General features: G+C 46.2%; 3 protein-coding genes and 1 non-coding gene across 4 annotated transcripts; 1 reads left to right on the forward strand and 3 right to left on the reverse strand.

Annotated features, from left to right (window-relative positions):
• Window positions 1–879: 879 nt before the first annotated feature.
• LOC120916208 (protein-arginine deiminase type-1-like) lies at window positions 880–36,519 on the reverse strand. The gene is made up of 16 exons (XM_040327063.1): window positions 36,132–36,519; window positions 22,006–22,186; window positions 20,282–20,354; window positions 19,934–19,995; window positions 17,913–18,033; window positions 16,960–17,085; window positions 16,620–16,783; window positions 13,995–14,086; window positions 11,033–11,138; window positions 9,412–9,519; window positions 8,421–8,572; window positions 5,277–5,418; window positions 4,244–4,337; window positions 4,060–4,136; window positions 3,324–3,455; window positions 880–1,676 (listed from the first exon to the last, which is right to left on the reverse strand). Exons 1-16 carry the CDS (start codon window positions 36,248–36,250, stop codon window positions 1,443–1,445), a joined length of 1,983 nt encoding a protein of 660 aa, XP_040182997.1. The 5' UTR covers window positions 36,251–36,519; the 3' UTR covers window positions 880–1,442.
• An 8,555-nt stretch (window positions 36,520–45,074) lies between these two features.
• On the reverse strand, window positions 45,075–45,267 carry LOC120916670. The gene has a single exon (XR_005744080.1). It is a non-coding gene; the product is annotated as a small nucleolar RNA SNORA23 (small nucleolar RNA).
• Window positions 45,268–70,735: 25,468 nt separating this feature from the next.
• LOC120915954 (beta-1,3-galactosyltransferase 2-like) lies at window positions 70,736–82,092 on the forward strand. Its single transcript, XM_040326797.1, has 2 exons — window positions 70,736–70,965; window positions 80,755–82,092. The coding sequence occupies exon 2, from the start codon at window positions 80,860–80,862 to the stop codon at window positions 81,979–81,981; it is 1,122 nt and encodes a 373-aa protein (XP_040182731.1). The 5' UTR covers window positions 70,736–70,965; window positions 80,755–80,859; the 3' UTR covers window positions 81,982–82,092.
• A 21,115-nt stretch (window positions 82,093–103,207) lies between these two features.
• LOC120915955 (flocculation protein FLO11-like) lies at window positions 103,208–107,030 on the reverse strand. Its single transcript, XM_040326798.1, has 3 exons — window positions 105,186–107,030; window positions 104,734–104,793; window positions 103,208–103,557 (listed from the first exon to the last, which is right to left on the reverse strand). The coding sequence occupies exon 1, from the start codon at window positions 106,803–106,805 to the stop codon at window positions 105,303–105,305; it is 1,503 nt and encodes a 500-aa protein (XP_040182732.1). The 5' UTR covers window positions 106,806–107,030; the 3' UTR covers window positions 103,208–103,557; window positions 104,734–104,793; window positions 105,186–105,302.
• Between the last annotated feature and the right edge of the window lie 7,386 nt (window positions 107,031–114,416).

Raw genomic sequence — 114,416 nt, forward strand, 5'->3', positions numbered from 1 at the left:
CCCGCCCCCCTATTCCTTTTGCCTTTTTCCTTCCCCCGCCCCCCTATTCCTTTTGCCTTTTTCCTTCCCCTCCCCCCTATTCCTTTTGCCTTTTTCCTTCCCCCTCCCCCCTATTCCTTTTGCCTTCCCCCTCCCCCCTATTCCTTTTTCCTTCCCCCTCCCCCCTATTCCTTTTGCCTTCCCCCTCCCCCCTATTCCTTTTGCCTTCCCCCTCCCCCCTATTCCTTTTGCCTTCCCCCTCCCCCCTATTCCTTTTGCCTTCCCCCTCCCCCCCTATTCCTTTTGCCTTTTGCCTTCCCCCTCCCCCCTATTCCTTTTGCCTTTTTCCTTCCCCCTCCCCCCTATTCCTTTTGCCTTCCCCCTCCCCCCTATTCCTTTTGCCTTCCCCCTCCCCCCTATTCCTTTTGCCTTTTTCCTTCCCCCTATTCCTTTTGCCTTCCCCCTCCCCCCTATTCCTTTTGCCTTCCCCCTCCCCCCTATTCCTTTTGCCTTTTTCCTTCCCCCTCCCCCCTATTCCTTTTGCCTTCCCCCTCCCCCCTATTCCTTTTGCCTTCCCCCTCCCCCCTATTCCTTTTGCCTTCCCCCTCCCCCCTATTCCTTTTGCCTTCCCCCTCCCCCCTATTCCTTTTGCCTTCCCCCTCCCCCCTATTCCTTTTGCCTTCCCCCTCCCCCCTATTCCTTTTGCCTTCCCCCTCCTTCCTATTCCTTTTGCCTTCCCCCTCCCCCCTATTCCTTTTGCCTTCCCCCTCCCCCCCTATTCCTTTTGCCTTCCCCCTCCCCCCTATTCCTTTTGCCTTCCCCCTCCTTTTTTTTTTTTTTTTTTCACCCTGTTGTCAAGATGGTGTAGACCAAATTAAGAAACAAGGTAAAAACATCAAGTAAGGTTTTGATTAGATTTACTAAAGATACAAATGCAAAAATCTACATTTTGGTGGGACAAGAAACTCCCACCAATCTTATAAATAACACAGGTAATCATTCAAGTTGGTTAAGCTCCGTAGAGGCAGCAAATTATGGATACTTCGCAGCTCTGCTAAAAAAAAAATGACGCCATTGTGTGATCGGTGATTTGAAACTTTTTGTATATCCTTTTGTTGTTTGTCTCAACTTGCCAAAGTAACTGTGATGTTGGAGGCCTAGCCTTGATTCACGTCTTTCTCTGTAATAACACGTCGTTGGGCTTCATGTGACCCTTCGAACTTCCTGTTTCCAGCACAAAGTAGGCACCAAGCATCAAGTCACTGTGTAAAAGTGTGTATACATTGCAGATCCGGTTCTTGATCTACAGACCACATGACCTTGTAGAGGTCGCCAAATTGAAGATAAAAGGTTCTTTTACGGTTTTGTTGGGTTGCATTGAGTTTCCGTGCGTCTTCCACATTGCAATTCTGTCGACTTGTTGGCGGACGCTGCGTCAAGTTGCATCTCAGGCTGAAGGGGGTTTATGGCTCGCAGTGCCACCACTTTAAGTTGAACGGTTTCCTGACCACGTTGGTGCCGCAGTGGATCTCTCCCAAGTACGTGTGGTAAGAGGCAAAGTCGTCCAGGAAGTGGCAGGTCAGTCCCAGTGGTTCCAGCAGAGACTGGACTTTCTCCTCTAAGCAGCATTTCCCATTAATCTTCGGGCCGAATGGCTTAGGAATTCCAAGCTGGTTTCCAAGGACCAGCATGTTGACCTTAAAGGAAAAAGAAAAACTGTTTAGGTTAAAGATCAAAATTTTTGATGGCCAAGTGGCTGACTTGGGTGAATAGATGTGTAATATGGAAAGCGATGAATGACAACCCACTCCCTCCTCCTCGATGCCCACTAACCCAGATTAACACATTACATGAAGATTGATGGGGGCTTCATCTTATTCCAAGACACGGGCTAGAGGGACGTGATGTTGGTAGAAAACGTGGGGGAGGCAAGAAATGAGAACACCGGATGTGCTGAACACAAGGGGTAGAAGGAAGAGGCCTTTGTTACACCAGAATACCTGGGTAGAAGGAACGAGAGATCTTCAAGAGATCAAACTTAACCTGAAATTGATGCTAAATCTCTACCACGAGTCAGCCCGATTTCTGCAATCATTCTAATAGCCCGATGACCTGGTTGCCTACAGCGATTGTGAAGTTGCTATAACCCCAAGCTAAGTGACTTTTTTTAAGTGTATGAAGGTAGTATATTGATGGCTGTCAATGCTTGTTTGCTATGAAGTTTAGGTAGTGTGTGCAGTATGGTATCTGTAATATCCCCACAACCCTGTAAGAATTCTGAAAATTGCTCCCCCCCCTTCCCTCAATCCATATCAAGCCTTTCAGGTCTGATATAGGTTTTAAGGGGAACCCCACGCCAAAATAAAATGGCATGAGGTCCCCACCAAAATCCATACCAGACCCTTATGTGAGCATGAAGCCAGGAAAGGGGGGGGAAGCGAATGTCCACTCCCTCTCTTAAACCATATCAGACAACATGCCCTCAACATTGGGTGGAGGTGCTTTGGGGTGGGCCTCTGCCCTAAAGCACCTTGTCCCCCATGTTGATGGGGGACAAGGGCCTCGACCCTTATCTTGGCATGAAGCCTGGCAGGCCAGAAAAGTGGGGGGGGGGGGAGCGAGCGTCCCCTTCTCCTAGACCAGGGATATGCAATTAGCGGACCTTCAGCTGTTGCAAAACTACAAGTCCCATCATGCTTCTGACTCTGGTGTCATGCTTGTGGCTGTCAGAGTCTTGCTATGCCTCATGGGAATTGTAGTTCTGCAACAGCTGGAGGTCCGCTAATTGCATATCCCCGTCCTAGACCCTACCAGGCCACATGTCCTCAGCATGGAGTGGAGGTGCTTTGGGGGCGTGGCCACAAAGCATCTTGTTTCCATGTAGATGGGGACACGAGCCTCTTCCCCACAACCCTGGGCGGTGCTAGTGGGGGGTTATTAGAATCCAGAATCCACCTTTTAACCCAGATACCAGCCTCCCCTCTTATGAGTATGGGGTACATCGTACCTCTACCCATTCACCAAAAAAGTGAGTGAAGACACAACACAAGTTTTGGGCATGTCCCCTGATGTAGATCCATCCTCACTCACGATGCATGCCACCACTCCTGGACCCAAAAAAGAGAAACTCTTCGGTCTCGTCCAAGGCTCCCACCGTCTGACATTTCTTAAATAACTAAGGGGTGGTGTCACCCGATGACATAATCAGATGACACCGCCTCCTTGTGACATCATCGACTCGGCATGCCCCCTGGTCAATGATGTCACAAGGAGGCCAAAAATGTTTCTGAAGTTATATTTGGACCAGAGCAACTACTACTACTGCATGGAGTTCCGGCACTCACCATATCGGGGAATAGCGACTCGGCATCCTTCTTGGGAACGTCGCATTTGTAGAGTATTGGGATATCAATGATGTCGGCTTCGATTAGCCCCAGTTTCTCCTTCATTATCTTCCTGTTTATATCAATGCACTCCTAAAGCAGGAAAAGGGAACATTGTTGGTGGAGACCTCACACACGGCCCATCTTACGGAAGGATGTGATGAAAAGCCCAACTCCAGACAAAGCCATCCATGTCCCAGGTAAGTCATTTGTATGGAATTTGGTAATCACAAGAAAATCAGTAAAATAGATCCCCCTGCAGCCAACAGCCACCCCCCCCCCCCCAATAAATCCAGCCAGCAGCAATAGACCCAAGAGCAACAAAAGATCTCCCGGCAGACAGCATCAATAGGAGCCAGATACAATAGACTGCTCCCTCAAAAGTAGATCCCTCCCAGTAACATAAGACCCACCCTAGAAACAACAGACCCCCCCCCCTGCAAAACTAGATCCCTTCCAAAGACAACAGATCCCCCAGCAGCAAATAAACCGTCATGCAGAAATAGATCCTCCAGCAGCCAGCATCAATAGATAATGTTGTACAGCCCAGCACTCCTTGCCATTACATACATTCAGTGCTGTAGGTGCCGAATCTGCTTTCCCTGTTGATATGTCAGGAATTTTATACTTGCAGATTTGTAGGTTGCCGACTCGTTTCACTATAAGCGCGTGGAGTGGAGGAGCGGACGATATTTACCTGGCAAAACTGAGAAGATTCCTTCAGCGACTCGTCCTCCAGGATTTCGTCTATCGTTAGTTTGTCTTTGTCCACTCCTGAAACAACAATCATACTGCCAATCAAGATGTAATAAAGAGAATATGTGGGGGGGACAGTACAGGGTGGTGATAGGGTAGTACCACCGCACCACAAATGAGCCCACCTTCAAACATGATGGCGCCTCCAAAGCCTTCTTTCTGCTTCTCTCTGAACAGGTCCAGACACACTCTGGGACTCGCCAGGACGAGACGGAAACCCTACAGGAGAGAGAGAGGAGCTCAGACACCGGACAGAACAATCGAGTCCATGGAGCTGATCCAAGGGCAAGAGGCAACATGTCTAAAGCCTTTCTCTAGTGGAGTGTAAGCTCCTCTGGTACAGGGACTGTTGTGACTGGCTCAGTGTTCTCTATACCTGGTGAGCCTGCTCTCTGATTGTGAATTGCTACATATGTCCAATAGCTGAGATATCAGTTAAAGTGGAAGTAAACCCTCCTATTGTTTTCAGCCAAGGAAGCTGCCATCTTGGCCTCTGTTTAATCTGCAACTGCCACGATGCTGCACATGTGATCAGTTATGAAACCAGCCATTGGATGGTTTGACAGTTTGGTTGAGAGCACAAGCAAATGTGACATCTAGCATTTCCGGCATGCCGGGAATGGAACTGTTTTTTTAAACTATCAAATAGATGGGTTTACTTCCGCTTTAATGACTGCACCTACCAGAGGTGTCTTGACACAGTATATGTCAGAGCTATATAAATGTATAATAATAATAATAAGAGTGTGTGACTGTGAGGGAGGGGATATTTAGAGTGTAAGCTCCTCTGGTACAGAGACTGATGTGAGTGGCTCAGTGTTCCCTGTACAGCACTGTGGTATATGTCAGAGCTATATAAATGTATAATATTAAGAGTGTGTGACTGTGGGGGAGGGTGCATTAGAGTGTGAGCTCCTCTGGTACAGAGACTGTTGTGACTGGCTCAGTGTTCTCTATACCTGGTAAGCCTGCTCTCTGATTGTGAATTGCTACATATGTCCAATAGCTGAGATATCAGACATAAGGACTTCACTTACCAGAGGGGTCTTGACACGGTATATGTCAGAGCTATATAAATGTATAATAATAGTGTGTGACTGTGGGGGAGGAGACATTAGAGTGTAAGCTCCTCTGGTGCAGAGACTTTTGCGCTCTTACCCTCTTATCTGCAGCTGGCACAAAACTCATGAATTCGTCGATGTGGCTCACAAACAGCCAGGTGGAGTACAGATGGACCGGCGATTGCACCTGCTGACCCTTCAAGAAATCTGTAATGGTTTTGTTCATCTGCAACTTTGGACTGCAAAGACAACAAGGTGGCGATAAACGAAGAACATGGAAACACAGTTACAAAATATGAGGATAATGGAGAATTAAAGTTACTCCACACTACCAAAAAAAAAAAGAAGGGTCAGAGTTGCTGCAGTTTAAATAATAAATGTCACCATCATGTGTGTGTTTGGGGGGGGGGGGGGACGTTGAGCAGACCAAAATTTCTGGGATCAGCATAATACGAGTCGTAGTTCCAGATGACTCCAGCGTATGATTTTAGGGCCGCGACCACAAGCACTATGTTAAGCCGTACGGACTGATAACACTGCCAAAAAATGTGTTCGTTTAATTCATTTTTTTATACCGTTTTTTGGGTCTTTTGTTATGATCGCAATTCGTACATTCATAAATTCATACATTCATAATTTTGAAAATTCGAAAATTTTAATTTCCAAATTTCCAAAAAAATCAGAAAACCCAAAAATCAGAAAAAATAACTAACTATTAAATTATAGGTATTGTAATTTCCTTTCAAATTTGGCTGTTAGTGAACGTAACAAATACAAATTTATCCGAAGTTACGAATTACCTGACATGCCGCATCTAAACAAATGGAACGAAAAAAAAAAAAAAAAAAATAATATATATATATTTTAATTAATATTATTATTATTGTCATTTATTATTATTAATTCATTATGTTCCATTCGTTTAGATACGGCATTCGTTATTTTCGGAAAATAATTTGTAGCTTCGGATAAATTTGTATTCGTTATGTTCACTAACAGCCACATTTGAAAGGGAATTATAATACCTGCAATTTAATAGTTTAATAATAGTTAAGTTATCAGTTAATTATTATTTCAGATTTCCGAATTTACTCTTTAATAATTTACGTATGTACGAATTTAGGCATTTACGAATGTGCGAATTCTACGAATTTACAAATTTAAGCATTTACGAATGTGCGAATTCCACAAATTTACAAATGTACGAATTCTACGACATTTACGAATGTATGAATTTAAGCATTTACGAATGTACAAATTTACGAATGTACAAATTTACGAATGTACGAATTTAAGCATTTACGAATGTACGAATTTAAGCATTTACGAATGTACGAATTTAAGCATTTACGAATTCCACAAATTTACAAATGTGTGAATGTACGAATTCTACGACATTTACGAATGTATGAATTTAAGCATTTACGAATTTAAGCATTTACAAATTTTCAAATGTGCGAATGTACGAATTCTACGTCATTTACGAATTTAAACATTTACGAATGTACGAATTCCACAAATTTACAAATGTGCGATTGTATGAATTCTAAGACATTTACAAATCTATGAATTTAAGCATTTACGAGTTTATGAATGTGCGAATTTACAAATTTAAGCATTCCACAAATTTACAAATGTGCGAATGTACGAATTCTACAACATTTACGAATGTATGAATTTAAGCATTTACAAATTTACGAATGTACGAATTTAAACTTACGAATGTACGAATTCCACAAATTTACAAATGTGCGATTGTATGAATTCTACGTCATTTACGAATGTGCGAATTTAAGCATTTACGAATGTGTGGATATACGAATTTACGAATTCCACAAATTTACAAATGTGCAAATTTTACGAATGTATGAATTTTCGAATATTCGGAAAAAATCGTTAAACGGGTTTTCGTTAATTCGGGTATTTCCCAATGAACTAATTTGTCGAAATTTGTTAAAAAAAAAAATTTGAAACGAATTGCACATGTCTACTGATAACTGCACGCCTACGGGTTATTACGGCACGGAAGAGTTAAAGCCGGTCCCACCCGTACATTATGCTTGTGCTATTTTTATGGTAATGTTTTACAAGCAATAACCTGACCAACAAATGAGCAGTGGGAAGACCCATAAACTTTTACTGTTGCAAAATGTATATTATTACACAGTAACAGGGCCGATCCTAGGGTCACAGGCGCCTGGGTGCAGAAATATTGCTGGCGCCCCCACATGGGCATGGTCATCTTACTAACTCCTCCCCTTTACAAATGTTTCTATGGCTATAGCTCAAACACAGAGATGCTCCCCTAAGAAGTCTTCATTAGTGTCCCCCATCAAAGTCCCCCCTAGCAGGTGTCCCCCATCAGAGTCCCTCCCAGCAGGTGGCCCCCATCAGAGCCCCACAGAAGGTGTCCCCCATCAGAGCCCCACAGAAGGTGTCCCCCATCAGAGCCCCCCTAGAAGGGGTCCCCCATCAGAGCCCCCCCAGAAGGTGTCCCCCATCAGAGCCCCCCCAGAAGGTGTCCCCCATCAGAGCCCCCCCCCCAGAAGGTGTCCCCCATCAGAGCCCCCCCCCAGAAGGTGTCCCCCATCAGAGCCCCCCCAGAAGGTGTCCCCATAGATCAGTACCTGTATAATAGATCCCTGTAGCTCGGGCGCATTGGGAGCAGAAGCACATTACAGGGGGGCGGAGCATACATGGCATCTTTGGTTACCAAGAGGGTGGCACTCGGAGAGCATTTCTGGGAGTGCACGGGATGATTGGCAGCAGCTCCGGCCAACCCAGAAGCCTCTCATCACCACCTATGGGAGAAAAGCCGACACACACAGAGGGGGCGGGGCAGACAGGAGACTGCTCCATGCACACCGGACAGAATTAATTTGTGGAGCCTAGTGCCGGAACGTGTTCCGGTACTAGGCTCCGCTGCGGTACCCAACCCGGATTCCGGGGACATCGGGAGGTATGCGCTCTTGTCAGCTGCCAGTGGAGAGAGCAAGCGGGATGGGGAACCGCAGTACCTGCTACATGCGCTCCGCCTCTGGACACAGACGAGGAGGAAGGGGAGCACTTTGAAGCCCCCACCTCTGCGGTGCCTGGGTGTGTGTGTGGGTGTGTGTGTGTATATATATACACACACACACACACACACTGGGCTCTATATATAACGCCAAACTAATATGTGTGCATGAAATCGTCCTTTAATAAACTGTCCTTACACAGAGGAGGTGGTAGAAACACTTACTCATTCAGGCTGCCACCATAGAGGATCCTTCCCAGAGGGTAAGGCTTCCCATTGACTGTAACAGGAGGGCTGACTTCCAAATTTCCAAAAGCGTCCAGGGTGCCGATCTCATCAGGGTTTGCTTTCCGCGTCACATAACCAAAATCCGGTCCCTGAAGGAGGCAGGGGGGGGAAGGATTGTGATTACACAAAGGCAATATGGCCACTTAAAAAGCTGCAGGTTGCCTTCTTGGGCAGTTGACACTTATGCCCAGTCTGGGGAAAGGCCGTCTTAATGTCATCATTGGCCACTGGGGCCTCTGACTATCTGGGGCCCCTACCAGCCTGCCCCAATTTACGCACCTACTTTCAAGAATTTAAGTATAAATTAAATAGTTGATAGAAATAAACATATATCTATTAGTACTTTTAATAAAATAGATTATAAACAATAAAAAAAAAAGATGCCATTAATCAAAGACTTATCAATACAAAGAGTACAGTATGGGGGGGGGGGACAGAAGGGCACAGTATGGGGGGGGGGGTCAGGAGGGAACAGTACTGGAAGCAAAAGGGCCAAGTACATGTTCTGTGATGCTTTCCTGGACAACGCCATCCCAGGACAGCTTAGCAAAAAGCGTGACTGTCCCGGGAAATCCGGGACGGTTGACAAGTACGATTTTATGCAAGATTATCATGGGGCCCCCCCAAGCACCTGGGGGGGGGCCCATGCATTAAGATGGCCCTGGACTGTGGGATACACTCGGATGGGCGCAGGGCTTTCCCTTCCATTCTACACAATGCAGTTGGATTCCCTCTTTGGCATTTTCTTTATGACCCCAGATGTTGGCATAGTTTTGACAATCGACCGATTTATTAATTTCTTCTGGTTACCAAAGTACGTTTCCCAAAACAAAAAATTACAAATACCTATTCCGCATTAGAAGAAATAAATGTCATATAAACCTGCCCAACCACAAATGATGTTAAAAATAAGGGAAAAAAGACAGACCAGAACTTTCTTTTGAGGGAAATCTTTGAGTCCCCGGTCTCTCGGTGAGTCAAGAACGACTGGAAAGCACTTGTGAGGGGCCTCGGTGTAGCCAAACTCCATTTCGTCCTACGAGAAAAAAGCAGAGATGCAAAAAGATTTTGATCAAGATTTTATCCTGAACAGGTTACTCACCCCCCCCCCCCCAAACCACATCTGCAATGGGTTGCCAAAAAGCCATCAGGGGGGTACAGCCTATACAACTGTAAGGGGCCCGAGCCAGAAGAAGGCAGGATGGGTGAAGGGGAGCCGTGTTGTGCACTATAGAAACGGTCTCGCAGCTTCTGCTGCTCTCTGTGTCATTGAGCTCAGACATCGAGCTCCTTACTGCCACCTCTGGCTACTATGTGCATGTGCACCCCTCATGTGAGCTGCCTGTACTATGTTCCTCTGTGTCAGCAACATGTCAGCTTTGTGAAAATTACCGTATTTATCGCGTGGCCGAACCCAGCTGAGTGTACTGCACTCGGTATATGTCGGCGGCGGCGCTCAGAAAGCGGGTACGGCGTATAACGCGCACCCGCGATTTTCCCCTGATTTTAAGGGGAAAAAAGTGAGTGTTATACGCCGATAAATACGATAGTTGGTACTAGGTAGGAAGATTTCCTTTACAAGTAGGGGCTGTGAAGTAAAGGGAGGGGGGCTGTTTGTGGACAGGGAGGGGCCAGAGGCTTGTATGTTTACAGATTTGTGTATGTATATACAGGTGGGGGGGGTGATATATTTATATAGGTGTGGGGGGGGGGGGGCTGACATGTATACAGGTGCGAGGGGGCTGGCAGGGCTGCCATCAGGGGGGTACAGGCATTACATTAGTATGGGACCCGAATGTACCCAGGGGCCTGCAGGAGAGAGGTGAATCTAAACTTTCAGGTTTTCGGCAGCGCCCCCCCTGTTCTCTGCTTGCAGGAGAGAGAAAAGGAAGAGGAGATCTGACATTTTCAGATTTTTGGCAACACCCCCCCTTTTCTCTGCTCTAGGGGGGCCCTGACTAAAGCTGCGTAAGGGGTCTCGAAATTTGTGATGGCTGCCCTGAGGGCTGGCATATATACAGGTGTGGGGGGTCTGACATATATACAGGTGTTGGAGCAGGCGGGCTGACATATACAGGTGGTTGGGGCGTGCTGACATATATACAGGTGTGGGGGGGGGGGCTGACATATATACAGGTGTATTGGGGGCTGACATACATATATATATATATATATATATATATATATATATAAGAGGGGGGCTGACATATATACAGGATTGAGGGGGGCTGACATATATACAGGATTGAGGGGGGGCTGACATATATACAGGATTGAGGGGGGTCTGACATATATACAGGATTGAGGGGGGGCAGACATATATACAGGATTGAGGGGGGGGCAGACATATATACAGGATTGAGGGGGGGGGCTGACATATATACAAGATTGGAGGTGGGGCTGAGTGTGTACAGGTGAGGTGGCCGATGTGGGATGGCCCGTGGGGCAAGCCCTGGGGAATGTTGGCGGTCAGGCTCGTGGGGGGGCCCAGGCCTACAGCATGTGTAAGGGGGCCCAACAATTTCTGATGGCTGCCCTGCCGGTCTCACCTGCATCCAGCGGTCCCCACGGTTCTCAGTGCAGACAATGAGCCTCGACCGGGACTTTCTGACAAATTCTTTCAGCAGTTTGATGAAGTCTTCATTGGTGTCCACGCTGAAGATTAAAACCGAGACTTGTTACAAAATATCCCTTTAAGCAAAGGTTCAACCAGAGTCCTAGGAGACCATGTAATGGGGGCCCTGAGCTAAATCTCAACATAATAATGACGTACTAGGAAGCAACCTAATCGGGTCTTTTATTAGCGATGACTGGCCACACCGCTACTTTTAATTTGTCTGGCTCTGTTGGGGCCCCATGTGAATCTGGGGCCCCTGGGCAAAGCCCGCTCAGTAAGAGGGCCCTGATGACTGCCTTCCAATGGGTCTTCCAAAGGAGCAAAAGAAAAAGGTGCAGTCCAGATAATAGAAACAGGAAGCAAAGCTCACAACCTGTGTGTCACTGGGACAGGAAGTAAGGGCGAATCTCGCCAGTTAGGACGCAGACAGCAATTCTTTTCCACTTTATCCAAAATCAATCAAAAAATTTTTGCAGTTCCACTTCAAGACTACCCTGCCCCCACTCTATCCCAAATAGATTTTTTAAAAATGTTGGGTTTTATCTCTAAAAGAATAAACATGGGGAAATCGGAGTTAGAGATCCCACATTCAGAAATGTAAGAAATAGTTCAGTTTTCAGATATCAATGAAATATCACGTGTGGGTGGATGGATCCTTTAAGAGCTGAAGTCTTGGCACCAGCCTCAAATCTCATCGTCCGTCACGCCTCTATTCCATCATTGAGGGAGAACCAACAGGATGTTTCCGATGCTGGTCCATCATGTCCTAACAGGTCTACTCTCTCTGAATTCCTTACCTCAAGTAATTAGAAAATGTTCACAGAATTCTGCTGGGTGTGTCTGCAGTTCTACTTGCTATAAATCACCTTTTCGTCTCTCTTTTCAGCCTCTAAATGTTGTGCCGTGTACACACGGTTGGAATTTCCACAGAAAAAGTCCGATGGGGCATACACACGGTTGGAATTTCCGACAGAAAAAGTCAGATGGGAGCTTTTCGTCTGATATTTTGACCGTGTGTATGCCCCATCTGACTTTTTCTGTCGGAAATTTCCGATGGACTTAGAGAGCAAGTTCTCTATTTTTCCATCTGAGATTCCGACGGAGGTTTGTCCGTGTGTACGCAGCATAACAGTTGGCAAAATGTATGTTCCAGTATTCTGGATTCTTAGAGGACCCCACCACTGGACGGCCAATGGGAAGTGTCCACATCCCCTATGCAGTAATGTGGACACCCAAAGACTGTCCCTCTTAAACTTCAGGGAAGATAGAAGACTCAAGAGCCAATGTATGACAGGACCACCAGTTTGAGTATTTTGGGCAGTGAGGTAAATTGACCACCTTTACTTCACCAAAAATGTTGGCAAAATTTTAAGTTAACGGGGAGGCCAAAGTTAATGTCAGTATTGGACAATCCTCTTCCTATCTCTTCTTCCCACCCCCTCTCACTCATTGTCAAAATGGAACCTGAAGTTATTTCATACTTCCTCAACTCCGCACTATGTCTCCCTCACCGGTGCTGCTTCCAGGAGTGACAACTGGTGGATCCAGCGCTGTAGTAGACCGCTACTGATATCATCCCACCTTTGCAGTATTCTGGATTACTAGAGCACCCCACCGTCGGACAGCCAATGGGAAGTGTCTACATCTCCTTTGTAGTAATGTGGACACCCAAAGAATGACCTTCTAACTCTTCAGGGAAAATAGAAGACTCAAGACCCAACGTATCACATGTCCACCGATTTAGGTGAGTATTTTGATCAATGAGGTAAATTGACCACATTTACTCACCCATGGCCAAAATACCTACTGAAGTTGTTTTATACTCCCCTAACTCCGCACTCTGTGTCCCTCACAGGTGCTGCTTCAAGGAGTGACAACCTAAGCAGTAATGTGGATGACCCTCCTACTCTTCAGGGAAAATAGAAGACCCAAGACCCAACGTATAACATATCCACCGATTTGGGTGAGTATTTTGATCAATGAGGTAAATTGACCACATTTACTCACCCATGGCCAAAATACCTCCTGAAGTTCTTTTATGCTCTCCTAAATCCGCACTCTGTGTCCCTCACCGGTGCTGCTTCCAGGAGTGACAACCTAAGCAATAATGTGGAGACCTGAAGGATGACCCTCCTACTCTTCAGGGAAGATAGAAGACCCAACGTATCACATGTCCACCGATTTAGGCGAGTATTATGATCAATGAGGTAAATTGACCACATTTACTCACCCATGGCCAAAATACCTCCTGAAGTTGTTTTATACTCTCCTAACTCCGCATTCTGTGTCCCTCACCGGTGCTGCTTCCAGGAGTGACAAGAATGACCCTCCTACTCTTCAGGGAAGATAGAAGACTCAAGACCCAACGTATCACATGTCCACCAATTTAGGTGAGTATTTTGATCAATGAGGTAAATTGACCACATTTACTCACCTATGGCCAAAATACCTCCTGAAGTTCTTTTATGCTCTCCACTCTGTGTCCCTCACCGGTGCTGCTTCCAGGACTCGGAGTGACAACCTAAGCAGTAATGTGGAGACCCGAAGGATGACCCTCCTACTCTTCAGGGAGGATAGAAGATCAAGACCCAATGCATCACATGACCACCAATTTAGGTGAGTATTTTGGGCATTTTGAATTATTGTTTTATTTTTATATACTAACCCGACACTTTGCGTCAGGGGTGGAAATGGCTGGACTTAAGATTAAAGGTAATTTTGATGGTTACAGATGTTCCTTTAAACTATTATTGACCTGTTCTTGTGCCAAAAAAAAACTTGTTGGCTGGGGTCATGACATTAGATATTGGGAACCAACTTTAACCCTAGCTTTAACTCTAGTGCTAACCCCAAACTTAAAAATATCAGAGAAAGGGAAGATTTAGCAGTTTTACTTGGAGACGTAGACTTCCATCGGCTTCTGGGTGTTCGGCGTCATGATCCACGGGGCCACTCTGAATACCACTCTCTCCGAGAAGATTTCAGCCTAACAGATGACACAACACATGAAGAAAGTCAGTGTTATACATTCCAACAATAACAATGTAACAAAACTCCAACTCCATCCAAAAACAATATAATAGATATCATTTTGCCTTCCCTGGTTCCTTACCCCTCAACTTGCTAACCACATTGTGAAAATACATCCTTTCATTTTCAATACATCTGGGTCTTTGTGCTTCTTGGATCATGGCTGGTGGGAGGGGCCGGCAGGGTGCGGTAAAAAGTTTCTTGAAAACATCACAGCACCCGGGCCTCAGTACTCCTCTCAAGAGCCCTCAGCCCTGATGAAAGCAGAGGGCTGGCCCCTGGGTGGAGTTATGGAAATATAAACATTTCTTGATGGGTGGGTGTCAGGCTGGAGGAGTGGGTGTTCCTAGGCGCAGAGCCGCTGATAAGGGGGTACTACTGGTCCTCCTGTAGGGGGCCGGGCACACAGGGGGGACCAGACAGCAGGGAGAATCAGATGTGGGTAGGACAGGAAGGGGGATCATAGCAGTGTGGGGGGCAACTACAGGTATGATAACATCAAAGGTGGGCAGGATAGAGAGGAGGATCTGTCAGGGCTGGGCTTAGCGCTTCCTTCTCTGAGCTGTCGGCTAATTACCAGCTCCTATCTCTCCACAGCGACTCACCTGTTGATGATCCTGCTTGTCAGTCCTGTCTACTTAAGCAGTCCAGCTCAGTTGCTCTCTGCCTTCGCCTTGGTCAACATCACAGTGACTTTCTCCTGCGTTCCTGTTAAAGACTTGCTTGGCTGACGTTCCTCCTGGCTCCTGATCCCATATACGTCAACCCAGCGATTATCGGGGGGGTCCTGGATGTACAGTGTAACCTTGGATTACGAGTATAGATCGTTCCAGGAGAATGCTCGTAATCCAAAGCACTCGAATATCAAAGCGAGTTTCCCCCTTGAAGTCAATGGAAAACGAAAATAATTTGTTCCGCATTGACTTCAATGGCATGCAATACCGCATGTGGCCAGAGGTGAGGGGGAGCGCCGGAAAGCCTCGGAATCTTTCGGAAAGGCCCGAGGACAGGTCGATTGAACTCGGAAAACCCTGGAAAGGCCCGTGAACTGAGTATTTCTGAGATTTTCCGAATGGCGCCGTTAGGCTCTGCTTGACTCCAGCGCCCCCCCCCCACCTCAGGCCAAATACGGTATTTCACACCGCTTTGGCTTGAATACTGCTTGTTTTGCGAGACAACACTCGCAAACCGAGTCAGGATTTTTAAAAATTACCGTGCTCGTATTGCGAAACACTCGTTAACCGCATTACTCGCAATCCAAGGTTCCACTGTATAAGCAACAGATAAAGCCAACTGGTTTTGGGGAAAGCCTTAATCTTGTCAGGGCTTAAAAAAATGCTTTATAATAGAAACTCAACAGAATACACTAGAGACCACGAGTTAAGGGGGTCATGGTCTGGACTCAGGCTCGGGGGCCAGTAGCTATAGTGGTAAAGAAGCACTCACCAAGTACAGAAGCAGGCAGATGAAGTGGGCTCACCTGAGGTGCGGGGTCTAAGCACTAAACGGTATTCCCCAGAACTCCTAGTGGTGGAGATGGGTGTTGCTGCAAGTTAGTACCAGGTTGCGGTCCTTAGGATCGACACACCAGAAGTTGAACAAGCCAGGGTTCAGTAGCAGATATAGCAGAAGCGTAGTCAGTAAACAAGCCAAAGGTTGATAACAAGTGGTTGCAGGTTGGGATTAAGCAGAAGAAAAGTCAGTAAACAAGCCAAAGGTTGGTAACACGTGGTTGCAGGTTGGGATGAAGCAGGAACGTAGTCAGTAAACAAGCCAAAGGTCGGTAACAAGTGGTTGCCGGTTGGGATGATGCAGAAGCGTAGTCAGTAAACAAGCCAGAGGTTGGTAACAAGTGGTTGCAGGTTGGGATAAAGCAGAAGCGAAGTCAGTAAACAAGCCAGAGGTTGGTAACAAGTGGTTGCAGGTTTGGATAAAGCAGAAGCGTAGTCAGTAAACAAGCCAAAGGTTGGTAACAAGTGGTTGCAAGTTGGGATTAAGCACAGGTGTAGTCAGTAATCCAGCCAAAGGTTGGTAACAAGTGGTTGCAGGTTGGGATGAAGCAGAAGCGTAGTTAGTAAACAAGCCAAAGGTTGGTAACAAGTGGTTGCAAGTTGGGATGAAGCAGAAGCGTAGTCAGTAATCCAGCCAAAGGTTGGTAACAAGTGGTTGCAGGTTGGGATTAGGCAGAAACATAGTCGAAAAGGAGCAAAGAGTTCAAGATTCAGCAGAAAAAAGGCACAAGGCAGGATTGTCCAATGGATCAGACGGGGAGCATTCCGACATCTCAGGTGGCTTAGCAAGAAGAAACATCGGCAGACACAGCAGAGGTCTCAGGTTTGGGATGGATTAGGACCAGCGTGTCCCCACAGCACTATGGACCCACCCAGCTGTCCAATCCTCATTCTAGTTGCAAAGGACCTGTTCTCTAGTTTAAAGCCTCAGACCCCCCCCCACCGTGTTGCTTCCATATCTAATTACCGACGACTCACCAAATCCTGAGTCCTCTGCAGTTTGACTTTGACATAAACAAGTCCAGAAAATTCCGTGTCCGGGAACTGGAGCCCCTCCACGTAGAATTTCACCTCATCTCTGTTCTTGCGTTGGACCTCGTAGGCCAGTTTTCCCATCCCCAGGACGTGTTTGAACTGGAATTCTACAAAAAAAATCAAGAACATAGACATCAGTCACACCGGTGATAACTTTCTACAACCCAGGGGAGATGGTTGTGTTGCGAAGGTGGGGGGGGGCACAGGACAGTTGGTTTAGGGGGGCATGGAGTTTAAATCCGGACCGAAGAGTGTCATGACATCATCATTCCGCGGCACTTACTTCCCTGGCGATATACTCGCAGTCTTCTGGAGTCACCTGACTCTATTTCCAGGCTCACTCTGTAGTCATCAAATATCTCATCCGGGCCCTCAGCTGCCAGGAACATCGGGGACATGTCCTTCACGTCTGACCGAGAGAAGGGCCAACACCACACAAGAAAAGAAAGAGAAATTTGTGTTACTAAATTTCTATCTCTCTCTCCCCGTCTCTCTCTCTCTCCCCGTCTCTCTCTCTCTCTCCGTCTCTCTCTCTCCCCCCGTCTCTCTCTCTCCCCATCTCTCTCTCTCTCCCCCCCCCATCTCTCTCCCCGTTTCTCTCTCTCTCCCCACCTCTCTCTCCCCGTTTCTCTCTCTCTCTCCCCGTCTCTCTCTTTAGCAGAGGTCTCCAAATGTTCTAAACAAAGGACTAGTTTACTGTCCTTCAGACCGTGAGGGGGCTGACTATAGCCAGTGCCCCATCAATGGGAGGAATAGTACCGCATAATTGGTCTCAGTGGGAAGAATAGTGCCCCATCATTGGTGTCACTGGAAGAAATAGTGCCCCATCATTGGTATCAGTGGGAGGAATAGTACCCCATCATTGGTCTCAGTGGGGGGAATAGTGCCCCATCATTGGTGTCACTGGAAGAAATAGTGCCCCATCATTGGTGTCAGTGGGAGGAGTAGTGCCCCATCATTGGTGTCAGTGAGAGGAGTAGTGCCTCATCATTGGTGTTAGTGGGAGGAATAGTGCCTCATCATTGGTGTTAGTGGGAGGAATAGTGCTCCATTGTTGGTGTTAGTGGGAGGAATAGTGCCCCATAATTGTTCTTAGTGGGAGGAATAGTGTCCCATTATTGTTCTTAGTGGGAGGAATAGTACCCCAAGGGCCAAATAAAGGCAAGCAAAGAGCCCCATCCGGCCAAAGGACCGCATGTTTGAAGACCCCTGGTCTATAGAAAACAAGGTGGGTACCGGCTGCATTGGGGGTTCCTTCACTGTCTTCATTGTCTGGCAGCCCTGAGCTGTTCCGGTCGCAGTCGCAGTTTACCAGCAGAATGGCTCCTCTCCCATTGGGCCCCCAAGTCCAGGTGTCCTGGAGATGAGCGAAACAAAGTTACATTTTCTATTTGTATCCAAATTCGAGTTTCCAGATTTGTCACTATTGGAAATTGATACGAAAATGATCCGAAATGTATTAAAAAACTATTCAACATTGATTTAAAAACGATTCGAAATTAAAACGAAAACGTATCAAATTCGAAAACGATTCAAAATTGATTTAAAAATGATTCAAAATTGATACAAAAACTTTTCAAATTCGGAAACTATTGGAAATTGATTCGAAAACGATTTGATATTGATACGAAAACTATTGCAAATTGGTTAAAAAACTATTGGAAATGGATTTGAAAACGATTCGAAATTGATACGAAAATTTTTCAAATTCAAAAACTATTCAAAATTGATACGAAAACTTTTCAAACTGGAAAACTATTCGAAATTTATTCGAAAACCATTCAAAATTGATTCAAAATTGATACGAAAACGTTTTAAATTCAAAAACTATTCAAAATTGATAATACGAAACTATTGGAAAATTGTTTTGAAAACTATTGGAAATTGATACGAAAATGATCTGAAATTTATTCAAAAACTATTCATAATTGATTTTAAAACTAATCGAAATTAAAACGGAAACTTATCAAATTCTAAAACGATTCGAAATTGATTTGAAAACGATTTGAAATTGATTTAAAAATGATTCGAAATTGATACAAAAACTTTCAAATTCGAAAACTATTCTAAATTGATTCGAAAACGATTTGATATTGATACGAAAACTATTGGAAATTGATTAAAAAACTATTGGAAATTGATTTGAAAACGATTCGAAATTGATACGAAAATTTTTCAAATTCAAAAACTATTCGAAATTGATGATACGAAACTATTGGAAATTGATTTGAAAACTATTGGAAATTGATACGAAAACTTTTCAAACTGGAAAACTATTCGAAATTGATTAGAAAACTTTTTAAATTCAAAAACTATTCAAAATTGATACAAAAACTTTTCAAATTCAAAAACTATTCAAAATTGATGATACGAAACTATTGGAAATTGATTTGAAAACTATTGGAAATTGATACTAAAACTTTTCAAGTTCAAAAACTATTCAAAATTTATACGAAAACTTTTTAAACTGGAAAACTATTCGAAATTGATTCGAAAACCATTCGAAATTGATTCGAAAACCATTCAAAATTGATTCGAAAACCATTCAAAATTGATTCGAAATTGATACAAAAACGTTTTAAATTCAAAAACTATTCAAAATTGATACAAAAACTTTTCAAATTCAAAAACTATTCGAAATTGATGATACGAAACTATTGGAAATTGTTTTGAAAACTATTGGAAATTGATACGAAAATGATCTGAAATTTATTCAAAAACTATTCAAAATTGATTTTAAAATGAATCGAAATTAAAACGAAAATGTATCAAATTCTAAAACGATTCGAAATTGATTTGAAAACGATTTAAAAATTGATTTAAAAATGATTTGAAATTGATACAAAAACTTTTCAAATTCGAAAACTATTGGAGATTGATTAAAAAACTATTGGAAATTGATTAAAAAACTATTGGAAATTGATTAAAAAAATAATGGAAATTGATTTGAAAACGATTCGAAATTGATACGAAAATTTTTCAAATTCAAAAACTATTCAAAATTGATGATTCGAAATTGATTTGAAAACTATTGGAAATTGATACAAAAACTATTGAAAAATTGAGACGAAAACTTTTCAAAATCGAAAACTATTCGAAATTGATTTGAAAAACGTCTCGAAATCTATTTGAATACGAACAACCAAACGAATCCCGAAAACGAATGAAACAAATTTATGCAAATAACGAATCAAAACAAAACTCATTTTTTGGTTCTGCACATGTCTAACATGGAGCAGAAATCTGAACCTCATTACCTTGTTTTTCATTCCTCGGCTCACAAAGCCAATCCGATTCACATCCACATCCAGGGAAATAGCTGGAAACACAAGAACATTGGGATCAGACGGATGGCACTCTGGTGTGGTGCTTCTGTTTTGGAATTACTCAGAAGAAGAGGATTACAGACATAAGTAACTATACTGTGTAGCTTTCCAGCATTTGGGGGACTACAAGTCTCAGCACACCCTACATTATATTCTACAGGACTTTAAATTCAACGACAGCTGGAGAGTCGCAGGTTGGAAAAGTCTTGGCTTGACGGTGGAGAAAATCCATGGAGGGTTAAGGGAGGACCTCATGGATGTAGAGGAGAGGACACTCACCCACACTTGTCACATACAGAACGATGCTACTCACAGGCTCCGACCCCTGAGAAACGTAATAGGAGACCTTCACCTGGGGGGGGGGGGGGGGGGGAGAACAAAAATGGAACAATTGTTTATAAATGATTGATTGTTAAAAAAATAAAATAAAAATGTTGGTATGCTGTCCAAACATGACTATGATACAAATTCAGTGAAGGTACAGGTACAGGTTAATGTTGGGGTTACAGGGAGGGTTAGTGTTGGGGTTATGAGGGTTAGTGTTGGCGTTATTGGAGGGTTAGTGTTGGGGTTACGTGGAGGGTTAGTGATGGGGTTACAGGGAGGGTTAGTATTGGGGTTATGGAGAGGGTTTATGTTGGGGTTACAGGCAGGGTTAGTGTTGGGGTTATGAGGGTTAGTGTTGGTGTTATTGGAGGGTTAGTGTTGGCGTGATTGGAGGGTTAGTGTTGGCGTCATTGGAGGGTTAGTGTTGGCGTCATTGGAGGGTTAGTGTTGGCGTTATTGGAGGGTTAGTTTTGGCGTGATTGGAGGGTTAGTGTTGGCGTGATTGGAGGGTTAGTGTTGGCGTGATTGGAGGGTTAGTGTTGGCGTCATTGGAGGGTTAGTGTTGGCGTTATTGGAGGGTTAGTGTTGGCGTCATTGGAGGGTTAGTGTTGGCGTCATTGGAGGGTTAGTGTTGGCGTTATTGGAGGGTTAGTGTTGGCGTGATTGGAGGGTTAGTGTTGGCGTGATTGGAGGGTTAGTGTTGGCGTTATTGGAGGGTTACTGTTGGGGTTACTTGGAGGGTTAATTTTGGGGTTACTGGGAGGGTTAGTGTTGGGGTTACGGGGAGGGTTAGCGTTGGGGTTACGGGGAGGGTTTATGTTGGGGTTACAGGGAGGGTTAATGTTGGGGTTACAGGGAGAGTTAGTGTGAGGATTACATGGAGGGTTAGTGTTAGGGTTTTAAGGAGAGGTAGTGGTAACGAGAAGATTAGTGTTGGGGTTACAGGGAGGGTTGGTATTAAGGTAACAGGAAAGGCAAGTATTGGGGTTATAGAAAAAGAATGACTTAGGGGCTAGTCATTCTTTTTCTATAAACTTTGTTTAGGACGTGGCATATGTGAAAATATTATGCATCCACATGCGCACTACATGTGAGGATGCACTTATCCTTTTGAAGTATTGGGGTTACATGGATGGTTAGTGTTATAGAGAAGGTTGGTTTTTGGGTCACGGGGAGGGTTAGTGTTGGGGTGACAAGCTGATGTAATGTTGGAGTTACAGAAGGATTAGTGTTAGGATTGTAGGGAAGGTTAGTTTTGGGGTTACAGTGAGGGCCAGTGCCAAGATTACTGGGAGGATTTGTGTTGGGGTTATTGCGAAGAATGGTGTTTGGGTTGGAGTGGGTTGGGTGTTGGGGTGGCAAATGTTGGCGTTGCAGAAGGATTAGTGTTAGGAATATAAGCAGGTTTAGCACTGGAGTTCTTGGGAAGGTTAGTGTTGGGGTTAATGGGAAGGTTAGTTTTGGGGTTACAGGGAAGGTTAGTGTTGGGGTTACTGGGAAGGGTTAGTGTTGGGGTTACTGGGAAGGGTTAGTGTTGGGGTTACTGGGAAGGGTTAGTGTTGGGGTTACTGGGAGGGTTGATGTCAAGCTTATAGGGAGGATATGTGTTCGGGTTACAGGAAAAGTTTGGCGTGCTAAATTAACAGATTTCACCGATATTCAATCAGCTGGGTCACCTTGCCGTCGTTCAGGTGTCGGCTGGGCTCGTTGGGTGAAATATGAACTCGAACCCCCTTATCGATCGGCCATTTTTCTCCCTTTGCCGGTTTCTGGATGGTTCTGGAGTTGTAGACCATGAAGACATCGATGTTGATGGTTCCGCGGACATCGAAGAATTCCGCCCTTCTGGGAACAGTCCTGGAAAAGGACAAAAAATAAGTGAAACATAAACCGATCAAAGGGACATAGATGGGGCAGTGATGAAGTGGAAGGAAAATGATAAAGGTTTCATATAAATCTGTGAAAAAGTATGTGGGGGGGACATTTGTATGGTGCCTACTTTTCTCTGATACCCCTAACTAAAATCTAGTGGAACCAATTGCCTTCAGAAGTCACCTAATTCGTAAATAGAGTCCACCTGTGTGTAATATAATCTCAGTATAAATACAGCTGTTCTGTGAAGCATTCTGAGGTTTGTTAGAGAACCTTAGTGAACAAACAGCATCATGGAGGCCAAGGAACACACCAGACAGGTCAGGGATAAAGTTGTGGAGAAATATAAAGCAGGGTTAGGTTATAAAAAAATCTCCCAAGCTTTGAAGATCTCACGGAGCTTCTGTTCAATCCATCATCGGAAAATGGAAAGAGTATGGCACAACTGCAAACCTACCAAGACATGGCCGTCCACCTAAACTGACCGGGCCGGGCAAGGAGAGCATTCATCAGAGAAGCAGCCAAAAGGTCCATGGTAACTCTGGAGGAGCTGCAGAGATCCACAGCTCAGGGGGGAGAATCTGTCCACAGGACAACTATTAGTGGTCTCTCCACAAATCTGCCCTTTATGGAAGAGTGACAAGAAGAAAGACATTGGTGAAAGAAAGACATAAGAAGTCCCGTTTACAGTTTGTGAGAAGCCATGTGGGGGAGGGGACACAGCAAACATGTGGAAGAAGGTGCTCTGGTCACATGACACCAAAATTCAACTTTTTGGCCACTATGTGTGGAGGGAAAACTAACACTGCACATCAACCTGAACACACCATCCCCACTGTGAAACATGGTGGTGGCAGCATCATGTGGTGGGGATGCTTTTCTTCAGCAGGGACAGGGAAGCTGGTCAGAGTTGATGGGAAGATGGATGGAGACAAATACAGGACAATCTTAGAAGAAAACCTGTTAGAGCCGCAAAAGACTTGAGACCGGGGGGGGGGGAGGTTCACCTTCCAGCAGGACAACGACCCTAAAGTACAGCCAGAGCTACAATGGAATGGTTTAGATCAAAGCCTATTCATGTGTTAAAATGACCCAGTCACAGTCCAGACCTAAATCCCATTGAGAATCTGTGGCAAGATTTGATAATTGCTGATCACAGACGCTCTCCATCCAATCTGACAGAGCTTGAGATATTTTACAAAGAAGAAGAATGGGCAGAAATGTCCCTCTCTAGATGTGCAAAGCTGGTAGAGACCCCCCCAAAAAGACTTGTAGAGAAAGGGGGTTCTACAAAGTATTGACTTCGGGGGGCGCCATACAAATGCCCCCCCCCACTTTTCACACATTTATTTGTATCATTTATTATTTTCCTTCCACTTCACAATTATGTGACACTTTGTGTCTCTCACATAAAATCCCAATAAAATACATTTACGTTTTTGGGTGTAACATGAGAAGATGTGGAGGAATGTCAAGGGGTATGAATACTTTTTCCAGGCAGCATCTATGTGTGCGGCATCTATTCACACAGCGGCACTCTCTTGCCGTTCTTTATAAACAGTCATAATTGATGTGCCGTCTGTCATCAAATCTGATTTTTATTCCCTCATAAAACTCTATTTTATAGCGGAGTCTGCGGCTCCAAGCGCATTCCCGAGACACAGAAGAGAAAATGCGGTAGAATCTGAAATGGAAACTGGTAGTCGGCAGAGTGACTCCGATTCTGATTTGTAATGATGGGCGGAACACCAGGGCCCGGTCACGAGTGAGACTGCTGCAACCCTGGTAGTTCCACCACTGATACAGAATAAGAACAGTTACCGAGAATTAAACCCGGCATACAGGACACGGGAAGTGGTACTGTGCAGAGTCCATAGATACAGAATAAAGAACAGATACCAAGAATTACACCCAGGACACTGTAGACTCTGATGTAAGGGGGGCCCTGGTGACCTTGGTTCCTCTTACATCATGGTCCACAGCATTCCCCTTTACATCAGAGTCCACAGGGGCCCCCCCCACAGTGGCGGAACACCAGGGCCTGGTCACAAGTGAGACTGCTGCAACCCTGGTAGTTCCGCCACTGATACAGAACAAGAACAGATACAGAGAATTACACCCGGCATACAAGACAGGAGAAGTGGTACTGTGCAGAGTCCATGGATACAGAATAAGAAGAGATACAGAGAATTACACCTGGAACACTGTAGATTCTGATGTAAGCGGGGCCCTGGTGACCTTGGTTCCTCTTACATCATGGTCCACAGCATTCCCCTTTACATCAGAGTCCACAGGGGGCCCCCCCCCACAGTGGCGGAACACCAGGGCCTGGTCACAAGTGAGACTGCTGCAACCCTGGTAGTTCCGCCACTGATACAGAACAAGAACAGATACAGAGAATTACACCCGGCATACAGGACAGGAGAAGTAGTACTGTGCAGAATCTATTTACAGCCTCATACTTCTATGAACAATGTATTCTCATGTAAACTCATAATAATATGTAGAATATAGATGTATAAACATGTATATATGGATGATTGAAGCCGTGTGTCACTCAGTAGATAGTTATTATGGTAATAATGCTGAGCCATCTCCATACAGAACTCACGTGTCACCGCCCATCAATCATTCCTGTGTCCCCGTCACCGACATTATTACCGGCATGTGGATTGTTATTGTAACCTCTGGATGATCTCAGGAATTATGTGAGGCATTTGATGTGTGACACTCCTCATATATTTCTACGGAATCTCATTGTAATAAATATTTAAGACACTTAGGAGTAGGGATGAGCTTCGTATTCGAGTCGAACCCATGTTACATCGTATGTTCGATAGTTCGCCGAATTACGAAAGTTTTGGGCCGTTCGCGCCAAATTCGAGTTATGTTTCACAGCCCATAATTCACGGCGGCATTGCAGTGCATTGTTGGCTGATGATTGGCCAAGTGTGCACCATGACCCCGCATGCTTGGCCAATCACAGCTTGCAAAAAACGGAGAGCCATAATTGGCCAAAGCCAGGGTGGCTTTGGCCAATTATGGCTCAGGGGGGTTTAGTACACGCCCCACACTATAAAAGGCCACCTGCAGGTGGGGGTGTTCGGCTTATCCCTACTCAGGACCGTCCTTCTGGGGGACGGGACCTCAGCACCGTCATGGATTCTTATTTCCCATAATTCCCGGCCAGCATTGTGCAGAGCTGAGAGAGAAGTGAGTCCCGGTTATTAAATAAGTCAAATTGTTTTCTTTCTTTTTTTGTTGCATGTTATAGGGTTGGGGTTAAATCCTCTGTTTTGTCGCCCCCTGTGTCCCATTGAGTAAATTTCCCCTCTCTTCCTGTCCCAGAACCACCACAGGAAGTGTGAGCAAATTTCCCCAAAGTGACAGAGACATCCCCTCCTATATAGTTAGAAGATTTCTCCACTAATTTTGTTCTAATGGCAACATTACAGAGCCCTCCAATCAGACTGTTTTTTCATCACATAGCCCTTCTATCACAAACCCTTTAAATCACACAGTCCCCTATCACAGAGCCCCCCAATCTCCAATCACCCAATTACTCATCACAGAGACCTCCAATCACACACCGTCCCCTCCATTCACAGAGCAGTCTAATCACAGAGCCCCCCATCAGACAGACCTCCAATCACACAGTTCCCTTATCACAGAGCCCCCCAGTCAGACAGTTCCCTCATCACAGAGCCCTCCAATCACACAGTTCCCCCCATCACAAAGCCCCCCAATCACAGTCTCCCATCACAGAGTCCCCCAATCACAGTCTCCCATCACAGAGCCCTCCAATCACACAGTCCCCCATCACAGAGCCCCCAATCACATTCTCCCATCACAGAGCCCTCCAATCACACAGTCCCCCATCACAGAGCCCCCCAATCGCAGTCTCCCATCACAGAGCCCTCCAATCACACAGTTCCCCCATCACAGAGCCCTTCAATCACACAGTCCCCCATCACAGAGCCCCCAATCACACAGTCCCCCATCACAGAGCCTCCCAATCACAGAGCCCTCCAATAACACAGTTCCCCCATCACAGAGCCCCCCAATCACACAGTCCCCCATCACCGAGCCCCCCAATCACAGTCCCCCATCACAGAGCCCCACAGTCTCCCATCACAGAGCCCTTCAATCAGACAGTCCCCATCACAGAGCCCTTCAATCACACAGTTCCCCCATCACAGAGCCCTCCAATCACACAGTCTCCCCATCACAGAGCCCTTCAATCACACAGTTCCCCCATCACAGAGCCCCCCAATCACACAGTCCCCCATCACCGAGCCCCCCAATCACAGTCTCCCATCACAGAGCCCCCCAATCACAGACTCCCATCACAGAGCCCTCCAATCACAGAACCCCCCCATCACAGAGCCCTCCAATTACAGTCTCCTATCACAGAGCCCCCAATCACAAGTCCTGATAGTGGGCAAACTTGAGGAACTCAAATGGCACCCTAGAGTACCACAGCACCCTGGTCAGTGGCAGCCACACCTAATCCATGTGTCCCGGCCCCCCTAATCTACATGCATGGCATCAGATGCATGGATTCCAATTGTTTTTTTTTTTTGAAGCACGTCTGAGGCTCTAATTAGCTTCAAAAAAGGGTGGGCTCGGGGCGCAGAGCACTGTGCCCTGAGCCCACCCAGTTGTGTGGCAATAGCAAATTAATATTAACTATTTTTACATGGGGCGTGGCTTGGACATGCAAGCTCATCTCCGGTGAGCTCCTGTTTCCACCCGAGCTAGCGCACACCCGCTATATCATGCCCGGCCCTCGGAGAGCCTCCTCACAGCCGGCCCAAGCTGTCACATCCCGCTCAGGAGCCCTGGTCCAGGTACAGTGCCACAGACCAGCTCCCTCTCCTGCCTCGGGCCCCATTGTCCCATGCAGACTCCCTACTGGGAGACCGTCTCCCGAGTTCGTTTGCTGCCCCCCCCCCGAAATATTTAGCACCAGCCGCCACTGACCCTGGTGAGGAAGCACTGACCTATAGGCAGCCTAGAACACATGGGGCCAGATTCTTGTAAAAACTGTGGCGGCGTAGCGTAAGCCATTTACACCACGCCGCCGCAACTTACTGGAGCAATTGCCGTATTCTCCAAGCACTTGCTCCGTAATTTGCGTTGGCGTAGTGTAATTGGCCCGGCGTAAGGCCGCGTAATTCAAAGGGGGCGGCTTGTATTTAAATTAAGCTCGCCCTTGCGCCGATCGAACTGCGCATGTGCCGGGCTTAAAATAGCCCAGTGCGCATGCTCCAGTTCTCGACGGAAAACGTCAATGACGCCGACGTGGGCGTCATTGACGTAAAGTCGTATTCGCGGACGACTTAGGAAAATGACGGAACCGACGGAACAAGCCTACGCTGACCCGACGCCATACTTAACATGGCATACGACGGACCTACGTAAACTTGCCCCTCATATTAGCAGGGGCAAGTTTACGCTTACGTAAACGTCGTAAATTCTCTGCGTAATTCGCGCGTACGTTCGGGAATCGTCGTAAATTGCTCATTTACATAAGCGACGGGGAAAACGACGTCGGCGACACCTAGCGGTGGAAAAAAAAATGCATTTAAGATCTGACAGCGTAAGAGCCTTACGCTTGTCAGATCTAAGGGATATCTATGCGTAACTGATTCTAAGAATCAGTCGCATAGAAAGGCTGGGCAAGATGAGGACTTACGACGGCGCAAATGGCTTTGCGCCGTCGTAACGCCTTTGAGAATCTGGCCCATGGTCTCCAGTTACCAGGAGCATTGTGTGTGTTTCACATCATTAGAGACCGCATAGCATCTATCATTCTCATTCAGACAGGTTTTGACAGGTAGAGTTCTACTGAGGTTAGAGGATGGGCAAGGTGCAACCACCGTGTAGATCTACATAAGCAGAACCGGCACGTACATTCTGTACATTCAGTTAATATGGCCTCTCCTATTTGAATCAATAATGACAAATCATACACAGAAATAGATTTTTTTTCTTAACAATCAATTGCTTGTTGACATCATTGTTACTGCTGTACAGCGCACAATAGGACGCCTATTACCACAATACACAGTCCTGTACGTTTAGCGGGTTGGTCCAATGACATTTATTCTGAATGGCGCCCCTTAGTCCAAGTTAGACTTGGAAACAATTAAAGGATAAGTCTCGGCCTTGTCAGTGTACTTTCAGAAGCCCTTGGCACCCCCCCCTTCCCCCACGGCCATTAATATGGAGTTGCTCCTCCTTCCCAATGACAAGTAATATGGGGTTACCTCTCCTTCCCCCATGACCATAATATGGAGTTGTCCCTTCTTCCCCCATGACCATAGTATAGAGTTGCCCCTCCTTCCCCCATGGCCATTATTATGGAGTTGCCCCTCCTTCCCCCATGACCATAGTATAGAGTTGCCCCTCCTTCCCCCATGGTCATTATTATGGAGTTGCCCCTCCTTCCCCCATGACCATAGTATGGAGTTGCCCCTCCTTCCCCCATGGCCATTATTATGGAGTTGCCCCTCCTTCCCCCATGACCATAGTATGGAGTTGCCCCTCCTTCCCCCATGTCTATTAATATAAATTTGCCCCTCCTTCCAACGTGGCCATTAATGTAGAGTGGGCACTCTTTTCCCCATGGCCATAGTATGGAGTTGACCCCCATTCACCCATGGCCAATAATATAGAGTTACAGCTCCTTCTCCCATGGCCATTAACATGGAGTTGCCCCTCCTTCCACCATGGTCAATAATATGGAGCTGGTCCTTCTTCCCCTATGGTCATAGTATAAAGTTGCCCCTCCTTCCCCCATGGCCATTAACATGGAGTTGCCCCTCCTTCCACCATGGTCAATAATATGAAGCTGGTCCTTCTTCCCCTATGGTCATAGTATAAAGTTGCCCCTCCTTCCACCATGGCCATTAAAATGGAGTTGCCCTTCCTTTCCCCATGACCATAGTATGGAGTTGCCCCTCCTTCCCCCCCATGGCCATTAATATAAAGCTGCCCCTCCTTCCCCCATGGACAATAATATAGAGTTGCAGCTCCTTCCCAATGGCCATTAACCATGGTCAATAATATGGAGCTGGCCCTCATTCTCCTATGGTCATAGTATTAAAAGTTGCCCCTCCTTCCCCCATGTCCATTAACATGGAGTTGCCCTTCCTTTCCCCCATGACCATAGTATAGAGTTGCCCCTCCTTCCCCAGTGGCCATTAATATAAAACTGACTCCATGGTCAATAATATGGAGCTGGCCCTCCTTCCCCTATGGTCATAGTATGAAGTTGCCCCTCCCTCCCCCATGGCCATTAACATGGAGTTGCCCTTACTTTCCCCATGGCCATTAACATGAAGTTGCCCTTACTTTCCTCATGACCATAGCATGGAGTTGCCCCTCCTTCCCCCATGGCCATTATTATTGAGTTGCTCCTCCTTCTCCCATGGCCATTAATATAAAGCTGCCCCTTGTTCCCCCGTGGCCATTAATATGGAGTTGCCCTTTTTTCCCCCCATGGCCATTAATATTGAGTGGCCCCTCTTTTCCCCATGGCCATTAATATAGAGTTGCCCTTCCATTCCCCATGACCATAGCATGGTGTTGCCCCCCCCCTTTCCCCCATGATCAATAATATAGAGCTGGCCCTCCTTCCCCTATGGCAGTGTTTCTCAATTCCAGTCCTCAGGCCCCCCCAACAGGTCAGGTTTTCAGGATTTCCATTATTTTGCACAGGTGATTTGATCAGTTTCACTGCCTTAGTAATCACCACAGCCTTTTCATCTGAGGGAAATCCTGAAAACCTGACCTGTTGGGGGGGCCTGAGGACTGGAATTGAGAAACACTGCCCTATGGTCATAGTATCAAGTTGCCCCTCTTTCCCCCATGGCCATTAATATAGAGTTGCCCCCCCCCCCTTCATGGCTATAACGCCCTCCAGTTTGAGAAGAATATCCTCATGATTTTGGAGGTAGTCTGTGGGAATTTGTGCCCACTAGTGAGGTCAAATCCAACCACAAAGAAACATAAAGGTTGCTTTCATATCTTGCAAGGCTACCTAAAGAAAACTGATCATAATAAGTAAATATGGGGATTTATTCAGACCATATGGCCAGACCGCGCTTAGGCCCACCACTGCGTCAAAGTACCCCATTTCCAGGACACTAAGATTACTTTCACTGTCGTGTGTTAAATCAGGTGGAGGAGAGATACCATGACATCACTGCGATCGTTTCCCACCTGTGATCTCCACCTACAAAGCCTCCATCAATACAGAGGACAGGTGCAGGGGGGCGGAGTCAAGCTTCGAACTCTCTGCATTCTGTGCTATATACAGTATCTGATTGACAAGTTGTCAGGCTACGCCCACTACGGGTGGATTGAGTCACCCAGGAATGCGGAGGGTCATACTGCTGGAACCTGAATGATGTAGAATGACATAAATCAGACTGATTTCATAGAAAGAGAACCTGTCACAGGAGGACTTTTCAGGCAAGAAATGAGATTCAATAAAATTAATATAAAGTTTATCCTCCGAGAACTAACATTTTGAGGCAGGGACGGAGCGTGGTCACCCGATAACAAGAAGTTCTTGAACCAAGGACCTCCATGGTGGGATCAGTGAGGACCATTTTTTTAATGAAAGCTGCAGATATAAAAATTCTGACTTTGTAAGGGTTAAATGGGATTTTAGTGATTGGATTTACATCTACTTAAGCGTTCAGGTAGTGCTTATTGGGTCAAGCTCAGGCATGTACTGGCCATCGGGACTACCGCGAGTTTCCCGGTGGGCCGATGGCTCAGTGGGCCGGTTTCAGTGACAGCCAATGGCATCACTAGGGGGTGGCTTTAGGGGGCTATAGCCCCAAATATGGGGCCCCATAGCCCCGTGTCCCAGGGGTCCCCAACCACAGGGCCGCGACCCACTACCGGGCGTTGGCCTCTCTGCAGCGGGCAGCACGGGAGAGCAGGAAGGGCGAGAGAGCAGAGAGATGACATAATCTCTCAACACCTGCCCTGCATTACCACTGTTCCACCGTCACTGTGCAGCCACGGGTAGCAGAGAGCTTACATCATATCTCACTGCCTGCCCTCTCTCTGGTGACCCTGATGTAAGTGGGGGGGCTCTCTATGGACTCTGAGGCAAGGAGGGGCTCTCTGGGGAACCCAATGTAAGTGGGGGGCTCTCTGAGGACCCTGATGTAAGTGGGGGGCTCTCTGGGGACCCTGATGTAAGTGGGGGGCTCTCTGGGGACCCTGATGTAAGTGGGGTGCTCTCTGGGGACCCTGATGTAAGTGGGGGGCTCTATGGGGACCCTGATGTAAGTGGGGGGCTCTATGGGGACCCTGATGTAAGTGGGGGGCTCTATGGGGACCCTGATGCAAGTTGGGGGCTCTCCGGGGACCCTGATGCAAGTGGAGAGCTCTCTGAGGATCCTGATGAAAGTGGGGGGGCGCTCTGGGGACCCTGATGCAAGTGGGGGGGCGCTCTGGGGACCCTGATGCAAGTGGGGGGCTCTCTGGGGACCCTGATGCAAGTGTGGAGCTTTCTGGGGACCCCGATGCAAGTGTGGAGCTTTCTGGGGACCCTGATGCAAGTGGCGGACTCTCTGGGGACCCTGATGCAAGTGGGGAGCTCTCTGGGGATCCTGATGCAAGTGGGGGGCTCTCTGGGGACCCTGATGCAAGTGGGGGGCTCTCTGGGGACCCTGATGCAAGTGGGGGGCTCTCTGGGGACCCTAATGCAAGTGGGGGGCTCTCTGGGGACCCTAATGTAAGTGGGGGGCTCTCTGGGGACCCTGATGTAAGTGGGGGGCTCTCTGGGGACCCTGAAAAAAAATCTGTTTATACTTACAGTGGAATGTTTTTACTTATTTTTTTGTGCAATTGCAAATCAAATCAAAGTGGGCCGGTCTGGGTGAAGTCCAGGGCCAAATTCTTGTCCCAGTCCAGCCCTGGTCAAGCTCTATTACACCGGTACAGATAACATGTGATGGAGCAACTTCAGGAGAATTTTGCACAATCACAACAGACAATGTGTTCCCCGGTATGATGACCCAATTCTCTAGAGGCGGCTGACCACAAGAGCTCGGCCTTGTTTCCTTGTAACTGTCTCACCCAATTCCCACCAAACTCAGGATTACCAACCATAATCTATATGGGAAAATGTTTATAGACAACTGACCATCACACCTAGATACTCTATTAGACATCCAATTTCCAACCGTGCCATCCATCAATATGGAGTTGCCCCTTTCTCCCCCATGGCCATAAATATGGAGTGGTCCCTCAATCCCCCATGGTCATAGTATGGAGTTTCCCCTTCTTCCTCCATGGCCATTCATTTTGAGTTGCCTATCCTTCCCAAATGGTTATATTATAGACTTGCCCCTTTCTCCCCCATGGCCATAAATATGGAGTTGTCCCTCAATCCCCCATGGCCATTTTATAGAGTTGCCCTCCTTCCCTCATGGCCATTATTATAAAGTTGCGCCTCCCCTTGGCCATAATATGGAATTGCCCCTTCTTCCCTCGTGACCATAAACATGGAGTTGCCCTTCCTTCCCAATGACAATCAATATGGAGTTGCCCCTACTTCCCCCATGGCCATTAATATGGAGTTGCCCCTCCTTCCCCCATGGCCATTAATATGGAGTTGCCCCTCCTTCCCCCATGGCCATTAATATGGAGTTGCCCCTCCTTCCCCCACGGCCATTAATATGGAGTTGCCCCTCCTTCCCCCATGGCCATTAATATGGAGTTGCCCCTCCTTCCCCCATGGCCATTAATATGGTGTTGCCCCTCCTTTCCCCATGGCCATTAATATGGAGTTGCCCCTCCTTCCCCCATGGCCATTAATATGGAGTTGCCGTTCCTTCCCCATGGCCATTAATATTCAGTTGCCCCTCCCTCCCCCACGGCCACGAATATGGCATTGCTCCTCCTTCCCAATGACAAGTAATATGGAGTTGCCCTTCCGTCCCCCATGGCCATTAATATGGAGTTGCCCCTCCTTCCCCCATGGCCATTAATCCATTTATATGGTGTTGCTCCTCCTTCCCAATGACAAGTAATATGGAGTTGCCGCTCCTTCCACATGGCCATTAATGATCAGTTGCCCCTCCATCCCCCATGGCCATTAATATGGAGTTGCCCTTCCGGGCACGGCGCACAGATACGACGGCGCACATTTACACTTACGCGGCGCATCGAGATATGTCGGCGTAAGTGCTTTGTGAATCCGGCCCATACTGTATATTTTCTAGAACACAAACAGTATATCATATAAACATTTGCAACATTTGCAACATTTCTGATACTTTATGTAATAATAGTAATTCAATTCTAAAAACCTCGCAACAAAAGAAGTGAAACATTGTATACAAAACAATCACAACACAAAAATGTTTCCACCTCCGTCCTTCACTGTAGGGATAGTGTTCTCAGGGTCATAGCGGTGGCTCCATTAGTGGGCACAGGGGCGCCGCCACCCTATCCCCCTAATCTACACGCGGGGCACCGGACGCATGGATTACAATGTGTTTTTTTTATTTGTGTTTGTTTTAGAAGCACATGACTACAGCCTGAGGCTCTAATAGGTTTAAAAAATGGGTGGGCTCGGGGCGCAGAGCACTGCGCCCCAAACCCAAACCATTTGTGTGACAATAGCGAATATATATTCGTTATTGTCACACTGAATCTCCTCCCAGCCAATCAGTAAGCGGGTCCTGAGACCTGATTGGCCGGGAGGAGAAGTGAACGCCAGGACTCGGGAGGAGATGCAGGGGGGGAAACCTGCCGAAGCCGCGACCTGGATGGGGTAAGTGCGGGGCTCGTGGGCGAGTGAAGCGGTGATCGAGCGGGCAATCGATTGAGTGTGGGGGGGGGGAAGGGTAGGGAGGAAGTGAGGGCCAGTATAAATGAATACCTGTAGATATGGATGGCTATTGATTAGTATAAATGAATACCTATATATACACACGGATGAGTATTGATTAGTATAAATGAATACCTATAGATATCTATGGTTATTGATTAGTATAAATCAATACCTGTAGATATGGATGGCTATTGATTAGTATAAAGAATACTTGAAGGTACTGATAGCTATCGATCAGTATAAATCAATAACTGTAGATATCTATGGGTATTGATTAGTATAGATGAAAACCTATATATACAAATGAGTATTGATTAGTATAAATAAATATCTATGGGTATTGATTAGTATAAATGAATACCTGTAGATACTAATGAGTATTAATTAGTATAAATCAATACCTGTAGATATGGATGGCTATTGATTAGTATAAATGAATACCTATATATACACACGGATGAGTATTGATTAGTATAAAATAAATACCTATAGATATCTATGGTTATTGATTAGTATAAATGAATACCTGCAGATACTGATTGCTATCGATTAGTATAAATGAATACCTGTCGATATCTATGCTTATTGATCAGTATAAATGAATACCTATTTATACACACAAATGAGTATTGATTAGTATAAATGAATACCTGTAGATATCTATGGGTATTAATTAGTATAAATCAATACCTGTAGATATGAATGGCTATTGATTAGTATAACGAATACTTGAAGGTACTGATGGCTATCGGTCAGTATAAATCAATAACTGTAGATATCTATGGGTATTGATTAGTATAGATGAACACCTATAAATATCTATGGTTATTGATTAGTATAAATGAATACCTGTAGATATCTATGGTTATTGATTAGTATAAATGAATACCTGTAGATGTCTATGGTTATTGATTAGTATAAATGAATACCTGTAGATATATATGGTTATTGATTAGTATAAATACTTGTAGGTACTGATGGTTATTGATTAGTATAAATAAATACCTATCGATACTAATGAGTATTGATTAGTATACATGACTACCTGTAGATATCGATAGCTATTGATTAGTATGAATGAATACCTGTATATACTGATAGCTATTGATTAGTATACATGAATGCCTGTAGAGACTGATTACTATTGATTAGTATAAGCCCCCGTTCACACCGGTGCGTCTTGTCATGCAATTTGACAGTTCCAAATCTCATGACAAGTTGCACCCCATTGCTGACAATGGAACTGTTCATATTGCCGCAACTCACGTCACAGCTATAATAAAAAAAAGGTTCCCGCACTACTTTTTTTTACCAAATTTCATTGCGACTCGCGTAGACTTCTGTTACATGAAGTTGCAGTGAAAAAAAAAATTGCACTGATGTGTGGCTTTGAAATCCTGCTGAAGCAGCGCGATTTCAAAGCTGCACCGGTGTGAACGGGGACTAAAGGAATTTCCTTTTAGGTACTGATGGTTATTGATTAGTATAAGTAAATACCTGTAGATACTAATGAGTATTGGGTTGGTATACAGTAAATGAATACCTGTAGATATCTATAATTATTGATTAGTATACATGAATACCTGCAGATACTGATTGCTATTGATCGGTATAAATGAATACCTGTAGATATCTATAGTTATTGATTAGTATAAATGAATACCTGTAGATATCTATAGTTATTGATTAGTCTAAATGAATACCTGTAGATGTCTGTGGTTATTGATTAGTATAAATGAATACCTGTAGATGTCTATGGTTATTGATTAGTCTAAATGAATACCTGTAGATATCTATGGTTATTGATTAGTATAAATGAATACCTGTAGATGTTTATGGTTATTGATTAGTATAAATGAATACCTGTAGATGTCTATGGTTATTGATTAGTATAAATGAATACCTTTAGATATCTATGGTTATTGATTAGTATAAATACTTGTAGGTACTGATGGTTAGTATTGATTAGTATACAGGAATACCTGTAAATATGGATGGCTATTGATTAGTATAAAGAATACTTGTAGGTATTGATGATCATTGATTAGTAGAAATGAATACCTGTAGACATCAATGGCGATCTCCTCTCCCACCACACACACCTCTGACATGGTGCTGGTGTTGGACAGATGGATGGTCCTCCTCTCAGTCATGTTGTCCTCAGCGATGACACTCTGCATTGTGACAAGAATCGCCTTGTGTCAGTTTATAGGGTGAGGTCAACTCGGTAGGTTGGGGACGGAGGAGGGGGAGGTCATTATTGTCATCAGCAGAGCAGGTCACACAGGCTGCATCCTCTCGGCGTGTGTCATGTGTGGATGATGAAGCCTCCTTGCATTTCATCTGCAGAAGTCGAGGATTTTCTTCTCTCCGGGGTGTAGCGAGAATGTGGCGCGAGGCCAAATACAATAATTATCGCGGAGAGGGAGGGGGGAGGAAGACGAGAGCTCTCCAGTCCTGGCACAGAGTTAGTTGGCTGCAAATGGCACACAACATAATCATATACCTTCCAGCCAGACAGAGATGAGCAAACACACTTAAAGAGGACCTGTCACTAAGGTTACAAGTCTGCATGAATAAAATTCCTGGCGTGTCACAATATCATTTTTCAGGAAAGCTCAAACTTTTTATCATTGAAAAAGACCAATCTTTAAAAACTCCAGTCAGTGGGGTAGATTCAGAGAACAATTACGCCGGCGTATCCATAGATACGCCGCGTAATTGCTAAGCTGCGCCGGCGTATCTACTTTCTGTAGGGTGCATTCTCACGCTGGCCGCTAGGTGGCGCTCCCATAGTTTTCAGCGTAGAGTATGCAAATTACCTACTTACGCCGATTCACAAACGTACGTGCGCTCGGCGTTCGTTTTTTACGTCGTTTGCGTTAAGGCTTTTTCGGCGTAACGTTGTTCCTGCTATTAGGAGGCGCAGCCAATGTTAAGTATGGACGTCGTTCCCGCTTCGAAATTTGAATTTTTTTTCGCCGTTTGCGCAAGTCGTTCGCGAATAGGGCTGGAGATAATTTACGTTCACGTCGAAACCAATGCGTCGTTGCGCCGTACCTGGAAGCAATGCACACTGGGATATGTACACGGATGTCAATCACATCAGGTCATCATAAATTTACATAAAACACGCCCCCCTCCACATTTGAATTAGGCGCGCTTACGCTGGCCCCATTTACGCTACGCCGCCGCAACTTACGGAGCAAGTGCTTTGTGAATACAGCACTTGCTCCTGTAAGTTACGGCGGCGTAGCGCAAAGACGATACGCTGCGCTGCCGTAACATTGCGCGCCCCTACCTGAATCTACCCCAGTGACTTTGCCTAGGCTGTGATGATGTCATCAGCCTTCTGCAGGCAGGAAGGAGCATATACTCAGTCTCCTCTCCCCTCAGTGAGGAGTTGGTGGAGCTTTTCTGAAAAAAAAAAACAAAAAAAAAACACGATCCTGTTGCTGCATCTTATGACGTGAGGAATGTAGACGTCTCCTGACCCTTCATTGAGTCCCTCCGGCAATTCTTGAGAACTGAGGTGATGATGCAACACCCAATTCTTGTGTATCCGCTCTGCAATCCGACGGCCTTACTAAACTCTGTGGCTTTAAAGCTGAAGTTTAATCTGCCTTTTTGCTTGCCCGCGTTCATCCCTACCCTCGCCCCCCGCCCACACCACCCCCCCACACCCTCATCAACATGTTATTGACATGTTTTCATTTTAATTCCATACCTTATTTTAGACCGTGTGATGTCAACACTGGGTCTCTGTGCCTCACTATGCAATGTAAGCAGGTCACGGCTGGTGGGAGGGGCTGTAGATGGCTTCCTGAAAACATCAAAGCACCCGGCCTCAGTACTCAGTACTCCTCTCAAGAGCCCTCAGCCCTGACGCAAGCAGTGGGAGGGGTTATGCGAGGAGTACTGAGCCCGGGTGATATATTTGCATAGCTCCTCCCACTGCTTGCATCAGGGCTAAGGGCTCTTGAGCGGAGTGCTGAGGCCGGGTAATATACCCGGCCTAAGCACTCCGCACAAGAGCCCTTAGCCCTGATGCAAGCAGTGGGAGGAGCTATGCAAATAAATCACACGGCCTCAGTACTCCTCTCAAGAGCCCTCAGCCCTGACGCAAGCAGTGGGAGGGGTTATGCAAATATATCACCCGGCCTCAGTACTCCTCTCAAGAGCCCTCAGCCCTGACGCAAGCAGTGGGAGGGGTTATGCAAATATATCACACGGCCTCAGTACTCCTCTCAAGAGCCCTCAGCCCTGACGCAAGCAGTGGGAGGAGTTATGCAAATATATCACCCGGGCTCAGCACTCTTCTTAAGAGCCCTCAGCCCTGATGCAAGCAGTGGGAGGAGTTATGTAAAAATCGAGCACGGATCTGCATGCTTACCCCCCCCCCAAGCATTATTTCCCCTCCTCCCAGTACAAATGAGCCCCCCTACTGAAATTCCCTCCTTCCCAGAACAAATCTCCCCCCTCCCAGCTAAAATCCTCTCCCCCCCCAAAAAAAAAATTAACCAAGACGTCAACCCCTCAAATGCAGTGGTGGCTGGTGCTGTATATTTGGGGGGGGGGCGGTAAACAAGACACCCCTGGACCCCCCCTTGTCCGTCCCCCCACCAGCCCAGCACTTACCACATCTAGCAGCTTTCGGCTCCTTCCTGCCTCTCCCCCTCGGCTGCTTCCCTCCTCCTTCCCTCGGTGGCCAATACGATCTCTTCTCCTCTTGGACAATCGCTCCTCTTGGACCTGCTTCCTGATTGGCCCCGGGAAGAGAATCAAGAAGACAATAGCGAATATTAAATTAATGTCACACAACTGGGTGGGCTTGGGGGGGCGCAGTGCCCTGCGCCCCGAGATCACCCTTTTTTTAAGCCAACTAGAGCCTCAGACTATAATCATGTGCTTCTAAAAATGAAAAAAACCCTATTGAAATCCATGCGTCCGGCGTCCTGCATGCAGATTGGGGGCAATAATCTCCTCATAGTGCCCCCCCCTCTCCACCTCACATGAGACTACAGTGCCCAGGTCAGCCACCCCCTCTTGCCCATCCCTTGTCCCGGCCACAAGAGGTATAATTACTTGCCGGCATATGGACTCCTTTGGCAGCTACTTCTGCAGCTAAAGTGGGAGTGGTTGGGGGGGCGTTGGCATGGAGAGGGTTAAAGCAAGCGGTGAGGAGGCGTTGTGTCGCATATGTTCTCTGAAGAGCGATCCAAACCTGGATCGCTCTTCAGAGACCAAAACAAGTGTGAGCGAGCCCCACAGTAAATGGAATCCCGAGCGGTTACACGTGAAGAGGAGCAGGACATCCCGTCCCCGGGTGACCGGGATTGACTCCCAACGTAATTACTCTTCTGGCTTCATTTTTCGGATGTGCCACATTCCACACCTGGAGCTTATTGGATGATTATAAAAGACGGCAGGTCCGATCCGCCTCTAACAGCCCTCTTCCACCAATCACAAAAAATAATTAATGAAGGTCTCTTTAGCCTGACCTACTTTCACCTACAGAATAGAATGCTCGATCGCCATCAACTGACAATACCGCTTTATGGCCACTAGATGGAGTTTAGGATCAGAGATAGGAGAAAATACTTATCAGTGCCATCTAGTGGTCATAATGTGGTAATAATAAAAAATAGGCGCCTTTCAGAAAACCCAAGATCCCCTTACGAAGAAAGCAACAAAAAAGGAAATAAATATTGCATGCCATAGAAGTCAATGCGGAACAAATGATCTCGGTTTCCATTGACTTTTATGGGGAAACTCGCTTTGATATGCGAGTGCTTTGGATTACAAGCATTCTCCTGGAACGGATTATCCTTGTAATCCGAGGTTCGCACGTACGTTTCTGAATCGGCGTATCTAGTCATTTGCCTATTCTACGCCGAACTCAACGGAAGCGCCACCTAGCGGCCAGCGTAAATATGCACCCTAAGATACGACAGCGTTGGAGACTTACGCTGCTCGTATCTTAGCCTAATTTAAGCGTATCTGGTTTCCAGAATATGATTAAATTTGCGACGGTGTCGATTCAGAGTTACAACGGCGTATCTACTGATACGCCGGCGTAACTCTCTGTGAACCCAGGGTTAGGGTAAGAGTTAGGGTAAGGGTTAGGGTTAGGGTAAGGGTAAGAGTTAGGGTTAGGGTAAGAGTTAGGGTAAGGGTTAGGGTTAGGGTAAGGGTAAGGGTTAGGGTAAGAGTTAGGGTAAGGGTTAGGGTAAGAGTTAGGGTAAGAGTTAGGGTAAGGGTTAGGGTAAGAGTTAGGGTAAGAGTTAGGGTAAGAGTTAGGGTAAGAGTTAGGGTTAGGGTTAGAGCTAGGGTTAGAGCTAGGGTTAGAGCTAGGGTTAGGGTTTGCAACGCTCCGAGCCCACCCAGTTAGGGTTAGGGTAAGAGTTAGGGTTAGGGTAAGAGTTAGGGTAAGAGTTAGGGTTAGGGTAAGAGTTAGGGTTAGGGTAAGAGTTAGGGTTGGGGTTAGAGGGTTAGAGCTAGGGTTATGGGTAGATGGTTAGGATTATGGATAGAGGGTTAGGGTTAGAGGATTTCGGGTTAGAGGGTTTGAGTTAGGGCTAGGGTTGTAGGGTTAGAAGTAGAGGTTAGGGTCTGAGGATTAGAGTTAGGATTAGGGTTTAACAGGTTAGGGTTACGGTTAGAATTAAGGTTTAACAGGTTACAGTTAGAGGCTTAAAGTTAGGGTTAGAGAGGGGTAGAGGGTTGGAGCTAGGGTTAGAGCTAGGGTTAGGGATAGAGGGTTGGAGTTAGGGTTAGAGCTAGGGTTAGAGCTAGGGTTAGGGTTAGAGCTAGGGTTAGAGCTAGGGCTAGGGTTAGGGTTAGAGCTAGGGTTAGAGCTAGGGCTAGGGTTTGCAACGCTCCAAGTCCACCCAGTTAGGGTTAGAGTTAGGGTTAGGGTAAGAGTTAGGGTTAGGGTAAGAGTTAGGGTTAGGGTAAGAGTTAGGGTTAGGGTAAGAGTTAGGGTTAGGGTAAGAGTTAGGGTTAGGGTAAGAGTTAGGGTTAGGGTAAGAGTTAGGGTTAGGGTAAGAGTTAGGGTTAGGGTAAGAGTTAGGGTTAGGGTAAGAGTTAGGGTTAGGGTAAGAGTTAGGGTTAGGGTAAGAGTTAGGGTTAGGGTTAGAGTTAGGGTTAGGGTAAGAGTTAGGGTTAGGGTAAGAGTTAGGGTTAGGGTAAGAGTTAGGGTAAGAGTTAGGGTTAGGGTTAGAGTTAGGGTTAGAGTTAGGATTAGAGTTAGGGTTGGGGTTAGAGGGTTAGAGCTAGGGTTATGGGTAGATGGTTAGAGTTAGGGTTAGGATTACGGATAGAGGGTTAGGGTTAGGGTTAGAGGATTTCGGGTTAGAGGGTTTGAGTTAGAGCTAAGGTTGTAGGGTTAGAAGTAGAGGTTAGGGTCAGAGGATTAGAGTTAGGATTAGGGTTTAACAGGTTAGGGTTACGGTTAGGAGCTTAAAGTTAGGGTTAGGGTTAGAATTAAGGTTTAACAGGTTACAGTTAGAGGCTTAAAGTTAGGGTTAGAGAGTTAGGGTTAGCGTTAGGGGTAGAGGGTTGGAGCAAGGGTTAGAGCTAGGGATAGAGGGTTGGAGCTAGGGTTAGAGCTAGGGTTAGAGCTAGGGTTAGGGTTGGAGCTAGGGTTAGAGCTAGGGTTAGGGTTAGAGCTAGGGTTAGAGCTAGGGTTAGAGCTAGGGTTAGAGCTAGGGTTAGGGTTGGAGCTAGGGTTAGAGCTAGGGTTAGAGCTAGGGTTAGGGTTAGAGCTAGGGTTAGAGCTAGGGTTAGGGTTAGAGCTAGGGTTAGAGCTAGAGCTAGGGTTAGAGCTAGGGTTAGGGTTGGAGCTAGGGTTAGAGCTAGGGTTAAAGCTAGGGTTAGGGTTAGAGCTAGGGTTAGAGCTAGGGTTAGGGTTAGAGCTAGGGTTAGGGTTAGAGCTAGGGTTAGGGTTAGGGTTAGAGCCAGGGTTAGAGCTAGGGTAAGGGTTTGTAACGCTCCGAGCCCACCCAGTTGTGTGATAAGCAAATTATGTTTTTGCTATTATCACACTAAAGTTCCTCCCCGCCAATAAGGAGGCAGGTCGTGAAACCCGTTTCCCGGATTGGCCAAAGTGTTCCTATCCTATCCTAGCGCTTTGGCGGAGGAGGAGTCACTTGGCGGAGGAAGCTGGGGGAGCGGACATCATCTGCCTCCCGCACTCCAGGAGAGGAGAAGACCACACACAGCCCCGCCACACAAGCGGGTAAGTGCCGGGTGCCATCCGCGGGGGGGAGGTGTAATAGGTGATTTGCAGGGGGAAGAAACAACCAGATTTCTGATCTGTGTACAGAGCTCTGTGTTGTTTGTACGTACGGGACTCTGTGCTGTGATTGGACACAACCGATAAGCAGGTCTCAGCTATATATCATTGACTGGGAGGGGGGCGGCGCACAAGCCGACAACGTTCATTTACACTGCTGAGCCGGGAGCTGCCACTTGGACTTAGTAAATAACCGTGACTGAGCCGCAAATAGTTAAACAATTTAAATAAACTACAAACGCTCGACTCATCATCATCATCATCAAAATGTTGTAAATAAATGGATGATGACTAATAATTGCTATTGTAACTATTCGAGTACAACGGCAGCTATGGAATGTAAACTCCTCATACAATATACTACACCAAGCATGCACCATTGTATCCAAATAAAAACATTGTGTGACTACACTACATCACCAAAAGTATTGGGACGCCTGCCTTTACACGCACATGAACTTTAATGACATCCCAGTCTTAGTCTGTAGGGTTCGATAATAAGCTGGCCCCGCCCTTTGCAGCTATAACAGCTTCAAGTCTTCTGGGAAGGCCGTCCACAAGGTTTAGGAGGGTGTCTATGGGGATGTTTGACCATTCTTCCAGATGCGCATTTGTGAGGCCAGGCACTGATGTTGGATGAGAAAGCCTGGCTCCAAAAAGGTCCAGCAAGGTCCATAAAGACATGGATGAGTGAGTTTGGGGTGGAGGAACTTGACTGGCCGGCACAGAGTCCTGACCTCAACCCGATAGAACACCTTTGGGATGAATTAGAGCGGAGACTGTAAGGACTCTTCACTTCTGATGGTGGTGGTGGGGGCCCTTGACTTCTGATGGTGGTGGTGGGGGGCTCTTGACTTCTGATAGTGGTGGTGGGGGGCTCGTGACTTCAGATGATGGTGGGGGTGGGCTCTTGACTTCAGATGATGGTGGTGTTTGGGGGCTCTTGACTTCTGATGATGGTGGTGGTGGGGACTCGACTTCTGACGGTGGTGGTGGTGGGCTCGTGACTTCAGATGGTGGTGGTGGGGGACTCTTGACTTCTAAAGGTGGTGGGATCTTGACTTCTAAAGTTTGTGGTGGTGGGGGGCTCTTGACTTGTGATGGGGGTGGTGGGGAACACTTGACTTCTGATGATGGTGGTGGTGTGGGGGTCTTGACTTCTGATGATGATGGTGGTGGGGAACACTTGACTTCTGATGATGGTGGTGGTGGTGGGGGGCTCTTGACTTCTAATATTGGTGGTGGGGGGGCTCTTGACTTCTGATGTAAGGGGGGTAGGGTGCTCGGACATCTAGACTGATACAATCAGCCCTTATAGAGCAACCATAAGGCTAATGCGGCCCGTGATGAAATGGAGTTGGACACCCTTGCTATAAATGGATGGAAAGCTTGTCTCCCCCCCCCCCCTGGAAGCCCCTTTTTATATAAAACCATGGAGGATGTGCGTTCCTCTTTATGTTCCAGAGGGGCGGAAGGGTTTATATTACAAGGAAAAAAAAATAGCGGCCAGCTGTTTCCTGGGGTGAGATATTCTGGCGTCGTCTGGTTGAGTAATACCGGCAGCACGGTAGAGAGCTCAGCTTATCGCTCCATAACAGCGCTGAACCGTCACCGCATCTTCTACCGCGGCCAGAAATATCTCCAGAAGAACTTTACAACACTCGGAGTACGTGATGATGAAATTAGCGATCGTAAAAATGTTGGCGTTCCCTACAGAGTCACCGTGGATATATTTTACAATTCTGAAGCATCTCTGGAAGCGGTAGAAAGGAGGTTCTGGATGGAGGTCAGAAGAAGGTCAAACAGATTACGAGGCTTCTAGTTCTGAGGAGGCTTCTCTCAGCAAAAACTGGGTGTTCACCAAATAGGGAGACCAGGAACGGGAAATTGTGGCTGGCTTGGTGGGCACCACCTGACTTTACGAACTCCAATAAAAAAAAGTCGAAGGAGCCGGGTGAAAAGTGTCAAAAAGTAGATGGAGGTCAGAAGTAGGTCAAATGGATTTCGAGACCTCCAGTTCTGAGGAGGCCTCTCAGCAAAAACTGGGTGTCCACCAAAAAGGGAGACCAAGAACTGAAGATCGTGGCTGGCTTGGTGGGCACCACCTGACTTTACAAACTCCAGTTAAAAAAATTGAAGGTGGAAAATTGTAAAAAATTAGGCACTGGATGGAGGTCAGAAGTAGGTCGTCCTCTTTAGGTCTCCTTGCTTCTAAGGGAAAACCCAGGAGGAGGGGGGAGGGGGGGAATCCTCATTTGCCCATTTACTACATATTGGCAACGACACAACAACCCAATAAGCAGAATTAAAAACCACGGCTTGCCGACATGAGTGAGAGTTTGGAGGCTGGTGACTTGTCCTCAATGTTCCCCTATGGGGGAAGTTCCTTCACTGACTGCGCAGGCGCAAACTTCCCGACGGAAATCTCCGAACCTCGCCCGGCATCCAGGCTCATTCTTTAACATCCCCGTGGATTGGAGGATGTTAAAAAAAGAGCCAGGAGGCCGAGCGAGCGAAGCGAGCCGTCCGAGCGCAGCGAGGACGTGAGGCCGACTGGCCACTTTCCTCTAAGTCCACGTCGCCCTGGATGCCGGCCGCCGTTCGGGGATTTCCGTCAGCAAGTTTGCACCTGCGCAGTGCTTGAAGGAACTTTCCCGATAGCTGGAACCATCTCAGCGCATCAGTTCGCGCATGCGCTGGAACTTCCGTGATACCTGGAACCAGCACGGCAGATCAATGGCGGACAGCAGACGGGGGGGAAGCGTCCAACAGACGGGCACCGGAGCAGTACTATGATCTCATGTTCATCTCCAGCTGCAGGATTTGTGTGAGTGGAGAGTGGGCAGCGCGCCAACACTCTGCCCCGCCAGACACAGACTGACACTGTGCACACGAAGTCGCACAGTTCTGGAGTCACACGCGGGTGAATGGTGCCCGATGGGGGTTGGGATTTTGGGAAGATTTATTATGTTCAAGGCGTAGAATTATAAAGTGATACTAAAGGATTTTTTATTTTATTTTAACCACTTGGCGCCCAGAGACGGACGCCCTGGAATTTGTGGGGGGGATATCTGAAAGATGGGTGGAGCTACAGGCATCATTCAGATATCGGCATTTTCAGCCGGTGATTCCCTTCACCATAAGAATGATCATAGCGGCTGTTCCGCCGCTTGATCGTTCTTACGAGCGGCGAAAAGGGATGTCCGCCCCTCCCCCGCCCTCCGGCGCTTCTACCGAGTCACCGATGCGATCGGTGAGTCGGAGAACGGATCCGCCGGCCCCCGGATGCTGATCATAGAGATTTCCAGCGGACCCAGATGGTCGTCGGAGTCTCTATGATCGTCGGAGGCTGGGTACGATGTTATGACGTCACGCCCGGCCTCTGCATTCAACAGAGTGTGAGGAGAGGAGAGCCGATCACAGGGGCAGCTGGGTGTGTGATCAGGGCACTGATCATCAGTTAAGTGCCCACCAGTATCAGTAATAAAAGCCTACCACTCCCAGCAATTAGTGTCAACCAGTGCCCACAATTGCCCAAAAGTGTCAGCAATCAGTGCCCACAAGTGATGCCAGTCAGTGCTGGCTATTAGTGCTGCCCATCAATGCCCATCACTTCTGACCATCAATGCTCATCACTACCACCCATCAATGTCCATCAGTGCCGCCTATCCATGCCACCTATCTGTGCCCACCAGTGCCACCTATCTGTGCCCACCATTGCTGCCCATCTGTGACTAGTGCTCACCATTGCCACCCATCAGTGCCGCCTATCTATGCCGCCTATCTGTGCCCACCAGTGCCACCTATCTGTGCCAAGTGCCACCCAGTGCCACCTATCCATGCCGTCTATCCAGTGCCGATCCTGACCTCCCTGGGGCCCTAAGAATAATGACATGTCACATTAAAGATTAAAGTTGAGCTGCTGCTGTCGGAAATGACATCTTACAGTGAGAAGCGGGGGGTGCGGACTTCTTACCTCTTCTCCCATGCAGCCAGCGAGTTAAGAAGCGGGGTGAGGGGCCGAAAATGACTTCTCACCAGGCGGGGCCTCTAGTAATTTGGGGGGCCCTTCTCAGCTTTGCGGAGCCCCAAGCGGCTTGCATAGTGAGCCTATAGGGCGGATCGGCCCTGCGCCTATCTGTGCCCACCAGTGCCACCTATCTGTGCCCACCATTGCTGCCCATCTGTGACTAGTGCCCACCATTGCCACCCATCAGTGCCGCCTATCCATGCCGCCTATCTGTGCCCACCAGTGTCACCTATCTGTGCCCAGTGACACCCAGTGCCGCCTATCCATGCCGCCTATCTGTGCCCACCAGTGCTGCCTATCTGTGCCCAGTGCCACCTATCAGTGCCGCCTATCTGTGCCCACCAGTGCCGCCTATCTGTGCCCACCATTGCCACCTATCTGTGCCCAGTGCCACCTATCCATGCTGCCTATCTGTGCCCACCAGTGCTGCATATCTCTGCCCAGTGCCACCCATCAGTGCCGCTTATCCATGCCGCCTATCTGTGCCCACCAGTGCCGCCTATCTGTGCACACCATTGCTGCCTCTGTGCCCAGTGCCGCCTAATCAGCGCCCATCAGTGATGGAGAAAAAAATTACTTATTTGCAAACATTTACGGACAGAAACTGAAAAAAAAACTTTTGTCATTTTTTTGAGGAAAAAAAAAATAGAAACAAGAGAGAAAGTCGATAAACAGCAGCTCACTGCAAAAACGACTGCACCATGGACACGCCTTCTTCTCACATCCCTATACTATACTCCTCCTTACATTGGGGAGATTTCCTTCTCACAGGACAGGAAGTGGAGAAAAATCTCCTGAATGCCCTTGCATGGGTCATAGGTGGCGCCAAGTACCATAGGACATTCCTATGACACTTAGCTCCATCTAGTGGCCAAATTTCTCATTTACACACACACATTATATATATATATATATATATATATATATATATATATATATATATATATATATATATATATATATATATATATATATATATAAATAATTCTATATGGTAACTATGGTAACACTGTATTGCTCTGGTCACAGTATGCAAAAGAAAAATTGTAATTAAAAAAAATGAATAAAAAAAATATATATATATAAATTTTCTTTAAAAAAATTAATAAACAAATTGGGAATATATATCTATTTTATTCATTTTTTTTTACATGTTTTTTATTACAATTTTTCTTTTACATACTGTGACTAGAGCAATACCGTGTTATATATATATATATATATATATATAACAAATATATTTTTATATTATTTTTTGATATATAGTAACTATGGTTACACTGTATTGCTCTGGTCACAGTATGTAAAATAAAATTGTAATAAAAAACATATAAAAAAAATGAATAAAATAAATTATATATATATATATATATAAAAAATATATAATTGTTATTTATATATATATATAAAAATATATATATATATATATATATATACACACACAGTATATATAAAACAACAATTAAAATATATAATTGTCATATAAGAGAAATTGTAATAAAAAAAATGAATAAAAAAAAATATAAAAATTTCTTGAAAAAAGTAGTAAAAAAATTGGATTTTTATATATATATATATATATATATATATATATATATATATATATATATATATATATATATATATATATAAATAAAAGACAACAATTATATATATATATATATAATTAATTTTTTTTCCAATTTTTTTACTACTTTTTTCAAGAAATTTTTATATATTTTTTTATTCATTTTTTTTATTACTATTTTTCTTTTACATACAGTGACCGGAGCAATACAGTGCCACCATAGTTACATTGTACTACTCTAGGGAGATGAGTAGGATTTTATTCATTAATATGGAGTTGCCCCCCCCCCCCCCCTTTGCAGCTATAACAGCTTCATCTCTTCTGGGAAGGCCGTCCACAAGGTTTAGGAGGGTGTCTATGGGAAGGTTGGACCGTTCTTCCAGAAGGAGCATTTGTGAGGTCAGGCACTGATGTTGGACCGAGAAGGCCTGGCTCGCAGTCTCCGCCCTAATTCAGATGTTCTGTTGGGTTGCGGCCAGGACTCTGTGCAGGCCAGGCAAGTTCCTCCACTGAAAATTCGCTCAAACTTGACCGGCATGCACAGAGTCCAGCGGGGGCGTGCACACGCGCCCCTAGTGGCCACAGGGGCGAAGCGACGTAACATAACGTCGTTTCACCCAGCCGAGCCGCCATGCTGCCGCAAAGTGAAAATGCGGCGGCTGGTCGGCAAGTGGTTAAATACCACCAAAAGAAAGCTCCATTCGTGTGGAGAAAAAGATAAGAATGTCATATGGGTACAGTGTAGCATGACCGCGTAATTGTCATTCAAAGTGTGAGAGCGCTGAACATTGGCCTGGGCAGGAAGGGGGGGGGGGGGTGAAAGTGCCCCCCGGTATTGAAGGGGTTACACAATCACCTGATTATTGCCGATCATAGAGCCGATCTTGGTGTCGCTTGTCCCCGATCTCTTCATCTCAGAGCCAGAAGACAACGGAGTCCTTTGTTCTCTAATAATAGAACATTAATCTGTGTGTGTGGGCGGAGTCACCGGAATTATCTATAAATCATACAAACCTCCATTCAGTCCATCGCCCTCCGGCGTCACCCGATCTCTGACACATCCAAGGTGACATGTCCCGGCATGGGGTGGCTTAGCGAACGTTCAAAGCTTCCGCCCCGAGGGAATAAACTCGCCCTGAATCAGTCTCTGGATCACACCTCAGGGTGCGAGTCACACTTTTATAAAGAAGGTTATTGTTGTTGTTGTTTTACTTGTTTTACAACATAGAAGTATAAAAACATAATAAAACCTCCAGAGAGCACAAATAAAAAGGAAATGCAGAGCAGGGGGCAGTGGGGGCTCAAAACATCAAATGCAGCCACTGTGCCCATCAACTGCTGCCAGTGTGCCCATCAATTGCCACTTCTGTGCCCCATCAAACGCAGCTACTGTGCCCATTAATTGATTGCCACCACTGTGCCCCAAATGCAGCTACTGTACCCACCAATTGCTGCCAGTGTGCCCAAATGCTGCCAGTGTGCCCATCAAATGCTGCCACTATGCCCATCAATTGCAGCTACTGTGCCCCATCAAATGCAGCTACTGTGCCCCATCAACTGCTGCCAGTGTGCCCATCAATTGCCCCTACTGTGCCCCATCAAACGCAGCTACTGTGCCCATTAATTGATTGCCACCACTGTGCCCCAAATGCAGCTACTGTACCCATCAATTGCTGCCAGTGTGCCCAAATGCTGCCAGTGTGCCCATCAATTGCAGCTACTGTGCCCCTTTAAATGCAGCTACTGTGCCTATCAAATGCAGCTACTGTACCCATCAATTGCTGCCAGTGTGTCCATTAATTGCTGCCACTGTACCCATATATTGCCGCCAGTGTGCCCCCAACGCAGCTACTGTACCCATCAATTGCTGCCAGTGTACCCATCAAGTGTGTCCACTATGCCCATTAATTGCTGCCAGTGTGCCCATAAATTGTCGCTGTGCCCCATCAAACTCTGCTACTGTACCCATCATTTGCTGCCATTGTGCCCATCAAACGCAGCTACTGTATCTATCAACTGCTGTCAGTGTGCCCATAAATTGCCGCTACTGTGCCCCATCAAACGCAGCTAATGTGCCCATTAATTGATTGCCACCAATGTGCCCCAAATGCAGCTACTGTACCCACCAATTGCTGCCAGTGTGCCCAAATGCTGCCAGTGTGCCCATCAAATGCTGCCACTATGCCCATCAAATGCTGCCACTATGCCCATCAATTGCAGCCACTGTGCCCCATCAAATGCAGCTACTGTACCCATCAATTACTGCCAGTGTGTCCATTAATTGCTGCCACTGTACCCATATATTGCCGCCACTGTACCCATATATTGCCACCAGTGTGCCCCCAACGCAGCTACTGTACCCATCAATTGCTGCCAGTGTGCCATCAAGTGTGTCCACTATGCCCATTAATTGCTGCCAATGTGCCCATAAATTGCTGCCAGTGTGCCCATAAATTGCTGCCAGTGTGCCCATAAATTGTCGCTGTGGCCCATCAAACTCTGCTACTGTACCCATCATTTGCTGCCAGTGTGCCCATCAATTGCTGACACAGTGCCCATCAAACGCAGCTACTGTATCCATCAATTGCTGCCAGCGTGCCCGTCAATTGACGCTACTGTGCCCCATCAAATGCTGCCAGTGTGCATCGCCCCGGCACTTACCTGTCTCGCGGTGGGTCACGGCGGTGTCCTGCACGTCCTCCGTGACTTCTTCCGTCCTCTCTATCAGGCGTCCAATCACAGCGGCTGACGTTTCAGCCAATCAGGTGACAGGTAACAAACCCGAGCACCCGAGAGGCAGTTCTGTGTTAGCAAAGCGAATTCGCCAACACAGTTATTCTGCTGGCCCCAAGAGAAAAATACCCTTCAGATAATGATCAGAGTGGGACCTGCAGTGACACACACTGGATATTATGGGCTAGATTCAGAGAGAGTTACGCCGGCGTATCAGTAGATACGCCGACGTAACTCTGAATCTGCGCCGTCGTAAATTTAAGCGTATTCTGGAAACCAGATATGCTTAAATTAGGCTAAGATACGAGCGGCGCAAGTCTCCTACGCCGTCGTATCTTAGGGTGCAATATTTACGCTGGCCACTAGGTGGCACTTCAGTTGAGTTCGGCGTAGAATATGCAAATGCCTAGATACGCCGATTCACGAACGTACACTTGCCCGTCGCAGTAAAGATACGCCGTTTCCGTAAGAGATACACCGCGTAAAGATAAAGCTGCCCCCTAGGTGGCGTAGCCAATGTTAAGTATGGCCGTCGTTCCAGCGTAAAAATTTGAAAATTTTATGTCGTTTGCGTAAGTCGTCCGTGAATGGGGCTGGACGTAATTTACATTCACGTCGAAACCAATACGTCCTTGCGGCGTACTTTGGAGCAATGCAACTGGGATATGTACACGGACGGCGCATGCGCCGTTTTAAAAAAAACGTCAATCACGTCGGGTCACCACCCATTTACATAAAATACGCCCCCCCTCATCCTCATTTGAATTAGGTGCGCTTGCGCCGGCCCCATTTACGCTACGCCGCCGTAACTTAGGAGGCAAGTGCTTTGTGAATCAGCACTTGCCTTACTTATTTACGGCGGCGTAGCGTAAATACGATACGCTACGGCGCCGTAACAATGCGCAAATCTACCTGAATCTAGCCCTATATACACATACGTACTGAGTACTATATACACATACGTGCCGAGTACTATATACACATACGTACCGAGTACTATATACACATACGTACCGAGTACTATATACACATACGTACCGAGTACTATATACACATACGTACCGAGTACTATATACACATACGTGCCGAGTACTATATACACATACGTGCCGAGTACTATATACACATACGTGCCGAGTACTATATACACATACGTGCCGAGTACTATATACACATACGTACCGAGTACTATATACACATACGTACCGAGTACTATATACACATACGTACCGAGTACTATATACACATACGTGCCGAGTACTATATACACATACGTGCCGAGTACTATATACACATACGTGCCGAGTACTATATACACATACGTGCCGAGTACTATATACACATACGTGCCGAGTACTATATACACATACGTACCGAGTACTATATACACATACGTACCGAGTACTATATACACATACGTACCGAGTACTATATACACATACGTACCGAGTACTATATACACATACGTACTGAGTACTATATACACATACGTACCGAGTACTATATACACATACGTGCCGAGTACTATATACACATACGTGCCGAGTACTATATACACATACGTACCGAGTACTATATACACATACGTACCGAGTACTATATACACATACGTACTGAGTACTATATACACATACATACTGAGTACTATATACACATACATACTGAGTACTATATACACATACATACTGAGTACTATATACACATACATACTGAGTACTATATACACATACGTGCCGAGTACTATATACACATACGTACCGAGTACTATATACACATACGTACCGAGTACTATATACACATACGTACTGAGTACTATATACACATACGTACCGAGTACTATATACACATACGTACCGAGTACTATATACACATACGTGCCGAGTACTATATACACATACGTGCCGAGTACTATATACACATACGTACCGAGTACTATATACACATACGTGCCGAGTACTATATACACATACGTACCGAGTACTATATACACATACGTACCGAGTACTATATACACATACGTGCCGAGTACTATATACACATACGTGCCGAGTACTATATACACATACGTGCCGAGTACTATATACACATACGTGCCGAGTACTATATACACATACGTACCGAGTACTATATACACATACGTACCGAGTACTATATACACATACGTGCCGAGTACTATATACACATACGTGCCGAGTACTATATACACATACGTACCGAGTACTATATACACATACGTACTGAGTACTATATACACATACATACTGAGTACTATATACACATACATACTGAGTACTATATACACATACATACTGAGTACTATATACACATACATACTGAGTACTATATACACATACGTGCCGAGTACTATATACACATACGTGCCGAGTACTATATACACATACGTACCGAGTACTATATACACATACGTACTGAGTACTATATACACATACATACTGAGTACTATATACACATACATACTGAGTACTATATACACATACATACTGAGTACTATATACACATACGTACCGAGTACTATATACACATACGTGCCGAGTACTATATACACATACGTGCCGAGTACTATATACACATACGTACCGAGTACTATATACACATACGTGCCGAGTACTATATACACATACGTGCCGAGTACTATATACACATACGTGCCGAGTACTATATACACATACGCGCCGAGTACTATATACACATACGTACTGAGTACTATATACACATACGTACCGAGTACTATATACACATACATACTGAGTACTATATACACATACGTACCGAGTACTATATATATTTAGCTAACTGCGCCCCATTCAGACCTGAGATCATCTGGCTGGGGGACGCCGGCTGTAAAGATGTCATGTGACCGAATGCCGAGTACTGCCGACGCCGGAAGATTCCGGGCTAGATTCAGGTAGATTGTCGCATTGTTACGGCGGCGTAGCGTATCGTATTTACGATACGCCGCCGTAAGTAAGTGAGGCAAGTGCTGTATTCACAAATGGGGCCGGCGTAAGCGCGCCTAATTCAAATGAGGATGAGGGGGGGGGGGCGTTTTTTATGTAAATGGGTGGTGACCCAACGTGATTGACGTTTTTTTTACGAACGGTGCATGCGCTGTCCGTGTACATATCCCAGTGTGCATTGCACCAAAGGACGTATTGGTTTCGACGTGAACGTAAATTACGTCCAGCCCCATTCACGGACAACGTACGCAAACTACGTAAAATATTCAAAATTCGACACGGGGACGACGTCCATACTTAACATTGCGTACGCCTCATAGAAGCAGGAGCAACGTTACGCCGGAAAAAGCCTTACGACGTTAAAAATTCCGCCGGGCGCATGTACGTTTGTGAATCGGCGTATCTAGGTAATTTGCATATTCTACGAAATACGAAAGATCTTAGCCTAATTTCGGGCGTATATTGCTTTCTGAATACAGAAAGAAGATACGCCGGCGCAGATTTGAATTCACGCCGGCGTAAATTCTCTCTGAATCTAGCCCTAGGTTTAACACACAGGTCCGCCATCAGGGGGATACAGGCAGTACATCTGTAAGGGGCCCGGATGGCAACCCCCTTTTTTTAATATTTATTTTTTTATCTATTTTTTTGGAGGCAAACCCCCCCCCCCCCGCTGCTCAATTCACGGTACCCCCCCTCTCAATTTTCTCAATTAGCGGCGGCACCCCCCCTGCGTCTCAATTCGCGGCCCTGTTCACACAAAATCATTTCCTTTAGGAACACCCACCGTTCACGCCAATCACCGTGGCGCCGTGGCACACTTTGCATTGTAAACTAGGGTGTACGTTTATGAAACATGGATAATTTACCTCATTTCAGTTCTCAGAGAAAATCTTCTCTCCCGGCACCCTGTTTATAAAGGAGATGAGAGGAGAAGTTTTCCCTCTGAGAACACCTGAGATCTGAGTAGGAGGGGGAGGGGCTACCTGATCTCTTGATACACCTGAGATCTGAGTAGGAGGGGGAGGGGCTACCTGTGATCTCCTGATACACCTGAGATCTGAGTAGGAGAGGGAGGGGCTGCCTGATCTCCTGATACACCTGAGATCTGAGTAGGAGAGGGAGGGGCTGCCTGATCTCCTGATACACCTGAGATCTGAGTAGGAGGGGGAGGGGCTACCTGATCTCTTGATACACCTGAGATCTGAGTAAGAGGGGGAGGGGCTACCTGATCTCTTGATACACCTGAGATCTGAGTAAGAGGGGGAGGGGCTACCCGATCTCCTGATACACCTGAGATCTGAGTAGGAGGGGGAGGGGCTGCCTGATCCCCTGATACACCTGAGATCTGAGTAGGAGGGGGAGGGGCTGCCTGATCTCCTGATACACCTGAGATCTGAGTAGGAGGGGGAGGGGCTGCCTGATCTCCTGATACACCTGAGATCTGAGTAGGAGGGGGAGGGGCTGCCTGATCTCCTGATACACCTGAGATCTGAGTGGGAGGGGGAGGGGCTGCCTGATCTCCTGATACACCTGAGATCTGAGTAGGAGGGGGAGGGGCTGCCTGATCTCCTGATACACCTGAGATCTGAGTAGGAGGGGGAGGGGCTGCCTGATCCCCTGATACACCTGAGATCTGAGTAGGAGGGGGAGGGGCTGCCTGATCTCCTGATACACCTGAGATCTGAGTAGGAGGGGGAGGGGCTGCCTGATCTCCTGATACACCTGAGATCTGAGTAGGAGGGGGAGGGGCTGCCTGATCTCCTGATACACCTGAGATCTGAGTAGGAGGGGGAGGGGCTGCCTGATCTCCTGATACACCTGAGATCTGAGTAGGAGGGGGAGGGGCTACCTGATCTCCTGATACACCTGTGTGATTACATCGCAGCTGAGTTTAAAAAAAGTGAAACCAAAAAAAGAGCGCGTTACATGAAAATACTAAGCACTGACCACTGGCGCTTTTTTTTAACTCCGTTTTTTTTTTATTACACACATTTTGACACAGTCTTTAACCACTTCAGTCCCGGACCATTATGCAGGTTAAGGACCAGGACCCTCTTTGCGATTCGGCACTGGGTCCCTTTAACTGACATTTGCGCGGTCGTGCGACGTGGCTCCCAAACAAAATCAACGTCGTTTTTCCCCCACAAATGGAGTTTTCTTTTGGTGGTATTTGATCACCTCTGCGGTTTTTATTTTTTGCGCTATAAACAAAAATAGAGCCACAATTTTGAAATAAAAGTAATATTTTTTTACTTTTTGCTATAATAAATATCCCCAAAAAAAGATACAAAAAAAAAAACATTTTCTTTCCTCAGTTTAGGCCGATACGTATTCTTCTACATATTTTTGGTAAAAAAAAAAAAAAAAAAAAAAAGGGGGTTTGCCATCCGTGCCCCTGTGGACCTCCGAGCCCCTTACAGGTGTACCGCCTGTACCCCCCTAATGTTGGCCCTGACATGTTTCAGGCACAGTCTGCGCCCCAATGTATCACAGAGCCACCCACAGAAACGCTCTACATCAGCAGCTGTGCACTAGAAAATGTTTTCTGCAAACTGACCACTAGATGGCGGCAATTCCTTTTATCACAAAGTAAAAAAACGTCTTTCGTTGCGGAATGTGATTGTTACTAAGGGCCAGATTCAGAAACAGTTACGCCGTCGTAACTCTGAATCTACGCCGTCGTAACTCTGAATCTACGCCGTCGTAAATTTAAGCGTATTCTGGAAACCAGATACGCTTAAATTAGGCTCCTACGCCGTCGTATCTTAGGGTGCATATTTACGCTGGCCGCTAGGTGGCGCTTCCGTCGAGTTCGGCGTTGAATATGCAAATGACCAGTTACGCCGATTCACGAACGTATGTGCGCCCGTCGCAGTAAAGATACGCCGTTTACGTAAGACGTTTTCCGGTGTAAAGTTATTCCAACAAATAGCTGGCCTAGCCAATGTTAAGTATGGCCGTCGTTCCCGCGCCGAGTTTTGAAAATTTTACGTCGTTTGCGTAAGTCGTTCGCGAATAGGGCTGGACGTAATTTACGTTAACGTCGAAACCAATACGTCCTTGCAGCGTACTTTGGAGCAATGCACACTGGGATATGTACACGGACGGCGCATGCGCCGTTCGTAAAAAAAACGTCAATCACGTCAGGTCACGAAACATTTACATAAAACACGCCCCCCTGTTCCACATTTGAATTAGGCGCGCTTAGGCCGGTCCATTTACGCTACGCCGCCGTAACTTAGGAGGCAAGTGCTTTGTGAATACAGCACTTGCCTCTCTGACTTACGGCGGCGTAGCGTATATGCGATATGCTATGCCGACTCACTAATACGCCGCCCTACCTGAATCTAGCCCTAACTGGTCTTGTCTCCGCCCCGTTCTGTAGTTGTCTGTAGTGGGTGGAGATTGTTGGGTCCCTCCCACAGCTCTGCTCTCTCACCTTTTGCAGGGTAACTGGTTTGTTTTCCGCCCCTTCTGTAGTTGCCTGTAGTGGGAGGAGCATTCTGGGTCCCTCCCACAGCTCTGCTCTCACCTTGTGCAGGGTAACTGGTCTGGTCGCCACCCCTTCTGTAGTTGCCTGTAGTAGGAGGAGCATTCTGGGTCCCTCCCACAGCTCTGCTCTCTCACCTTGTGCAGCGTAACTGGTTTGGTCTCCGCCCCTTTTGTAGTTGTCTGTAGTGGGTGGAGCCTGCTGGGCCCCTCCCACAACTCTGCTCTCTCTCCTTGCTCAGGGCGACTGGTCTTGTCTCCACCCTCTCCTGTAGTTTTATGTGGTGGGTGGAGCCTGCGGGGCCCCTCCCACAACTCTGCTCTCTCTCTCCTTGTGCAGGGGGACAGGTCGTGTCGCCGCCCCCTCCTGCAGTTGTCTGTAGTGGGAGGAGCATTCTGAGCTCCTCCCACAGCTCTGCTCTCTCTCCCTGTGCAGGGCGACTGGTCTTGTCTCCACCCCCTCCTGTAGTTGTCTGTAGTGGGTGGAGCCTGTGGGTCCCTCCCACAGCTCTGCTCTCTCTCCTTGTTCAGGGCAACTGGTCTTTTTTTGTAGTGGGTGGGGACTGCTGGGTCCCTCCCACAGCTCTGCTCTCTCACCTTGTGCAGGGTAACTGGTTTGGTCTCCGCCCCTTTTGTAGTTGTCTGTAGTGGGTGGAGCCTGCTGGCCCCTCCCATAGCTCTGCTCTGTCTCCATGTGAGGGGCAACTGGTCTTGTCTCCTCCCCGTTCTGTAGTTATCTGTAGTGGGTGGAGATTGATGGGTCCCTCCCACAGCTCTACTCTCGCTCCTTGTGCAGGGCGACTGGTCTTATCTCCGCCCTCTCCTGTAGTTTTCTGCAGGCAGCCTGTAGTGGGTGGAGCCTTCTGGGCCCCTCCCACAGCACAGTGATGTCACAAAATCCTAATTGATGTCAGCGGGGAAAGAGCCATGTAAGGAGATATTGCATTGGGCATGCAGGCGCGGTGCGAGGACAGGATAGGATAACGGCGTGTTTACAAGCTTGTCCGGTGTGAAGCTCCTTTTATTGTATGTACACAATGGATAAACACCACGCCCAATCACAATCCGCCCAATCACAATCCACCCAATCACAATCCGCCCAATCACAATCCGCCCAATCACAATCCGCCCAATCACAATCTATGTATAGAGCGGGGTAAACACCTGTGCCAGCACACCTAGGCAGGAATGACGGCCGTTTACTATAAAAAAAAATTACTATGTTGACCCTAAACAGCGTTATGACATTTTTTATTATGTAGAAACATCGGTGGAGGCGGATCGCGATTTTATTTCATCCGCTGCGATAAAATTCCGAGTTACTCCCGCCCTGCACCTGAGAAAATGGCATTTTACCCACTTGCCGACCGAAGTGCAGCATGAACTACTGAAGGAGCCCGATAGGAGGACGAAACGCGTATGGGAGAAAAAAAAACAGAAAATGGCACAAAGATTAAGGAGCGAGACGCGCGCCAATATTACAGATAATTCTAAAAAAAAAATTAATACGAAATGCCCATCATGAATAGACTGGGCACAGTCCTTAAAGCAGAACTTCATCCAAAAGGGGAAGCTCTGCTTGTTTGGATCCTCTCCCCCCCCCCTCCACTGCCACATTTGTCACTTTTTGTTGGGGGGAGGGGGGGAAGCAGGTACCTGGTTTTGGCAGGCAGGGTTGGTGCAAGGATGTTTGACACCCTAGACAAAACCTTGCTGCCCCCTTGACTCCACCCCATTTGCCCTGCCCATATATACCCCACCTTTCTAATGAAGTGCCCATCAAAGGCAGCCTCACCAGTGACCATCAAAGGCAGCCTCACCGGCGCCCATCAAAGGCAGCCTCACCGGCGCCCATCAGTGTCCATCAAAGGCAGCCTCACCGGCGCCCATCAAATGCAGCCTCACCGGCGCCCATCAAATGCAGCCTCACCAGTGACCATCAAATGCAGCCTCACCAGCGCCCATCAAATGCAGCCTCACCAGCGCCCATCAAATGCAGCCTCACCAGTGCCCATTAAATGCAGCCTCACCGGCGCCCATCAAAGGCAGCCTCACCAGTGACCATCAAATGCAGCCTCACCAGCGCTCATCAAATGCAGCTTGACCAGTGACCATCAAATGCAGCCTTACCAGCGCCCATCAAATGCAGCCTCACCAGCACCCATCAAATGCAGCCTCACCAGTGACCATCAAATGCAGCCTCACCAGCGCCCATCAAATGCAGCCTCACCAGCACCCATCAAATGCAGCCTCACCAGCACCCATCAAATGCAGCCTCACCAGCGCCCATCAAATGCAGCCTCACCGGCGCCCATCAAAGGCAGCCTCACCGGCGCCCATCAAATGCAGCCTCACCAGCACCCATCAAATGCAACCTCACCAGTGCCCATCAATGAATGTTTGCTTGCTTCCATTTATTCGGGAGTCGGGACACAGACACAGTCCTCCGCTGGCGCTGCGCCTCTGACACTATGTGAGAACGGAGCGGCGGCTGCCTGCTGATGCTGAGACTTAGTTGCTTGCTGCAGAGAGAAGAGAGTAGAAACCCCGGTGGCGGGGCGCCCCTAGGCGACTCCCTAGTTTGCCTAGTGGTAGCACCGGCCCTGTTGACCTCTAGCCAGATCTGGGCAGAAGTTTGGGCATAGTACTCGGCTCAGGTTCTGGGATGCTGCCCGAGACAGCAATTGGTTAAAAGTGAACCTCAAACATGGTGAGATGTTGGGACTTTTAAGCTTACTGAGGAGTAAATAAGATAAGATAAGATAAGATAAGACTCTCACTCACAGGCGTTGTATTTATTTTATGATGACTGATAGTGAGAAAGTTCAGTTTTATGCTCGGTGTGGTTAGCTGGGCACAGCCCATCGAACAGGTGAACACACTGCCCGGATCCTGGTCACCCACTCAAGTCTCCAGCTGGTGCAGCAAGTCTGTCATTCAGGCTGGAGGAATGGGTGTGATATATATATACATAGGGGGTTGCCATCCGGCACAGTGGCAGCAATTTATGGGCACAGTGGCTGCATTGGATGGGCACAGTGGCTGCTTTTGATGGGGCACAGTCAGGGGCGGACTGACCATTGGGACTCTCGGGCACTGCCCGAGGGCCCCATGCCACTAGGGGGCCCCATCAGGGTTGCCAGGCTCAATAAAACCAGGGACAGTATGTAAAAATCTGTGTTTTTTTTCATCTGTCCCTGATAAGTCCGAAACCGACATGCTTTTGATGTGAAAATCCTGAGATTTTATCTGCCCCGCCTCCTGGCGTGGTGGCCATCTGTAAGCCTATAAACAACTATTGCCCGAGGGCCCTATGAGTTGTCAGTCCACCCCTGGGCACAGTGGCTGCTTTTGATGGGGCACAGTGGCTGCCTTTGATGGAGCACACTGGCTGCATTTGATGGGGCACACTGCCTGCATTTGATGGGGCACAGTGGCTGCATTTGATGGGCACACTGGCTGCATTTGATGGGGCACACTGGCAGTATTTGATGGGGCACACTGGCAGTATTTGATGGGGCACGGTGGCAGCATTTGATGAGCACAGTGGCTGCGTTTGATGGACACAGCGGCTGCATTTGATGGGGCACAGCGGCTGCATTTGATGGGGCACAGTGGCTGCCCTTGATGGGGCACAGTGGCTGCAATTGATGGGCACAGTGGCTGCATTTGATGGGCACAGTGGCTGCGTTTGATGAGGCACAGTGGCTGCGTTTGATGGGGCACAGTGGCTGCCTTTGATGGGGCACAGTGGCTGCATTTAATGGGCACAGTGGCTGCGTTTGATGAGGCACAGTGGCTGCCTTTGATGGGGCACAGTGGCTGCATTTGATGGGCACAGTGGCTGCCTTTGATGGGGCACAGTGGCTGCCTTTGATGGGGCACAGTGGCTGCCTTTGATGAGGCACAGTGGCTGCAATTGATGGCACAGTGGCTGCAATTGATGGCACAGTGGCTGCATTTGATGAGGCACAGTGGCTTCAATTGATGGGAACAGTGGCTGCAATTGATGGGAACAGTGGCTGCAATTGATGGGCACAGTGGCTGCTTTTGATGTGGCACAGTGGCTGCCTTTGATGGGGCACAGTGGCTGCAATTGATGGGGCACAGTGGCTGCTATTGATGGGGCACAGTGGCTGAGTTTGATGGGGCACAGTGGCTGTGTTTTATGAGGCACAGTGGCTGCAATTGATGGGGCACAGTGGCTGACTTTGATGGGGCACAGTGTCTGCCTTTAATGGGGCACAGTGGCTGCCTTTGATGGGGCACAGTGGCTGCCTTTGATGGGGCACATTGTCTGCCTTTGATGGGCACACTGGCCGCGTTTGATGAGGCACAGTGGCTGCCTTTGATGGGGCACAGTGGCTGCCTTTGATGGGCACAGTGGCTGCGTTTGACGGGCACAGTGACTGCGTTTGACGGGCACAGTGGCTGCGCTTTGGTGCGCGTCAAGGTCAAAGCGCGTGTGAATCAGCCCTACATCTATGGTGACATCTGTGAACAGAAGGGTATTGATGACATCATTGCGAGGGATATATATATTTATTTGATTTCGGGACTGCAGTTGGGTAAGAACTAACCCCCCCCCCACTGCCCCACTCTAACTGTGCCCCTCGGCATTGGCCTATCAGTCGGTCGTTCATCATTTTTTTCACAGTTGCCATCTAACAGTAGCGAGAGAAAGATGGAAAAGAAACAATGTAGCGATGTGAGAGCAAGCGACTCGGCGGCGAGTAAAGTTCCTGTTTGGGGCGGATGGAGGAAACTGGCAGACGCTGTTTTTTTTTTTTTTTTTTTTCGTGATAATATCGCTCGGCTCGCAACGAAATGCCGCGACTTCTTCTGACGACGTTAAAAGAATAACAAAAAAAAAAAAAAACAAGCGTTACCGTCCTGGATACAGAAAAATCAGAAACTGAAAAGAGAAAAAGAAAAAAAACCCCAAGAGGAAGTCGTCCTCACCGACCTTCGCCCCGAAAATACCCGTTTTCTGGCTGCGCCGGGCTTCAGTGCTTTTATTCCCAACCCGAAACCGAAACGACAGAACAAGGTAAGTCCATAGAAATACCTTCCGAAAAAAATCTCAATGTCATAGATCGCAACTTTAGATGGGGCGGCTGCTTTTGTTTTCTTTTTTTCTGGACTCTCCCCCCCCCCCTCCCCCTCTTATTTCACCTGCCCAGTAACACACCTCCTGTATAAGAGTGCCCCAACTCTGGATGAAGGAGCACATGAGGCACAGCAGACAGCAGCAGGTGGGGGAGGGGGGAGGTGTTAGGCTGGACTAGCAGATTTAGATACACTAGCAGATTGAAGCCGAATTCCAGCTCACAGTGTGAAAGCAGTTACAGCAAACATTTGTTTTCCAGTCTGATCAATGGCCTGGATTCAAGAAGCAATTGCGCCTGTGTAACCATAGATTACACAGCGCAATTGCTTACTTGCCCCGGCGTAACGAGTGCTCCTGATTCAGGAACCTCGTTACACCGACTGCAGCCTAAGATCTGCGCGGCATAAGGCTCTTATGCCCGCATATCTTAGGCTGCATTCTTGCGATGGCCGCTAGGTGGCGTTCCCGTTGTGCTCAGCGTATAGTATGCAAATTGCATACTAACGCCGATTCACAACGTTTCGCGAGCCCTGCGTACGCAGTTTACGTCGTTTGCGTACGGCGGTTTTCGTGTAAGGTACGTATATGTTATGTATACCCGTCGTTCCCGCGTCGCGAAATTAGAATTTTACGTAGTTTGCGTAAGTGAATCGTGAATGGCGTCCAGCGCCATTCACGATTCACTTACGCAAACTACGTAAAATTCTAATTTCGCAACGTCATTTGCCGCAATGCACGTCGGGAAACTTTCCCGACGGAGCATGCGCTCTACGCTCGGCGCGGGAACGCGCCTAATTTAAATGATTCCCGCCCCCTACGGGATCATTTAAATTGCGCGCTCTTGCGCCGGGCATTTTGCCGGCGCGCCCGCGCAATTTACGGAGCTTATGCTCCGTGAATCGAGGGCAGCACAAAAAAATTGCGGGGGCGCAGGGCAAAATCGTTGCCCTGCGCCTCTGTAATAAATGCGCAAATCTCTTTGAATCCGGCCCAATGTTTATAAACAATGTTACTTTGTATCTCTCTCTCTCCCGTCTGATCAATGTTTATATACAATGTTACTTTGTATCTCTCTCCCGTCTGATCAATGTTTATAAACAATGTTACTTTGTATCTCTCTATCTCCTGTCTGATCAATGTTTATAAACAATGTTACTTTGTATCTCTCTATCTCCTGTCTGATCAATGTTTATAAACAATGTTACTTTGTATCTCTCTATCTCCCGTCTGATCAATGTTTATAAACAATGTTACTTTGTATCTCTCTATCTCCTGTCTGATCAATGTTTATAAACAATGTTACTTTGTATCTCTCTCCCGTCTGATCAATGTTTATAAACAATGTTACTTTGTATCTCTCCATCTCCTGTCTGATCAATGTTTATAAACAATGTTACTTTGTATCTCTCTATCTCCCGTCTGATCAATGTTTATAAACAATGTTACTTTGTATCTCTCTATCTCCCGTCTGATCAATGTTTATAAACAATGTTACTTTGTATCTCTCCATCTCCTGTCTGATCAATGTTTATAAACAATGTTACTTTGTATCTCTCTATCTCCTGACTGATCAATGTTTATAAACAATGTTACTTTGTATCTCTCTATCTCCTGACTGATCAATGTTTATAAACAATGTTACTTTGTATCTCTCTATCTCCCGTCTGATCAATGTTTATAAACAATGTTACTTTGTATCTCTCCATCTCCTGTCTGATCAATGTTTATAAACAATGTTACTTTGTATCTCTCTATCTCCTGACTGATCAATGTTTATAAACAATGTTACTTTGTATCTCTCTATCTCCTGTCTGATCAATGTTTATAAACAATGTTACTTTGTATCTCTCTCCCGTCTGATCAATGTTTATAAACAATGTTACTTTGTATCTCTCTATCTCCCGTCTGATCAATGTTTATAAACAATGTTACTTTGTATCTCTCTATCTCCCGTCTGATCAATGTTTATAAACAATGTTACTTTTTATCTCTATCTCTCGTCTGATCAATGTTTATAAACAATGTTACTTTGTATCTCTCTATCTCCTGTCTGATCAATGTTTATAAACAATGTTACTTTGTATCTCTATCTCCTGTCTGATCGATGTTTATAAACAATGTTATTTTGTATCTCTCTATCTCCCGTCTGATCAATGTTTATAAACAATGTTACTTTGTATCTCTCTATCTCCCATCTGATCAATGTTTATAAACAATGTTACTTTGTATCTCTCTATCTCATGTCTGATCAATGTTTATAAACAATGTTACTTTGTATCTCTCTCTCCCGTCTGATCAATGTTTATAAACAATGTTACTTTGTATCTCTCTCCCGTCTGATCAATGTTTATAAACAATGTTACTTTGTATCTCTCTATCTCCCGTCTGATCGATGTTTATAAACAATGTTACTTTGTATCTCTCTATCTCCCGTCTGATCGATGTTTATAAACAATGTTACTTTGTATCTCTCTATCTCCCGTCTGATCAATGTTTATAAACAATGTTACTTTGTATCTCTCTATCTCCCGTCTGATCAATGTTTATAAACAATGTTACTTTGTATCTCTCTATCTCCCGTCTGATCAATGTTTATAAACAATGTTACTTTGTATCTCTATCTCCTGTCTGATCAATGTTTATAAACAATGTTACTTTGTATCTCTCTCTCCCGTCTGATCAATGTTTATAAACAATGTTACTTTGTATCTCTCTATCTCCCGTCTGATCAATGTTTATAAACAATGTTACTTTGTATCTCTCTATCTCCCGTCTGATCAATGTTTATAAACAATGTTACTTTGTATCTCTATCTCCTGTCTGATCAATGTTTATAAACAATGTTACTTTGTATCTCTCTCTCCCGTCTGATCAATGTTTATAAACAATGTTACTTTGTATCTCTCTATCTCCTGTCTGATCAATGTTTATAAACAATGTTACTTTGTATCTCTCTATCTCCTGTCTGATCAATGTTTATAAACAATGTTATTTTGTATCTCTCTCTCCCGTCTGATCAATGTTTATAAACAATGTTACTTTGTATCTCTCTATCTCCCGTCTGATCAATGTTTATAAACAATGTTACTTTGTATCTCTCTATCTCCCGTCTGATCAATGTTTATAAACAATGTTACTTTGTATCTCTATCTCCTGTCTGATCAATGTTTATAAACAATGTTACTTTGTATCTCTCTCTCTCCCGTCTGATCAATGTTTATAAACAATGTTACTTTGTATCTCTCTATCTCCCGTCTGATCAATGTTTATAAACAATGTTACTTTGTATCTCTATCTCCTGTCTGATCAATGTTTATAAACAATGTTACTTTGTATCTCTCTCTCCCGTCTGATCAATGTTTATAAACAATGTTACTTTGTATCTCTCTATCTCCCGTCTGATCAATGTTTATAAACAATGTTACTTTGTATCTCTCTATCTCCCGTCTGATCGATGTTTATAAACAATGTTACTTTGTATCTCTCTATCTCCCGTCTGATCAATGTTTATAAACAATGTTACTTTGTATCTCTCTATCTCCCGTCTGATCAATGTTTATAAACAATGTTACTTTGTATCTCTCTATCTCCCGTCTGATCAATGTTTATAAACAATGTTACTTTGTATCTCTATCTCCTGTCTGATCAATGTTTATAAACAATGTTACTTTGTATCTCTCTCTCTCCCGTCTGATCAATGTTTATAAACAATGTTACTTTGTATCTCTCTATCTCCCGTCTGATCAATGTTTATAAACAATGTTACTTTGTATCTCTATCTCCTGTCTGATCAATGTTTATAAACAATGTTACTTTGTATCTCTCTCTCCCGTCTGATCAATGTTTATAAACAATGTTACTTTGTATCTCTCTATCTCCTGTCTGATCAATGTTTATAAACAATGTTACTTTGTATCTCTCTATCTCCCGTCTGATCAATGTTTATAAACAATGTTACTTTGTATCTCTCTATCTCCTGTCTGATCAATGTTTATAAACAATGTTACTTTGTATCTCTCTCTCCCGTCTGATCAATGTTTATAAACAATGTTACTTTGTATCTCTCTATCTCCTGTCTGATCAATGTTTATAAACAATGTTACTTTGTATCTCTATCTCCTGTCTGATCAATGTTTATAAACAATGTTCCTTTGTATCTCTCTATCTCCCGTCTGATCAATGTTTATAAACAATGTTACTTTGTATCTCTCTATCTCCTGTCTGATCAATGTTTATAAACAATGTTACTTTGTATCTCTCTATCTCCTGTCTGATCAATGTTTATAAACAATGTTACTTTGTATCTCTCTATCTCCCGTCTGATCAATGTTTACAAACAATGTTACGTACTTTCCATCTCCTGTATGAACAGAAGGTCTGGCATTAGTGGTATTAAAACGCAAAACCTAAAATGTCATATAAGCAGCCTACCAATAATTAGACGTGGTGGCTGCATTCGTTTTCTTTTTTTTTAGGCCCCCCTCTGTTTTCCCTTAGTGTTCTGGCTAGTAACACATCTTGTGAATTAATGAAACACAACTTTGGATGAAGGAAAACAGGAGGCACAGCAGACAACAGCATTGTTAGTCAGGGGGGAAGAGGACCTGTCATGTTTTTTTCTATTACAGGGGATGTTTACATTCTTTGTAATAGGAATAAAAGTGATCCAATTAATTTTTTTTTGTGTAAAAATGAATAAAATAAATAGAAATAAATAAGAAAACAAATTTTTTTTTTTAAAGCGCCCCATCACAACGAGCTTGCACGCAGAAGCGAACGCATACGTGAGCAGCGCCCGCATATGATGCCCGATCCTCGCCGGTGCTCTTCGGATGCCCGATCCTTGTTGTTGCTCCTCGGATGCCCAATCCCAGCCGCGGCTCCTCGGATGCCCGATCCCCGCCGGTGCTCTTCGGATGCCCGATCCCTGTTGTTGCTCCTCGGATGCCTGATCCCTGTTGTTGCTCCTCGGATGGCCGATCCCTGTTGTTGCTCCTCGGATGGCCGATCCCTGTTGTTGCTCCTCGGATGCCCGATCCTCGTCGGTGCTCTTCGGATGCCCGATCCTTGTTGTTGCTCCTCGGATGCCCAATCCCCGCCACGGCTCCTCGGATGCCCGATCCCTGTTGTTGCTCCTCGGATGGCCGATCCCCCCCGCCACGGCTCCTCGGATGCCCGATCCCTGTTGTTGCTCCTCGGATGGCCGATCCCTGTTGTTGCTCCTCGGATGCCCGATCCCTGTTGTTGCTCCTCGGATGCCCGATCCCCGCCGGTGCTCTTCGGATGCCCGATCCCTGTTGTTGCTCATCGGATGCCCGATCCCTGTTGTTGCTCCTCGGATGCCGAATCCCTGTTGTTGCTCCTCGGATGCCCGATCTCCGCCGGTGCTCTTCAGATGCCCGATCCTTGTTGTTGCTCCTCGGATGCCCAATCTCCGCCGCGGCTCCTCGGATGCCCGATCCCCGCCGGTGCTCTTCGGATGCCCGATCCCTGTTGTTGCTCCTCGGATGCCCGATCCCTGTTGTTGCTCCTCGGATGGCCGATCCCTGTTGTTGCTCCTCGGATGCCCGATCCCTGTTGTTGCTCCTCGGATGGCCGATCCCTGTTGTTGCTCCTCGGATGCCCGATCCTCGTCGGTGCTCTTTGGATGCCCGATCCTTGTTGTTGCTTCTCGGATGCCCAATCCCCGCCGCGGCTCCTCGGATGCCCGATCCCCGCCGGTGCTCTTCGGATGCCCGATCCCTGTTGTTGCTCATCGGATGCCCGATCCCTGTTGTTGCTCCTCGGATGCCCGATCCCTGTTGTTGCTCCTCGGATGCCCGATCCCTGTTGTTGCTCCTCGGATGGCCGATCCCTGTTGTTGCTCCTCGGATGCCCGATCCTCGTCGGTGCTCTTCGGATGCCCGATCCTTGTTGTTGCTTCTCGGATGCCCAATCCCCGCCGCGGCTCCTCGGATGCCCGATCCCCGCCGGTGCTCTTCGGATGCCCGATCCCTGTTGTTGCTCATCGGATGCCTGATCCCTGTTGTTGCTCCTCGGATGCCCGATCTCCGCCAGTGCTCTTCGGATGCCCGATCCCTGTTGTTGCTCCTCGGATGCCCGATCCCCGCCGCGGCTCCTCGGATGCCCGATACCCGTCGCGGCTCCTCGGATGCCCGATCCCCCTACCACCGCTCCTTCTGCTCATATCTGACTAGAGGTGGAAGTGGGTACCTGTCTCCCCAAAAAAATATGGCAGTGGGGGGGGGGGGGGATTACTTTGTCCAGGGGGCCATGATGCTATTAAGACCGCTCTGCCTGTAGACACAACAGGAAGTGAGAGGAAATCTCTCCAAACTTATGTCAAATCCCCTCTTAAAAAGTTGTCACCGAAACAGGTGACCCCCATTGGACGACTTTTTTTTCCCTTCCTGTTCCCATGATAATGGTCACCGGGGGGGTGGGGGAGAGGGGAGAGAGGGGTGAATGTACCCAGTGGGGACACAGACAGCAATAAAACCCTGACAGGGGGTCTAACCCTTCTTTACACCGTCCACAACTATCAAAAAAATTAATAGTTTTGGCTTCAGGTCCACAATAATAATAATAATAATAATAATAATAATAATATAATAATATACAGTATAATCACTGTTGGTCATATTTATGGAAATAAATTCTCTATAACATGAGAAATGATTTCCCTTTGAATTCCCTCCAGAAATTTTTCCCGGTTGGAGGGAAATCCTCGCAGGATCAGGAAATGTTTGTTCTGGAATGGCAGCAGGAACTCGGCTTATACTTCTCCAGAATACGGAGTAACATTTGTCCATTTTGTCTGTTTATTTTCTCTGTCTGAATATTTTATTTATTTTTTTAAAGTGTTTGTAAACCTCAGCCAATTAATCTGAACAACGCACATCCCTCTATAGTGTGTACTTGTCTCAATCCAGAGCACTAAGTGTCACTTCTGTCTGCTGCCTCCTTCATCTGCTATCAACACGAGTCACTTCTGACAGCTTTTTTCCTGACACCAAGAGAAAAAAGGTGACAGGGGAGGGAGCTCCAGCACACATCCTGTGGTTGACAGCCTCAGCTCTGTTCCTGTGTGCTGTGTTGAGGGGGAGGGGGGGGGGGGTCAGGGCCGCCATCAGGGGGGTACAGGCAGTACACTTGTAAGGGGCCCGGATGGCAACCCCCCCTTTTTTTTGTAAGAGGCCCAGAGGTTCCCAGGTACCACCTATCAGTGCCCATCAGTGCTGCATATTATTGCCTTTTTATCATTACCCATCAGTACCGCCTATCCGTGCCACCTATCAGTGCCCATAAGTGCTGCCTATCAGTGTCCATCAATGCCACCTATCAGCGCCCATCAGTGCTGCGTATCAGTGCCTCCTTATCAGTGCCACCTATCCATACCACCTATCAGTGCCCATAAGTACCGCCTATCAGTGTCCATCAGTGCTGCGTATCAGTGCCCATCAGTGAAGGAAAAAATAATTACTTTATTTACTAAATTTTAAAACAGAAACTAAGAAAAGCTTTTTTTTCTTAAAGATCTTTTTTCATTTGTTTAGCAAAAATAAAATAAAAAATACCAACAAAAGAAATCTCTCTCTGTCTCAATTTTTAAAGAAAATGTTTTAGTTATGTGTACAGCGTTGCATGACGGCGCAATTCTCATTCAAAGTGTGACAGCGCTGAAAGCTGAAAAATACCGGGGCACCTTCACCCCCCCCTCCTGGGCAGGAAGGGGGGGGGGGTGTGGTGAAGGTGCCCCGGTATTGAAGGGGTTAAGTGACCACACATTATTTGCGGGGGGGGGGGTGGGGTGGGGTGAAGGTGCCCCGGTATTGAAGGGGTTAAGTGACCACACATTATTTGCGGGGGGGTGGGGTGAAGGTGCCCCGGTATTGAAGGGGTTAAGTGACCACACATTATTTGCGGGGGGGTGGGGGTGAAGGTGCCCCGGTATTGAAGGGGTTAAGTGACCACACATTATTTGCGGGGGGTGGGGTCGGGTGAAGGTGCCCCGGTATTGAAGGGGTTAAGTGACCACACATTATTTGCGGGGGGGTGGGGGTGAAGGTGCCCCGGTATTGAAGGGGTTAAGTGACCACACATTATTTGCGGGGGGTGGGGTGGGGTGAAGGTGCCCCGGTATTGAAGGGGTTAAGTGACCTCACATTATTTGCGGGGGGGGGGGGGGGGGGGGGGGGTGGGGTGAAGGTGCCCCGGTATTGAAGGGGTTAAGTGACCACACATTATTTGCGGGGGGGTGGGGTGAAGGTGCCCCGGTATTGAAGGGGTTAAGTGACCGCACATTATTTGCGGGGGGGGGGTGAAGGTGCCCCGGTATTGAAGGGGTTAAGTGACCACACATTATTTGCACGGTCCACAGTCGTCACCGTTGGGAAACCCGTCCTACAATACCATGCAGGTGATGATGTGGCCCACGTAGATAAGAAGATCAATATCAGCCCACAGGGCATGATAAGAATAGGGAGAGGCGGCTCTCAGGGCGACTTAAGCGATGGAAAGGTTAACGGGAAGAAGAGTTTACGACTCGTCCCGGCCCCTCCTTCCTCGCTTATTATCCCGCTAGTGTGAGGATCAACTCATTGGGATCAAGTCGCTGAATTTGCCCAGCGGGTGAACTTTTCCGTGGCTGGCTTTCTGCTAGGAGAACGTCGCGTGGATCCGGCATCAGGTACAATTTAAATGTTTCTTTTGATACAATAGAGTGATACTTTGTTATTACTTTTTTCTTTTATTTATTTTTATCACAATATTTAAGCTGATCTTGAAGCTGCAACATGCTGAATTTTTGTTTATATAACTGGGCACTTGGTGGGTGCACTTTTTATTTCCAAATCATTTGGAGGAGGGGGGATTATGGTGGGGGGGGGGAGGGGGGATTATGGTGGGGGGGGGATTATGGTGTGGGGGGGGGGGGGGATTATGGTGGGAGGTGTTTAAGGTGTGGGGTTATTTTTCAGGGGTTGGGCTTGGCCCCTTAGTTCCAGTGAAGGGAACTCCTAAGGTGTCGGCATACCAAGACATTTTGGACAATTTCATGCTCCCAACTTTGTGGGAGGAGTTTGGGGATGTGGCCCCTTCCTGTTCCAAGCAAGGACCATGAAGACATGGATGAGCGAGTTTGGGGTTTGGAGGAACATGACTGGCCTGCACAGAGTCCTGACCTCAACCCCGTAAGAACACCTTTGGGATGAATTAGAGCGAGGGCCTTCTCGTCCAACATCAGTGCGGCCTACGACCGGTACCGCGTCCCCAAATTCACCAGAGAAATGACCGTTTAACATGGGAGTCTATGGAAGGGTGTACCCGGCTTTGAAAAATGGGTGCTCCCCGGCCGTAGGTCCCCCGGACAACACACTTTGCACACTTGTAGAGGAAGAGTGGGGCTACATGTGTTTGGGGTCCAGGGGACCTACAGCCGGCCAGTACCGGGTCCCCAAAGTCCGGGAGATCAGGCGCAAAAAGGTGACTCGAGTATAAGCCGAGGGGGGGGGTTATTTTCAGCACCAAAAAATGTGCTAAAAAACTCGGCTTATACTCGAGTATATACTGTATTGGGTAGATTCAGGTAGGGGCGCGCTAATTTTCGCCGCCTTAAGTAAGAGAGGCAAGTACATGATTCACAAAGTACTTGCCTCCTTACTTAGGGCGGCGTAGTGTAAACGCGGCGGGCATAAGGGCGCCTAATTCAAATGGGTTGGAGGGGGGCGTGTTTAATGGCGTTTTCGACGTTTTTTGGCTACAGCGCATGCGCCGGGCGCCTACATTTCCCAGTGCGCATTGCGGCTAAGTACGCCGTACGGGCCTATTGATTTCGACATGGACGTAAACGACGTAACTCCCGTTTCGCGGACGACTTACGCAAACGACGTAAAAAATTCGAACCTTGCAGCGGGAACGGCGGCCATACTTTAACATTGTTATTCCACCTCATAGGTGAAATTGGCGTACAAACTCATTTACATAATCTACGCCGACCGCAAAGGAAGCGCCACCTAGCGGCCATCCGAAAAATTGCAATCTAAGATAGGACGGCGCAAGCCGTCGTATCTTAGATATGTTTAAGCGTATCTCTGTTTGAGAATACACTTAAACATACGTCGGCGTAGATTCTGAGTTAGGTCGGCTTATCTACTGATAAATCGGCCTAACTCTTACTGAATCTAACTATATGTTCGTTAGGCGAACCGTGGTCTACAATCACTACTAGAAACATCTCTCATCTCATGGAAAAATGAACCACAGAAATAAAGAGAGCGGCACGCCAGTAGATCCACTTGGCTGAAAACAAGTTTAGTCTTTGACCCTCGTAAAGCTTCCTAAAAGCCAGCCCTGTAAAGACGTGGCTTGGCCAGCTTGGTGTGGAGGAACTTGAGTGTCCTCAGTCTTGGCTGAAAACATTTTTAGTCTTTGACCCTTCATAAGCAAGGCAAAGCAGGTCATAAAATGACAATTGCCAAATGTATGAACCACCACGCCCGTGGGAACTTTTTATGATTGTGCACCAAAAGCCAGCCCCGTAAAGACGTGGCTTGGCCAGCTTGGTGTGGAGGAACTTGAGTGTCCTCAGTCTTGGCTGAAAACATGTTTAGTCTTTGACCCTTCATAAGCAAGGCAAAGCAGGTCATAAAATGACAATTGCCAAATGTATGAACCACCACGCCCGTGGGAACGTTTTATGTTTGTGCACCAAAAGCCAGCCCCGTAAAGACGTGGCTTGGCCAGCTTGGTGTGGAGGAACTTGAGTGTCCTTCATGGAGCCCTGACCTCAACCCTACCGAATACCTACAGGAATGACTATACTGAGCCAGGTCTTCCCCATCCAACATCAGTTCCTGACCTGTTGGCACCCCAACCCCGCGGCACACCTCCCAACTTTTTTAAGATGGGAATGAGGGACACCTATCAGCAAAAGTATGCAGGCATAGGACACACCCCCTTGCCACGCTCCCCCTTAAAGGAGAACTGTACAAAAAAAACAAAATTGGTTAAACCCTCAAGTGCTTTTTTTTTCTACCACTACTATTCCTTTTATATTGGCTTTTGGAATTTACAAATGTAGCAATTTAGAAATCAGATGAAAGGTTTAGGGCTGGAAAACATTTTTTTAAGAGATACAAAGTGCATTTTATATACAACTCTATAGATCAGACCAAAATGAGGGACAAACGAGGGGGAATGAGGGACGGAGGGACATTGCTCCGAATCAGGGACGGTCCCTCCAAATCAGGGATGGTTGGGAGCTATGCAGCGGTGTGAACCGGGCACATGGGTTGGTTGCTAAGGGCAATGACACGTGACTCTAGGCACACAGCCATAAATAAGCAGAGCACATAAGTCCGTCTCCCTGGCTTTAACCCTCTGAGGTCTTGAACAAAGCACAGTTCCCCAGCTCAATGAGGCTTCAGTTGCTAGGAGCAACGGCTGTGCAGGTTAAAGTGGGGCATATCCCGGACAATCCCCCCCAAATGTAGCACGCCCCACGTAGGAGCCGCTGGTGAATAGGGACCCCCCCCCCCCCCAGGCACACCAAAATTTCAGAGGCACACTTATGCCTCGTCGGAATGTCTGACAGCAAAAGTCTGATAGGAGCTTGTTGTCGGAAATTTCGACCGTGTGTAGGCTCCATCGGACATTGGCTGTCGGTATTTCTAACAACAAAAATTTAAGAGCAGGTTCTCAAATTTTCAGACGAAAAAAAACTCCTAACGGAAAATCCGATCATCTGTATGCAATTCCGAAGCGCAAAAACTCTGACGCATGCTCGGGAAACAATTGGACGCATGCTCGGAAGCATTGAACTTCATTTTCTCGGCTCGTCGTAGTGTTGTACGCCACTGCGTTCTTGACCCCCGAAAGTTCAGAGAACTGTGGCAAGAATCATTCAACCAGATTAGCAAAAGCCCTTTTCAGGCAGGGACCCTGAGCCCATTTGGTGTGTAGAGAAAAGTCAAGTGTCCAGCTACATCCCTGTGGCTTCTGATCCCAGCACCACCTCTTGGGGCATTGCCAGCCTGCCTGGCTGCAGCTGCCTCTCTCTCTCACTAGCTCTCCAGGCCACTTCTCCACAGTCCTCCCAGACTGCGCACTCACCAGCCACCCGGCTGTCTTCTCCCAGGAGATCTCCTGGACGTGCTGACTCTCTCCCGCTCTCCTCACGCCTGCTCCTGTGCATCTAGGATGGGACTCCTCCGCGTGTTGTAAGAGGATCCCTTCAACACTCGAGCCCCAGGCCTGAGATCACCCTCCCCTCCCCCAGACTAGGATGTACACTCAAGGGCCACTGACAGCCTCCCCAGCACTCCTTCTCCAGCTTCCACCTGACTGTCCCCTGCTGGCATGACTGAGAATTTATGAGGAGCCCCCCCTGCCAGCCTAGTTGCTGAGGATTGGCCAGGGTCCTCCTTAATAATCCAGGAAGCTCCACCTAACCTCCCGCCCATTCTTTTGGAAGCTTCTCCACTGTTCCAGCAAGTAGGTGTGGAGGGGGTACTGATGAGTCATCCAGCCTCCCTGAGCCCCTCACCCTGACCCAGATTCTACCCAGCTTGGCTTATAGTCCAGCCCCCCTTGTTGGACGGTTAACAGCCCTGCACTTACCCTATCGATGGCAGCGCTTCCTTCCCCTGCGTCTCCTCCCACCGTGCATCTCCTTCTAGGCCAATAGGATTATTTCTACTTTTTCGGCCAAACGGGAAACGGGTCTCAGGACTCACTTCCTGATTGGCCCTGGAAAAGAATCACAAAGACAATAGCGAATATTAATTTGTGTGGGCTCAGGGCGCAGTTTTTTTTTAAGCCTAATAGAGCCTCAGGCTCCAATCACGTGCTTAAAAAAAAAAAAAAAAACCCCAGTGGAATCTATGTAGATTAGGGGGCCGGACGCATTGATCAGGGGCGCCCTGCATTACGGGGCGCCACTGGTTCGGAGACCACTGCCCCAAAGAGAAGTACTCTCAGCAAGCTGGAAAATGCTGCGTCCATCACACAGCAGGGGGAAGGGCCGTTCACAAGGGGACCTGCAAAATAAAGCAAAGAAAAGAAACACATTCCTATAGATAATTTGCTATCTAATCTGTCAGCGGGGGCGGGGGATATGGGGGATATGGGGGCGGGGGAGGGGGTTTATGAGCCTGCGTGACGGAGGCAATAAAGAAATAAACACAGAAACGTATTTTTTTTATTTTTCATGGTCCTCTGGTAGGAGGAGCCCCTCCAAATCTTGCAAACAGCACTGGGCCTCACCCAAAGTTCTCCAGTTGGGAATGGGACATCCATCTGGAACAGGTCAGGGTGTCAGACTGGCCTTGTCCCCGAGCAGAAGGCACAGGCGGCAATTTTCACAGCTGTCCATGTGAACAGGGCTGGTGCAAGGATTTTTGACACCCTAGGCGAAAACTAATTTTTTCGCCCCCTCATTTGGCTCCACCCCTGACCCCACCCCCTTTGCCCTGCCCTGCCCCACCTGTTTAATGAAGCGCCCACCAAATGCAGCCTCACCAGCGCCAATCAATGCAGCCTCATCAGCACCCATCAAATGCAGCCTCACCAGCGTCCACCAAATGCAGCCTCACCACCCAGGGAGGAAACAGGCGTTGGGTGATCTCACCGCCCACTGCCTGTACTCTGGTCTGGGTGGTAGAGGATCTGTTGAGGAAAGTCTGACACTGACTAGGGTCTGAGTGGCTCCTCTGGACCCTTCAGATGACTCTGGCTCCTTTCTTTCCTCGGACAGCACCTCCACTCCCACTCCTCCTCCAAGCTGCTGTAAGACGACCAGTCTGCAAACTTTCCATCCATGGGCCCAAAGTTTGCCTGCAGTCTGGGCGACCCCCCCCCCCTCCCAGGCTATGCACCCACCATTACCTCTCCCCATTGGCTCACCTGTCTTCCAACACTGGCTCCTTCCAGGTGGGGCTGGCTGGGTTAACGGGTGTGGCCAGCACTACAGGAATGTCATCTGGCTCCTGCTGGGCAGTACTCACAGGCGCCAGGTCCCACCCACTCTGCTGTAACCCCTTGTTAACTGTACTTAAGTTTGCAGGCACACTGATGATGCTGCCGCTTATCGGCACTGATTGGGCACGGGCAACTGGGAACAGGTGGCAACAAGTGTTTACAGTAGTTGCCAGGAGCAACAGCAAAGTCTGCAACACACATCATACTGTATTAAGGAGGCAGTCCTTAACATCAGCTGTGATTGGGCAACTGATAGACCCCCACTTGCTGGGGATTGGCTGGGGCTCCTCCCTAACCCCCCACCCATTCTTCTGGAAGCTTCTCCAAGCTTCTTAGGACTCTCAAACTGAGGCCGAGAGTCCTAAGACCCAATTGGCCACGAGTCCTAAGTCCTGATTGGCCGGGAAGAGAGACGCCGCCACTTGGATGGGGTTAAGTGCGGAGCTGGATAGCGGGCCGTGACGGGCAAGCGCAGAGGCTATCAATCAAGCGACGGAGCGGCAATCGATTAAGCGCCGGGGGTGGGGGGTTGTTGGCTGGCTGGGTGGGGGCCACCATCCCCCAAGAGAATTGACCACCAGACGCCACTGGGCACATGCTTTTTTAAGGTTTGGATGGAGGGAAGAAGGGTTAGAACCTCATTTATCACTGCTTTCTCCCGATGCAGAAATTCATCCTCACTTCCTGTTCTGGGTCAAGGTTGAGAGGAAGTGAAGGGAATGTTTATAATGGGAGCACAGATGTCTGAGGGTCTCCAAACAAATTCAAATTTGAATAGACTGTGGGGGGGGGGGGGTTCCTTACTCCCTGCTGATTTTTTTTTATTTTCTTTTGGCTGAAATTATGGCAGGAGAACTTGCTGCTGAAGCTAATAATAGATATAAGAAACCAAGGGGTTTCACTTCATATTCCTGATATGTGTCTGCTGTACCATGTACTGGTATGAAGAAGTTTCTTCTTCTCTCTGTATTGCTTCCTTTGTGTTAAATCCCTGCTGTTCCTGCCAGCCCCTCTGCTTTCCTAATAAAAAAACTGACCACACTAAGCAGGAGAGCTCAGTGTGGTCAGTTCTCCACCTATGCTGGGAGCTCAGCCTTCTCTGCTCCCACGATCAGACTTGTCCTGATATGCCCTCCCCCCTCTTCCACCCCCCTGCACAGCCATTCACTGGGACTCTTGGTGTTCTGCTGTTCCCCCCCCCCCCCCAGCTCTTATGCAGCAGAGAACAGAGGGAAAGTGATCACTCTTAACCAAAAACTGTTTAATTGGTTGGGTAAAACCCTAGCCGACAGTAGATGTGAACTCAAACAGAAGGACATTTGGTTTGCTCTGTGCTCTGTGTATCATATGCCATTGCCATCTGATCTTTTTCATCCAGCTAACTGTATATCTCAGTGTCAGCTGATCTCTTACTTCCTCTTTGCAGCAACTTTCTGTCTGCATGACATTTCTCAGGGCTGGTATCCTGATGGGGACAACAGAGGACCGTACTAGACGTGTCTGATTTGTGTCAGAGATTGGGATCATCCGAATTTCCGAATCAAAATAGGAGAGTAAAGCCGATAACCGGCTTATGTTAAAGGGACACCGGCAGTGATAATCAGTGTGGGAGGGGGGGATAAAATAAACATATTGAAGAAATATAAAAACATAAAAGGAAACTGTAAGAAGAGGATCCAATGGAAGATCCGTGAGCAGATTTGATTGATGAGAGAAGCTGAGGGGCAAGAGGGAGGTGAACATCACATTCCCTTAGCTGGGGGAACAAGAACATGTTAATTAATTTTTGAGGATGGGCGCCTCCATTAGTGTGTTTCTTAGGAGGTCACTTATGTGACACTACTTGCCACTCAGTTTCCATTGGTTGAGGGATTTGTGGAGCAGTGTTTGGCTAAATCTGGTTGGATACCCCAGAGGCGGAGAGTGGTCAAGCCTTTATCCAGCGTAGCTATAGTGATGGTGTTGACATTATGAGTAATGGACAGTGTAGCAGGGTATTTCCATTTGTGTGGCATTGGATGGTTTCTCAGAGCCTTTGTTATGGTCAGCAGATTCCACCGACGTTGTAGTATATGCTTGGACAGGTCGGGGAGCAATTGGAGTGAGGTATATTAGTTGGGGACCTTGTCTGCCTTGTGGAATGCTACCAACAGCTGATCTTTGATGTGATAAAAGTGCACCCTAAGCAGAACGTCTCTTGGGACCTCGGATGGGAGGAAGGAGGGCTCTGGGAACCTATGGACCCTGTCCACGATAAGGTCATGGGCTGACAGAGCTGGTAGCAAGGATGAGTATAGGGTATGGACGTACTGCGCCAATTGTGGGCCCGATACGGACTCAGGAATGCCCCTGATTTTCATATTATTTCTTCTTGACCTATCTTCAAGGTCGGCTTTTTTTTATCTTTTAACCATATGATGTTCTCAATTTGGTCTATCCTCTCCCCTAAGGCCTGGACCTCTGCCTGACACTGGGTGATTCCTGACACTATGTCTGCATGTATGGAGGCTTTCAGTGAGAGGGGCATGTTTTTTAACATAGTATCAGAGACTGGTTGTCCTGATGTGGGGAAGGCAGCAATGGGGTCAGTAGAAACAGGTGGGTTTACTGCTGTAGTGGATTGAGGCCCACTCACCTCCATGGTAGGATCTGTTTGCGGCCTGCCCAGGTGAGGCCATGCAGGGCCTCTATTTCACTAGGCTTCTGGTAGAGGGGCTTGAGGTACCAGAAGAGGTCTCATCCCTGTTATCTGGTTGCCTGGGGTCTGGATTGTGAGAGCTGGCTCCCTGTGAGGCGACTGCGGCTTTGCCATCCGGCCGTGTAGAGCAGGCGCCACTGCCATTTTGGTGCTGACTGCCGGGAAGAAGTCAGAGGCTGCAGAGGTTCTTTCCTTTGCGGCGGCATGGAGGAAAGTGTCCTGGGGCCCTGGATGGTGGAAATGGAGCAAGGGCAGCAATGGAGGCACCGATGACGGTGGATTTCCCTGGGCTGCTGAGCAGAGATTCTAGATTAGGCTGCCATATTGGACCTCAGTTGTCATGCTCCCCCAGATTTTTAAATTGTGAATAAAATAAAAATAATGGCCCAGTGGCAGCTGGTGCTCAAAATTTTAGGGGGGGGGGGCATAAACAAATTGAAAAGTTTGAATAAAAAAACATCAATTGCAGCCTCACTGTGCCTTCAAACGCAGCCACTTTGCCATCAAATGCAGCCACTGTGCCCATCAATTGCAGCCACTGTAACTGTGCTCATCAAACACAGCCGCTGTGCTCATCAATTGCAGCCACTGTGCTCATCAATTGCAGCCACTGTGCCCATCAAACGCTGCCACTGTCCCATCAAATGCTGCCACTGTGCCATTAAATGCTCCCAATGTTGCCACTGTGCCATCAAATGATCCCACTGTGACATCCAATGCTGCCACTGTGACATCAAATGCTCCCAATGTTGCCACTGTGCCATCAAATGCTCCCACTGTGACATCCAATGCTGCCACTGTGCCATCAAATGCGCCAAATGCTGCCACTGTGCCATCAAATGCTGCCACTGTGCCATCAAATGCTCCCAATGCTGCCACTGTGCCATCCAATGCTGCCACTGTGATCCCCCCACCCCCGACCGCTCGCCATCTGCCCGACACTTACCCCGTCTCGGTGGGGCAGCGGGTGACGGTGAGCAGTGTCTTCCAATGCGTCTTCTCCCCTCCATGTGTCTTCTCCCGTCATCTCCTGATAGGCGTCCAATCACAGCGCCTGACGTTTCAGCCAATCAGGCAACCGGTAACAGACCCGGCAACCTGATTGGCTGAGAGGCGGGTCAATGTTAGAAAAGCGAATTCCTTCGGATTTGGTAACATTGAGCTGAGTGAGAAGGAACAAATAGCGTTGCGCCCGCTTCTCACTTTTTTAGATGCTTATTGAAGCCAAAGGCTCTAATTGGGTGCTTCCAAAAAAAACACCCCCACCGCTGTAATTCAGGTGCCCGGTGACCGAAAAAGGGGCCGGACACCTGAACAGGGGGTGTCAGCAGCGACCATACAGTAGATAGATTGCATGAATCTATCTATGGTGATTAGAGAGTGACAAGAGAGGGGGGGCGGAGCTCCTGCGCCCTTATGATGCACCGCCACTGGTATGGCCATCGAGCATGCGGTGGGGCATTTGGCTCTAGTGCGTGAGGATCATGGCCAGGAAGGGGGGGGGTTTGTGTAGTGCCAGTGGTTGTAGTGTGTAGTGTCAGTCTGCTTGACGCCCCCCTCCAAAAAAATTGGACCAGCAGCTGCCACTCTGCTCATCTGTCCACTTTTATGCCAGATCCAAACTGTGGAGTGGCGGTAGGGGCTGTGTGGGCCCCATGGGCCAGCAGTATGGACATTTTGAGATGGGAAGGAGGTGCCAAATTCGTGGAGGTGCAGGCATGACTATGTCTGGTATTGATGGGGTGGTAGGTGTTTTACATACGATTTTCACTTTGGTTTCACATTTTTCCTCTCTTTTTCTAGAACATTGCTCCAAGAAGTGAAGATGCTCCTACACCTGCAGCAAAACACAAACCAATATTAAGCTAAAAATGCTTAAAAATATAAAGTCCCTGTGAATATTCCATCATGTTTTGCTTGACCCGGCTCATCTGCTTTTCCATCATCAAGCAGAGGATCATCCGCCTCTTGTTTCTGGCCTTGGTCCTCTTCACGCTGATGGTGCTCATCTTCAGTAATATACGGTGGCTCCCTGGGAAACTGGCGAGGTCAACCATACAAATACAGAACGCCCTGGCCAATCTGTCTGCTAGGGTTCAACTCAACACGCCACCGGCAAAGAATCGCACCTCCACTCTGCCTCCTCTGATTACAAATGCTCCAATGGAGACAAGACCAAGCAAAGATCCTCAGAAAAGAGTTCATACGTACGGGTACGTCATCAACGAACCCGATAAATGTAAAGACATCGACCCGTTCCTTATCCTGCTCATTACTGTGGAAAGGTGGCAGAAGCAAGCTCGGCAAGCCATCCGGATCACGTGGGGAAAGGAGGACTTCCTACCTGGAGTCAGGATACTGCGGCTGTTTTTGTTAGGCAAGGACCTGGATTGGAATGACGAAGGCCAAAGGTCTCTTGTTGAAGAAAGCCAGATGTTTCATGACATCATTCTACATGATTATTTGGACACCTACTACAACCTGACCACAAAGGTCATCAACGGGCTCAACTGGATTTCCACATATTGCCCCAACGCCTCATACGTCATGAAAACGGACAGCGACATGTTCGTCAACACCGAACATTTAGTCTACCGCGTCCTGAAACCAGATGGGCCTCCAAGACTGAATTATTTTACTGGACATTTGATGACCAATGGAATGCCTATTCGGAACCTGGATAGCAAGTGGTATGTTCCCCCTGAAGAATACCCGGAAGAGAGTTATCCGTTGTTTTGCTCCGGGACTGGCTACGTGTTCTCTGGCGACCTGGCGCGTAAGATCGTCCAAGTCTCCCCAAATGTTACTTGGATCCGTCTCGAGGACGCCTTTGTTGGCCTTTGTCTCGACAAGTTGGGGGTTCTGCCAGTGGCCCCACCGAAGAACTCTGACTTCAGTCCCTTGAGAGTTGGCTACTCAGACTGTGACTACAACCAGATTGTTACGTCTCATTTATTCAGTCCGGGGGACCTCATGTATTTTTGGAACAGGTTACAGCAAAATAAATATACATGTGTCCTAAACCAATAGACACGAGCCATTGGATAGCCAGCAATAGCCTTCGATGGCCTTATTTTAACCACTTTCAGTTCTGAGTATTTTTTAAGCAGAGGCCCTAGAGAATAAAATAGTGTGGGGGGGGGGTGTCTTATTTTAACCACTTCCAGTCTGCACCAATTCTGACATTTCCAACCCATATGTCAATAACATAATTTATTTAATCTTTGATAGAAAACTACTTAGAACCCCTCCAACGTTATATATATATATATATATATATATATATATATATATATATATATATATATATAATATATATATTTTAAGTAGATGCCATAGAGAATAAAATAATGGGCGTTGCATATTTTTAGGTCACACAATATTTGCGCGGTGGTTTTTCAAATTCATTTTTTTTTTACTTTTTTTTTTACATAAATGTTTTTATTTAGTTATGAGAACATAAAATAACAAATAAAGTATTTTAATGACTTTTAATGCACAAGAACACAATATAACGCCCGACTGTTTGATAAAATATAAAAGAGGATGTTAGGCCGAGTCTATAGATACCAAACATGTCGTGCTTTAAAATTGCGTCCGACCATAGAATGGCGCCAAATTACCGGTTACCTAAAAATCTCCATGGGCAATGCAAATTTTTTATTTTTTTAGGCAATGCTTTAATCACCTTTAGAGGTTACCGGTCTGGGCTCCAAAATTTCCGCTCTGGCTCCCGTTGTCCGCGGCGATGCCCCCGCGTGTGTGATGCGATCGCCGCGTGCAGGACCTGCGTGAGCATGGGGAAACAGAGGCACTTTACTTTTTTGATTTGTATATATATATATATATATTGTGCAGCTTATTTTTTTACACTTGTGTGTATATATATATATATATATTTTTCTAAACTACTTTTTTTTTTAAATCAACTTTATTGCTATTACAAGGGACGAACAACATCCCTTTTGACAGCATGGGCTGTGACAGGTCCTCTTTTATAGGGAGATCTGGGTTCTATTAGACCCCCAGATCTCTCTTCTTTGCCGATCAGACACAGATCGGTCCGATCAGCTGCTTTCCTGGGCATTAACCCGGGAGTGACGAAATCCTTGTGGCTTCCGGTTTCCACGACATCACACAGTGGGAGGGGACAGCACCCGTTCCTCTCACCGTGTGCCCAAAGCCGGGTGCCGCTAATCGCATCCTTACCAGGTTCCCCACCCCCATTGCATGGAAGAGCCCCAGTAAGGGGCAGCGGGGGAGGGGAGTGGGACCCCCCCCCCTTTCCGCAGCCTAAAAAAGCAATCCAGCGACTCGTCAGCGGCTTGGATTACTTTGTAGGGAATCGCTGCAGCCGAGAGAAACTAAATGTTGTGTCTCAGGCATAGGAAGTGAGGGGAAATCTCCACATAATACACACAGAAAAAAAAATGTTGCTTTTAAATTATTTTAATTATACTTTATTTTTTTTATTTTTTTAATCTAAGTCCAAAATTAAGCCTTTATCTAAAATTATAAGCTTTCCGTCATTACAGGTGCTTTAATAATTTTATTTTATACCCTTTTCTACACAATTGGATTCCGGGTTGGAGTTTTAAATGTGCTCCTTATGCCCCCTGGTGGTCATTTTGGTAAATTTTCACCAATATTTCCTATTTGGATAATTATTATCTCTTTCGGTTTTTACCAAAATTTCTATATTTATTTTTCGCATCTTTGTATGTTTTGTAGCCCTGGTGAGGGGAGATTTTTTTATGTTACTTGTGATAAAAATAAATGAATTTTGGAATCTTGAGATGACTAGTTTCTCAGTAGGGGTGACCCCCCCCCCTTATTTTTAGAGGTCCCCGGTTTTGTGGAGATCTGAAGCCACTGGGCTCAACCAAAGAATCCTTCTGACTTCAGTCCAATTGTCTCACCTAAAAAAAATAAAAACATGATTGGGATTTTGATCGTTCCACACCTCAACCAAAAAAATATACATTTGGGCTTCAGACCCCGTATGGACCCAAAGCAGCGCTCGTTCCCATGACTACCGTGTAACATTGGGATAAACGATTGACTTTGGATCATCAGACACAACGGATCACAGGGGATCACAGTGGACTGCAGTCACTGGCTGACACAGGGGATCACAGGAGACTGCAGTCACTGGCTGACACAGGGGATTACAGGGGACTGCAGTCACTGGCTGACACAGGGGATTACAGGGGACTGCAGTCACTGGCTGACACAGGGGATCACAGGGGACTGCAGTCACTGGCTGACACAGGGGATCACAGGGGACTGCAGTCACTGGCTGACACAGGGGATCACAGGGGACTGAAGTCACTGGCTGACACAGGGGATCACAGGGGACTGAAGTCACTGGCTGACACAGGGGATCACAGGGGACTGCAGTCACTGGCTGACACAGGGGATCACAGTGGACTGCAGTCACTGGCTGACACAGGGGATCACAGGGGACTGCAGTCACTGGCTGACACAGGGGATCACAGGGGACTGAAGTCACTGGCTGACACAGGGGATCACAGGGGACTGAAGTCACTGGCTGACACAGGGGATCACAGGGGACTGCAGTCACTGGCTGACACAGGGGATCACAGTGGACTGCAGTCACTGGCTGACACAGGGGATCACAGGGGACTGAAGTCACTGGCTGACACAGGGGATCACAGGGGACTGCAGTCATTGGCTGACACAGGGGATCACAGGGGACTGCAGTCACTGGCTGACACAGGGGATCACAGGGGACTGCAGTCACTGGCTGACACAGGGGATCACAGGGGACTGAAGTCACTGGCTGACACAGGGGATCACAGGGGACTGCAGTCATTGGCTGACACAGGGGATCACAGGGGACTGCAGTCACTGGCTGACACAGGGGATCACAGGGGACTGCAGTCACTGGCTGACACAGGGGATCACAGGGGATTGCAGTCACTGGCTGACACAGGGGATCACAGGGGATTGCAGTCACTGGCTGACACAGGGGATCACAGGGGATTGCAGTCACTGGCTGACACAGGGGATCACAGGGGACTGAAGTCACTGGCTGACACAGGGGATCACATGGGACTGAAGTCACTGGCTGACACAGGGGATCACAGGGTACTGCAGTCACTGGCTGACACAGGGGATCACATGGGACTGAAGTCACTGGCTGACACAGGGGATCACAGGGGACTGAAGTCACTGGCTGACACAGGGGATCACAGGGGACTGAAGTCACTGGCTGACACAGGGGATCACAGGGGACTGCATCTTTGTCTTGTTCAATAAATTATGATGTATTTTATTTGCTCTTGTTGGTTACATTTTCCCATTCAGGAATAAAAAGAAAACAAAGGGAAAAAAAAGTATTATATAAAAAAAAAAATGTATATATATTATAAGGAGAAGATAAACTATCTGGCTGTTTTTTTTATATTTTATAATCTTTTTTTTTTTTTCTCTCCATTATAAGTATACAAACAAGAAAAAAAACATACAAAAGTACATAGGGCCAGATTCACAAAAGGGATACTCCGTCGTATCTCTGTTTCTATCTATGCGGCTGATTCATAGAATCAGTTACGCATTGATATCCCTAAGATCCGGCAGGTGTAATTGTTTTACACTGTCGGATCTTAGGATGCAATACCGCGGCCGCCGCTGGGGGGAGTTAGCGTCGTAAACCAGCGTCGGGTATGCAAATTAGGAGTTACGGCGATTCACGACGGATTTTCGCGTTCACTACATCGCCGCTAGTCTAGTTTCCCGTCGCAAAGTTAGTCGTCGTTTTTGGTGCCTTAACTTTACACAGCAAACGTATTGCTGTATAAAGTATGGCCGTCGTTCCCGCGTCGAAATTTAAAAATTAACGTCGTTTGCGTAACACGTCCGGGAATACGGAATTACGCTACGCGCGTCGCCGTTCGAAAAAATGACGTCATGGCGCGCAAAGCACGGCGGGAATTTTGAAACGGAGCATGCGCAGTAGGTCCGGCGCGGGAGCGCGCCTAATTTAAATGGCACACGGAGGCCGCCGGCGTAGGTTTTCATTGCAAGTGCTCTGTGAATCAGGCACTTGCGATGAAAACTTGCGGTGGTGTAACGTATCTACGATACGTTACGCCGCCGCAATTCTACGTGAATCTGACCCATAATTCCCTCCTATTATATTATGAAAACATTAACTTAGATCACAGGATTTTATTAAATGATAGTGAATTACACCCATAAACGTGAAGGAAAAAAAGGAAAACGTAAAAAAAAAAAAGAGGAAAAAAAAAAAAAGGGAAAGAAATATATATATAGTATTATAAATGGAAATAAATGATCTAATAATTGGTTGCAATTTTTTATTTATTTTTTGCTTTGTTTTTTTTTAACAATAATAAACTACAAAAATTATAATTTAAAAAATGAACCATTTTTTTTTATTGAACAGCCCAAATACAATGCACGTAAAAAGCATGCATAGGTTAAACCCTCCAAGTGCAGACTAGAATATATAAAGTTCACTACAATAATATATGGAAATAATGCATGTCTAAATGAAATCACACAGAATATAAAGTTCACTATAATAATATATAAAAATAATGCAAGAATAAAAAGAAATTACACAGATTATAATAAAAAAAATTGCTACGATAATATATAAAAATATTGCATGCATGAAGGAAATTACACATAACATAAAGTTTGCTACAATAATATAAAAAATAATAATGCGTGCATAAAATAAATCATGTAGAGTTTAACATCATGTGGACCTACTGGCAGGATTGACAGGTAATAGGTGTTACTACAAATCCCATGAGGCATTGCAAGACTCCGACAGCCATAAGCATGACTCGCAGAGCCAGGGGCATGATGGGATTTGTAGTCTCCACTTCCTGTTCCAGGGTGACAACGCTGTTGATTCTGCAGTAAAAATTATACAGAAGCGTTGTCCCCCCTGTGGGCGGGGTCATTTTAGATGGTTTTAAATATACTTTAAGTAAGAGACAAATTAAAGCCCAGCTCCAACTGACACTTATTAAGCGGATACAGCAACAGTTATTTTTTTCTTTGACGAAGAGTATGAATAAAGTTGACCGTTGGTAGTGACCCTGGCAGTGTTTTATGATGTATCGCAGCCCCTGTCACTTTTGCTGGACAGCTTGGCCTGCTAGTGGGAGTTGTTAGCATGCTGTTTGTAGAGATACAGATGCAACAACCATTCTCATAGACTACACTGAGAATATTAATTCTGCCACTAGGTGGCGGTGTTCTTCTATAATATAATTCTCACAAGTTCCTAGTTCTTCTCAGTGGAAATACAAAAAAAAAAAAAAATACCCTCTACTGAGAAAAAGTTACATTTTGAAACCCCCCTTTTATTTTTCCTTTTTTTTTTTTTTTTTTTTAGGAACTCTGTACTGAACATTACAAAGTCTCATATTTTTAAACGTTTGCTCATATTTTTTTGACTATTTATATTTCACTTGTCCATGTTTATTTTAAAGTTTCTAGATAAAAAAAAAAAAAAAATACACCCTACTGAGAAAGATTTAAATTTTGAAACCCCCTTTTTTTTTTTTATTTGTTTTATTTTTTTAGGAACTCTGTACTGAAAATCACAAAGTTTCATATTTTGAAAAGTTTGTACATTCTTATTTTACTATTTATATTTCACTTGTCCCTGTTTATTTTAGAGTTTCTAGATAAAAAAAACAAAAACAAAAAAAAACATTGGGCCAGATTCACAGCGGAGATACTTCGTCGTATCTCTGTTTCTATCTATGCGACGGATTCATAGAATCAGTTACGTATAGATATCCATAAGATCCGACAGGTGTAATTGGTGTAATTGTTTTACACTGTCGGATCTTAGGATGCAGTACCGCGGCCGCCGCTGGGGGGAGTTTGCGTCGTAAACCAGCGTCGGGTATGCAAATTAGGAGTTACGGCGATCCACGACGGATTTTCGCGTTCGCTACGTCGCCGCTAGTCTAGTTTCCCGTCGCAAAGTTAGTCGTCGTTTTGGGTGCCCTAACTTTAGTCAGCAATCGTATTGCTGTCTAAGTATGGCCGTCGTTCCCGCATTGAAATTAAAAATTTAACGTCGTTTGCGTAAGCCGTCCGGGAATACGGAAGTATGCTACGAGCGTCGCCGTTCAGAAAAATTACGTCACGGCGCGCAAAGCACGACGGGAATTGCGAAACTGAGCATGCGCAGTAGGTCCGGCGCGGGAGCGCGCCTAATTTAAATGGCACACGCCCATTTGAATTGGCCGCCTTGCGCCGGAGGCCGCCGGCGTAGTTTTCATCGCAAGTGCTTTGTGAATCAGGCACTTGCGATGAAAACTTGCGGCGGTGTAACGTGTCTACGATACGTTACGCCGCCGCAGTCCTACGTGAATCTGGCCCTTAGTGCCTGTACTTTTTTGGGTGCAACAAATAATAATGTGACTGAAGGAAGAATATTTAACTTTTTTTTTACACATACATACACTGTACTGAACCCTGTCAACGACAATGTAGCACATTTTTATGTTCTTTATTTTATTTTTTCATTATTTTTACCAAATAGATTTTTGCTTTGAGGAGATCTTTTTTAGGATTTCTGAGCTCCTACATTTTTTTTAATCAGGTATCACAATTAATTGAGCTGATGGGAGAAAATTAGACGTTTTTATGCACATACACTGCACTGAACCCTGTGAACATAATTTTTTATGTTCTTTTTTTTTTATTATTATTATTTTTAACAACTAGATTTTTGCTTTGAGGGCTTATTTGTTAGGATTTCTGAGCTTCTACATTTTTTTTATCAGGTATCACAATTTAGGTCATGGGAGAAAATTATACTTTATGTACATACACTGTACTGAACCCTGTCAACGACAATGTAGTTTTAGGATTTCTGATCACTTATGTTTTATTTGACACTATAAACAATTTCATATAACTGAAGAAATATTTTACTTTTACTCATGTACATACACTGTACTGAACCCCGTCGATGAAAATGTAGCAGTTTTAAGTCTTCCCTCATGCTATTCATTTTTTTTTTTAGAATTTTAACAATTAGATTTTATTTTTGAAGGTTCTTTTGGGGATTTTAAGTGCCTGTCTTTTTTTTTTTTTTATCAGTTTTCACAAATAATGTAGCTTAAGGATGAATATTTGACTTATTCATGTACATACACTGTACTGAACCCTGTCAATGACAATGTAGAAAAAATGTGTTCTTTATTTTTTAAAGTTTTAAAAACAAAGGGCCAGATTCACAGAAGAAATACGCCGGAGTATCTACTGATACGCCGGCGTATTTTCAAATTTGCCGCGTCGTATCTTTAGTTTGAATCCTCAAACCAAGATACGACGGCTTTTGGCTTCGATCCGACAGGCTTACGGCTTCGTACGCCTTCGGATCGTAGGTGTAATTCCTCTGCGCCCGCTGGGTGGAGTTTGCATCGTTTTTCCGCGTCGGGTATGCAAATTAGCTGTTTACGGCCATCCACGAAGGTGCGCACGGTCGTCGCATTCTCTTACGTCGTCGCTAGTCGGCTTTTCCCGGCGTATAGTTAAAGCTGGTATTTCGGGGCCTATCTTTAGACTTGCCATGTTAAAGTATGGCTGTCGTTCCCGCATCGAATTTCGAATTTTTTTTTTTGCGTAAGTCGTCCGTGAATAGGAAAGGACGTAACTCACGTCGACGTTCAAAAAATGACGTCGGTGCAAAGCACGGCGGGAAATTTCAAAACGGAGCATGCGCAGTACGTTCGGCGCGGGAACGCGCCTAATTTAAATGACACACGCCCCATTTGAATTAGGCATAACGGCTTTACGCTACGCCGCCACAAGTTTACAGGCAAGTGCTTTGTGAATCAAGCACTTGCCCATAATACTTGCGGTGGTGTAACGTAAAGGACATACGTTACGCCGCCGGAATTGTATGTGAATCTGGCCCAAACATTTTTATTTTTAATGGTTATTTTTAGGATTTATGAGTATCTGTATTTTATTTGGTATTAACGTAGCTAGATGAAGAATATTGACTTTTTCACGTACATACACTGTACTGAACCCTGCCAATGACAATGTAATACATTTTATGTTCTTAATTGTAGTTTTTTTTTATTTTAGCAATTACATTTTTATTTTGAAAGGTTCTTTTTTGAGGATTTCTGAGTATCTGAATTTTCTTTGGCATCACAACCAATCTAGTTGAAGGAAGAATATTTGACCTATTCTTGTACATACACTGTACTGAACCCTGCCAATGACAATGTAGCAAAGTTTGTGTCCCTTTTTTAGAATTTTAACAATTTTATTTTTATTTTGACTGGTCCTTTTTTTAGGAAACCTGTGTACCTGTAATTTTATAAATCTTCACAAACAATAATGTATCTGTAAGAAGAATATTTGACTTTTTCATCCACACTGTACTGAACCCTGCCAATGACAATGTAACATATTTTTATGTTTATTATTATTATTATTTTTTATATATATTTACCAATTAGATATTTATTTTGAAAGGTTCTTTTTTTTTATCATTTGTGAGTACCTCTATTTTCTTTGGCATCACAATCTTGTTGAAAGATTTGAATTTTTCATGTACATACACTGTCAATGAAAATGTTGTAAAGTTTGTTGGGCAGATCCACAAAGGTATTACACCGGCGTATCTCTTGATAAGCTGGCGTAATTTCAAATTTCCCACGTCGTATCTTTGTTTTGTATCCTCAAACCAAGATACGACGGCATCTGGGTTTGATCCGACAGGCGTACGGCTTCGTGCGCCTTTGGATCGTAGATGCAATACTTCGGTTTCCGCTGGGTGGAGTTTGCGTCGTTTTCCGCGTTGGGTATGCAAATTAGCTTTTTCCGACGATCCACGAAGGTACGCGCGGCCGTCGCATTCTCTTACGTCGTCTCTAGTCGGCTTTTTCTGGCGTATAGTTAAAGCTGCTTTTTTGCGGCGTATAGTTAGATTTGCCATGTTAAGTATGGCCGTCGTTCCCGCGTCGAAAATTTGAATTTTTTCTTTTTTTTGCGTAAGTCGTCCGTGAATCGGGATGGACGTAAGTCACGTCTAAGTTTAAAAAATGACGTCCTTGCCACGTCATTTCGCGCAATGCACGGCGGGAAATTTCGAAACGGAGCATGCGCAGTTCATTCGGTGCGGGGGCGCGCTTCATTTAAATGAAACACACCCCCTAATCGCCAATTTGAATTCCACCGCAAGAAATACACTATGCCGCCGTAACTTACGGCGCAAAATCTTTGAGGATTTGAAAGAACGGCAGGTAAGGTACGGCGGCGTAGCGTATCTCTGATACGCTGCGCGGGTGCAGATCTATGTGGATCTGCCCCTTAGATTTTTATTTTGAAGGATTCCTTATTTTTTTTTATTTTTAAGATTACCGAGTACCTTTAATTTTATCAGTCTTCACAAACAATAATGTAGCTGAAGGATGAATATTGACTTTTTCACTTCCATACACTGTACTGAACCCTGTCAATCACAATGTAGCAACTTTTTGTGTCTTTTTATTTTATTTTAATTTTACCAATTAGATTTTTAGGTTTAAAGGGTTATTTTTTTATTTTTATTTTTTTTATTTCTTAGGGACTGTATTTTATTGGGGCCTTTAGAAACAATAATAATGTGGCTGAAGGATGAATATAGACTTTTTCATGTACATACACTGTACTGAACCCTGTCAATCACAATGTAGCACATCTTTGTGTCTTTTCTTTTTAGAAATTCAACAATTAGATATTTATATTTAAAGGGTCGTTTTTTTTATTTTTTATTTCTGAGTGACTGTATTTTAATCAGGCATCAGAAACAATAATGTGGCTGAAAGATGAATATCGATTTTTTGTTGTTGTACTGTACCCCTGTCAATGACAATGTAGCAAATTATGTTGTAATTTTAAAAATGTTAACAATTAGATTTTTATGGTTTAAGGGTTATTTTTTTTTTTACACTTCTGAGTGACTGTATTTTAAATCGAGCATCAGAAACAATAATGTGACAGAAGGAAGAATATTGTCTTTTTAATGTACATACACTGTACTGAACCCTGTCAATCACAATGTAGCAAATTTGTGTGTCTTTTTAGAATTTTAACAATTAGATATTTATATTTAAAGAGTTATTTAAAAAAAAAATCTGAGTGACTGTATTTTAATCAGGCATCAGAAACAATAATGTGACAGAAGGAAGAATATTGTCTTTTTCATGTACATACACTGTACTGAACTCTGTCAATGACAATGTAGCTGTTTTATGTCTTTTATTTATTTAATTTTTTTTAGAGCTTTAACGATTCAATTTTTAATTTGAGGGGTTCTTCTTTTTATTTATTTATATATTTTTTTAGTATTTCTCAGTGCCTGTTTTTTATTTGGCATCACAAACAAACAATAAGGTAGTTGAAGGATTAATATTGACTTTTTTTAATGTACATACACTGTGCTGAACCCTGTCAATCACAATGTAGCACATTGTTGTGTCTTTCTAGAATTTTAACAATTAGATATTTATATTTAAAGGGTTCTTTTTTATTATTATTTCTGAGTGACTATTTTAAATCGGGCATCAGAAACAATAATGTGGCAGAAGAAAGAATATTGACTTTTTCACGTACATACACTGTACTGAACTCTGTCAATGACAATGTAGCCATTTTTTTTACGTCTTTTATTTATTTACATTTTTTAGAGTTTTAACGATTACGGGCCAGATCCACAGTGAGAGTACGCCGGCGTATCTACTGATACGCCAGCGTACTTTCAAATTTCCCGCGTCGTATCTTTAGTTTGAATCCTCAAACCAAGATACGACGGCATTTGGGTTTGATCCGACAGGAGTACGGCTTCGTACACCTTCGGACCTTCGATGCAATACTTCGGCGTCCGCTGGGTGGAGTTTGCGTCGTTTTCCGTGTCGGGTATGCAAATTAGCTATTTCCGACGATCCACGAACCTACGCGCGGCCGTCGCATTCTCTTACGTCGTCTCTAGTTGGCTTTTTCCGGCGTATAGTTAAAGCTGCTTTTTTGTTGCGCATAGTTAGATTTGCCATGTTAAGTATGGCCGCCGTTCCCGCGTTGAAATTTGAATTTTTCCTTTTTTTTTGCGTAAGTCGTCCGTGAATCGGGATGGACGTAAGTCACGTCTAAGTTTAAAAAAATGACGTCCTTGCGACGTCATTTCGCGCAACGCACGGCGGGAAATTTCGAAACGGAGCATGCGCAGTTCATTCGGCGCGGGGACGCGCTTCGTTTAAATGAATCACGCCCCCCTAATCGCCGATTTGAATTCCGCCGCCAGAGATACACTACGCCGCCGTAACTTACGGCGCAAATTCGTTGTGGATTTGAAACAAAGCCAAGTAAGTTACGGCGGCGTAGCGTATCTACGGTGCCGATCTATGTGGATCTGGCCCTACATTTTTATTTTGAGGGGTTCTTTTTTTTGGGGGGGGGGATTTCTCAGTACCTGTATTTTATTTGACATCACAAACAATAAGGTAGCTGAAGGATTAAGATTGACATTTTTTTGTCATGTACATACACTGTACTGAACCCTGTCAATCACAATGTAGTAGTTTTACGTCTTTCCTCTTTCTATGCTCGGTAGTGTTGAAAAAGAGATCTCTATATACAGCTCATTAAAAACTGTTTCATGCGCATGCGCTATACGGAGAATACGGGGGGCATAAATAAACAAATATTGATCCTAGCCAATGATAAAAGTATTTTCCTCGGGGTATTCACGTACATTCACTGTACTGAGCACTGTCAGTGACAATCACCTTTTTTTGGGGGGATATTAGTGTTTTGACTTTGAAACCTTTCAGTGAGAATATATTGGCGTCTGGGTCTCCTTTGATAATTGCTTTCCAATACATTCACTGTATTGATCACTGCCAATGACAGTTTAGTTAACGCCCTGAACTCCGGGCAGAGACAAATTAATGCAACCTCAAAGCGGTGTTTTCCGGCCGAATTCGGGAACATCCGAATTAACCAACACCCATTGAACAATTCTTTCTGAATATTCATAAATTCTAAAATTTCGTAAATTCGAATATTCGTAAATTCGTAAAACTCTAAAATTCGGAGATTCAAAAAATTTGTAAATTCTAAAATTCTGAGGGCCAGATTCACATCTCTGAGATACGCTTGTCGTATCTATGCGCCTGATTCATAGAATCAGGTTCCGCATAGATAGCCCTAAGATCCGACAGGTGTAACTTGTGTTACACTGTCGGATCTTAGGCTGCAATTCTAGGCCGGCCGCTAGGTGGCGAGGCCATTGCGGTTGGCGTAGAATATGCAAATGACTAGTTACTGCGATTCACAAATGTACGCGATGCCCGTCGATCTAAATTTACGTTGTTTCCGTAGCGATACGCGTCGTAAAGTTAAGGCTGCCTCCTAGGTGGTCTAAGCAATGTTAAGTATGGCCGTCGTTCCCACGTCGAAATTAAAAAGTTCACGTCGTTTGCGTAAGTCGTTCAAGAATGGCGCTGGACGCCATTTACATTAACGTCAAACCAATGACGTCCTTGCAACATCATTTAGCGCAATGCACATCTGGTAATTTGACGGACGAGGCGTATGCGCAGTACGCTCGGCGTGGGAACGCACCTAATTTAAATGGTGCCCGCCCCATTTGAATTAGGCGGGCTTGCGCCGAGCGGATTTACGTTACACCGCCGCAAGTTTACAGGTAAGTGCTTTGTGAATCAGGCACTTGCGCTGTAAACCTGCGGCGGTGTAACGTAAATGGGATACATTACGCCGCCGCTGCGCAACGTAATTCTTTCTGAATCTGGCCCTGAGATTCTAAATTCGGAAATTTGAAATATTAACTTAACTATTAAATTATCGGTATTGGAATTTCCTTTCAAACTTGGCTGTTGGTGAAAGTAACAAATACAAATTCATCCGAAGTTACAAATTATCTAAGATAACGAATGCCGCATCTAAATGAATGGAACGTAATGAAAAATAATAAATAACAATAATAATAAAAACGTCATTATTATTATTATTTTTTATTATTAATTAGTTACGTTCCATTTGTTTAGATGCGGCATTCGTTTTTTCGATTAACTTCGGATAAATTTGTATTCGTTACGTTCGGATCTTCCAATTGAAAAATTTGAAAATTAAAAAATTTACGAATTTATGAATGGCGATCATAACGAATAAAAAAAAAAAACAAATAAAACGGAAAACTAAGACATTTTTCGGTAGTGCACGTCTAGTTGGAGGCAGGTATGTAAAAAAATAAAAATAAATAGAAAACAGAGAGTGACGCTGTCGGACGTATCTCATTTTTTTACTCCCTTGCGTTGTCCTCACACCGAGGAGGTGGCATCCGCTGGAGGAACGGGGGGCTGTTCAGTTTTAGGGACCAGAAGATAGCGGCTTCTCCTGTCAAAGAATAGACAAAAGTTATATGCAAAGTGCAAAGCACAAAATAATAAACAAATGTTTTAGTACATATAAACCGAATTACTAAAATCTCATACACGTCATTTCAAAAGGTCATTTTTTTATTACCGTATTTATCGGGGTATAGCGCGCTCTCGCGTATAGCGCGCACCCCTAAAGTTGCCCGAATTCCTGTGGAAAAAAGATTTTTTGTACTTACAGTTTTGGTGTCTTGCGCAGCGTCCATCGGCGGCCTCGTCGGATCCGGCGTCCGTCTGCGGCTTCGGGGTGTCCTCTTCGTCGGGTCCAGAGGCCTTCTGCGGCGTCCTCGCGCCTTCCCCGCTCGTTTCCCGCGCCAAGTTTGAACACTGCGCCGACATATACAGAGCGCAGTACACTCGTGCCGGCTCGGCTCCTCTCGCGCTGACGTCCTGTACGTCCAGGACGTCAGCGCGAGAGGAGCCGAGACTGCCCGACTATACACGAGTGTACTGCGCTCAGTATATGTTGGTGCAGTATTCAAACTCGGCGCGGGAAAGCAGGTATCGGCGTATATCGCGCACCCACGATTTTGCCCTGATTTTCAGGGCAAAAAAGTGCGCGGTATACGCCGATAAATCCACATCTTTTATTAAAACAATGAAGATCCTGCCTTATGGGTCTTTGTTCAGGCACTTCCTGTTATAGGGTGACAACACTCTGTCCCTGTCTCCAGACTGTGCTCTTGTGTTGTCACCCTGCTCTAGTGGAAGCTACAAGAGGCCATTTCCCGCACACATGACACAGGCGCGGCCCACTGTTGTCACCGCGGGGTGATGGAAATGCCATTATTTTATTAAATATAAACTGCTAAAAAACTTTCTTATCAACAGAATCTATCAGTCTTGTGATCAGTGTCGGCCCGTCCATTAGGGGCGCCGCCCCCCCCCCATCTATCCATCCGGCCCCCTAATCTAGTAATTTTTCTCCTTCACTGATGGGCCCTGATAAGGCGGCACCGATGAGGTAGCGCAAATGAGGTAGCACTGATATGCGGCACTGATGGGCACTGGTAGGCAGCAGTGATATGCAGCACTGGTGGCCATTGATAGGTGGCACTGATGGGCACTGAAAGGCTGCAATGATGGGTACTTATGGGTAGCACTGATGGGCACTGATAGATGGCACTGCTGGGCACTGATGTGCCTTGATACCTGGCACTGATGGGCACTGATATGCGGCACTGATGGGCATTGATACCTGGCACTGATAGGTGACACTGATGGGCACTGAGTACTTATGGTTGACACTGATGGGTACTGATAGACGGCACTGCTGGGCATTGATACCTGGCACTGATGGGCATTGATACCTGGCACTGATGGGCAACACTTATGGGTGACACTGATGGGTACTGATAGAAGGCACTGCTGTGAACTGATACCTGGCACTGATGGGCACTGATATGCGGCACTGCTGGGCATTGATACTTGGCACTGATAGGCGACACTAATGAGTACTTATGGGTGACACTGATGGGTACTAATAGATGGCACTGCTGGGCATTGATACCTGGCACTGATGGGCACTGCTTGGCACTGATGGGCATTGATACCTGGCACTGATGGGCACTGATAGACGGCACTGCTGGGCATTGATACCTGGCACTGATAGGCAACACTAATGGACACTGAGTACTTATGGGTGACACTGATGGGTACTGATAGACGGCACTGCTGGGCATTGATACCTGGCACTGATGGGCACTGATAGACGGCACTGCTGGGCATTGATACCTGGCACTGATGGGCACTGATAGACGGCACTGCTGGGCATTGATACCTGGCACTGATGGGCACTGATAGACGGCACTGCTGGGCATTGATACCTGGCACTGATATGCGGCACTGCTGGGCACTGATGGGCATTGATACCTGATATTGATGGGCACTGATAGACAGCACTGCTGGGCACTGATGGGCATTGATACCTGATATTGATGGGCACTGATAGACAGCACTGCTGGGCATTAAGACCTGGCACTGATAGACGGCACTGCTGGGCATTAAGACCTGGCACTGTTATGCAGCACTGCTGGGCACTGATGGGCATTGATACTTGGCACTGATAGACACCACTGAGATCGGTGTAGCGGGGTGTCAGACTGACACACGGCGCACCACCGATCGCCGCAATGCGGGAAGTGGTTATGCCATGATGTGACCAAATGATACAAATTATTCACTGGAGTTCTTTCCTCTGATATATTTTTCTGTATTATCTCATATCACAGCCAGACCATAAACACACCAACCATGGACACTTACCGAACCCCGATCAATACAGCAACCACAACTACCAGGAGGACCAATAGAATCGCCCCAATACCGAGGACCAAAGGGGTCGAATGACCTTCTGAAGTGTCATTAGAAGTCATAGAGGGGGGAGGGGTAGGACAAACTGTAACAAGCAGAAACATAAAATATAATTACAATGTAACAAACATAATAAAATCTTCCACCTGATAATTAATAAGTTATCATTTTTTTTTTACAACAGAAACCCACTAAAGAAAGTGCCCTGAAAAAGTATTCATACCCCTTGATGTTCCCCACATTTTCTCATGTGACACCCAAAAAAACGTAAATGTATTTTATTGGGATTTTATGTGAGAGACCAACCAGGGCCGTCTTAATAGCATCATGGGCCCCTGGGCAAAGTAATACTCTGGGGCCCCTACAATGATGACAGTGCAGGTAAACGGACATCAAGTAGGTAGGTGGCAGACTGCCCCTCCCTGTGTATCTATCACTCTCAGTGCCATCATGGGACCCCCAATTTCAGGGCAGCGTGGGCTCAAGGACCAGCTGCTTTGGGGAAAGTGCAGGGGCTCCCCCATGCAGCTGAGGCCCCTGGGCAGTGCCCGGGTGTGCCCTCTCATTAAGACAGCCCTGAGACCAACACACAGTGGCCCGGATTCAGAGAGCAATTGCGCCTGCGTAACCATAGGTTACACAGCGCAATTGCTTACTTGCGCCGGCGTAACAAATGCTCCTGATTCAGGAACCTCGTTACGCCGACTGCAGCCTAAGATATGCGCGGCATAAGGCTCTTATGCCCGCATATCTTAGGCTGCATTCTTGCGATGGCCGCTAGGTGGCGTTCCCGTTGTGCTCAGCGTATAGTATGCAAATTGCATACTAACGCCGATTCACAACGTTACGCGAGCCCTACGTACGCAGTTTACGTTGTTTGCGTACGGCGGTTTTCGCGTAAGGCTGCCCCTGCTATTAGCAGGGGCAGCCAATGTTACGTATACCCGTCGTTCCCGCGTCGCGAAATTTACGTTGTTTGCGTAAGTGAATCGTGAATGGAGCTGGACGCCATTCGCGTTCACTTTGAAGCAAATGACGTCCTTGCGACGTCATTTGCCGCAATGCACGTCGGGAAAGTTTCCCGACGGAGCATGCGCACTACGCTCGGCGCGGGAACGCGCCTAATTTAAATGATTCCCGCCCCCTACGGGAACATTTAAATTCCGCGCGCTTACGCCGGGCATTTTGCCAGAGCGCCCACGCAATTTACGGAGCTACTGCTTCCTGAATCAAGGGTAGCGCAGATAATTTGCGGGGGCGAGGGGGAAAAAACGGTGCCCTGCGCCTACGTAAAAACTGCGCAAAGCTACCTGAATCCAGCCCATTGTTTATAAACATTGATCAGACAGGAGATAGAGAGATATAAAGTAACATTGTTTATAAACATTGATCAGACGGGAGATAGAGATACAAAGTAACATTGTTTATAAACATTGATCAGACGGGAGATAGAGAGATACAAAGTAACATTGTTTATAAACATTGATCAGACAGGAGATAGAGATACAAAGTAACATTGTTTATAAACATTGATCAGACAGGAGATAGAGATACAAAGTAACATTGTTTATAAACATTGATCAGACAGGAGATAGAGATACAAAGTAACATTGTTTATAAACATTGATCAGACAGGAGATAGAGATACAAAGTAACATTGTTTATAAACATTGATCAGACGGGAGATAGAGAGATATAAAGTAACATTGTTTATAAACATTGATCAGACGGGAGATAGAGATACAAAGTAACATTGTTTATAAACATTGATCAGACGGGAGATAGAGAGATACAAAGTAACATTGTTTATAAACATTGATCAGACGGGAGATAGAGAGATACAAAGTAACATTGTTTATAAACATTGATCAGACGGGAGATAGAGAGATACAAAGTAACATTGTTTATAAACATTGATCAGACGGGGGGATAGAGAGATACAAAGTAACATTGTTTATAAACATTGATCAGACAGGAGATAGAGAGATACAAAGTAACATTGTTTATAAACATTGATCAGACGGGAGATAGAGATACAAAGTAACATTGTTTATAAACATTGATCAGACGGGAGATAGAGATACAAAGTAACATTGTTTATAAACATTGATCAGACGGGAGATAGAGAGATACAAAGTAACATTGTTTATAAACATTGATCAGACAGGAGATAGAGAGATATAAAGTAACATTGTTTATAAACATTGATCAGACGGGAGATAGAGATACAAAGTAACATTGTTTATAAACATTGATCAGACGGGAGAGAGAGAGATATAAAGTAACATTGTTTATAAACATTGATCAGACGGGAGATAGAGAGATACAAAGTAACATTGTTTATAAACATTGATCAGACAAGAGATAGAGAGATACAAAGTAACATTGTTTATAAACATTGATCAGACGGGAGATAGAGAGATACAAAGTAACATTGTTTATAAACATTGATCAGACGGGAGATAGAGATACAAAGTAACATTGTTTATAAACATTGATCAGACGGGAGATAGAGAGATACAAAGAAACATTGTTTATAAACATTGATCAGACGGGAGAGAGAGATACAAAGAAACATTGTTTATAAACATTGATCAGACGGGAGAGAGAGATACAAAGTAACATTGTTTATAAACATTGATCAGACGGGAGATAGAGAGATACAAAGTAACATTGTTTATAAACATTGATCAGACGGGAGATAGAGAGATACAAAGTAACATTGTTTATAAACATTGATCAGACGGGAGATAGAGAGATACAAAGTAACATTGTTTATAAACATTGATCAGACGGGAGATAGAGAGATACAAAGTAACATTGTTTATAAACATTGATCAGACGGGAGATAGAGAGATACAAAGTAACATTGTTTATAAACATTGATCAGACAAGAGATAGAGAGATACAAAGTAACATTGTTTATAAACATTGATCAGACGGGAGATAGAGAGATACAAAGTAACATTGTTTATAAACATTGATCAGATGGGAGATAGAGAGATACAAAGTAACATTGTTTATAAACATTGATCAGACAGGAGATAGAGAGATACAAAGTAACATTGTTTATAAACATTGATCAGACAAGAGATAGAGAGATACAAAGTAACATTGTTTATAAACATTGATCAGACGGGAGATAGAGAGATATAAAGTAACATTGTTTATAAACATTGATCAGACAGGAGATAGAGATACAAAGTAACATTGTTTATAAACATTGATCAGACGGGAGATAGAGAGATACAAAGAAACATTGTTTATAAACATTGATCAGACGGGAGATAGAGAGATACAAAGTAACATTGTTTATAAACATTGATCAGATGGGAGATAGAGAGATACAAAGTAACATTGTTTATAAACATTGATCAGATGGGAGATAGAGAGATACAAAGTAACATTGTTTATAAACATTGATCAGACGGGAGATAGAGAGATACAAAGTAACATTGTTTATAAACATTGATCAGACGGGAGATAGAGAGATACAAAGTAACATTGTTTATAAACATTGATCAGACGGGAGGTAGAGAGATACAAAGTAACATTGTTTATAAACATTGATCAGACGGGAGATAGAGAGATACAAAGTAACATTGTTTATAAACATTGATCAGACGGGAGATAGAGAGATACAAAGTAACATTGTTTATAAACATTGATCAGACAAGAGATAGAGAGATACAAAGTAACATTGTTTATAAACATTGATCAGACGGGAGATAGAGAGATACAAAGTAACATTGTTTATAAACATTGATCAGATGGGAGATAGAGAGATACAAAGTAACATTGTTTATAAACATTGATCAGATGGGAGATAGAGAGATACAAAGTAACATTGTTTATAAACATTGATCAGACGGGAGATAGAGAGATACAAAGTAACATTGTTTATAAACATTGATCAGACAAGAGATAGAGAGATACAAAGTAACATTGTTTATAAACATTGATCAGACGGGAGATAGAGAGATACAAAGTAACATTGTTTATAAACATTGATCAGACGGGAGATAGAGAGATACAAAGTAACATTGTTTATAAACATTGATCAGACGGGAGATAGAGAGATACAAAGTAACATTGTTTATAAACATTGATCAGACGGGAGATAGAGAGATACAAAGTAACATTGTTTATAAACATTGATCAGACGGGAGATAGAGAGATACAAAGTAACATTGTTTATAAACATTGATCAGACAAGAGATAGAGAGATACAAAGTAACATTGTTTATAAACATTGATCAGACGGGAGATAGAGAGATATAAAGTAACATTGTTTATAAACATTGATCAGACAGGAGATAGAGATACAAAGTAACATTGTTTATAAACATTGATCAGACGAGAGATAGAGATACAAAGTAACATTGTTTATAAACATTGATCAGACGGGAGATAGAGAGATACAAAGTAACATTGTTTATAAACATTGATCAGATGGGAGATAGAGAGATACAAAGTAACATTGTTTATAAACATTGATCAGATGGGAGATAGAGAGATACAAAGTAACATTGTTTATAAACATTGATCAGACGGGAGATAGAGAGATACAAAGTAACATTGTTTATAAACATTGATCAGACAAGAGATAGAGAGATACAAAGTAACATTGTTTATAAACATTGATCAGACGGGAGATAGAGAGATACAAAGTAACATTGTTTATAAACATTGATCAGATGGGAGATAGAGAGATACAAAGTAACATTGTTTATAAACATTGATCAGATGGGAGATAGAGAGATACAAAGTAACATTGTTTATAAACATTGATCAGACGGGAGATAGAGAGATACAAAGTAACATTGTTTATAAACATTGATCAGACAAGAGATAGAGAGATACAAAGTAACATTGTTTATAAACATTGATCAGACGGGAGATAGAGAGATACAAAGTAACATTGTTTATAAACATTGATCAGACGGGAGATAGAGAGATACAAAGTAACATTGTTTATAAACATTGATCAGACGGGAGATAGAGAGATACAAAGTAACATTGTTTATAAACATTGATCAGACGGGAGATAGAGAGATACAAAGTAACATTGTTTATAAACATTGATCAGACGGGAGATAGAGAGATACAAAGTAATATTGTTTATAAACATTGATCAGACGGGAGATAGAGAGATACAAAGTAACATTGTTTATAAACATTGATCAGACAGGAGATAGAGAGATACAAAGTAACATTGTTTATAAACATTGATCAGACGGGAGAGAGAGAGATACAAGCCAATCGGAGGCGAGCCGTTCGGAAAAACTCAGTTCCCGAGCCTTTCCGAGGGTTTCCAAGTTCAGCCGAGCTGTCCCCGAGTATTTCCGAGGCTCTCCGGCGCCCCCCCCACCTATGGCCACATGCGGTATTGCATGCTATAGAAGTCAATGCGGAACAAATTATTTTCATTTCCATTGACTTCTATGGGGAACCTCGCTTTGATATGAGAGGGCTTTGGATTACGAGCGTTCTCCCGGAACGGTACATCTATATTCTCCGGGAATTATTGTCACCGCACCCTCCTCCTCTGAATAGCAGGTCTCCCCCGTCTCGTGGTCTCTCCCGTATTCCAATATCAACCTGGAAATCATCCTCTCCGGACTCTGCACCAGGACATAGGAGGAGCTCAGCAACACGGCGACGGCTGTGGGACCGCAGCGCACGTCTTCCCCGATCGGCGTGTTCTTATGGATTATGCAGAAAGGATCGGCCGTGAGATCTTTCCTGATCACAAGAGTTTGGTTGGAGAAGTTGGAACAGCTGAAGGATTCACAATAACGATCGACTGACTGATCTGTAAAAAAAAGAGATCACACAAGGTATAGAGGAAGGAGCAGAGACCTCCAGCAGAGTATTTCAGGAGAGGAGAGTTATAGGGGAAGGAGCAGAGTCCTCCAGCAGAGTATATCAGGAGAGGAGAGTCATAGAGGAAGGAGCAGAGTCCTCCAGCAGAGTATATCAGGAGAGGAGAGTCATAGAGGAAGGAGCAGAGTATATCAGGAGAGGAGAGTTATAGAGGAAGGAGCAGAGTCCTCCAGCAGAGCAGAGTATTTCAGGAGAGGAGAGTTATAGAGGAAGGAGCAGAGTCCTCCAGCAGAGTATATCAGGAGAGGAGAGTCATAGAGGAAGGAGCAGAGTCCTCCAGCAGAGTATTTCAGGAGAGGAGAGTTATAGAGGAAGGAGCAGAGTCCTCCAGCAGAGTATTTCAGGAGAGGAGAGTCATAGAGGAAGGAGCAGAGTATTTCAGGAGAGGGGAGTTATAGAGGAAGGAGCAGAGTATTTCAGGAGAGGAGAGTCATAGAGGAAGGAGCAGAGTATTTCAGGAGAGGAGAGTTATAGAGGAAGGAGCAGAGACCTCCAGCAGAGTATTTCAGGAGAGGAGAGTCATAGAGGAAGAAGAAGAGTCCTCCAGCAGAGTATTTCAGGAGAGGAGAGTTATAGAGGAAGGAGCAGAGTCCTCCAGCAGAGTATATCAGGAGAGGAGAGTTATAGAGGAAGGAGCAGAGTCCTCCAGCAGAGTATATCAGGAGAGGAGAGTTATAGAGGAAGGAGCAGAGACCTCCCGCAGAGTATTTCAGGAGAGGAGAGTTACAGAGGAAGGAGCAGAGTCCTCCAGCAGAGTATTTCAGGAGAGGAGAGTTACAGAGGAAGGAGCAGAGTCCTCCAGCAGAGTATATCAGGAGAGGAGAGTTATAGAGGAAGGAGCAGAGTCCTCCAGCAGTGCAGAGTATTTCAGGAGAGGAGAGTTATAGAGGAAGGAGCAGAGTCCTCCAGCAGAGTATTTCAGGAGAGGAGAGTTATAGAGGAAGGAGCAGAGTCCTCCAGCAGAGTATATCAGGAGAGGAGAGTTATAGAGGAAGGAGCAGAGTCCTCCAGCAGTGCAGAGTATTTCAGGAGAGGAGAGTTATAGAGGAGGGAGCAGAGTCCTCCAGCAGAGTATTTCAGGACAGTCTAGTTCCTATTCATTCACCATTTGTAGATCCAACATGAAATAGGACCACCAGGAAGCCGACTGCAAACGTTATACAGCCTAATAAGGACAAAAGTCGGCACATTAAAATGAAATAATTACATTCATAAACATAAAATAAAATAAAATAAATATACTTATAAAAATGTAATTAAATAAATACAACACAACCCCCCTCTTCTTCTCGTTTCCCTCTTCTAGTATTGGACAGTTGTGTCCGGCATTGAAGGAACTACAAACCCCAGCTAGACCTAGACAGCACATTGCACTGATAATGGGATAGAAAGTTCTGGAAAGTCAAACATTTTATATACGTCTCTGATAATGTTGGGGGGGGGGGGTTCCCCCTGACTTTGGAATGAACTTTCCCTTCCTATCCAAAGTGAAAAGAAAAATGGGCGGAGTTCTCATTTAATGTATATTAGCCCTATAAGCTGATTAAATGGGCTTACCCATATCTGTGTCAAAAATCGCCGTCATACCATCACCACACCAGCGACTTTGTCCTTCAGCCTGCAACCAGCATGGAAATAAAAATAATTATTCTAAGAATATACATAGATTTCTCTTTACACATTTGTATTTTTTTGCTGCTGCTGAGTGCAGGCGGTCTGTGTGCTGCCGCTGAGTGCAGGAGGTCTGTGTGCTGCTGCTGAGTGCAGGCGGTCTGTGTGGTGCTGCTGCTGCTGAGTGCAGGTGGTCTGTGTGCTGCCACTGAGTGAAGGAGGTCTGTGTGCTGCCGCTGAGTGCAGGAGGTCTGTGTGCTGCTGCTGAGTGCAGGAGGTCTGTGTGCTGTTGCTGAGTGCAGGAGGTCTGTGTGCTGCCGCTGAGTGCAGGAGTTCTGTGTGCTGCTGCTGAGTGCAGGCAGTCTGTGTGGTGCTGCTGCTGCTGAGTGCAGGCGGTCTGTGTGCTGCCACTGAGTGAAGGAGGTCTGTGTGCTGCCGCTGAGTGCAGGAGGTCTGTGTGCTGCTGCTGAGTGCAGGAGGTCTGTGTGCTGCCGCTGAGTGCAGGAGTTCTGTGTGCTGCTGCTGAGTGCAGGCAGTCTGTGTGGTGCTGCTGCTGCTGAGTGCAGGCGGTCTGTGTGCTGCCGCTGAGTGAAGGAGGTCTGTGTGCTGCCGCTGAGTGCAGGAGGTCTGTGTGCTGCTGCTGAGTGCAGGCGGTCTGTGTGCTGCCGCTGAGTGCAGGCGGTCTGTGTGCTGCCGCTGAGTGCAGGCGGTCTGTGTGCTGCCGCTGAGTGAAGGAGGTCTGTGTGCTGCCGCTGAGTGCAGGAGGTCTGTGTGCTGCTGCTGAGTGCAGGCGGTCTGTGTGCTGCCACTGAGTGCAGGCGGTCTGTGTGCTGCCGCTGAGTGCAGGCGGTCTGTGTGCTGCCGCTGAGTGCAGGCGGTCTGTGTGCTGCCGCTGAGTGCAGGCGGTCTGTGTGCTGCTGCTGAGTGCAAGAGGTTTGTGTGCTGCTGCTGAGTGCAGGCGGTCTGTGTAGTGCTGCTGAGTGCAGGCGGTCTGTGTGCTGCCGCTGAGTGCAGGCGGTCTGTGTGCTGCCGCTGAGTGCAGGCGGTCTGTGTGCTGCCGCTGAGTGCAGGCGGTCTGTGTGCTGTTGCTGAGTGCAAGAGGTTTGTGTGCTGCTGCTGAGTGCAGGCGGTCTGTGTAGTGCTGCTGAGTGCAGGCGGTCTGCGTGCTACCGCTGAGTGCAGGCGGTCTCTGAGTGCAGGCGGTCTGTGTGCTGCCGCTGAGTGCAGGCGGTCTGCGTGCTGCCGATGAGTGCAGGCGGTCTGCGTGCTGCCGCTGAGTGCAGGCGGTCTGCGTGCTGCCGCTGAGTGCAGGCGGTCTGCGTGCTGCCGCTGAGTGAAGGCGGTCTGCGTGCTGCCGCTGAGTGCAGGCGGTCTGTGTAGTGCTGCTGAGTGCAGGCGGTCTGTGTGCTGCCGCTGAGTGCAGGCGGTCTGTGTGTGCTGCTGAGTGCAGGCGGTCTGCGTGCTGCCGCTGAGTGCAGGCGGTCTCTGAGTGCAGGCGGTCTGTGTGCCTCTGTGCAGGGCTGGGGGAATCCTGGGTGTTGCGCCCTCTGAACTGGCCTCTGTCATTCACTCTCAATTGCTCACTGCTCACCGACCAGCTCTTCCCAGGGGCCACGATGTGCTGGGGGGGGGGGATGATGGGACATCTCTTGCAATCTCAGAGGGTAGAATGCAGATCTCCACATTTCCATTGATGAGTCAGGGAAGAGCATCTCTGATTTATTTGCATGTTTAAAGCGGAGCTCCACCCTAAGGTGGAACTCCCGCTGATCGGAACCCTCCCCCCCTTCCAGTGTCACATTTGACACCTTTCAGAGGGAGGGGGGGTGCAGATACCTGTCTAAAGACAGGTATTTGCACCCACTTTAGGGCCACACAGTCTCAGGCAGACTGCGGGCAGGACGTCACCTCCCGTCTCCGTCCCCCCCATTGTGTGCTGGGAACACTCGGCTCCCAGTACACAGCGGGAGCCAATCGGCAGGCGTAGCGCGACTCGCACATGCGCCGTAGGGAACCGGGCAGTGAAGCCGGAGCTCTTCACTTCCTGGTTCCCTCACCGAGGATGGCGGGGGGGGGCAGTATTTGTAACTGCTGACTTTTAATTTTTTTTTTTCAACGGACACCCGCTTTAAAGTCTATACCTGAAATTATTTTTTTGTGTAGAACTCCTATTTTCAGAAACCGGACGTGCTCTCCAACAAAATTGCATCTGTGTGATTGTTTGGGCAATGTATGTAAAATATCTATGTATGTATGAGTTTAGTTTAATATAACATTGTTTACATATTAGATTGTATATATGTATAATAAAATCTGTGTGTGTCTGTCTCTGTGTGTGTCTGTCTCTGTGTGTGTCTGTCTCTGTGTGTGTCTGTCTGTCTCTGTGTGTGTCTGTCTCTGTGTGTGTCTGTCTCTGTGTGTGTCTGTCTGTCTCTGTGTGTGTCTGTCTGTCTCTGTGTGTGTCTGTCTGTCTCTGTGTGTGTGTGTGTCTGTCTCTGTCTCTGTGTATGTCTGTCTCTGTCTCTGTGTGTGTCTGTCTCTGTGTCTGTCTGTGTCTGTCTCTGTGTCTGTCTGTGTCTGTCTCTGTGTCTGTGTGTGTCTGTCTGTGTGTGTGTGTGTGTGTGTGTGTGTGTGTCTGTGTGTGTCTGTCTGTGTCTGTCTCTGTGTCTGTCTGTGTCTGTCTGTCTCTGTGTGTGTCTGTGTGTGTCTGTCTGTGTGTCTGTGTGTGTCTGTCTGTGTGTGTGTGTCTGTGTGTGTGTGTCTGTGTGTGTGTCTGTGTGTGTGTGTCTGTGTGTGTGTCTGTCTGTGTATGTGTGTGTGTGTGTGTGTCTGTCTGTATCTGTCTGTCTCTGTCTGTATCTGTCTGTCTCTGTCTGTCTCTGTCTGTCTGTCTCTGTGTCTGTGTGTGTCTGTGTCTGTGTGTGTCTGTGTCTGTCTGTCTGTGTCTGTCTGTGTGTGTCTGTGTGTGTCTGTCTGTGTGTGTGTGTGTGTGTGTGTGTGTGTGTGTGTCTGTCTCTGTGTGTGTGTCTGTCTGTGTGTGTCTGTCTCTGTGTGTGTCTGTCTCTGTGTGCGTCTGTCTCTGTGTGTCTGTCTCTGTGTGTCTGTCTCTGTGTGTCTGTCTCTGTGTGTCTGTCTCTGTGTCTGTGTGTGTCTGTCTGTGTGTGTGTCTTTGTGTGTGTCTGTCTGTGTGTATGTGTCTCTGTGTGTGTGTCTGTCTGTGTGTGTCTGTCTGTGTCTGTCTGTGTGTGTGTGTGTGTGTGTCTGTGTGTCTGTCTGTGTGTGTGTCTGTCTGTGTGTGACTGTCTGTGTGTGTCTGTCTATGTCTGTCTGTGTGTGTGTGTCTGTGTGTCTGTGTGTGTGTGTGTCTGTGTCTGACCATGACCATGATCTGACTATGACCAAAGTGAGCCAACCGTGGCTTTGATATCCCGAGGGACGGGTGGAGAGAAGTACAGATACTAGACATGTGCATTAGTTTTCGTCCGAATTTCAGGTATTTTCGTTTTAACAAACGATAACGAAAGCGCAGAGAACGAAAACCGAAAAGAAAAGATTCGACATAGAGAGGAAAGATTCGACATAGAGAGGAAAGATTCGATATAGAGAGGAAAGATTCGATATAGAGAGACATGAAGATTCGACATAGAGAGAAAAGATTCGACATAGAGAGAAAAGATTCGATATAGAGAGGAAAGATTCGACATAGATAGACATGAAGATTCGACATAGAGAGACATGAAGGGCCAGATTCAAAAAGGAGTTACGACTGCGTATATCCAGATACGCCGTCGTAACTCTGAGTGTGAGGCGTCGTATCTTGGCGCCTGATTCAAAGAATCAGATACGCCAGAATTTGTCTAAGATACGACCGGCGTAAGTCTCTTATGCCGCCGTATCTTAGTTGCATATTTACGCTGGCCGCTAGGGGCGCTTCCGTAAATTTACACCTAGAATATGCAAATGAGCTAGATACGCCGATTCAGAAACGTATGTGCGCCCGGCGCATTGATATACGTCGTTTACGTTAGGCTTTTGTTGGCGTAAAGTTACCCCTGCTCTATGAGGCGTAGCCAATGTTAAGTGTGGACGTTGGAACAGCGTAGAATTTTACGTGGTTTACGTCGTTTGCGTAAGTCGTACGCGAATAGGGCTGTGCGTAAGTTATGTTCACGTCGAAAGCATTGACTATTTGCGACGTGATTTTGAGCATGCGCACTGGGATACGTTCACGGACGGCGCATGCGCCGTTCGTTAGGAGCGTCAATTACGCGGGGTCACGAGTCATTTACATACAACACGCCCACTACCAGCCTACTTTAAATTACGCGGGCTTACGCCGGCCCGTTTACACTACGCCGCCGTAACTTAGGGCGCAAGTTCTTGCTGAATACGGTACCTGCCTCACTAAGTTACGACGGCGTAATGTTCTCTGAGATACGCTACGCCCGCCTAAAGATAGGCGATTCTACCTGAATCTGGCCCGAAGAGTCTAAATTTTTTTTTTTTTTAAGATTCTGTCGAATCGTCTTTTTTTTCTCTTAGAACATTCGACAGACACCGGGGGCCAGATTTACAGAAGAGATATACGACGGCGTATCTCCTGATACGCCGGCGTATCGCCTGATACGCTGTCGTATCTCTGAGTCCGCCCGTCGTATCTATGCGACTGATTCTTAGATATCCATTAGATCCACCAGGCGTAAGGCTCTTACGCTGTCGGATCTTAAATGCAATTTTTTTTTCGCCGCTAGGTGTCGCCTCCGTCGTTTTCCCGATCGAGTATGCAAATTAGCAAAATACGCGAATTCCCGAATGTACTACCGGCCGACGCAGTGAAGTTACGACGTTTACGTTAGATTTGCGACACGTAAAGTTGCCCCTGCTATATGAGGGGCAACCAATGTTAAATATGGTCATCGTTCCCGCGTCAAAATGTAAAAATTTACGTCATTTGCGTAAGTCGTATGTGAATAGGGCTGGACGCCATTTACGTTAACGTCGAAACCAATGACGTCCTTGCGACGTCATTTAGCGCAATGCACGTTGGGAAATTTGAGGGACGGCGCATGCGCAGTACGTTCGCCGCGGGAACGCGCCTAATTTAAATGATCCACGCCCCCTACCCGGATCATTTGAATTAGGCGGGCTTGCGCCGGAGGATTTACGCTACGCCGCCACAACTTTACAGGCAAGTGCTTTGTGAATCAAGCACTTGCCCGTAAAACTTGCAGCGGCGTAACGTAAATGAGATACGTTACGCCGCCGCATTTTTAAGCCAGGATATGAGAATCTGGCCCCATAAGCCTTCAATGACAGATTCGACCTTAATTCGGATTTTCGGACGAATGCATTCTTTAACGAAAAACTAAATAAATAAAAACGAATTTCGGGAGTAACTAATAGGTAGATTCAGGAACGTTGGCGTAACTTTGCGGCGGCGTAGCTTAAGGAATTTAAGCTACGCCGCCGTAAGTTAGCGAGGCAAGTACATGATTCACAATGTACTTGCCTGCTAAGTTACGTCGGCGTAGCCTGAATCGGCGGGCGTAAGGGCGCCTAATTCAAATGCGTTTGAGGGGGGGCGTGTTTTATGTTAATAGTGCTTGACCTCACGTTTTTTACGTTTTTTTCGAACTGCGCATGCGCCGGGCGCCTACATTTCCCAGTGTGCATTGCGGCTAAGTAGGCCGCACGGGCCTATTGATTTCGACGTGGACGTAAACGACGTAAATCGCTATTCGCGGACGACTTACGCAAACGACGTTAAAAATTTCGAATCTCGAAGCGGGAACGGCGGCCATACTTTAACATTACTATTCCATCTATTTGATGGAATAACTTTAGGCGGCCTATCTCTTACGTAAACGGCGTAAATGTACTGCGGCGGCCGGGCGTACGTTCGTGAATCGGCGTATCTCCTCATTTACATATTCTACGCCGACCGCAATGGAAGCGCCAGCTAGTGGCCATGCAAAATATTGCAATCTAAGATAGGACGGCGCAAACCGTCGTATCTTAGATATGTTTAGGCGTATCTCTGTTTGAGCATACGCTTAAACATAAGGCGGCGTATATTCTGAGTTAGGTCGGCTTATCTACTGATAAGCCGGCCTAACTCTTACTGAATCTACCTATAAATAAATGTATTTTTCGGACGAAAACGAAATGAAATATTTCAGCGTGCGCATGTCTAGCGGATACCTCAGTACATAGCTTGTATCTTTATTAAAGGGCCGGAGAGCAGAAAAGACAAAACCCCCGAGCCGTTTCCTGCCGTATACGTGGGGGGTCCCATCCGAAGACGGGGCGCTCCATGTGAAGGAATGCGAGGAACGTACCAGAAGCAGAATTACCGACACTTTGCAACAGACGTGATCATTAAATAAGATTAAGAAAGACTCACCACCGGGTGTGATCTCTTTGTCTGTCCGCCGTGTGCGCGCGCAGCTACTTCCTTCCTATGGTGGGTGCGACCTCCCGTCCTCCTAATATGGGCGTCGTACTGTATACGTCTTCCCTAAGGTAACCCTTTATTGCCTGGAGGTAAAACAACCCTAAACGCGGTTTTTGTAACTTTGGCGTGCGTTAGTAAACCTGTACATATCATCGCAGCGACTTTCGGGGGGTCTATTTATAGAAACAAATGAGGAAGTTCAATAATTACTGTGTCGCTCTTATATTTCCTGTTGTTACAGCGTGTGTGTGTTGTGCTCGCCGGTGCCCCCCCCCCCCCCGCTGGTCAGGCTGCTGTATGACATCTGAGGTCCCAGGACAAGTTCCAACATGTCCTATAAGCAGGACAACAAGTCCCAGCATATTAACCCTTCATTTCCCATCTGTACTACAAGTACCAGCACTCCCCCCTGCATTTCTCTTATCTATAGTACTACAAGTCCCAGCACTCCCCCCTGCATTTCTCTTATCTATAGTACTACAAGTCCCAGCACGTTCCTGCATACATTGGGACCAAGGCGGGGGGGGGGGGCTACATTCCTACATACATTGGGACAGAGGCAGGGTGGATACGTTCCTACATACAGTAGGACCAAAGTAGGGGAGCTATGTTCCTACATACATTGGGACCGAGGCAGGGGGGCTACGTTCCTATATAGCTCTGGACAAAGGCGGGGGGGCTACATTTCTACATAGAGCTGGACCAAGGCAGGGGGGCTACATTCCTACATACAGTAGGACCAAGGCACGGGGGCTATGTTCCTACATACATTGGGACCGAGGCAGGGGGGCTACGTTCCTATATAGCTCTGGACCAAGGCAGGGGGGCTACATTCCTACATACAGTAGGACCAAGGCAGGGGGGCTACGTTCCTACATACAGTAGGACCAAGGCAGGGTGGCTACGTTCCTACATACATGGGGACCAAGGTAGGGGGGCTACATTCCTACATACATTGGGACCAAGACAGGGTGGCTACGTTCCTACATACATTGGGACCAAGGCGGGGGGGCTTCATTCCTACATACATTGGGACCAAGGCGGGGGGGCTACATTCCTACATACATTGGGACCAAGGCGGGGGGGCTACGTTCCTACATACATTGGGACCAAGGCGGGGGGGCTACGTTCCTACATACATTGGGACCAAGGCGGGGGGGGCTACGTTCCTACATACATTGGGACCAAGGCGGGGGGGCTACGTTCCTACATACATTGGGACCAAGGCGGGGGGGGCTACGTTCCTACATACATTGGGACCCAGGTAGGATGGCTACATTCCTACATACAGTTCCTAAATCCTTTGTTCCATCTCAGCCTTGCTGATCTCCTGCAGCCTTTTTGCAGCCACTTCTGACCTACAGGCACTCCAGTGATGGCCGCATGGCATTTCTCAGGGCGGGTTTTCCTGGCGGTGACAACATTGGACCGCGTCTCTGTAATGTGTGTCAAAACAGCCACTTGCAGTCTCCATCAGAAGCCTTGTGAGTGATACGGTGACAACATAGGAGCACAATTGGGAGATGGGGACGGAGCGTTGTCACCCTTTAATGGCAAGTGCCTGATCAAGGATCTTCATGGCGGGATCACCGGGGATTATTTAAATGAAAACCGTAGATTTAAAAATATTTTCTGAAATCCCAATACCTACTTTTAGCCTGCCTCATGGTGAAATGAAGGGCGGTCGGGAGCAGTCTCGCTATGACATATGACGCCCTCCCATTTTGCGTGCGTTGTGTACCTCGGACACATCGAATCACTGATCACAATGTACTGGGAGGGAACAGTTTAGGGGTAGAGTATTTTTTTTATTTTTTTGGGGGGGGGTGACATTTGAGGTGGGAGGGGTTTGAAGTGGTGGTGGGGGAGAAGATGTGTACTAGGAGGGGACAGTTTAGGGGTAGAGAATTTGTGCTGTTATTTATTTTGGGGGGGGGATTTGAGGGGGGGTTTGAAGTGTGGGGGGGTGTTTGTCTTGTACTAGGAGGGGACAGTTTAGGGGTAGAGGATTTGTGCTGTTATTTATTTTGGGGGGGGGATTTGAGGGGGGGTTTGAAGTGTGGGGGGTGTTTGTCTTGTACTAGGAGGGGACAGTTTAGGGGTAGAGGATTTGTGCTGTTATTTTTTTTGGGGGGTGGTGGCATTTGAGGGGGGGTTTGAAGTGTGGGAGGGGGGTCTTGTACTAGGAGGGGACAGTTTAGGGGTAGAGGATTTTTGCTGTTATTTTTTGGGGGGGTTGAAGTGTTGGGGGGGGGGGGTCTTGTACTAGGAGGGGACATTTTAGGGTAGAGGATTTTTGCTGTTATTTTTTTGGGGGAGGGGGGCATTTGAGGTGGAAGGGATTTGGGGGATGGGATGTTCACCCATCTTGGGGGGGGGGGGCGCAGTTTGGCACATTTGCCCTGGGCTCTAGATGACCTTGTCCCAGCACTGATCGGATGTTAGTACAGCGATCTCCCCGGATGAGCTATTGTGTTCTGAAGGGGCGTGGCCCCTTCCCTGCCAGTACACCGGTTAGTGCTCCCAGCCATTGGCCATTGGCAAAGAGCACTGATGGGATGCCAAATAGCAGACCTTTTTCGGACACGCCCCTTCCACAGAAAACCTGATGTTCCGCCGACTTCTGTCAGACCGGCTGCCGTTCACATGGGCCGAATGTGGGCCGGTTTCCATTGAACCGGCCAATACCGCCCCATATTCGGCCCATGTGCACAGGCCCTTAA

Source organism: Rana temporaria, chromosome 10, assembly GCF_905171775.1.
Source record: "Rana temporaria chromosome 10, aRanTem1.1, whole genome shotgun sequence".
Taxonomy (NCBI): domain Eukaryota; kingdom Metazoa; phylum Chordata; class Amphibia; order Anura; family Ranidae; genus Rana; species Rana temporaria.

Excerpts from the sequence above, each read along its gene's own strand:
- LOC120915955 (XM_040326798.1), bottom strand. The coding sequence starts at position 106,805 with ATGACAGAGGCCAGTTCAGAGGGCGCAACACCCAGGATTCCCCCAGCC.
- LOC120915954 (XM_040326797.1), top strand. The coding sequence starts at position 80,860 with ATGTTTTGCTTGACCCGGCTCATCTGCTTTTCCATCATCAAGCAGAGG.
- LOC120916208 (XM_040327063.1), bottom strand. The coding sequence starts at position 36,250 with ATGCAGAGTGTCATCGCTGAGGACAACATGACTGAGAGGAGGACCATC. Across the intron at positions 19,996-20,281 it reads TCTGTATGTGACAAGTGTGG|CTATTTCCCTGGATGTGGAT; the intron begins GTGAGTGTCCTC and ends TTGTGTTTCCAG. Across the intron at positions 5,419-8,420 it reads TATGGTGGCAGCCTGAATGA|TCCAAAGTTGCAGATGAACA; the intron begins GTAAGTGTTTCT and ends TTGTCTTTGCAG.